This window comes from Lepeophtheirus salmonis, chromosome 13, assembly GCF_016086655.4.
Source record: "Lepeophtheirus salmonis chromosome 13, UVic_Lsal_1.4, whole genome shotgun sequence".
Classification (NCBI taxonomy): Eukaryota; Metazoa; Arthropoda; class Copepoda; order Siphonostomatoida; family Caligidae; genus Lepeophtheirus; species Lepeophtheirus salmonis.
In genome coordinates this window covers 6,300,900-6,445,078 of record NC_052143.2, presented here as the reverse complement: position 1 = coordinate 6,445,078, position 144,179 = coordinate 6,300,900, and the positions used below count along the sequence as shown (strand labels likewise).

The following is a 144,179-nucleotide window of genomic DNA, read 5'->3' as shown; positions in this document are numbered from 1 at the left end:
CCCTTTTAATAAATCTAATTAAATAAATATTCATATGAATTTTGAACATAAATTTTAAAAATTTGAGCATGATATTATTGTTAAAGTGAAAAAGTCGTATTTTCCTTTTTCTTAGTTTAAATGCAATAACTCACCGATCCCTGAAAATAATAAAAATATAATGTTTAGTATTCAAGAAAGTAATTAAATAATAATTTTTTTATCTGTCAAATTTATAATATCAAAAATGGATTTAATTTAAAAGTTTAAATTCATCTGATATATAACAAATGGTTCAATTTATATCAAATTTTCTCAGCTTCTGAACCAATAATTCATAAACAAAATATTAAAAATTTTGCAATAAAATATCGAATCTATATGAGTGCAAATTTGAACCATTTTGGATATTTATAGTTGTTCCTGTCTTTACTATGTAGCATATACAACTTGTTGACAGAAAATAATTAAATAAAATTAAAAATAAAGCAAACAAATTTTTTATCCATTTACTTCTAATATTTGAAAAAAAGATCTTGATATTTATTGTATTCATAATATAGAAAAGTAATAGTATTCAAAACTTTTATTGTTAATTTATAATATTAATTTTATTAGTATTTATGAACAACTTACCTGTGTCTGAAAATAGTTCAAATAAAATAATTACTCTCTTTATTTGCAAAATCAATTCTACTTAATATTTCAGTTAGAAAATATAAAGCAAGTTTTTAGTTTATAAAAATAACAGTTTGCTTATACATATATATTATTTGAATCTTTCCTTGTTTAAAAATTTATCAAGAGTGTTTGTAGTTTTATAATCTATATAAATGTGTCATTTCATGTCAAAATAACTTTTTTCATCCGATTTTAATAAAATTTGAAATAATCAATAGTTTATTTCTTATTTTGTTGAAATGTCTGGGTAGCTGGGTCATGATCCGTTCCTTTTGATTAAAAAAAAAATACAAGTGGCAATGTGTGCTCAAAATTGAATAATTTTTAAAAGTAGCTCAATTTGGCAATTTTTTCAAAAAAGGGACATATTTCTTAACTATCGTAAAAACGGTTCACGATATTGCTTTTTTGTTTTAATACTTTTTCAAGATGATTTAAATTACTCTAAGAAATATTTATGTTGTTCTTAGCAAGGTCAACTGCAATCTAAAAAAGTTGAAGATGAAACTAATATATAGGTATTGAACTTCTTCTACGTAATGTTTGTAAATTTTCCTATTTTTTTCACCACAAAACATGAAGCTTTTTCAATTAATATTTTAATTTGTTAAAACTTTAGAGTGACAATTAGTTCTTTTTTATTATAAAAGTACAATTGATAATTTATTGGCGTTTATCTAGAGTGTAACATGATATTTCAAAATGTACAATTCCAAATACATAATTAGTGTCGTTTTCCACTTTTTTTTTTTTTTTTTTTTTTTTTAATCTTTATCTCCCACGCATGCTTTCCCTCAAAACCTGATATTTATTTAATATTAATATTGGAGGATTCCCGAATATTCTTTTTAATTAAAAATAATGATAAAGGAAAAATAACAAAGTCATTCGTGATGAAGGCAATTGATTTCCAATCAATATTGTAAAAATACGCCATTATGATAAAAACTTTGAGACTGTGTTAATTTTCCCATAATGTCCGTCTATACTTTTTGATATTTACACTACTTTTGTTGAATAAACTATGATCCCACTTACATTTTTCTTTACTAAAAATAATCCAGTAGTATATTTCCTTTCTATCTTTTTTCAAATTAGCATCCTTCACTAATTATCTTTTAAAGAAACTACAAAGTATTGCGTAATATTATTTGTTACTACATATTTTTCAATATTATAATTAATAATTTTAGTACGAAGATAGTTCTATACCGAATGGATTTAAATTGTAAACTAAAGTACGCCAGATTTCCATATGAGCAATGAAGCTTCTTATAGGGGGATTTGTAATTTGAGACAGCGATGATGGACCAAAAATGTGACTGATTTTATATCCTTAATTTAGGACCGACACAACCAAAACAAAGAGCCTTGTTTTGCAGGAGGCAAATGCAAAAACATTAGGCACAATATGTTATATATGGTTTAGTTTTATCTACAGCTATTTGTATTAGCATTCACATTATTAATATTTTTTTCTCAAAGCAGCATTCATATTTATAGATTAAATTAAGTTATCTTAAAAGAAGTATGAAACAAAACCTGCATCGTAAACAGTTTTCACGTTAATTGAGAAATAAGTAACTTTTTTTGAAAAAATGGCAATTTTCAAAACTAAGATTTAAAAAAAAAAAAAAAAAAATGTTTTGATTTATTTTTTCAACTTTGATTTTTTGTATTAAATATTTACAAAATAAGAAAATGAAATAGGCTTGTGTGAAAAAGTGCCAAAATTACATGTACTTGTTTATATATAAGCAAATCGCATAGAATAAATGTATTTGTAATAAATGCTAATAAAATACATTGTATATAAAGTATATTTAAATCTTCAGGCCTATTGAAATATTAATTACTTTTTACAATTAGACAAAAATTAAATAACTATATTAATTTTGAACATATTCAAATAACCACACCTTGCTTATTTTTTTGATATTCTATAAGAAAATTTAAACTAAAAATCAACTTAAATCTAACTTTTTTTTAAACAAATCTTTTTAAGGGGTACTATTAGATTAATTTTTTTTTGTCTCGTAGTTATACTATAAAGCAGTTCAAAATATATCCAACAAAAATATTAACTTCGAAATATGATACTTTTGTTCCTGGATTTTTGTGTAATTATTAAAACTATGGCTATGAAATCGTGATTTTTGAAGAAATGGTTGTGGATGGTAAACATATTTGGGTTGAAGGTTATAATGGTAATTTTTATGCTTTAAAGCTTAAATAATAATAATAAATAGCCTGCAATTGTTCCAAGACCTACATTTTGTTGCATAGTGTCATCATTTGATAGTTATTGAATTATGCAACACAAAACTTTAACCCTTTCTCTCATAACATTGCCCAGGAGCAACCCTTCAGAAAATAATCCATATTATCAGAAAGTATCAAAAAAAAAGTATGAATTAATGTGGAAATATGTGTTTTAAGATAAATATTAATGCACTGCAGCATCGGAAATCCCGGTGTTTACCTGTTTCACAATTATTTCAATCCCTTCAGTTTCAATAAACTTTATATAATTTTGTCTAAGGAATTGTAAATAAATGATTTATTACTAGAATAATAATAAAAATGGTGTTTTATGAAATAAAATTTTCAATTAAATAAATCTAATAATGATTATAGAATGTGAAAATAAAATAATTTTATTTTTGAAACAATTATGGACCTTGACTTCATAATGTTGCTTGAGGGCAACATTTTGTCATCTTTTTTCTTGGGGTATGTTTCTTATACTCAAAGCATTGCAAAATAGAAAATTTATTCACCTATTTTTAATTCATGAGAGAAAGGATTTAACAGTTTTTTTATAATGTTATAAAAAAATATGGCTGACCTCAACTACTTCAAACATTCCGATATTGATAAAGTATTTTTTTTTTTTACTTATAATGGTTTCTAAAATAGTAATACTTACATAATGTAATATCACTAATCTTCAAATTATACTCAATTGTTACACTCAAAATATTACAGTTGTACCTTATTTTCAGTATTTAAAATTTAGATTATAGGTACTTGTACCTACGACCAATAGTTGAACTAACCATTTGTTTCGATTAGAAAAAAATCTTAAAGTAACCATTTATGAGAATTGAATTCGATGAAGAGTCACCTGATTTGCTGAAACTTATATGCATTACACATTTAAAAACCATTAAATGTAAAATTTTATAAATATGAACAAATTATTTTAACATTTAATGCGGAATGATCCAATAAAAATTCAAAAACAAAAATAATAAGTAATATAAGATTCATCTCAACGAGACTATGTTATAAAAAATTAATGTAATTATTTGTATAATGACTTACCGAATCCTGAAAATAATAAGTCATAATATTAAAAATTGAAAAAATTACAAAATTATTTTAAGAAGAAAAATATTCATAATGTTATGTTTATTTGCTTTTGTTATAATATTGAATTTTTAAATATAAATGCAGATTATTTTGTATTTTCACTAATATTTTACAAATATAAAAAGAAGCGTATCTTACCTCTGTCTAATGATGATAAATAAAAAGTAAGTTATTACTCAAATTTTGCTTAAAATACTATATAATTATTATGAATTTAAAAAGAATAATTAAATATTTTGATAAGAATGGATTTTGGTAAGACTTCTGTTTTTTTCTATTGATTATAGCAACATTTTATAAAAAATCAATGATACTCATAGAATCAAATTATTATTTTGTAGAAAATATACTTTAATAAGGTAATTCAAATTTGAATTTAATAATGAATTTTAAACTTAATTGAGTTTAGCTTAAAAATATTGTTAAGGTATGAGCAATAACTTACCAATTCCTGAAATGAAAGTACAAAACGTTTATTACTGAATTATTTGTAATTTTTATTGAAATGGAAATTTTATCCAAAAATATTAATAATTTTGATTATTTCATTTCAATTTTTTGTTTTTTGTGCTGAACTATTAAGAAATTAAGTATTAATCAAAAGTGAGATTATAAGTTAATATATCAAACATTTTATTTGGTATTTACTAACCGTTACATAAAAATAATTAATTATATTATTCATTTATTAAAGTTTGTATTTAATTTTGATGATAGTATCTTATTCAGAGTTGTGAGGAAAAAAATAAATGAAATAAAAGTTTTCTGAATCAAATGAAGGGATTTCTTTCCACATCTACGGACAAAGTTTTTAAAAAAACTTTAAAAGTTCATTTGTACGCCAAATTGTAAGTGTCCTTGTCAAATTATTCTTTTGATAAATGTACACAAAAAGAAACACATAATGTTTTGATTGTAATGTGATGGTAAATTTTTTGAGATTACCCATTTTGTAAAAGTTTTTTATAATATCCATGGCTGAACAAAAAAATTTCAATCCAGAATGATAAATACTTGAAAATTAGGATTACAGTTGATTGTATTCTGCACAAAAATTTTTGTAGTAAATTTAAAAAAAATAATCCCATACAAATAAATTAAAAATCTAAGATCTGAAATTGAGTGGGTTCCAACAATAAATAAAGTCATAGTCGAGTAACAACTTACCGATCCCTGAAAAAAATGAAAACATCATTGTAAAAATTCAAAAAGTTGCAAAATAATTTTATCAAAAAATAAAATAATGATTAAGAAAATTTTTTATTTATCTGCAGTACTTAAAATATTAAAAGAAATGTTTAAATTACAAAAATTTAAATTTTTCTAGTACATGACAAATATATAAATCTATGTCAAATCCCCTTAGCTTGTGAATCAAAAATTGATTGACAAAATATAAAATTTTTTGAAAAAAATAATCGAAACCATCATTGAACACTTAAAGTATGGTCTGTATGCAATCGAAAAATGGTTTTTATGGCTGATTAATCGTTTGACAAATTGACATAGATCTTTTTTGCAAATAATTTTAATATACGCATATTACTGCATTATATAAAATAATTGTCGTTTTTTGTTTCTTTTATTGAAATCAATCAAAATTCATAAAATAATAGAGACAGTCTGAATTTGAGTGCAAATTTTTTAATTTGAAACAATCTCCTTATCCTCAGATTTTCATATTTTTTTACTATGTATTTACTATTTAAATAAAATTAAAAGACTGTGGTTTAAAAAATCAAAAGTGATAGGATTTTCTTATTTATTGCATGAATAACAATGAAAAGTTAGAGTATTTAAAATGATTTTTGTAAATTCTTAATGTTAAATATACAATTAGATAATAATTAATTAATGACTTACCTGCGTCTGAAAAAAAGTAAAAAGAAATTAATTACTCTCTCCACATTGTCGTATATATATATATTTATTTAAAATGAGTTTTCTATAAATTGAAAATAGAAAGCAAGCTTAATTGGATAAAAAACAATTTGGTTATATCATATTAGTTAAATATTTCATTGTTAAAAAAATTTAACAATATTTGTAATTTTATAATATATACAATATTTATGGATAATTCCTTCAAAAATCAAGTTTTTCCCGGATATAGACTACAATTAGGATTCAAAGTCCTATTTCGAAGTGATATTACAATACAATATATGAAAAGAAAAGAGAATTACAATTGATGAGAAAAGCTTTTCAGCATTTCTCATTATAAATTAATAATAAAGTGATCTCGAATACAATTCCTACAAAATCGGTCTAATCATACAAAAATCAAGTAAAATACATATTTTTATTAAAAAACTTAAACTTTTTTAATTTTTTTATATTATGGAAGAAACTAAAGAATAAATTATATATTAAAAATTAAAGAAATTTTTAGTCAAAAATAAATTGATCTTGATTGATTTTTTCAGTTTAACTTTTAATTTTTTCATTGAATATTAACAACATAAGAAATTAAAATTAGTTGAATGATAAAGGTCTATGACGTTATATAGATAACATTATATTTAATTATTTTGATAAAAGATGTATCTTCAAATATAAACCATAGTTTCCAAAGGAGTACTGCTTATATTACATAGTCAATCTTCAAATTATAGTACCGGAATTGTTTAGCTATATTATAGTAGCTAAGTTTCATTAGTAATACGTTATATGATAGTAATCGAACCAATGGTTTATTGTCAATTTATTTCCGTAAGAAATACATTATTATAATAACCATATATGAGAATGAATATAATTCGGGAATTTGTTTAAAATTATTATTATATGACACTTGAACACAGAAAATATTCATTTAAAATTAAAAATATAGTGAATAATCATTAATCGATTTACTTCAGATATTTAAATACAAATCCAAGTTTGGGGATTTTATAAATATTGCATCAATAATATAAAAAAGTAATAATATTATTATTTTTTTTTTTTGCAAATTTCCAATGTTAAATATACAATTATGTAATTCTTTATTATGACTTACCGTGGTCTGAAAAAAATTAAAAGAAATTAATTACTCTCTGCACTTTTTGTTATATATATTTATTTATGTTAAATCAATTCTAATTAAATACTTTGTACTTCAAATTGGAAAAGGAAAGCAAGCTTAATTTGATAAAAAAACCAATTTGGTTATATCATATTTGTTAAATATTTCATTGTTTACAAAAAATTAACAATATTTTTATAATTTAACAGGTCAATTGAAAAGTCCCCGGCCTACCACAGTAAAACACATTTTTTGGCAAAATTTAGTTTTTTTTATTCAACAGAATTCCCTTCAAGGGTGATACACTGATTATAGCGATCCTCCAACTTTTCGATACCATTTTTGTAGTACGATTTGTCCTTTACTTCAAAATAGTCCTCAGTTTCGGCAATTACCTCTTCATTTGACGAAAATTTCTTCCCAGCGAGCATTCTTTTGAGATCTGAGAATAGAGAAATAGTCGATGGGGACCAGATCTGGGGAATACGGTGGATGAGAAAGCAATTCGAAGCCCAATTCATTGATTTTTGCCATCGTTTTCACTGACTTGTGACAAGGTGCATTGTCTTGGTGAAGCAGCACTTTCTTTTTCTTCAAATGCGGCCATTTTTCGGCAACTTCGCCTTTCAAACGATCAAATAACACAATATAATAGTCGCTGTTGATGAACCTTCCTTTTTCAAGATAGTCAATGAAAATAATACCATGCGCATCCCAAAATGCAGACCCCATAACCTTGCCAGCCGACTTTTAAATTTTCCCACGCTTTCGAGCGGGTTCATCGAGAGTAGTCCACTCGGATGACTGTCGATTGGACTTCGGAGTAAAATGATGGAGCCATGTTTCCTCCATTGTCACATATCGACGCAAAAGCTCGGGTTTATTACGCTTAATCATCTTCAAACATTGCTTCGAATCATCAACTCGTCATTGTTAATGTTTAAAAGTGAGCTCGCATGGCACCCACTTTATACAGAGCTTTCTCATACCCAAATATTCGTAAATCATATGATGTACACGTTCAGTTGATATCTTTGGAGTGTCTGCTATTTTATTCAATTTACAGTCATTCAAAATCATTAGGTGGATTTGTTTAATGTTTTCGTCGGTAAAAGCCTCTTTTGGGCGTCCACTGCGTTCACCGTCTTCGGTGCTCATTTCACCACGTCTAAACTTAGCATACCAATCCTTGATGATTGATTTTTTTGGGGAAGTGTCCGGAAACACGGTATCAAGCCAAGTGTTTCGATCAACTGTATTTTTCCCTTCAAAAAGCAATATCTTATTAAAACGCGAAATTCCTTTTTATCCATTTTTTCACAAAAACAAAAGTTACTTCAAACAAGATGTTAGAACTCAGAAACTAATGATCCGACAGCTGTCAAATGTTTACATGCATCTTTTGAGGCTTAGGGCTAACTAAAAAATATATTTTTGTTAAATTCTAGTATCCCCGTCTATATATGTTAGGTCTGGGACTTGTCAATTGACCTAGTACATAATATTTATGGGGCATTTCCCGTTTATATACTACAATAAGGATACAAAAACATCTTTTAAAATGAAATTACTATATATATAAAAAGTTAAGATAATAAAAAGTGATAAAGCATATTTAAGCATTTATCATTATTAATTAATTTGAAAATTTATCCCGAATACTATTCTACACAACATAGGTCTAATCATACAAAATCAAAAAAAATGAAGATTTTTATATAAAAGAAAATACTTTTTATAGTTTTTGATTGATTAATATTAAAGTTTAAACTAAAGACTAAACCTGATTTCACAAACTAAAACAAAATTACCCCCAAAAAAAGTTCTGTTGTGATTTTTTTTTTTTAGTTTAACTTTTAATTTTCTTATGGAATACTTACAAAATTAGACATTAAGATACTTTATATGATAAAGTTCAACACCGTCATTAATTTAACTCTATTAGAATGAATAAATCTGTAATTTAAACCAAGCACATACTTGTTTTTTTAGTCAAAATATTAATTAATTATTATAATTAGTTAGTCAAATAATTGACATATTCATTTATAATTTTGGAAAATTTTCACGTAAACATTGTTTATCTATTATATATGAAAATTTTGAAAAAATTCAAAATTTACCTCTTTTTTTAAAAAATTAATGGAAAAAATATTAGCTTTAAAATAAGATCCTTCAATTTACTGGAAAGTCCAGTAAATTTACTGGACTTTCGTATGACTATTCGAATAATGGCTCCAAATCGTAACTATACTGTAAAAACGTGGTTATAAAAAAGATTATAAAGGCCAAACTTATTATGGTTAATAGTTATTAGGGTAACTTTTGTGTTTTACGCCTTAAATCAGAACAATAAATGTGGCTTTTAGCCAGGAAGCTTTACAAGACCTAAATTTTGATGCTTTGTGCAACACAACATTTGATTGTTATTGAATTTTGCATTCATATTTATTTTATGTTATAAGAAAGTATGAATGCCCCTAACTATATATTTTAAACATTATATCTCATGATTTTAATAAAAGATATATTTTCCTATATTATGGTTACCAGGGAAAAAATGTATTTAAATATAGTTAATCTTCCAATTTAACTACCCAAATTGTTTAGTTATTAAATAGTGGCTTAGTTTCATTATTAATAGGTTATATGATAGCAAAAAAACCAATGTTGAACTGAACCATTGGTTTCAGTTATAAATAAGTATTAATAATAATCATATATGAGTATAAATATTGAATAATATTCGTGAATTTTTTTCAAATCAAAAGATTTTCGTAAATTTATATTTATTTATGGGCAACACCCCCCATACCCCCCTTAACACCTCTAAAAACCATAGAATCTGAAATTTTTATTGTATAAACATACCATTGCAGCATTTAACGTGGAATGACACAGAAAATGCAACAAACAGTAAGATCGAAAATAAAAAGATTGATCTTAATATAAGTTAGGCTTAAAAAATTATGTAATTAATTTTTAAATTACTTACCGTTTCCTGAAAATAAATGAAGATAATATTAAATATAGAAAACAATGCAACATTATTTTAAAAAGGGAAATATTCCTAACGGTATGTTAATCTACTTCCGTTATAATATGAAAATTTTAAATCTTGTTCAAGATCATTCTATATTTTTTCTGATATTTTACAAAAAAAAAAAGAATTTTATCTTACCTCTGGCTAATGACGATAAATAAAAGTAAGGTATTACTCGAATTTTGATTATAATATTAAATTCATTAGGTTTTTATAAATAATAATTTCATATTTTGATGATTTCTGTTTCTTTCTATTTATATTACAATATTTTATAAAACTAAATTTATTTCAACAATACTCATTAAATTAATAAATCATTTTGTGAAAACTTAGATAAAAAAGAAAATTAAAAAAAATGGTTTTAAATTAATTTTGATTTATTTAAAAATAATGTAATTATTTGAGTAATAACTTACCAATTCCTGAAACGAAAATATTTTAACTTTTATTAAAAGGAAAATTTTATCTACAAACTTATAATAATTTTGCTTATGTTCATTTAAATTTTTTTTAAAGTTTTAATAGCAATTTTTTGGTTAGATTTTATTAAAAATCAGTTTTATTATATTATTTTTCTTTTTGCTGATCTATTAAGAAATTAAGTATTAATAAAAAGTAATAGTATAAGTTGATATATCAAACTAATAAATTAAGTATAATGAAAAAAGCGAGTATAAAGTTATGTATCAAACAATATAATATTTATTTACTTACCACTACCTAAAAATAATAAATTAAATATAAGTTTTTATTTAATTTTGATGATAGTATTTTATTCATTATTGTAAGGGAAAAAAATGAAACATAAATATAAATATTCTGAATTAAATGAAGGGATTTCTTTTCACATGGACAGACAAGGTTTTTAAAAAACTGCATAAGTTCATTAGTGCGCCATATGGTAAGTATCCTTATCAAATTATTCTTTTGATAAATGTACCAAAAAATAATGTAATGTTTTGATGATAAAGTGATGTTTAATTTTTTGAGATTATCCATTTTGTAAAAGTACTTTATAATATTTATGACTGAACAGAACAATTTAAAAACCAGAATGATAAAGATTTAAAAATTAGATTTCAAATTGATTGCATTTGATATTGAACTATTGTAGTAAATTTGAAAAAATTAATCTTAAAAAAAAATTAAACATCTAAGACCTGAAATTGAATGGCTTCCAACAATAAATAAAGTAATTTCTTGTATGTACAAAATATATAAATTTATGCCTAATTCACTTAGCTTTTGAATCAAAAGTTTATGGACAACATGTAGAAAATTTTGAAATAACATATCGAATCCATAAGTGAATATTTAGAGTAAGCTCTGTATCCAATCAAAACATGATTTAGACAATATAATTAATCAATAAGATCGAATTCATATATATTTTATTTGCAAATAATTTTAATATACTCACACAGTATAGACAAATTATCGTTTATTTTGTTTCTTTTATGGAAATAAATCAAATTTTGTTTAATTACAGAGACAGTCTGAATTCGGATATAAATTTGTAAATTTGAAAAATTCTCCTTTACTCTAAGATTTTCAATTTTTTTACAATGTATTATATAAATATGTGTTGATATAAAATATTTAAATAAAATTTAATATATAGTGAATAACTATTATTTGATTTACTTCTGATATAAAAAAAATTCCCAGTTAGGGGATTTTATAAGATATTGCATCAATATTAATGAAAAGTAAGAATTTTTAAAACTATTATTCTAAAATCCTAATGTTACATGTGCAATTAATTGATTATAAATTAATGACTTACTTGTGTCTGAAAAATATAAAAATAAATTAATTACTATCTCCACATTGTCGTATATATATTCATTTATTTAAAATCAATTCTACTTCATACTACAAATGAAAATAGAAAACATGCTTAATTTGATAAAAATCAATTTGGTTATGTCATTTTAGTTAAATAGTTCATTGCTTAAAAAAATTTAAGAATATTTGTAGTTTTTATAATGTACATAACCTTTATGGGTGATTTCTTCAAAAATCAAACTTTTTCCGTTTATTGTATATATATTATAATTAGTTGAAACTCATATTTCTAAATACAATTACTACATATATGAGATATAGCGATAATAATAATCTATTAAAAACATTTTAGCATTTGTTATTATAAATTAAATATATGGTTATCTCCAATACAGTTCTTACAAAATGAACGTTTTTATTTTAAACCTAATGTTTTTGAGTATGTTTTAATTGATTTATATAATAAAAATGTTGGATTTTGATGGATATTTTCAGTTTAACATGTAATTTTCTTATGAAATATTTACAAATTTAAAAATTGAACTTGATAGTATTATAAAGTTCGAAAATGTAATTTCGAATAGAAATAAGTTATTATAATAACTCTATATAAGAATGAATATTATTTGTGAATTAGTTTCAAATCACAAGATTTTTTAAATTTATAATAAATTATAAATGTAATTAATTTTTAAATGACTTACCGTTTCCTGAAAATAATTGAAGATAATATTAAATATTGAAAACAATGCAACATAAAAAGGGAAATATTCCTAACGGTATGTTAATCTACTTCCGTTATAATATGAAATATTTCAATCTTGTTCAAGATCATTGTGTATTTTTTCTAATATTTTACAAACTTAAAAAGAATTTTATCTTACCTCTGCCTAATGACGATAAATAAAATGTAAGATATTACTCAAATTTGGCTATAATATTACATTCATTAGGTATTTTCAAATTATCATTTAATTTTTTGATGATTTCTGGTTTTTTTTTCTATTTCTATTTAATACATTATACTATATTTTACAAAAGTAAATGTATTTCAATAATACTCAGTAAATAAAAATATTTATTTGGTAAAACTAGGGCTTAAAAAGAAAATTCAAAAGGAAAAGTTTTAAGAAACACAAAAATAACTGGTTTAAAAAAAAAAATTGTGTTTTATTTAAAAATAATGTAATTGTTTGAGCAATAACTTACCAATTCCTGAAACGAAAATAAAATAAAAGTTTTATACTGAATTATTTGTAATTTCTATTAGAAAGAAAACTATATCAACAAAATTCTAATAATATTCATTATGTTTTCATAGCACTAGTATTATGAAATCGAACGCTGTAATACATTAGATTTAAAAAAATAACGGTTTTCATTTCAATTTTTGTTTAAATTAAATAAGAAATATATTTTATTCATTTGTTGATCTACTAAGAAATTAAGTATCAATAAAACGTGCTGGTATAAGTAATAATATATTATTTTTTTAACTTATCGTTACTTTAAACTAATGAATAAATATTAGCCTTTTTTCAATTTTGATGATATTATTTTATTCATTGTTCTAAACATAAATATCTTAATATTACTCACTGTTTAAGTAATTAGATTTCTTACTCTTGTTCGGATATGAAGGTAAAAAAAAAATACAGTGTAAAAAAAAAAGAATGATAAAGATTTGAAAATTTGATTTCAAATTCGTTTCTAGTCTACATCATATAGGTGTAGTAAATTTCAAAATAATATTAATATACAATTAATTCTAAAATATGAAATTGAATGTGTTTCAACAATAAAGAAAGTTATTGTTTTAGTAAGAACTTACCGATCCCTGAAAATAATGAAAATATCATTAAATATTGATAAACAACAATGCATAATGTCATTTTGCTCAAAATATGTTTTCATGTACTAGGTTTACTATTAAACTGAATACTCCAATTATTGCTTTATTTACTTCTTATATTTAAAAAAATGCAAGTCAGGGAATTTTGCTACATATTGCATTAATAATATAGAAACGTAATTTTATTTTAAACTATTATTACTAATTTTTAATATTTAACATAACACTTTAGTTATTTATTAATAACTTACCTGTGTCTGAAAATAGTTAAAAGAAATTAATTAATCTCAGCATTTTCTCTTATATTTTTATTTAATAAAAATTAAGTCCATTTAAATGTATATTGCTTCAATTTTTTAAATTAAGTTACCTTAAAAAAATAAAAGTTATTTTGCTTTTATCATATTAATTGAATCTTTCATTGCTTAAAATATTAAGAATATTTGTAATCATTATCAATTATAAAATCACTTTTTTCACGTTTATATAGTGCAATTTTGATTGAAAGCCATATTTCTCAGTAAAATTACTATAAATATACAAAGTAAATGAATATTAACAAAATAAGAAAATAAAATTGATTGCTTGATACAGTTTTTGCAGGATTATTACTGAATCGTACTTATAGTGTTAAATTGTGGTTTATAAAAAGGCTGTATAGGCTAAATATATTATTTTTGAAGGTTACTATGTTAATTTTTATGCTTTATGTCTTAAATCACAAAAATAAATTTGGGTTTTATCTACCAAGCGTTGTTGTATAACGCTTCACATAATTTCAGAGTTATTGAATTATGTATTCAAATTTTTTTATGTTATAAAAAAGTACGGTTGGTTTTGATTATATCTTTTTTTATCTTAAATATCTCAAATATTATATCGGAGGATCTTTTATAAATAATTATTTCCACATATAACAGTTTAAAATAGGGTAATCCTTATAAAATATAGTCAATAATCAAATTATACTAATTGTTTACTTATTTAAAAGTACTTAGTTTCATTATACATAAGTTATGTCGTAGCAAAAAACAGGGGTTAATTGAACCCTTCGTTTTGGTTAGAAATAAAGTCTTATAAAAACCATATTGAAATAAATATTATTCGTCAATTAATTTAAAATCACAAGATTTGCTAAAATTTATATGAATTACACCATAAAAATCATTAAATGTGAAATTTTCAATTTGTATGAACTAATTGTGGCGTAATTTAATATAAAACAACCCAGAAAATGCAAAAACTAGTATAAATATTAATAAAAAAATTGATTTTATAATAAGTATGTGCTAAAAAAATTATTTTATTAATTTTTAAATGACTTACCGTTTCCTGAAAATAATGAATGATAACATTAAATATAGAAAACAAGGCAATATTATATTAAATAGGGAATTATTCATTATGCTGTGTTAATTTACTTTCTTTATAATAAGAAAATTTTAAATCATGTTCAAGATTATTGTGTACTTTTTCTTATATTTTACAAAAAAAAAAAGAATTTTATCTTACCTCTGGCTAATGACGATAAATAAAAGTAAGGTATTACTCGAATTTTGATTATGAATATTAAATTCATTAGGTTTTTATAAATAAAAATTACATATGTTGATGATTTCTGTTTCTTTCTATTTATATTACAATATTTTATAAAAGTAAATTTATTTCAATAATACTCATTAAATTAATAAATCATTTTGTGAAAACTTAGATAAAAAAGAAAATTAAAAAAAATTGGTTTTAAATTAATTTTGATTTATTTAAAAATAATATAATTATTTGAGTAATAACTTACCAATTCCTGAAATTAAAGAGCAAAAAAGTTTTATACTGAACTATTTTTAACTTTTATTAAAATGAAAATTTTATCAACAAACTTATAATAATTTTGCTTATGTTCATTTAAAATTTTTTTAAAGTTTTAATGCAATTTTTTGTTTAGATTTTATTATAAATCAGTTTTACTATATTATTTTTCTTTTTGCTGAACTATTAAGAAATTAAGTACTAATAAAAAAGATAAAATAAGATGACATATCAACATTTATTAGGTATTTACTTACTGTTACTTAAAAATAATGAATTAAATATAAGTTTTTATTGAATTTTGATAATACCATTTCATTCATTGTTGGAAGGGGGAAAAATAAAATATAAATATAAATTATCTGAATCAAATGAAGGGTTTTCTTCTCACATTTAAAGACAACGTTTTTTAAAAGTATGTAAAAAAAACTCCAAACTTAATTAGTAGCCAAATAGTAAGTATACTTATCAAATTATTCTTTTGATAAATTTACCAAAAAATAATATAATGTTTTGATGGTAAAGTGATGTTTAATTGTTTGAGATTATCCATTTCGTAAAAGTATTTTATAATATTGACTGAACAAAAAAAGTTAAAACCAGAATGATAAAGATTTGAAAATTAAATTTCAAATTGATTTCATATGATATTAAATTATTGTAGTAAATTTAAAAAAAAAAATAATTTTATACAAAAAATTAAACATCTAAGACCTGAAATTGAATTAGTTCCAACAATAAATAAAGTAATTGTTTGAGTAACAACTTACCAACACCTGAAAATAATCAAAATATCATGTTTAATAATTAAAAAGCTGCAAAATAATGTTATCGAAAAATAAAAAAAATATTTTGGTAATTTTATTTATCTGCAATTCTTATCATATAAAAAAATGTATATATAACAAATATATAAATTTATGCCAAATTCGCTTAGCTTTTGAATCAAAAGTTTAGGGACAACATGTAGAAAATTTTGAAATAACATATCGAATCCATAAGTGAATATTTAGAGTAAGCTCTGTATCCAATCAAAACATGATTTCGACCATATAATTAATCAATAAGATCGAATTCAAATATATTTTATTTGCAAATAATTTTAATATACTCACACAGTATAGACAAATTATCGTTTATTTTGTTTCTTTTATGGAAATAAATCAAATTTTCTTAAATTACAGAGACAGTCTGAATTTGAATATAAATTTGTAGATTTGAAAAATTCTCCTTTACTCTAAGATTTTCAATTTTTTTACAATGTATTATATAAATATGTGTTGATATAAAATATTTGAATAAAATTTAAAATATAGTGAATAACTATTATTTGATTTACTTCTGATTTAAAAAAAATCCAAGTTAGGGGATTTTATAAGATATTGCATCAATATTAATGAAAAGTAAGAATTTTTAAAACTATTATTGTAAAATCCTAATGTTATATGTGCAATTAATTGATTATAAATTAATGACTTACTTGTGTCTGAAAAATATAAAAATAAATTAATTAGTATCTCCACATTGTCGTATATATATTAATTTATTTAAAATCAATTCTACGTCATACTACAAATGAAAATAGAAAACATGCTTAATTTGATAAAAATCAATTTGGTTATGTCATTTTAGTTAAATAGTTCATTGCTTAAAATTTTTGAAGGATATTTGTAGTTTTTATAATGTACATAACCTTTATGGGTGATTTCTTCAAAAATCAAACTTTTTCCGTTTATTGTATAAATATTACAATTAGTTGAAACTCATATTTCTAAATACAATTACTACATATATGAGATATAGCGATAATAATAATTTATTAAAAACATTTTAGCATTTGTTATTATAAATTAAATATAAGGTTATCTCCAATACAGTTCCTACAAAATGAACGTTTTTATTTTAAACCTAATGTTTTTGAGTATGTTTTAATTGATTTATATAATAAAATGTTGGATTTTGATGGATATTTTCAGTTTAACTTGTAATTTTCTTATGAAATATTTACAAATTTAAAAATTGAACTTGATAGTATTATAAAGTTCGAAAATGTAATTTCGAATAGAAATAAGTTATTATAATAACTCTATATAAGAATGAATATTATTTGTGAATTAGTTTCAAATCATAAGATTTTCTAAAAATTTATAATAAATTATAAATGTAATTAATTTTTAAATGACTTACCGTTTCCTGAAAATAATTGAAGATAATATTAAATATTGAAAACAATGCAACATAAAAAGGGAAATATTCCTAACGGTATGTTAATCTACTTCCGTTATAATATGAAATATTTCAATCTTGTTCAAGATCATTGTATATTTTTCTAATATTTTACAAACTTAAAAAGAATTTTATCTTACCTCTGCCTAATGACGATAAATAAAATGTAAGATATTACTCAAATTTGGCCATAATATTACATTCATTATGTATTTTCAAATTATCATTTAATTTTTTGATGATTTCTGGTTTTTTTTTCTATTTCTATTTAATACATTATACTATATTTTACAAAAGTAAATGTATTTCAATAATACTCAGTGAATAAAATTATTTATTTGGGAAAACTAGGGTTTAAAAAGACAATTCAAATAGAAAAGTTTTAAGAAACACAACTGGTTTAAAAAAAAAAATTGTGTTTTATTTAAAAATAATGTAATTGTTTGAGCAATAACTTACCAATTCCTGAAACGAAAATAAAATAAAAGTTTTATACTGAATTATTTGTAATTTCTATTAGAAAGAAAACTATATCAACAAAATTCTAATAATATTCATTATGTTTTCATAGCACTAGTATTATGAAATCGAACGCTGTAATATATTAGCTCTAAAAAAATAACGGTTTTCATTTCAATTTTTGTTTAAATTAAATAAGAAATATATTTTATTCATTTGTTGATCAACTAAGAAATTAAGTATCAATAAAACGAGCTACTATAAGTAATAATATATTATTTTTTTAACTTATCGTTACTTTAAACTAACGAATAAAATTTTAGCTTTTTTTCAATTTTGATGATTGTATTTTATTCATTGTTCAAAGAATAAACATTTTATAATATTACTCTCTGTTTTAGTGAATATATTTCTTACTTTTGTTCGGATATGATTGTAAAAAAAAATACAGTGTAAAAAAAAGAATGATAAAGATTTGAAAATTTGATTTCAAATTCGTTTCTAGTCTACATCATATAGGTGTAGTAAATTACAAAATAATATTAATATACAATTAATTCTAAAATATGAATTTAAATGTATTTTAACAATAAAGAAAGTTATTGTTTTAGTAACAACTTACCGATCCCTGAAAATAATGAAAATATCATTATTGATAGGCAACAATGCAAAATTTCATTTTGCTCAAAATATGTTTTCATGTACTAGGTTTACTATTAAACTGAATACTCCAATTATTGCTTTATTTACTTCTAATATTTAAAAAATGCAAGTCAGGGAATTTTGCTACATATTGCATTAATAATATAGAAACGTAATTTTATTTTAAACTATTATTACTAATTTTTAATATTTAACATAACACTTTAGTTATTTATTAATAACTTACCTGTGTCTGAAAATAGTTAAAAGAAATTAATTAATCTCAGCATTTTGTCTTATATTTTTATTTAATAAAAATTAAGTCCATTTAAATGTATATTGCTTCAATTTTTAAATTAAGTTACCTTAAAAAAATAAAAGTTATTTTGCTTTTATCATATTAATTGAATCTTTCATTGCTTAAAATATTAAGAAATTAATTAAGAATATTTGTAATCATTATCAATTATAAAATCACTTTTTTTCACGTTTATATAGTGCAATTTTGATTGAAAGCCATATTTCTCAGAAAAATTACTATAAATATACAAAGTAAATGAATATTAACAAAATAAGAAAATAAAATAGATTGCTTGATACAGTTTTTGCAGGATTATTACTGAATCGTACTTATAGTGTTAAATTGTGGTTTATAAAAAGGCTGTATAGGCTAAATATATTATTTTTGAAGGTTATTATGGTAATTTTTATGCTTTATGTCTTAAATCACAAAAATAAATTTGGGTTTTATCTACCAAGCGTTGTTGTATAACGCTTCACATAATTTCAGAGTTATTGAATTATGTATTCAAATTTTTTTTATGTTATAAAAAAGTACGGTTGGTTTTGAAATATATCTTTTTTATCTTAAATATCTCAAATATTATATCGGAGGATCTTTTATAAATAATTATTTCCACATATAACAGTTTAAAAATAGGGTAATCCTTAAAAATATAGTCAATAATCAAATTATACTAATTGTTTACTTATTTAAAAGTACTTAGTTTCATTATACATAAGTTATGTCGTAGCAAAAAACAGGGGTTAATTGAACCCTTCGTTTTGGTTAGAAATAAAGTCTTATAAAAACCATATTGAAATAAATATTATTCGTCAATTAATTTAAAATCACAAGATTTGCTTAAATTTATATGAATTACACCATAAAAATCATTAAATGTGAAATTTTCAATTTGTATGAACTAATTGCGGCGTAATTTAATATAAAACAACCCAGAAAATGCAAAAACCAGTATAAATATTAATAAAAAAAAATTGATTCTATAATAAGTATGTGCTAAAAAAATTATTTTATTAATTTTTAAATGACTTACCGTTTCCTGAAAATAATGAATGATAACATTAAATATAGAAAACAAGGCAATATTATATAAAAAAGGGAATTATCCATTATGCTGTGTTAATTTAATTTCCTTATAATAAGAAAATTTTAAATCTTGTTCAACATTATTCTGTACTTTTCCTTATATTTTACAAAAAAAAAAAGAATTTTATCTTACCTCTGGCTAATGACGATAAATAAAAGTAAGGTATTACTCGAATTTTGATTATGAATATTAAATTCATTAGGTTTTTATAATATTGAAATAAAAATTTCATATATTGATGATTTCTGTTTCTTTCTATTTATATTACAATATTTTATAAAAGTAAATTTATTTCAATAATACTCATTAAATTAATAAATCATTTTGTGAAAACTTAGATAAAAAGAAAATTAAAAAAAAAATGGTTTTAAATTAATTTTGATTTATTTAAAAATAATGTAATTATTTGAGTAATAACTTACCAATTCCTGAAATTAAAGAGCAAAAAAGTTTTATACTGAACTATTTTTAACTTTTATTAAAATGAAAATTTTATCAACAAACTTATAATAATTTTGCTTATGTTCATTTAAAATTTTTTAAAGTTTTAATTGCAATTTTTTGGTTAGATTTGATTAAAAATCAGTTTTACTATATTATTTTTCTTTTTGCTGAACTATTAAGAAATTAAGTACTAATAAAAAAAGATAAAATAAGTTGACATATCAACATTTATTAGGTATTTACTTACTGTTACTTAAAAATAATGAATTAAATATAAGTTTTTATTGAATTTTGATAATACCATTTCATTCATTGTTGTAAGGAGGAAAAATGAAATATGAATATAAATTATCTGAATCAAATGAAGGGATTTCTTCTCACATTTAAAGACAAGGTTTTTAAAAAGTATTTAAAAAAAACTCCAAACTTAATTAGTAGCCAAATAGTATGTATACTTATCAAATTATTCTTTTGATAAATTTACCAAAAAATAATATAATGTTTTGATGGTAAGATGATATTTAATTGTTTGAGATTATCCATTTCGTAAAAGTATTTTATAATATTGACTGAACAAAAAAAGTTAAAACCAGAATGATAAAGATTTGAAAATTAAATTTCAAATTGATTTCATATGATATTAAATTATTGTAGTAAATTTAAAAAAAGAAAAATTTATACAAAAAATTAAACATCCAAGACCTGAAATTGAATTAGTTCCAACAATAAATAAAGTAATTGTTTGAGTAACAACTTACCAACACCTGAAAATAATCAAAATATCATGTTTAATAATTAAAAAGCTGCAAAATAATGTTATCGAAAAATAACAAAAATATTTTGGTAATTTTATTTATCTGCAATTCTTATCATATAAAAAAATGTATATATAACAAATATATAAATTTATGCCAAATTCCTTTAGCTTTTGAATCAAAAGTTTATGAACAACATGTAGAAAATTTTGAAGTAATATATCAAATCCATAAGTGAATATTTAGAGTAAGCTCTGTATGCAATCAAAACATGATTTCGACCATATAATTAATCAATAAGATCAAATTCAAATAGATTTTATTTGCAAATAATTATAAGATACTCACATAGTATAGACAAATTATTGTTTATTTGTTTCTTTTACGAAAATAAATCAAATTTCGCTAAATTTTAGGCACAGTCTGAATTTGAATTTAAATTTGAAAAATTCTCCTTTACTCTAAGATTTTCAATTTTTTTACAATGTATTATGTAAATATGTGTTGATATAAAATATTTGAATAAAATTTAAAATATAGTGAATAACTATTATTTGATTTACTTCTGATTTAAAAAAAATCCAAGTTAGGGGATTTTATAAGATATTGCATCAATATTAATGAAAAGTAAGAATTTTTTAAACTATTATTGTAAAATCCTAATGTTATATGTGCAATTAATTGATTATAAATTAATGACTTACTTGTGTCTGAAAAATATAAAAATAAATTAATTAGTCTCTCCACATTGTCGTATATATATTCATTTATTTAAAATCAATTCTACTTCAATCTACAAATGAAAATAGAAAACATGCTTAATTTGATAAAAAATCAATTTGGTTATGTCATTTTAGTTAAATAGTTCATTGCTTAAAAAAATTTAAGAATATTTGTAGTTTTTATAATGTACATAACCTTTATGGGTGATTTCTTCAAAAATCAAACTTTTTCCGTTTATTGTATAAATATTACAATTAGTTGAAACTCATATTTCTAAATACAATTACTACATATATGAGATATAGCAATAATAATAATAATTTATTAAAAACATTTTAGCATTTGTTATTATAAATTAAATATAAGGTTATCTCCAATACAGTTCCTACAAAATGAACGTTTTTATTTTAAACCTAATGTTTTTGAGTATGTTTTAATTGATTTATATAATAAAAATGTTGGATTTTGATGGATATTTTCAGTTTAACATGTAATTTTCTTATGAAATATTTACAAATTTAAAAATTGAACTTGATAGTATTATAAAGTTCAAAAATGTAAATTTGAATAGAAATAAGTTATTATAATAACTCTATATAAGAATGAATATTATTTGTGAATTAGTTTCAAATCATAAGATTTTCTAAAAATTTATAATAAATTATAAATATAATTAATTTTTAAATGACTTACCGTTTCCTGAAAATAATTGAAGATAATATTAAATATTGAAAACAATGCAACATAAAAAGGGAAATATTCCTAACGGTATGTTAATCTACTTCCGTTATAATATGAAATATTTCAATCTTGTTCAAGATCATTGTGTATTTTTTCTAATATTTTACAAACTTAAAAAGAATTTTATCTTACCTCTGCCTAATGATGATAAATAAAATGTAAGATATTACTCAAATTTGGCTATAATATTACATTAATTAGGTATTTTCAAATTATCATTTAATTTTTTGATGATTTCTGTTTTTTTTTTCTATTTCTATTTAATACATTATACTATATTTTACAAAAGTAAATGTATTTCAATGACACTCAGTAAATAAAAATATTTATTTGGTAAAACTAGGGTTTAAAAAGACAATTCAAATACAAAAGTTTTAAGAAACACAACTGGTTTAAAAAAAAAATTGTGTTTTATTTAAAAATAATGTAATCGTTTGAGCAATAACTTACCAATTCCTGAAATGAAAAAAAAAAAAAAAAAAATTATTACTGAATAATTTGGTATTTCTATTAGAAAGAAAAACTATATCAACAAAATTTTATTAATACTGGTTATGTTTTCATAGCACTTGTATTATGAAATTGAACGCTGTAATATATTATTAAAAAATGAAATTGAATTTTTGTTTAAATTAAATAAAATATATTTTATTCATTTGTTGATCTACTAAGAAATTAAGTATCAATAAAACGTGCTGGTATAAGTAATAATATATTATTTTTTTAACTTATCGTTATTTTAAACTAATGAATAAAATATTAGCTTTTTTTCAATTTTGATGATATTATTTTATTCATTGTTCTAAAAATAAATATTTTAATATTACTCTCTGTTTAAGTAATTAGATTTCTTACTCTTGTTCGGATATTTTGTAAAAAAAAAAAAAAAATACAGTGTAAAAAAAAGAATGATAAAGATTTGAAAATTTGATTTCAAATTCGTTTCTAGTCTACATCATATAGGTGTAGTAAATTACAAAATAATATTAATATACAATTAATTTTAAAATATGAATTTAAATGTATTTTAACAATAAAGAAAGTTATTGTTTTAGTAACAACTTACCGATCCCTGAAAATAATGAAAATATCATTAAATATTGATAAACAACAATGCATAATGTCATTTTGCTCAAAATATGTTTTCATGTACTAGGTTTACTATTAAACTGAATACTCCAATTATTGCTTTATTTACTTCTAATATGTAAAAAAATGCAAGTCAGGGGATTTTGCTACATATTGCATTAATAATATAGAAACGTAATTTTATTTTAAACTATTATTACTAATTTTTAATATTTAACATAACACTTTAGTTATTTATTAATAACTTACCTGTGTCTGAAAATAGTTAAAAGAAATTAATTATTCTCAGCATTTTGTCTTATATTTTTATTTTATAAAAATTAAGTCCATTTAAATGTATATTGCTTCAATTTTTTAAATTAAGTTACCTTAAAAAAATAAAAGTTATTTTGCTTTTATCATATTAATTGAATCTTTCATTGCTTAAAATATTAAGAATATTTGTAATCATTATCAATTATAAAATCACTTTTTCACGTTTATATAGTGCAATTTTGATTGAAAACCATATTTCTCAGTAAAATTACTATAAATATACAAAGTAAATGAATATTAACAAAATAAGAAAATAAAATAGATTGCTTGATACAGTTTTTGCAGGATTATTACTGAATCGTTTTATAGTGTTAAATTGTGGTTTATAAAAAGGCTGTATAGGCTAAATATATTATTTTTGAAGGTTACTATGTTAATTTGTATGCTTTATGTCTTAAATCACAAAAATAAATTTGGGTTTTATCTACCAAGCGTTGTTGTATAACGCTTCACATAATTTCAGAGTTATTGAATTATGTATTCAATTTTTTTTTTATGTTATAAAAAAGTACGGTTGGTTTTGATTATATCTTTTTTTATCTTAAATATCTCAAATATAATATCGGAGGATCTTTTATAAATAATTATTTCCACATATAACAGTTTAAAATAGGGTAATCCTTATAAAATATAGTCAATAATTAAATTATACTAATTGTTTACTCATTTAAAAGTACTTAGTTTCATTATACATAAGTTATATCATAGCAAAAAACAGGGGTTAATTGAACCATTTGTTTTGGTTAGAAATAAAGTCTTATAAAAACCTTCGTCAATTAATTTAAAATCAAAGATTTCTTAAATTTTATAATTACACCATAAAAATATTGAAATAAATTTTATTTGTATCTGTTTTTAATTTAATATAAAACAACCCAGAAAATGCAAAAACCAGTATAAATATTAATAAAAAAATTGATTCTATAATAAGTATGTGCTAAAAAATTATTTTATTAATTTTTAAATGACTTACCGTTTCCTGAAAATAATGAATGATAACATTAAATATAGAAAACAAGGTAATATTATATTAAAAAGGGAATGATTCATTATGCTGTGTTAATTTACTTTCCTTATAATAAGAAAATTTTAAATCATGTTCAAGATTATTGTGTACTTTTTCTTATATTTTACAAAAAAAAAAAGAATTTTATCTTACCTCTGGCTAATGACGATAAATAAAAGTAAGGTATTACTCGAATTTTGATTATGAATATTAAATTCATTAGGTTTTTATAAATAAAAATTTCATATATTGATGATTTCTGTTTCTTTCTATTTATATTACAATATTTTATAAAAGTAAATTTATTTCAATAATACTCATTAAATTAATAAATCATTTTGTGAAAATGATATTATTTTATTCATTGTTCTAAACATAAATATTTTAATATTACTCTCTGTTTAAGTAATTAGATTTCTTACTCTTGTTCGGATATGATTGTAAAAAAAAATACAGTGTAAAAAAAAAAGAATGATAAAGATTTGAAAATTTGATTTCAAATTCGTTTTAGTCTACATCATATAGGTGTAGTAAATTTCAAAATAATATTAATATACAATTAATTCTAAAATATGAAATTGAATGTATTTCAACAATAAAGAAAGTTATTGTTTTAGTAAGAACTTACCGATCCCTGAAAATAATGAAAATATCATTATTGATAGGCAACAATGCAAAATTTCATTTTGCTCAAAATATGTTTTCATGTACTAGGTTTACTATTAAACTGAATACTCCAATTATTGCTTTATTTACTTCTTATATTTAAAAAAATGCAAGTCAGGGAGTTTTGCTACATATTGCATTAATAATATAGAAACGTAATTTTATTTAAAACTATTATTACTAATTTTTAATATTTAACATAACACTTTAGTTATTTATTAATAACTTACCTGTGTCTGAAAATAGTTAAAAGAAATTAATTAATCTCAGCATTTTGTCTTATATTTTTATTTAATAAAAATTAAGTCCATTTAAATGTATATTGCTTCAATTTTTTAAATTAAGTTAGCTTAAAAAAATAAAAGTTATTTTGCTTTTATCATATTAATTGAATCTTTCATTGCTTAAAATATTAAGAAATTAATTAAGAATATTTGTAATCATTATCAATTATAAAATCACTTTTTTCACGTTTATATAGTGCAATTTTGATTGAAAGCCATATTTGTAAGTAAAAGTACTATAAATATAAAGATACAAAGTAAATGAATATTAACAAAATAAGAAAATAAAATAGATTGCTTGATACAGTTTTTGCAAGATTATTTGATATATGGCACTGAATCGTAATTATAGTGTTAAATCTTGGTTTATCAAAAGGTTGTGTAGTCCAAATATATGAAAGTTGAAGTTTATTATGGTAGTTTTTATGTTTTACGTCTTAAATCAAAAAAATATTTTGGGTTTTAGCAACCAAGTGTTTCTGTATCATAAAACACATTATTTCAGAGTTATTGAATTATTTATTGAGATTTTTTTATGTTATAAAAAAGTATGTTTGGTCTTGGATATATATTTTTTTTTACCTTAAATATCTAAAACATTATTTCGTATCATTTTTTTAACATAATTATTTTCACATATAACAGTTTCCAATGGGGTAATGCTTATGAAATATAGCCAATCTTCAAATTATACTGCTTGTTTACTTATTAAAGAGTTCTTAGTTTCATTATGTTATGTCGTAGCGAAAAAACAGGGGTTAATTGAACCATTTGTTTTGGTTAGAAATAAAGTCTTATAAAAACCATAAATGAAAATGAATATTATTCGTGAATTAGTTTAAAATTACATGATTTGCTTAAATTTATATGGGTTACACCATAAAAATCATTCATTGAAACATAATAAAAATGGGTAATATTTCATTTTTGTTTTGACGGAAATATTTCTCATATTTTTATTTTTAGTTCAGTGGAGCTCAAACTTATTTTATATAATTTTATATATAACGAATAATAAACTTAAGTTTAATCTTTTTTTTCTATTGATTTCAAAAATACAATTTAAGTGATAAGTGATACTAAGTTTCTACAAAAACGATTAAAAATGGTTTTCATCATTTAAATTTTAAATATAAATAATATAATCTTCAATAAAAATGACTTACCGATGCCTGAAAATAATGGAAATATAAATATTTAATACTCAAAATAATATAATACGATGATCAATCTAATTTTAATTTCTAAATTTTAAAATATATTGTTGTTACTATTTATATACTAATCATAAAGAAGGGACAAACTAAATACTTAATAAATGATGTTGTTTTAGAAAATTGTAGCTTCAACTGAGTATTATAAAAAAAAACTACTAAAATTACAGTAACTTACTGGAATGAAATTAAAAAATAAATTAAAATAAGTAAAGCCTTGTTTGCTTTAATTATAATGAAGTTAAAGGTTCATACTCTATCAGTGAGAACAAAAAAAGGCAATTTTTTTACCTGACAACATCAGAATTAATTCAAATTTTGTATAAATGTAAATGTTTTTCTGAAAAATCCAAATTGTATAAAGAAGATTTAAATGAAATGCAGTCAAATAAATAAATATTAGGCTATGAATTAGTCTTTTTCTTAATAAAATGATTAAATAAATGTTCTTATTACTATAATTGGATATTTATTGAATAGACTCTATTTCATTTCTAGTTAAGATCAAAATATCTCCTAAATAGGAACAAAAAATATCCTTTCCATATTTACAAATATTGTAACTAACATACAGAGCTAAAAAATAAGTTGAACTTAATCTATATAAAATTGAACCATTGAGATCAAATTCAATGGTTAATATCATAGTCCCCAAACAAAGACTAATAAAAAAAGAATTTATTAAATAAAACTTTTTTTTTTATATTTTTACTTTCAGAAATACTTTGAAATTATATAAAAAATATAGGATCAAGTATTTCGATAAAGTTATACATTTAATCAATTTCTGAGGGGTTTCATGTGGAATGACACCAAACAATGTAGAAACCAGTATCTGCTTTTGTTATGATATAAAAATTTTTTAAATAAAAAAGTTTAGTTCGTAGTTTCTCTTATATTAAAAAGACATAAAAACACTTATAACTTACTTTTGACTAGAAATGATAAAAACAAGGTAAGTTATTACTCAAATTTATGTAATTATATTACATTGGTAGAAATTGTATTAAAAAAAATTATTCAATATTTCGATTATTCCTGGGGTTGTGTTTTTTCAATATACATTAAAATATTTAAAAAAGTATATTTGAATAGTACTTATATGTTTAAAATATTATTTTGTGAAAATTTTGACTTAAAAGGTAAATTTAAAAATGATAATAGATTAAAAATTTAATTGTGTTTTATATAAAAAATGTAATGGTTTGAGCAATAACTTACCAATCCCTGAAAAAAAAAGATAATAATGCTGAATTATTTTTAATTTCTATTAATAAATAAAATTTAATCAACACTTTTTGCATAATTTTGGTTATGTTCTGATATAGTTACTTCCATCATGAAATTAAAAGGTGTTATATAAAATTAAAAAAATTATTGATTATTTTTCATTGTTTTTTTTTAAATAAATATCTTTTTAATTTTGTCCTTGATCTTTTTGGTTGTTGTAATATTAATAAATGAAGTCCAAATAAAAAAATTTGGTGTAAGTTGATATATTAAACATTATACTATTGTTCACTTACCGTTACCTAAAAATAATGAATAAAATATAAGTTTATATTCAATTTTGATTATATTATTTTATTCAATTTTGTAAAAATAAACATGACAAATGATAAATAAATTTTTGTTTGAATAAAAGGATCGAACGTTATAGAAAAATAACAAAAAAGTATAATATTTATAATTTTTATTTACTATTTGATCAAAAAGTCCATTTTTTATAACTTTTTCCTTTTCATTTCATATAAAGGTGTTTTTTCAAAATTAATTTTGAAAGAAATCATAGATTTCTGTAGTTTAGTGACTTATTGCTCCATTCCAAAATTCAAGCAAACTATTAATTATTTCATAGGTCTATTTTAAATAGTTTTAAATCAAATGAAAAGAAAACAACAATTGCTATCCAAAGTTTAGTGTGACACTTATAAGTTTGGACAAGAGAAGTTTCATTATTATACTCAGTCTTCATGCCCAACTAACCTTATCAAACTAATAATTAGCAAACATACTATTTTCATAAATAAATATGAGTTTATGTACCAAAAAAATAATATAATGTTTAAAATTGTAGGTTGTAGACTTGAAAAACGGATTTCAAATTGCCTTTTTCTTTATCTAATTAATGACGTAATTTATGTAAGGACGGATCAATTTCTGAATTGTCATTTTGAAATAAAGAAATACAATTTGATTGATATTTATCTGTTATTGTTATAATATTAAAAACTTTTTTTTTTTTTGCAAAGTTTATTGAGAGTTTTCACTTAAAAATAAGAACGAAACAAAATATAGACTTAAATTTGTCTACAAAATTATAATGATAATTCTAATTCTAATTTTGGATATTATATCATATTCAAATTGATGCAAATAAACATATATAATGTAGGAAAAATTTTGTTTGGTTTTAAGAAATTTAGTTTTTATTCAGTTTAATTTTTGTTTTTATTTATAAAATTTCAACAGAAAAGGAAAGAACGGGTCAGGTTCTAGAAATGTGTCGAATAAAAGTAATTTATTACTTAACTTTTTTGAATTATTAAAAAAAAGATAGAATACAGTAAAATTTGATATCTTTTTTTCAATAATTTTTAAGTAATTTACAGCAATTTAACAGATGGAAGTGTAATAAAAATTCATTTCGAAAATGGTTATTAAGTAAAAATTCTGGTTTATTAATGGATTATTAAAATAATTATTTGAAAAATTAATAGCATAAATTAAATTTATTAATCTACTTTGTTCTAATAATAAATAAAAGTAATATTTGAGTAATAACTTACCGATCCCTGAAAAAAAATGAAACAATAGTCATAATTAATAATCCAAAATTTTCAAAATAATTTTATAAGTAAGGAAAAATAGTTTTAGAATTTTTTTTTTACCCAACATAATTCCAATGTTAAGAAATGCAGTTGAAATTATTTATTTCTAAATTCTTCTGATATATAACAAATTAGTCAAAATTATGACAAATCCTTTTGCTTGTGAACCAATACTTTATGCAGAAAATGTTCAAAATTTTAAATTACGATTATTTGCAAATAGTTTTAATATAAATATTTAGTGAATTATAGTCGTGTTTTTTTTATGATTTTTTTAAAAGAAATAAATCAAAATACATAAAATAAAAGAGACAGCCTGAGTTTGCTAGCAAATTTTTAAATATGAATTACAAACTAGTATTGTGCATTCCTATCATTAAATATATTTAAAAAAATGTTTAATAACTTACCAGTGTCTGAAAATAGTTAAAAAATATTTATTAGTATCTGCATTTAGGCGTATATTAGGTTGAAAAATCAATTTTAATTTAATATAATACTTCATTTTGAAAATAGGAAGATATCTTAAATTTATAAATAATAAATTTGTATATTTAATATAATTTGACTCCTGTATTCCTTTAAAACATTAAAAAATTAATCAATAATATTTATAATCCTTACAAATTTAAATAAACTTTTAAATTTACTTTAAAATATTGTAATTTTTATAGATAATTTGTGTATTTCATTGCTTGTTAAACAAAAAATAATTAAATCTAATTAATGCTTCCTTCTTCTGATATATATTTACAACTTCAATTAAAATTTTAGTCTATTGATTCAGAATGTCAACATAAAGAACAAGCTCTTTAAAAGTGCATTGTAATAATTTTTAAGTCGTAAATACATATGTGTATAAATGCGTTGTTTCCTTGTCTTGTTTGATGTATTGATATGAATCTGCAAATATTATTTTCAGGGTTGGGTTATTGAAGCCTTGAATTGTAATTTTTTAGCAATTTAAGTTCATTTGAAACATTAAAAGTATCAATTGTGAAGTACATAAAAATTTAATTTTAAGTCATGTCTTGTATAAAAATATAGGTTTTAATATTGTGTAGAATCATAGACCGGAAACACTGATAAAATCACTAAAAATTCCTATTTAAATTAAACAGAAATTTTTCTTTTGTTTTTATTTTTAATTATTCTGAGCTGAGGTCTTTTTTATGTAATTAAATTCATAACCAATAAAAGAAAAATTTAATCGTTTTTTCTATTTTTTTCAAAGAATACAATTCAAGTTATATATGACTAAACCTTTGTAAAAACGGTAAAACTTGATTTTTCAGACTTATAAATTTTAGATACAAATAACTTAATAATTAATAATTGAATAAATAGTTGAAAGATGATGTTTAATACTAAAAAAAATATAATTAAGTTATGAAATTGTATGTATATTTTAACCTATTTGTGTGCCAAAAAGAAGATAGTGTATGACTATTTATTAGCTATTTTCAAATAGATTTCCGTTGTTATATACTATTTTGTATAAATGTGAAATTATATATAATTTTTTCATGTATATATGAACGAATTACTTTAATAATCAAAATGTGAAATAGCCCAGAAAAGTGCAAAAAAAAAAAACGAAGTTTGATAAAGAATAAAAAGATTCTTCTCAATATTGTATGTTATACAAAAATTTATGATATTATTAATGATAATGACTTACCGATTTCTGAAAATAATTAATAATAATATTAAATATTGAAAAGAAAAGAAGTTTTATATCATAAAAGGAAATATTCTTAATACTATTTTTATCTACTTCTGTTATGCCATGATTTTTTAAAGTTTAAATCAATTTTATTTCCTCTAATATTTAACAGACATAAAAGGAATTTAAACTCACCTTGAACTAGAAATTATAAATAAAAAGCAAGTTATTACTCAAACTTTGTGTATAATATTACATAATAATTATAATTACATTATAATTTTTTGTTTAAACCACATTATTCAATATTTTGATGATTTGTGTATTTTTTTCTATTAATATAACAATATTTAAAAAAATAATGTATTTAAATAGTACAAATTTATATAAAATGTTATTTTTGTGAAAGTAATTATTTAAAAGAAAATTCAAATTAAAAAATTATAATAAATCAAAGAATTAATTGTGTTTTATATTTTTAAAAAATGCAATTGTTTGAGTAATAACTTACCGTTCCCTGAAAAAAAATAAAAAAATACTCAATTATGTATTATTTCTATTTAAAAGAAAATTTTATCAACACTTTTCTCATAATTTATGTTATACTCTGATATCATTTCTTTCATTATGAAATTAAATGTTGTGATATAGAATTAAATTATATATTTTTTAGGATAAATTAATATTCATTTTAGTTTTATTCTTGAACTATGTTGCTGTTACATTAATATATTAGCTATTATTAAAAAATGCTAGTATATATCAAACATTATATTATTTTTTGTAAGGAAAACATTTATAAGGATATTAAATTCAATTTAACTTTTAAAAAAATTGTTTTCACGTAAATATAAGAACCCAAAAAAAAAAGAATATAGATTTACCATTGCCTAGAAAATAATTAAATAAAATAGTTTATACTCAAATTGGTGCAAAAACCGTTTAAATGTAGAAAATGTTAAATTTGATTTTAAAATATTTAGTTTTGATCCATTTTAATTTTCTCTTAATATTATGGAATTAACATAAAAATAAAGGAACTTTCCACATTTTCAAAATATAATGAATAAAAGAAAAGTTATTTCCCAATTATTTTAAACATTTATAAAAAAATCAGTAAATGATATTTTGTTTTTTCACCTATACTGCCTTACAAAGAAAATTTACATGAATTGATGAATATATATTTAGTTTAATATTAATTCAAAAAATTGATTATCATGTAAAAATGATGGCTTATTCTTGAACATAAATATTTTAAAAATTAATAGTTTAAATTTAAATGATTAATCAAATAATATAATTGTTGGAGTAACAACTTACCGATCCCTGAAAGAAATGAAATATAATGTTGATTACTCGAAAATTTAAATATAGTTGTGTTAAAAAAATTGAAGATTTAGCCTTATAATTTTTATTTGTAATTTTTCTGATAGCAAAAAGTTCAGTATTAGGTAAATTTTTGTTTAATTATTCTGAGTATATATTGGTGGGGTTTGACAACACAACTTCCTTTTTTCTAAAGGGTAATAAAACAAGTTTTATTTTTGTTTTTTAATGATAGTAAACATTTAAAACTTTTTTTGCACAATTTTAAAAATCATATCAGATAGGTGACGTCCCTCATTGTTGAACAAACTGAACTTCGGTATTTTAATTCCCCGTGATTTGGTCATTTTCCCCCCTATTTAAAGTATTATTTAGCAAGAAATTTTAGAGGGACAGCTTTTTTATATAATAACATGTAAAATTTAATTAGAAATTATTTTTTTTCTACTTGTGTAAAATTATTAATCATTTATTAGCGATTTAGCAAAGGTTCTTAACCCATCAACTTAAATTTTTTTGCCTAACATCAGATACGGTTTTAGCCAAATAATAATACCAAAATAAAAAGAATATAATCCTCAATATATTTGTGGATGATTTTTTGATTAGGTTAGTTATTGGCGATTCAGCAAATATTTTAAAAATCATGGTTTTTTTTTTTTTTTAATAAATCCTGTTTTAATTGCCCAATTTAAACAAACTGCACCAATTTAGAATTCTTGCATAATATAAAATCTGATAACACTAATTTTAGCTCTCTAGCATCCTTATCTGTGAAGTTATTTACGTTCAATGTATCTCGCAAATTAAAATTATAGAAATGAGTTTACAATATTTTTTTTTTTTTTTTGTAAATTAGATATTGAAGTAATTAACTGATTTTCATTCATCCCTCCAATAAAAATTAGGTGCTAAATTGCAATTATTTTAATTATATGAAATATTTTGTAATTGTTTTTGGCAATATTTATTTTCGACGGCAAACACACGTTTCTCATACTCCAACTCATGATAGAAACTGACTGTATTTCTTAAAAATTTAGAAAAGTAGTAAAATCACAATAAACTACAATGTTCCACAGAATCACACCTTTTTTTTATGCACAAGAACACCATATGCTGAACCTAGTAGAATTTGATCCTTTTATTCCAAATATGCTCTTATTTTGTCTGTGTGACCCTTATAGCTGTTAGAAAAAGGCCATAAAGTTTTTGTTATTTTTAAAATTTAAAGAATTTTTAAGCACTCGGTGTTGATGATAATGATAAATTATGTGAATGTATTTCAAAACTTAATGATAGAAAAATCATAAATGGTTAATATTGAAGGGGTGGGCTTTGATATAGGGAGTTAATTTTAAACTAAAACGTTTATATATGATTAATTTTATCGTAATCCCTCATGTTTAATTTTTTAATCTTTATTTTGTTCTATCTATTATATGGATAATTTTAATAAAATATAAAAAAAATTATCAAACAATTTTAAAATGTACATAAGTATGACTCAAGTTATCTTTTTTTTAAAGTTGAAAATAGGTGCTTTTTATTCAGAGGCTAATAGCTTTAAGGTAATAGTGTAAGGTGTATTCAGAAAATTTAAAAGTATTTTATTTGATAACTGAAAGTATGAACTTTAATTTATTAAAAGATCCTCCTCCAAACACTCTCCATATCATCGTCAATTTGAGATAAGAGTATGCCAATATTTCACGGATACAAAAACAAAGAAAATGAGGCGGGGAACTTAAAACGTTCTGAAATGAAAGACCTCTTTATAGTAGGATCACGAATTTGGGATCGGTGCTCATCTATAGAGAAGAGTGCATCTGTGGCAAGGAATATCTAACAAAGAAATCCCTGCTGAACTGCTCCTGACCAATAGGATTTGATTTTATGAGGATTTGTTCTGAGGATTCCCTTGAATGTTCGTCTTTTGGAATCCTTCACTTCCAATGGGTCTGTAATGAGTCATTTTGTGTTCAGGGAGCATTCATGAGCGGTACAACTCAAACTAGTTAATTTTAGAGTCAATGTAAAATGATAAACTCTTTTTCTGAGTTTAATTTTGAATCGGTGTTGATGGATTGAGGTGTGCTGATAAAGTTGAAACTAATTACTTTTGTTCTCATCAATGTGAAGGCATGTAAAGATCATTTATATGTGATTAAAAAAACAACCGGATAACAGCTCCTACTTACTGAGATTAGAAAGTTGAAAGATCCCCTTTGAGGATTCCAGTATATTAACTTCTATACAACTTTTTTACTGGCGTCATAAATTATAGCTTAATTGAAGGAGACCCCATTTTGGGGCTAAAAGTTGCTATTTTTACTACATAAAACGGACAAATTTCCAATAAATATTGATTAAACCCCATCAAATGGCTTTAGGAATAAATAAAAACTTAACACTTCCATTGAATACTATACTTGATGCCAACGATAAACACGAATATATGAATATAATCACAGTAATTTGTATTGAAAATAACTATGAAGAATCTAAATCTGTAGAATTATTATTCTTTTTTGAGCGATTAGGGACTAGAAAGGTCGGATATTAGATAAAATATACCATTCATTCCGTTACAAAAGTTAATTTGTATCTTCAACGTGGAAATACGAATGTATAACTATGTAATAATATATTTTTAATACATCTAATAGTATGTAATAGAACAACAGGGATAGCTTTTTCATTGACAATAAAGTTTATGTTAGGGTTTTCAAAAATCTTTGTTAAAATATGATACAATGATGTATTGTTACTTGTTAGGTACATTCTTATACTAGGATGAGCTAGTTTTTTATTGGTGGTTTTACGAGTTAAAATAGAATTAAATAGTTCGGTGAAAAGTTAATAAAAAGGTCACTAAGGTCATGGTAATATAATTATTTTTATTTTTTTTCGTTGAATTTAATGTGATTTGAACGTAATTGGAAATTTTCATTTTTGTCAGTCCAATAGTTGGGTTTAAAATAAAAATAAAATAAGGGTCATGAGTTAAATTTCAATCAAATCCAATGGACGTTATTTTGGACATATAGATATAAGAATTTTTTTAAATAGTTGGACAGTATTTAAGCAAATACTTAGTTTTTTCTTTAATTATGTTAATTTTAAAAAAATTGGGGTCGTTCAGCTACCTTCACAAATGTTTCAAACTTTTTTTAAATGTCTTTTTGTATGATTAGGAAGGATTTTTGAGCCTACGCCTTTTACTTTTCCAAGAAAATAAAGGATTTTAATGTCATCCTATTATACAGACATGAAGTTTAATGAAATTATATATTAGAGAATATATCTTTATTTTAATGGAAACAATTACATACAAATTACAATTTATAGAAATATACAGCATATATGAACGTATTTATAACTCAATTGCCTGAAACATTCCTCCATTACCGCTTTAGTCATTGGTTAAAAATAAAGTATTAATTGATTCATCTATATCTAAATCTCTGGTAATACATCAGGATAAATAAATTAATTTATAGCTAATCATAGAATAAAGATTCCAAACAATTATTATCTTTTTGTTCTGGACTATGATCATCCCTCATCTAGAGAGTAATATAATATGACTTGATGTCATGGATTAATACATCCTTATGTGAAGCTCCATGAACACAAAAGGACTCGTTGCATACCCGTTGTGAAGAAAGTATTCCAAGGTACGGACATTCAAGGGATCAAGGTAATTCTCACTAATAACTCTTTGAGGCTATTTCAGCAGGGATTTCGTTGGCAGGGATAGCTTCCTACACATGCACACTTGTCCATTGATGAACACCTACATTCAAGGGGGATTTCATTTTACACTTTTTAAGTTATATTGCCTCCTTTTTTTTCTCTTTCTTTCTTTACATTTTTCTCTTATGGGTATGGCAAGCAAATGTATGGACTTTTCTTATCAGATCATTTCAAATATGAGTTTTATCATTGGAATATTGTCGTTGTCTTATCTCAAACTGACAGCGATATAGAGCATTTTTAAGATGGCTCTTTATTTTTTTTTTTTTTAATCACAGCCTCAACTTCCAGAGGCTCTATAATATGAGATGATATTAAACATTCCTTTTATACTCTTCTTGAAGCTATGATCCTTTGAATAAAAAGTACAAATTTTCAAATTTAAACAAAGATCACTCGAGTTATAAGCATAATAAAGACATTTTAAAAATGGTTTTAGAATTTCTTAACATTGGGGTTTGAAATATATTCACATCATGTATCACTATCTTTTTCACCAAACGCTTAAAAAAATCTTTAAATCTTATAAATATGGCCTTATTATGAAGGGCATGAGATGAACATAGAAGAAATAGGGCCATGTTTGGAACCAAGGAATACAACTCCACCAAGTTCTGCATATGCTGTTTTTCCACACTTTTTCTGTTGAACAGGGAATTTTTATTCTAAATTTACTAATAATATGTTTATAAATTTATGCCAAAAATATATATTCACTATTTTTTCCATTTATAGGATAGGATTATATCCAAATTTAAACTTATATATAATAGAGGGGTTGGATGTCAAGACCAACCAATTGTTCTCTAGAAAAAATCTTTTAGAAAAGATCATATCAACAGGTGCTACTTCATCGCAAAGATCGATTGCAATTCATATTGTACATTGTTTGGTTTTTTTTTAATATTTGCTGAAAGAGTGGACGAGTTCTATCATACACAAAATCGTAATTATAAACGTTAGTCTATTAGTACGACAAGAAATCAATTTCGAAGGAAAGTCGTTTCCCTTATATACCTACAATGCAATAAGTTACTTTAATGTTTGTTTGTTTTTTTAATTGAAATGAATCCAAAGCCATAAATTTTAAGAGGAACACAAACTGTGCAAATTTTTTTGCCAGAAAATCGTAAAATATAATGATACCTAATAATTATTAATCGATTTATTTTTTATATTAAAAAAGGACATGTCATGGAAGTTTAGTATTTTTTGCATTAATAATAATGTAGAAAGACTTGTATTGTCAACTCTTAATATTAAATATATAATTATTTTTTAATGACCTACCAGTGACTAAAAATGGTCAACGAATGAACTAATAATTGCAGTTTGTCTGCATATATTTAAGAAAAATCAATTAATTTTAAATACTTTCATGTAAAAATAAAAAAATGGAAGCAAGTAAGTGCCAATTTAGAATTAAATATCTGTTATGTTGATCTTCTTTTCTTTTTTTTAAATAACAAGCTACTATTTTCTATTTTATTTTACAATCTATAATTATAAATAATTAATTGATAGTTAGCAAGGTTAATATTCAAATATTGGAAGATGATAGTAAATATCTGTGTTGCAAGTTCCAATTTAAAAAAAAATCCTTAGCCTTTACTTTCAATGGTCTGATCAAAAGTTGATAATTTAAAAAAATATTATTGTTTTTAATTAAAAAGGATATCAAGTTATTATTAATAATAATAATATTAACTTACCATTGTCTAAAAAAAAGGAATAAAAACTCGATCATTAATCAAATTTTGTTAAAATAGTATATATTTTTTTTTAAATATACAAATGTATATGTGTTACGCCAACATAAAAACAATCTTGACCAAGAATTAAATAAAAGAAAAAATCCAAATTTTCCTTTTTTAATTCCTATATAAGAGTCGTTTAAGTAAATCCAGACTACCTTTAACTGTATCCTGATCAATAAGTGAAGCAAGTATAGGTTTGATTTTTTTTTTTCAAGTTCTAATAATATAATAGATAAAAATAATTCAATGTGCCTGCCATCTTCGTAAATTATTCTCTATACGAGGCCTAATGGATTTTGCAGGCCTTACCCGTGTCTGCAGGGGAGGCTTTGTTCCAGTACTTGATTATAGATGACTTCAAGAAGTCAATGCTGTTGTTTGATTTGGTAGAACCCTTCCTTTCTTACTCCTCCTAAAAGAAGTAATCCATGGGATTCATATTGGGGAGGTTAGAAGGCCAGATGTGGGTGTTTGAAAACGGCATATTATTTTATTTAAACAAGTCTTGGTTCTTGCAGGCATTCTAAGAGGGGCCGAGTCTTGTTAGAACAGAACTTGACACTATTGGCCTCACTTTTCATCAAAGGTATCACTTGGTTAGACAGGAGTTGTCAGTGCCTATTGGCACATTCCTTCTCCTTTGTATCAAAGAAGATGGGGCATGCCACTGATTGTTGCTCTCAATGATCCCAAAGGTCGGGATGCTGACCAAAAACTTGGTTTTAAAGACTTGGGCATGACACTGTTTCTTACTCTCAATAATCTTAAGGGTCCAGATGCTGACCAAAACCTTGGTTTTAAAGACTTGGGGGCATTAGCTCTCTCTCTCTGTGGCCAACCATCTGATGGTATGGATGTTGTGGGATTTCTCGACAGTTCATTGTTTCTCATCCGAATAAAAAAAGATTCTGTTAACATCGGACTTCAAATCGTTCATCAATTTTCTTCCATGAGCACTTCGGGGCCATCGTTTTGTCTGTAATGATATGTCTTTTGTAAAAACTTCATCCTCCGATCAACCGATTATGGCCTTGTAGATTGTTGCAAGATTTACTTGGCGCTTTTTGGGCAGAGCGTTAATCGAAGTCCCGGGAGTTGACTTCTAGGAAATTGCAGCCTACGAAGATTATGGGAGTGCGTTTTTTCTCACTCCGGTATTTGTGGGCTTTTCTCTTATATGCCAACTCCTCCTTTCAGTAATTTGTAGATCTGATAGACTGTGCTCTTTGGATATCAAAAGATATTCTTGATGTTCGCTGGGCTGTGTTCTGCACAAGAAAATTCGATGATTGTCTTCTTCAGGGTATCCTACATCGTAAATACTTTTTTTGAATTAAAAGTTACGCAACAAACTTAAAGCTAAGGCTCAACCTCTCTGTTTAAAATTAAAATATCATTGTTAAATGTGTTCCTTATTGTTCAGGATGTAGTTAAAGGTGGTTCGGATTTACATGAACGATCCTGTACATAGGCTCCAATAGTTTTAGCTATAATTTAGAGCTTTAATGTGATATGTGATACTAAAATTTGGCCCCTATATGGCTACTCAAAATAAATCTGTCAATTTTTCAATCTTATATTGTGAAGAACAATTTTTGCTACTTTAATTTCAATTTTTGGTGCCCTAAAAGGGGTGGATAATAAGAATTTGTTGAGGGAAATGGACGATAATTTGTCGAAGAATACAATTATAATCTATGGTCTATTTTGAAAATAATCCTACTAGCTCCCTTTTGGATTGACGGATCACATATGACAAAATAAAAGGAAGTATGCGATAATTTGTATGGTTTCTATTCTCTCGATTAATAGGTATATATATTTTATCGAAATAAAGATATTCAAAGATTCATTTATTAAAAGCTTTATCTGTAAACTATACTTAATAAAAAACTAATAAGACTTATACCACTTATTTGAGTATAATTGTATTAAAAATTAGATTTATTTTATTTGAATAGTTTATTTTAGAAATAGTCTAATACAAATGTACATGGTTGATCTAGTGGTACATATTTTATTATTTACAATCCGGAATGACATTGGTTCAAAACCACGGAGTAGGACCACAAGACATCTTATCTCAGAACAGAGCAAGCTGACACGATTGGAAAGAGCAAAGAAGATTCTAAATTGCCTCAATCCCAACAAAAATTCGGGCAAAGCTTTGCTCTTTTCTGATGAAAAAAAATTCACCGTTGATACCTTGTGAATAGAAAAAACAGCCAATACATCACAAACGAGCTCCCAAACAATATCTCACCTTCAGTGAGACATATCTATAGAATAAAAAATCCAGTGGCCAGCTAAGGCGAAATCTGACCTCCCATTTTTGTGGAGAGGAAGGAACAATTCAATGCAGATGCTGACATCGAACTTCTGGATAAGAAAGTACTACCTTGGACCAAAGAAAAGTTGAGGGACAACTAATTTTCACTCAAGAAGGAGCTACGTGTTTAACACCAAGGCTTTCGTCAAAGACAACTTTCTGTACTTTTGGGATCTCAAAATGTAGCCATCCTCCTCTCCCGACTCGAAGCCCTTGGATTACTCTATCTAGGTGTGTCTGGACAAGAGGGTGTGGCCTACCCATCACAGGAGTCTCTAGAGGCTACCATTAAGAAGAAGTTGACGAACCTCGAGTATGACTACATAGTCAAGGTGTGGAAGGGATTTAGGCCTCGTATTGAAGCCCTTATTAGAGCTGGAGGCTAACATATTAAATAAAAGTTGTGTTCAACACTATTTTCAGATGATTTTGTAGAATAAATGTCCCCACAAAACCTCTTTTCAAAATTTTACTCTTGAAAAATTGAAACAAATAAAAGTTGTACCACTTGATAAGATCAACCCTGTATATAAAAAGTAAAGTAAGGCTTAACTTACCATTGCCTAAAAGGAAGAAATTAAAAATATGTTGTTACTCAAATTTTAGTAAAAGAATAATACTTTATATAGTGAAAAGAAGTATTAAAGTTTGACATTATGCTGATTTTTTTTGAAATTCATACAACAGCATTATATGAAAATAAAGTTATTAAAAATGCATTTGATAAAAGTCTAATTCTGTACAAAGTACAATAAAGACATTCAAATTAAATTATATTATAAGCTTGGCAGACTGATTTGATAAAAAATGTGTTTAAAATGAAATAATTATATTTTGTTTTGTAATAACTAACCTATCTCTGAAGAAAAAAATATCGAGTACTTCAAACTTTGCTAAAAATATAATTTAATTTTTTTTTCTATCATTTTTTTAAATTTAAAAACTCATTTTTAAGCTTGATTTGTAGTTTTTTTTTGTTTTTTAATTCAATAAATATATAAAAAATATTATCTTACCTTTGTCTGTAAAAAGAATTAAAAATTATTAATTTGTGCAAGGAAACATTTTACATATAACATTTAATATATGTATTACTCAACTATATGTGTAGTCTACAATTTTATTATTGTGTAACTTACAATATATATATAACTTTATACATAAGTTTGACTTTGATTTTATCATGTATTTAATTCTTTGGGATTTAGCATTAATCCAGTTAAATGGGTAGTTTTTGTTGCAAATGCATATATAAAGAAAATAAACAAAAAATGGGAACCTACCATGTTCTAAAAATCAAATATTAAAAGTTAATTTGTATTAGTTATATAATTATTGTGTTTTAAATATTAATAATTTATTTGTTTGAGTAAAAACTTACCAATCCCTGAAAATAAAACAAAAACAATATTATTTCTTCAAACATTGAATTGCTTATTTTAAAGAACAATAATTAGTCATATAGTCATACAAAGTAGTGATGAGACGATTAATTGGAATATGGTGTTTTTTCTAGAATTTGCATTGGAATATAACGTTTAATTTGCAATTTCGATATTTATTAAATATTATGTATTACTAGAATTTAAACATCTATTACTTTTCAAAGTTATGAAAAAAAAAGAAAATTTAATATTTATTTTTGTTTTTTTTTCAAAATTTAATTTTGAAAATATTTTTCAAAAAATATAATTTTCTGTAAATAACTATGTATTTCTCAAATTTTCTCCAAAAATTTAATATTTGAATTTTCTTTTGGAATAATTTTATGTTAGAAATTTTTTTTTGAATTTTTTTTTATAATATTATGACAATAGGATAGGGATGTATATATATTTTTTTTTCATTTAGATCTTGCAGGATTTTAGTTATATTTCTTAAATCAATAAACTTTTTAGTGCAAAAATTATTTATGAAAACTGTTGATTTTTGAATTTTTTTTGCAAAAAAATTTAAAATAATAATTTTTTTACAAAATGCAGGGGATTTTTAAAATTTTTCTCCAAATTTTTTTTTTTTTTTGTAAATAGCTGTGGATTTTTGTAAATTTTTGTGAACAGTTGAAGGTTTTTGAAATTTTTTTCAAAAAAGTTTTAATTTTTGAAAAGGACCATGTGTTTTGAAAAAAATCAAATATCCAATTTAATCATAAATTTCCATTACAAAATTAAATATTTGAAATTTTTTGCCAAAAAATAATATTTTTTTACAAATAGGGGATTTTTAAAAAATTTCTCCAAAAATTTAATTTTTTTGTAAATAGCTCTGGATTTTGGTAATTTTTTGTGAACAGTTGAAAGTTTTTGAAATTTTTTCAAAAAATTTTAATTTTTGAAATGACCTTGCGTTTTGAAAAAGTTTTAAATATCAAATTGAATCATAAATTTCAATTGCAAAAATTAATATTATAATTTTTTTTCCAAAAAATTTTATTTTTTTACAAATAGGGGATTTTTAAAAATTTTCTCCAAAAATTTAATTTTTTTGTAAATAGCTGTGGATTTTTGTAATTTTTTGTGAACAGTTGGAGGTTATTGAAATTTTTTCAAAAAAACTTTTATTTTTGAAAAGGACCATGCGTTTTGAAAAAGTTTTAAATATCAAATTGAATCTTAAATTTAAATTACAAAATTTAATATTTGAAAAAATATTTGCAAAACACGATTTAATTTTTAATTTTGTTGGAATTGTCCCATCACTAATATAAAGTAACATTTTAATTTTATGTAAAATATTCATTATATTATTAATTCATCTTTCAAATTTTGTTAGAAATCAGTTTCAATTTTTTATGCCTTTACTTTTTTTTTTCAATGTTCCTTTAATTTGCCAGATGGAGTTGCACTGATTAGGTATAATTTGAAATTATCATATTATAACAATGACTCCATCGGACCTAGAAAATGTCTTTGAATTCCATATACCTAATATTTACTTCCTTCTCTTGAAACAACCGAGACGCGAACCTACGCACATTGAGTTAGAGGAATTAATTTCTCACGAGTGTGTTTTCCATTGAACTACGTTGTTCTATTACTTTTTAGAAATTTAGTTTAAAGTAAGTTAATTTATATGTAATTTACAAAACTTGGAAGGGATGGGATTTTTGGAGAGTGTCAGGAAAAGGCTGGAGCGAGATGCATGCTATTACTGAATTAAGACTCTTACTAACATCAGCTGGCTCTTCTCCATTTTAGAGGGATAACTATACTATAATAATAAAAGGAAAACCTTTTATATTTATTGTAGCATTAATGCAGCGAAAATATTATTCCTTTATAAACAAACTGCCATAGAAGGAGATATTTCCTCTTTTTAAAGGAAAATGATTACAGCACAGTGATCTATTAAAAAATGTATAAAAAGACAAAAAAAAGCACTCACACCAACCTGTTTCCTTTTTCAAATTAATTAATTAACTAAGCAATATTTTTTGCTACAACACTCCCATACTTATTAACTTATATGTATCCAAAATAATAATTAAAAATCAACTGTTATTTCAAATTTAGTATTTTTATTATATTTTAATTTGTCTAAAGGAGAATTCAAAAAGAAATATTTAATAATTTTTCTTGTATTAACTCCTTTAATATGATATTTTTAACTGATGCCTTTAGTACTTGTTGTATTTACTGTAGATTGTAACATACACAAAAAAAAAAAACGAAAACAAGATTGATATGATTATGATCGTTTTTTAATCAAATGATAATGTAAGCTTTTAAGTAATGACTCATCAAAATAATGGTTAGTACACAAGATAGGAATATAACCAACCAATTTATAGAGTTTTTGCTTTCCGTTTTAGGAATACAAGGTGTATCACAATAATGTTATATTTGTCAATTGCTTCCATTTTAACTCTTGTTTAATTTTTTTTTAAGAGTAAGTTTGATATGTCATGTTATTTTACTTATCTTTTAATGAAGTCAAGAAAAATTTCATTGAAATCTGAACACTTACTTATTCAATAATTAATTGAGGTTGAGCGATTGAAATTAATTCATATTTTGATATATTAAAACATAAATAGTTAGTTTCAAAAGAAAACAAATCTAAGCTCTCTAGATTACGTACAAATTGATAAAAGGACATCTGAACCTGATCGACGAATTTCCACTCGCGCAATCCAAGCAGTTGGGCGTTTCCAAGACCACCTTATAGCCCGTCAGCAAGTCAAAAAGGTTGGAGAAGGAGAAGGACTCTGTCAAAAAGGCCAAACTGTACTCAGAGGGGTTGAAGAAAACATCCCTCAAGTCCATGAGAACCCATGCAAGAGATATTGGGTTTCACACCAGACTGTGGAAAGAGTCTTGTGAGGGTGGAGAGGCCACTCTTGGTACCAACAACCTACAGCCCTGATGCTACCTCCTTGACTACGCCTTTTAGGTGTATGTCGAGGGGAAGGTTTGCAGTGTCCTTCATTTAAAGACTGAGGCCCTCAAAGCCTCTTTCATCCAGCATTGGAACGATATGACAAATGACTACATCCACAGCGGGTGCAAGGCCTTCTTCCTCCGGCTGGAACCCGTCCTTGCCCCTAAACTCGGCTACATTAATTATTAAGAGAACTCAGACATACATCTATTTATAGTATTAATTTTGTTGAAATTCTATTATTAATTAATAAATTATATCTTGTTGAAGTTTAAAATTCAAAGTGTTCAGATTTTAATGGACCACTCGGTATTTAGCCATTTTGACAATTATAACAAATTTAGTTTTTACCAAGTTGACTAAGTATTTTCTCTGATATATGTACTGTATACTTATACATACAATACATCAAATACAAAATAATAATAACTTACCTTTGACTAAAAATAATTACTCATTGCATTTGTACTTTTGTATATTAAATTTACTCACCGATTTCTGAAAAATAATGGTTAATAATAAAAATTTTAGAAAATGAAATTACAAAAAAGGAATGTTACATTTTTATATAACCTATAAATTGTTTTTTAGCATTTATTAAAAGTTGAAGTCTTTTTCAAGTTTGATAAAAGTTATAATAATAGTAGGCTGCAATTTCAACACGAAATTAAATCAATGCTATTCAAACTAATTATGCCAAAACAAAAATTTATAGATATATCTAAACAATTAGATAAAACTAATAACTTACTGTTGTCTAAAAATAAAGGATCAAAATTAGGTCATTACTCAAATTTTGGTAATAAAAAATATACTTTTATTCGACTTTGTGCAAAGAAAACTTTTTAAATGATCATTCAATATTTAAAAGATTTCTTCTCTTTCAATTCATATTAGTACGTTTTATTAGAATGAAGTAATTAAAAGCTTGATTTGATAAGTATATTTTTGTGTAAGTTATGGCTTAGTAAAAAAAAAATCACAAACAAAATAATTTTTTTTTAAATTAAGGATATGAAATTGATTGTGTTTAAAAGGAAATTCATATAATTATTTGAGTAATGACTTACCAATGCCTGAAAAAAATTTAAAAAATCTCAATTACTACAAGCAGTATTATTTGATCTAGAATATTTACTTAAATCTGCTATTATTATAATGTCAACAAACTTTTAATTATCAAACATAGATTCTTATTTAAGTCAAGTAAACCAAATTTAACTTTAAAAAAAAAAAATCCATAACTAATTCTTGTTGCATCACGTTTTCGGGTGTGCTTCTTAAAGATAAATATCTAAGTTATTTATTTGTTTTTAAGACAAAAAAATTCGTTGAAAGCATTTATTATTAACTTAGCAATATTTTTTCTAAATTTTGAATCAACATGGTATGTATTTTTAAGATTTATCAATTCTAAATCAACATTAACCTATATAAAAAAAATACTACGTATATAAAGTAGACAGGGGCTCCAATATAAAAGTTTCAAATTGTTAAGTTTCAAACAAGATAAAATTTTGATTTTGTTAATCAATTAGAGTTTATTCATGCTGATTTTATAGATGCACAAGTACAAATATTTATGATTTCTTGCACATGTTGAAATATTATAATTCTGTTGAATTGGCATTAAATTAGGTAATATCACAGTTTGTACTACAGATTTAAATTACAAATATGTACAGAGTAGGACAGCAAAACATGGACTCGATTTATAGATTTATAAATATATCAATAATTTTATATTTTCAATAATAAGAAAAAAATAATGTTAACAAAACATGTAGACAAGGTTTTTGCGAAACTTTTCTCACTCAATATGGCCACCTTCATTATCAATCACAGGCTTTACACATCACCTGAAGGCTATGCAGGAGTTGATGACAAACTCATCTGACAAGTTGTACCAAGCAACAACTATGGAGGACTTCAGGGAGTCCATATTTGGATGTGAGGTCCTGTTAGTTTCCCTCTTCCAAGTGTCCTATATAGAAAAGTCCAGTGGGTTCAATTCTGGTGAGGAAGGAGGTATATCTCTTTGGACAAGAGTTAAGCCATGTTATCTGTGTGTCAGACGTGTGAGAGGGGTCGCCGTCCTGTGTCCACACGTAACTAGCCTCCAGATAGTTGGTTTTACACCATGGTAAGATGGTGTACCTCAGAACCTCATAGTAGGCCTCCTGACCGATTTTCTGTCCACCCTTGAAAAAGAACGGAGGCATCTTCATTCCATCAGAGATCACAACCCCGAGGGCCATTGTTTGGGCCAGATATTTGGATAATAAGTTCCTTGGACCTCCTCTTTTTTTTAAGAAAGCCAGCAGTCGTTCTGATGGTTGTGGAATTGATCAACTGTAAAAATGTTCTTGTCAGAGATCATTTTCACAATTGATCCATTTGCCTTACTCCAGAGGATTTTCTTGCAACTCTCAAGCCTCCTTACTTCTATGCCTTCGGTGGCGTGGGATCCTTGTTAAAGAAACTAATCCCAAGTTGTGCTTTATAGCCTCCTGATGGACCTAGGAGCCACAGAGAATTCGTTGGCGATGCGATTCATCGACTTAGTGGGACCTTCCTTTATATTCTTCTACAAACTACACAACAACTTCGTATCCCTCTTTAAATTATGCCCTCCACTTCCTGGCATCCCGAAGAGGCCTTCTTCAATTTTTTAATCTCGGCCAAATTAAAAACCTGGTTCCTAGGACACTTAACATTATCCGTAATCTTCATCACATCTACTCCAGCATTTAGGAGATCTGAGATACGCTGCATTTTTGTTTGTTGCTCGCTCATGATGATGAAATGACTAAATGATCAGTATAATTTGTTTATGTTAAAAGTACGGCTGAAACAGAATATCAAGAAATAATTACTAAACATTTCCATAGTAATAAGGAAATACACATTAATTAACAGTCCGCGTTTTGCTGCCATACCCTTTAGATTATTTCGTCTTTGTATTTTCATGTTAAAAAGTTATTAGTCCAATATATAAAATCTGTTGTGTGTGTTTTTTTTGTTGTTGTTTTTTCAGTTTAAATCAGCAACAATTGTGTTAATTAGAGCACCATTTCAATACCTTGAGACATTATTAATAAATTAAAAGATAGACAATAAGTTGTAAAAAATAATGTTTTAATGTGTTTGCCTAGATACAAAGGCCAAAAAACATTTTAAAAAGATTAGAGAGATACAAAATATCAGTAGATGTCTTTTCCATTATACAAAAATGGGAAAAAAAAAGCTGTCATCATTTTGCCGGTCCATCTTATTATACCCATCCACAGGATCGTTCAGGTAAATCCGGACTACCTTTAAATACATCCTAATTAATAAGGGAAGAAAGTAGTGGGTTTTAATTTTATTTAGAAGTTCTAATAATACAAAAAAATAAATTCTTTCAATGTGTTTGCCATTTTCGCCAATAACTCGCTCAATACGAGGCCTAAAAGATTTGCATACCTTGACCACGTCCGTGGTGGAGGCTTTATTTAAGGAATTGATGATGGAGGCCCTCAAAGAGTCGATACTGTTGAATGAATTGGCAGAAATTTTCCTATCGAACTCCACCTAAAAGAAAAACTTCATGGGATTCATATAGCGGAAGTTATAGGGCCAGGTGTGTGCTTCCCAAAATCCCACCTTCTTTTCTTAAAACAAGTTTTAGGTCTTTGAGGCCTTGTGAAGGGGATCGAGCCTTGTTGAATTAGAAAATCAACACCATTGGCCTCAGTTTTCATCCAATGTATCACTTGGTTAGACAGTAGTTTACAGTATCTTTCGGCACCTACCCTCTTCTTTGGCTCAAAGAAGATGAGCTATGACAATACCGTTGCTCCCAAAGACCCATAGGGTAATGATACTGGCTGGAAGTTTGGTCTTAAAGACGTAGGGAACATTAGCTCTCTCAGTGGCCATCCATCTGTCTTTTTGGATGTTCTGGGATCTATCCGCAGTCCAATGTTTCTCATCCGAATAAAATAGGATTTGGTTACCTTGGGACTTCAAATCGTTCTTCAATTTTCTTCGTTTGGCAGCCTGTGTGGCCTTCATTTCGTCTGTAAGGATAGGTCTTCTTTAGAGGTGGTATGACTTCACACTCAGGTCTATGTTTATGGCTCTGGAGGCTGTTGTACGGCTTACTGGGCGCTTTATGGCTAGAGTGTTAATCGGAGTCCTAAGAGAGGACTTCAAGGAACATTTCAGGCCCACAAGGAATATAAGAGTACGTTTTTTATCACTCAGGGACTTTTGGGGCTCCTTCCAGCGGCTATAGACGTTGTAGACAGTAATTTTTAGTTATATGAGCATCTTCTTGATGTACCTGGGCTGTGTCACGAGCAAGCAAATTCGATTATACTGTTATTCTGGGTCTCCTACATCGTAAATACTTGTTTTGAATTCAAATTTGTGCAACTAACATAAAGTTAATTCTCAACCTCTCACTTTGAAATAATCGAGTTAAATACTTTCATTTTTAGATTTTGTTCAGATTTAGTTAAAGATGGTTCAAATTTACCTGAAAGACCCTGTATTAATATTAGGGGATTTTTTAACTTAATTAAAATCGTAAAATTTATCTAGATGAACCCAGTGTACGAATGAATATAAACAGTTATATTGAGATAAGATTTTGAATGTAAAGGTTGTTGGTTCATAGTTTGACGCGCTGCACTGTGTTTTACAGACTTTTCTTGATTATTCTTTGTTATTTTTCTTAAGAGCTTCTTTATGTCAAATGGTTTTAGAATTAGACAAATATCTTGTCACAGTTTCTCATCTTTATATATTTCTTTGCTAAGAAGAAAATTTCGAAGGTAAACATTACTAAATTGCGAGTTATTCTTTCAATGTGGATTATTTCTATAGAGAATATAATTTATGTATATAATAATGTTATCAGAAAAGTTATACAACAACGAAAATATTGCTGATGACAAAATAATATTGAAAAAAACCCCAAAACTTTGTGTTGCATGCAGAAATAACTAAGCATTAAAACTTGACACTTTTATTAAATTTGACGATTTCGAACACACAGTTTTGGTGTTTTTTTTTTAAATAATATTTTCTCATCAAAGATATTTTTGTAACTGTATAACTTTTTTTGATTTACGTCCATGAATGGAAGAATGACATGAAATTCTATTTTGTTTTTTTCTATAAAAAAGTACAATGCATCAAGTTACCCACCTTTAGAAACTTTGATAAGCAATTAACAAGAAAATCATGTTTCTTAGGGACTTCGAAACAAATTAAGCTTATTTATTCATTAAAAAAACAATTACATACATTTTTAAAAGTTGTCTAATGGAGCGTTTCTTATCTGTTCTCTTGTAGATGGTTCATATTAAATTTTCATATACTATACTAATGAAAAACAACTGCAGCATTGATTACAGAGGAGCAAATAAATTAACAACTTTTACTATTTAAAATACCGAATCTATAAGTGAATATTTATGACATTGTAACAAATAAATATAACATAATCTATCAAATTAAAAAAACAGGCTGAATTTGTATCCAAATTCGTAAATTTCAACCATTTTTCCTACCCCCGCTTGTGTATGTTTGCCATTATCTAACATAAGCAACTTGTTGGCAGAAAGTATTTTAATAAAATCAAAATTATAATCAACAATTATTAATCAATTTACTTCCAATTAAATCTTTCAAGTCAGGAGATTTTGATATTTCTTGCATATATAAAAGTAATAACATTCAAACCTAGTATTGCATATTCCAAATGTTACAATTTATAAATGACTTACCTCTGTCTGAAAATTGTTAAAATAAATAAATTAATTTCTGCCTTTTGTCCATTAAATACTTATTTATACAAAATCAATTATACTTAAATGCTTAGTAGTTCAGTTTGAAAATAGAAAAGAAGTTTAATTTTATAAAATAACAATTTGATTACATTATATTATTTAAAATATTAAGAAATGAATCAAGAATATTTGTAGTTCTTTATATGTTATATGTTTATATGTTATATGTTTATATGTACGTATATAAAAAGTAGTGTATTAACTTACCATTATAGTCTAAGGAATGAGATTAAAAATAAATAGAAATCCAAATTTTAGTAAAGGAATTATTCAATATTTTAATTTTAATGATTATAACATAAACATGTAAAACTAATTTAGAAATAATTGTTTAAAAATGAAATTATTGTTGTTTTTATAATAACTAGCCTATATCTGAAATGAGTATCCCTTTTTTTCCGCTATCTTTCTCATTTCAAAAATTCCATATCAAATTTATTTTGTATTTTTTTTTAAATTTAACAAAAATATAAAAAAATTATCTTACCTTTGCCTAAACAAATAATAAAAATATAAGTTTTATTCAAATTTTAGTTATAAAACTTGTTATATCCAAATTTAAGATATGAAACATTTTTAATAAATTACTCAGTACTTTTAATTATAAAAAATATTTGCATTCTTTAAGCTAATTTGGTTTTTTCATTGCTTACTTATACAAAAACAAAAAAAAACTTACCTTTTTCTATACATAAATGAATAAAAAAAAATTGAATTAATGATTTATTCTCTTGAATTAAATATATAAAACTCAAATTGACGTTATAGTCTATTGATTCAGAATGTTAACATGAAAAGTAACCTCTTTATCTTCTAAGTTGAAAGCTTTGTAATAATATAAAGTTTTCAAGTCAAAAATACATATTGCTAACCCAGCGGGAAAACATGCTTTCTGGACAAAAGCTTGAACGGATATATTGTTCTTTCAATACTAATTTGGGCGTTTATATCTTTGCCGATATTCAAACTAGAAGATTTAAATTTTGGTATCATCATTAGAATAATCTAGTCACTAAATTGTAAGTTTTTTAACTATTTACACCTGTTATAAATACAACTTGTAGACAACTTGTATTTACAATAATTAGGGTAAGATATGCTGTTTGTAGGCATTGAATTACAAAATGCAAAGAAAATACTGCAGAAGATACTTAATGAAATTTATGAAAAATTTTACCAGCCCTACAAAAAACAAATCTTGTCCTGTACTTTGAAAAGTTTTGTTCTACGCATGTACAAATTACTAAGACTGATAATTTGTTCAAATAAGGCAGAATCCAATGGTTATATATGATAAATGAACAGTGTACCATGTCAAAATGAACTTAGTTTGGATGAATTGGGACCACAGGTTGGGACATCAGGGTTGTACGCAGAAGAAAGGCTGGAGAGGCTGCAGCTCCGCCCTCCCAAAAAAAAGGAATTTTTATTCTTAATAAAAAATGTAATATTTGAAAAAAAATTATCAAAAAATTAAATATTTGAATTAAAAAAAAAAATTAAATATTTGAATTTTAATAAAAAAATTTAATATTTTAATTTTAATAAAAATTTAATATTTTAATTTTAATAAAAAAATTTAATATTTTAATTTTAATAAAGAAATTTAATATTTTAATACAATAAATTTAATATTTTAATTGAAATAAAAAATTTAATATTTTAATTGAAATAAAAAATTAAATATTTTAATTTTAATAAAAAATTTAATATTTTAATTAAATTAAAAAATTTAATATTTAAATTGAAATAAAAAAATTTAATATTTGAATTTTAGTAAAAAAATTTAATATTTGAATTTTAATACAAAAATTTCAAATTTTTAACCAAAATTTTAATTGACTGTAAATAGCTATGAGTTTTCAAAAAAATTTGATTAATAATTTGTTGCAAAAAACTTTCAAATTGAATTTTTTTTTTTTAAATTCCAAAAAATTTATGTTTTATTTTACACAGCTCTGGATTTATGAAATTTTTTTCAAAAAAAAATCATTTTTGAGAATAATGATGGATTTTTGAAATTGTTTGAGAATTTAGCTAAGAATTTTTGAATTGAATAAAAAAAAAATTTAAGCTTGTTAGTTTTAATTTATGGAAATATTGAATGATAAAACGTACACACAAATTTCGAATTTTTTTGAATAGCTGTGGATTTTTGTAAAAAATTTCTGAAAAAGTTAATTTTTCAATATTCTTCGAGAAAAATTTAATTTTCAATTTTTTTACCCAAAAATATCCGACAGAACAATTTGATAATTTCACAATTTCTCTGAAGGAATGCAACACTGCATATCATATAGTATTGTTATAGCCACACGGTTTTACACTGAAGATATTCAGAGCACATTGCAGTTAGCATATTTTCAAATCTGAAATATGGAAAAATACTGATTTTTTGGGAAAGAAAAATTTAGAATAGAAATCTCAAAAAGTAAAACATTACTTTAACCAGTTAAAATGTTTTGTACAAGGTCAACGATATGATATGTCGATATATATTTGCAAATATTTTGTATGTTTGGTTATTATTGTTTTGAAATTCTACATATATTTCAACATTTAATGTTCATTTGAAGCATTGAATGTATGAATAAAGAAGTAGACAAACTAATTTAACCGTCATATTTTTACAATATATCATAAACATCTCCGGTCTTCATTTAAACACAGTGGAAATAAGAATTATTTCATTTTTGAAATTAGCAGATATCTTTATTCCAATTTAATTTTTAATCAGACAAACTTAAGTCCGTTTCATATAGTTATACTCATTATGAAAAATTATACTTAAAATAAATTTTCACCTTTTCGCTTAAGTTTAGTCAAATATCACTTTATCATTGTATAAGAAAACCTTCTTTTCTTTTAACAGCCACTTTTTTAAGACACAGATTTCATGTATACAGAATATGATGGACCGAGGCTTTTTCGGTAATTTCTTATACTTTTTTTCTATAAATTAATAAATCCATAAAAACATTATTGTTTGAATTAGTAAAAATAAAAAATTTGCGTATGAAAATTATGAACTAATTTCCTACTTTAAAAAATCTTATAAATATCTACCTACATGTAAAAATAAATGTTTCTATTCAGATAATAGCGTACCTTCTATGAATTCACATTAAACAATTACAGTAAATAAAAATAAAAAATTCATTTATTATAAATACTAATTAAAGTATAAAAAATATGCGTAAAAAAGAAAATGTTTCAAATAAACTTTCTAAAGAGAAAGCTTTGCATAAAATTACTTTACTTTATTTATATCAAAGTTATTTTATATATATTAAAAAATTGAAATAGAAAATGAAAAAGTGCAATAACTTGACCAAAAAAAAAGAATTAATTCGCCATTTATTAACTATCAAGTATGAAATTTTACTAGTAACGAAAAAATGAATTATGATTATGTGAACAATGTATAAATTTGCCTGCACGTCATATTTTCTCTTTCTATCTCAAAATTAGAGACAACGACAGGGGAAAGTTGAAATTTAATTCTTAAAGCCTTTTAATAATAAAGAAATAACTACGATAAATGAAGCCGTGCAAAAAACTCCGATATTATTGGAGTTGGGGGAGAGGGACTTGGAGTCGATCCGTGGACTGAGGATGAGGCCGGAGGAGATCACATCTCATTATGTTTAGTACTGTTTTAATGCGACGCGGGCAAACTTATCTATGATTGTTTAGGTATTTAATAATTTAGTATAAAACGTAATCCTTATATGGTGTGACAACTTAAAATTTGTACAATTGAATTATTCAAAACTCTGTGGATGTTAAGTGACCGACTTCAAAAATGTTTTTATGAAATATCAGCAGTAAAGAAATATAATTTATTTCATTAATGAAAAAAATGTCATTAATGGGGAAAACAAGACTTACGATCTCATCATTCATTCCTGCAGGTCACAATCCAACTGAAATTTTGAGGCTTATTCAAGTCTTCAGGAATACTGCCTTCAAAGTGTAAATAACTTGGAATGTGATATGAATTTTGAAAAAAAAGAAGATTACTCTGATGTGAAACCTACCTTTAAGAAAAAAAATCTTCAAAAACCACATTGAGAGAAACCCCAACAAAGTCAGTGAGAAATTGTGCTACAAATATCGAACACTGCATTTAATCAAACATTTACAAAACTTATTGGTAATTCCATGGTAATTTTGGAGAATGAATGAAACAGCCCCATTTGCAACGCTGCAAATGACTTTTAAATGATTTTAAATATGCAGCCGAAGAGTGATTATGATTTCAGATGAAAAGAAAATCATGTAAACCTAGTTTATAACAGTAAAAATGAACGCTTTATAGTGCTCCCATCTTTGTAACCAGTCCAAATATTTTTTGACATTTTTATTTACAAAATAATTGTTTACGAAGCACTTTCATTTCGGCTCAATTCTCCGAGTTGGATTGACTTAGAGACGTCAAACTTAAAGGCAACAGCTCTTTAAATGTTTGATATTACTTTAATCTATTTAAAGGTTACACTTTCGCAAACAAATAATTAATGACGCCTAAATACTCGATTTTAACAAAACAAAAAGAAAAAAAACTCACATCATCTCACTCAAACGACTGTTACATAAAAACTGCGCCTCCAAATTGTCTTAATCTTGGGTGAGTAACTGTCAAAAGATGCTAAATATATGTGTCAAACTTTTATTTACACGTGCTACCATATTCATGTAGAGGTCAGAAGCTTTTCAGACAACTCCCTATACTATATAATATGAGTACATTTCGACACATAAATGATTTTTTGATTGATTTAAATTATTCAACCTTGTACTTATAAAAAACAAATGTATTGAAAATGGAAATCATTTATGTACAAAAATTTAAGAAAACAAACATACTTTAAAAAAACTATCAGGATAAAGAATATACTTACTCCTTCTGAAAATACAACAATTGTAAATATTAAAAATGATGCAATTATGAAAGAAATGGCGCGCCTTTGATTTGTATTAATTCAACAAAAACAATTTCTGTTTAAAAAAAAAAGTAATTTCTTTTTTTACATTTTTGATAAGTAAAATCTAGATTTACATTATTAATATACACTATACAGTTATAAAAATGACAATTGTTTTAGAATGGCTTTTTAATATGTACTATATTATGCGACAAATATGTGAAGTATAAAGAAAAATACTTACTGGGTGCTAGAAATGAAATGAAACAAAATTTAATAAAATTTAAGTATCTTTATATAAAATTATGTTAAAAAAATACAATATTTTATTTATAACAGTAAAAAAACTATGAATTAATCAACATTTGTTGAATTGGTTTTTTAATCCTTGTTTAAATAATAATCTAAAAAATTTAACCATTCTTACAATGTTCATAATTTTAGCTGTTTCAACTCTTCAATAGTGAACTGGGATATTAAAAACCCTGAGATCTATAAAAATACAATAATAAATCTACATTTGAGTGCTCATATTTACTTTGCAATATGCTCCTGAAACATATTATCCGATTATACTTAATTATTTATATAAAAATGCCTTGTTTTGGATTTATTCGTATATTTAGCCATATTTAATCGAGGTTTGGTGAATATACTTAACTGTTTACCTTAAAGTCACTCATTTGTCATTCCCTTTGATTTCTTAGATGTTTTTTTTTATTTCATTGGGAGGAAATGTATTATTATTTTGTATATATACTTGGACAGTAGTTCTCAAATGGGTGTACATGTACTTCTTGGGGTATTTGGGGTTATGAAAGAATGTTTTACAAATAGTGCATAACTCATGATGTCCGCAGAGGGTGGACTGGAAGGGCTGTAGCCCCCAAAGTTATGGATTTTTGCTTTTTTCTAGAAAATCTAATATTTGATTTTTTTTTCCTTTCAATTACATTTTTATGTACAACTAGCTAAGAGTTACCCGTTGTTCCTTGGGCTAAGGAGGAAGAGGGAAGGGGGTCAAATTAATTGAGAAAATTAAAAAAATATTCAGAAAATAATTCTATATATTACCTACATATAGTAATAGTTATTATATGAATGTTTCGTTGTTGTCGAACAAACCTATCAATATTTTTTTCGTACTTGCAGAAACAAAAAAGTTCTGAAGAATAATGTTGTCAAAAAATAATACTCGATAACGGGTTCATTTTTGCAAATATTGCAAAAATTGTATAATAAAATGGTTTGAAAATTGAAAATACTCTTGTTAAGATGTTGCATCGGCACTTTTTATGAAAAAGCCTCGTTTTGTGGCATTTTTTCTTAAAAAACTGAAAATTGACTTTTGGCTTAAGAAATCAGTGAATTAATCAGCAAGTTAGATTGGAAGAAGGTACATAGCAAAGCAGAAGGAGTATAGAGGAATAATAGTAATACGTGATAAGATTCCACGATGTGTATGAGGTAAACGACGAAATATGTATAGCGAAGCCAAAATGGATTTGAATAGGCACTTAGCAGATCAAGTGATAAAATAACTGACAGTCCAGTAAGATTTACTATCTGATGTATGAAAATTAATGCACTATGAGCTAAAAATACCACTTTTATGAAATTAATATCACAGGTCTCACAACACAGGTCTACAGTAGCGAGTCTGTATATATAACAATATAGATATTGTTGAAAATCTATTCTTCCAATGGAAAAATCCTTTTTATTCATACAGTTTCATTCATTCTCTGCAAATTACCTCTTTACTATAAGAATTTGAATATTAATTATTAATTTTTTTCTATATAAAAAAATGTTATAAGAAAATAAACATTTTCTTAATATCTTCAGGGATAATTTTTTATTCACAGTGGAATCAATGTATATGGGATTATATATGATTATAATCTAACTTTTTGTAAAGTTTAATATAGAAATAAATTTTTCAGATCCTATCCACTTACGTCATCACTAGGAGTAATATTTCCAAAGAAGGTGGATTACCTCATCCATTATGTGTAATTTATTTATTAGAACTTTGCATGTTACAAGGTCATTTAGGCAATTCCGGACAAACTTTAAGCAGGTAGAGGTTTAATTTTATTTACAAATTCTAAAATTACAAAAAAAATAAAAATGATTCAATGTGTCCACCATCTTTGCCAATCATTCGCTAGATAAAAGACCTATACGATTTGCAGACCTTCACCACGTACGCGGGGGATACTTTGTCCCAGTACTTGGCAATAAAGGTCTTCAAAGAATCTATGCTATTTTGTGATTTGACAGTGACCTTCCTCTCCTACTCTCCCTAAAAGAAATAAACTATAAGATTTATTTGGGGGGATTTGCTGGTCAGAAACTTGGTTTTAAAGACGTGGAGGATCTAAGATCTAAGCTCTCTCTGTGGTCATTCAACTGTCATTCTGGATGTTGTGGGATCTGTCAAAAGTACATTGTTTCTCACCCGAATGAAAAATGATTCATTTACCATGGGGTTTCAATTCTTTCAGCAATTTTCTTCCGGGGGCAGCCCGGGTGGCCTTCATTTTGTATGTAAGGATATGTCTTTTGTTAAGGGTTTATAATTTCATCTTGAAGTGAGTGTTTATGTCTGTAAAGACTGCTGCAAGGCTTACTTGACGCTTTTTGGCAAGAACGTTAATCGGAGTCCCCGATTGTGTCTTTATCACTCTGGGACTTGTGGCTTTTCTGATATTTCTCCTCTTTTCCTCACAGCAGTTGTAAACGAAGTATACTGAGCTCTTTCGATATCTGAGTACCTTCTTGATGTAAGCTGGGCTGTGTTCCTTGTAAGCCAATTCAATGATGGTGATCTGCTGGTCTCCTCCACCGTAAATACCTGTTTTGAATTAAAAGTTGTGCAACTAGCTTGAAGCTAACACTCAACCTTTCGGTTTAAAATTGAAATAACCTTGTTAAATGCTTTCCTTATTGTTCACTGTTCAGGTTATAGTGAAAGATGGTCCAGATTTATCTGAACGATCCTGTATAATCTTCAAACTTGCTGAAAATGCTGCCTTAATCATTTTCACGCTTCCAAAAATTAATTTATGACGTCATTTTCACTCCTACAGACAAGATACTTTTAAAATAAAATAAAAAACTCCTTATTTTGGTTGTTCCGTTCCAAAATTATATATGTATGCAAGCATGATAAATGCAGTGACCCAACATAACTGATGACCAGAGATGAAATAAAAGATGAGGAACTAAACAGGTTTTTTTTTTTCAAAGTGGTTCTTAACCTTTTTACTTCTATTATCGAATATCAGATTTTTAAACAGTTATTATTTTTATAATATTTCATAATTTTCCCAGCAATTTATTTGACGGTTATTTTAAATAAATTACTTTCTTGTTTTGTGCAGGGATGGCGTTTTATACGAGATTTCTATTCTTCCCTCCCCCTGTTGTTTAAGAAATACTGTGCCAGACGCAACTCCAATAAGAATATGAATTTGTAGAGATGTCTAAATTTTGTAAAATTATTTTAAACTTTCTAATATTACATGAAAATGGTCAGCATGACTTGAAAGATAAGGAAAGATCACAGAGGTGAAATTCTTGGACCGTCTGAAGCTTCGAGTATTTCTTAATAATCAGATGGTGTTTTTTTTAATAGGTCTGGAGGCTAAGTAAATATGTTGAATACTACTTTTAAACAAAAAGATACAATAAAATGTTCGACAAAATTATGTCAACCTGATAACCAAAACAGTATTAAAATCAAGTATGAGCCAAAAACGTGCAGAATCAAGCAATCCTGAAATGATTTTATTAAACTTTCCATTTCAAACATCAGCTATAAAGACATAGTTAACTATTTTTTCAACTAAAACTCATCGTCGATGAAGATTTTAATTTATTCAGGGTTCAGGTGGCAGATACTGCAAACTCTACTCTCGATATACGGTCAGAAAGAAAAGTAGAGGGGATTGGCATCTGTACTGTACAGGGTGTCCACGATAAATTAGAACTACTTCAAAACTTCATCCAGATCCATAATGTGGATATTCGGGGTTAAATCATACTAATATAAAAGGTTGCGTGAACAATACACCATAACTTTCACCACAATTGTTTTGACAACAAACAATAGTCATCATGGAATAAGCAAGGAGAGACGCCATCCTCGAATTGGCCCGCGTGGGACACAAGCCCTCTGCTATCTACAAGCTTCTTTACTACCCCAAGACCACAGTGTACCGGGTCTTCAATGCCTGGGAGGTTGAGGGAAAGATCTGCCCACAACATGAGAAGTGACCGAATCCGCACTCCCCGCTTCCTTGAAGGCCTCTGGAAGTCCATCAAGGCTTCGTCGGGGACTTCCTTGTCCAGGTTGGCCAAGAACCGTGGAGTGATCAAGCAGCTGGTCTCCAAGGCTGTGAATGAGGACCTCGGGTACAGGTCATACCGAATGGCCAAACAACACATCCTCACGGCATCCATGAAGGCCACCAGGCTCACCAACGGTAAGCGTCTCCTCAATGACCTGAAGAGCCATGGAGGAAGAACCATCTTCTTCTCCGACGAGAAGAACTGGACTGTCGACAGAAACTACAACGTCCAGAATTTTCCACAAAGTTTCCAGCCTCCGTGATGACCCTGGGTGTCATCTGCAGCACCGGTGAGGTGATGCCTCCTTTCTTCTTCAATCCCGAGGAAAGGGTTAACGCGATAAGGTACTGCGGAGTCATGGAGGAGTTCGTCATCCCCTGGATGAAGGATACGACCGCTGGGAAGGAGTTCATATTCCAACAAGACTCAGTGCCCCCACACATCGCCATGAGGACCACTAACCTCTTCTACTCCCACGACATCACTTTCTGAGATCGCAACACCTGGCCCTCCAACTCACCGACCTCAATCCGTGTGATTACTACTGGTAGGGGAAGTTGGAGAGGGAGGTGTGTAAGGTCAGTCACAAGAGCATCGCGGCCCTGAAGGGCTCCATTACGAGGGAGTGGAATGCTGTCGATCGAAGTGATCAGGGTATACAAATCCTTTAGGGGCAGGATGGAGAAGATGGTGGCTGCTGAGGGAGGACATGTTGAATAAATTTATTGTTTAATATCATGTCTAACTTTTTCATATTAACAAATACACGCCAAATTCCATTTTTATAAAGCAGGTTGAATTTTAAGATAGTTCCAATTTATCGTGGACACCCTGTATGGCGGCCACATTATATTTTCTAAGAAGGCTAGGTTGTTACCTTAGAAGATCTGAGTAATTTTTGCAGTGTGAGAGGGAGTCCATCTTTCTGAAAGACAACATAGCCGTGAGGGAAATTTGCCTAGACCCAGGAGAGCAGATTTTCCTTTAAAACGTTGATTTACATATTGATGATCTTGGCATGGGCCCGTAGACCTGACCACCTCCGTTGGAGTATGACCCGCAAGCAGAAGAGTTGATGCCTTAGGCCTTGATTACCTTGCTGTAATGACATTTCCCTTCCGATATAAAAAATTCAAAAAGCAACAGGTGCTTGAGATACATGGTTACCTATACATGTATGGGACATTCTAATTTCCTCATACAAAACCTCTCAAATTAATATAGTAAAATTGTGTAAGTTTCAAGCTTTCAACTTGCAAATATTGACTAAAAGGAAGATAAACATTGGCAGAAACTACTTTAATAAGGAACGATATTAAATATTCACAGTAAAAAGAACATCAAATAAAACATATTGTGTATTTTCTTTCATTCTAGAAGACCTTTTCATATCTTTTATTTTGTTTTAACTTTGACGTATTTAAGTTCTGGCCTCAAAATTGTTTTATTAATCTAGAATATGTTTGTAAAGATGTAATTTAAATACATCTCTTACTAAAGTTATCATCATTATTTAATAAAGATTCAAAATATTGAATTAGCATTCACCAACTTATAAAAATATTTCAAATTACTTATATTAACAAAATAATCCCTATATTTTTAAATTACTTGTCCCAATATTTTTGTTTATACAGATAACTTTAACCCCTCTTTTTAGAAAAATAAAAATGTTTATTTTTATAACTGATTCCCCTGGAGTTTTTCAATAGCAGTACTTCAATACTTTATAAATATTAGTTTGTCTCAAGAGGTTGATTGAATAAAAATGATACGAAATTTGAAATCAATATTTTTAAATGTGGAACACATATCCAAATATAATTAGTGGAGTTCATAAAAATTACCTTTATATCCTCTTAAAGGTTTCCCTAAAAAATATGTAGATAAATTATGTTATAGCATATAAATTTCCAAGGATTATATAATTTTGATTACCTTTATAATTGACAATCTGATCTTGAAAATAAATAAAGAAATGAAATTATTCAATTTTATTTTAAGTAACACTTTAATAGTTTATAATTAAAAAAAAAACAGACTAAATTTGTTAAACAAATGTTGGACTTTTACCTGTGTCTTTCACGACAATGTTATTGATCCTTTCTATTTTTCTATTGGTTCGAGGTATCTTCTTTACATCTAAAAATACAACAAAGAAGTCTCTTGATTGAATTTCTTAATCAACCTGAAAATACCTTTAACACTCTCAGAGGTACATCCATGAGCGGCCTCAAAGATACCTACTACTAAAACCAGGGCAAGGGATGTAATTTTGAAATTCATGATTTATCTGTTGTGTCCTTAAAGTCTTGTTTGATTATGAATGGATAGAGGAGTAGAAGGTATTTTATTTGTCAAGTTATAAGGGCGATACTTTTTAAAGTTGAAAGCAAAAATTTATTATATGATTTATAATCAGTCCCTTTAATGTTACTTCAAAGATATATGATACGTCCTTTCAAGTTATGATGGCCCCAGAAAGCATTAAGTATATGTACTTTTTCAAACGTGTCGATTTAAAAGAAAAACGTATCGAAAGTATTGGTTCTGAGTTTGAGGTTTCTCTCTCTCTTTGAAGAAAGAGAGAGATTTGGAAATATTGACGACTTCCTAGTCACTGATGATATTTAAAATTTGAGTATTATTAGTTATTTTTGTTATTAACAAATTATGATTATTAAGTGATAATTTTACTTTTTAGTATATTAGGTTAAGTAAAAAGTTCTGAGGGTTTTTCGACAGATGTTTTTATTAAACATAACATCAAAAAAGCTCTAAGTATACTTAAAAATTAAGTGTACACTTAAAAAAAGTTCATTTACAGTTTTTTGAAGCCAGTTGTTCGTTACAGCGTTCCAAAATGAAAGTAAAATAAGAGAAATTTCCCTACATTCTTCAGTATCAATAGGACTATGTTAAAATGCAGAGCCGGAAGCCAAAAAAAGAAGTTGCTGTTTAGGGGCCTTATACTTTATTGAATGCAATAGCAAAGCAGGGGTTCCAACTATTCCGTTATGATTATATAGATTGGACAATCATTGAAAATGTACATAAATAATGGAAATCTTAGAGTTGGACCAGCATGTGGCCACATATTCCATTAACAAGGAACTGAATATTACCCAGAAAAAAAGTATGGAACATTTTCATAAGGCTGGTCTTAACAAGAATCTGGATGTATGAGTGCCGCACGAATTGACGCAAAAGAACCTTTTAGATCGAATTGATGTGTGCGACTTTTAGCTGACATGTAACGAAATCAATCAATTTTTGAACGCATATAGTGACTCGCGATGAAAAATAGGTAATATGGATGTTGAAGATGAGGCACGCTCTGCTCTGGTGGGTCAACCATCGAAAATTTCGATAAAATAATGGAAATGCCTTCAAAATGGACAAATGTTCCAACAAATGGTGCGTATTTTGTCCTAATCGGATAATCCTCCCTTTGTTATTTTTATTGTCAAAATAAAGCGAAAAAACGCTTTATAAATTTGTACTTCACATATTATTTTTTTTATGTCTTTGGCGCTGTTTGGCCACTCACGTGGTACAAAGATTATATATGCTCACAGTCAGAGGTCATGTTAGCATTAAAACATTAAACACACATAACCGACAATAACTTCAGAGCATATTCAGGCACAGAGCTCAAATAGGCAGTATTAAATTAAGGTTTAATAAATTTGTTTCATATAGTCTAGAATCCATGGTCATGATTAAACGTCCAAGTCACAGAAAAGGTCAAATACCCAAAATCAAGCATCCCCTTTGGACAAATGGAGATACAGAGCTCAAATCATTTCTTTGTGACACACTATACAAAACCATATGTCACACATATTAAAGTATGCATGCGATAAACATTAAGTTTCACTAGAAGTGATGCTATGATTAATCCGTATAACAGAATCGGGTATTTTGTCTATAATTAGACTTAGCATCAAGAAAATAAGATGTAATTTTTGATTCTCATATTCAGGTTCTTCTGTAATATTATTTATAGTCTGTATTTAACTATTTATTACTTATCTAAATTATGAAAAATTTCTATCGAGATACAGGAAACTTATTTCTTTAGTCTAATAACACAGATTAACTTAGAATTTTCTTCAGAAATACTCTTTAGTTTATCTTACAGCGTTTTAAACCTGATTTTAAATCTGTTTTTATATTTCTTCTAGCGCATACGGTTTTTATGGTGAAGCTAATTTTGTTTTTTATCAGTTCGCTTATTTATTTATGGTACATCAATAAATTTGATAAAGCCTCCTTATTTTATAATGATGTTATTTTTTGGTAAGAAATGGATATACGAGTCTTAAAATTTGTATAATTGTGCTCAGGCCAGTCAACATGCCTCGACATTGAAAAAAATCATCCAGGCTGGCTTTAGTTATGCCGCCAGTTCATAACTAAAGCCATCGGCGAAGTAGAAAAGTATACATTTATACATTGGTTGACATTTAGGACCATGTATAATAGGAACCAAAAATTGATCAATTACGTTATTTAAAAATGTTGAAACATTATTTAATAGTGCTTTTTTGGACCTAAGATTACTACCATGCTCATACTTAATCTGAGATCAATCCCTTTGGGGCTCCGAAAAATTTCTATTTTACATGTTTACATGCATCCTTTTGAATTTGGTTGATCTAACACTACATTTTTAGCAATAAAAAAGGAATGGGGATGTTTACATCTATTTCATACACGACCATACCATAGTACAGTGATTTTCAAAAGGTGTGCTGTTAGACATTTGATAGAAAATAACGAATGTACATTGTAATTGAATATTTTGCAACATATAATAATTTTTATTTAAAGTATCCTCAACATATTAATTATTATATTCATAATCATAAAAAAGAATTGTAACAATTTTTGGAAAAAATAGACAATACACGACCCCTTAGAGAGAATAAAGAAACGAACGACAAAATGAATGCCGTTCATTTGTGTTCCCCCCCTCTTTCATTCGTTCAAAAATTAACGCATATTATTGAATTCTATTCATTTTTTTGTCAATACCCAAGCTTGAAGAAGAGCATAAACGGACTATGAAATTTATATTAGGGATGGCAAGAGTTTGATATTTGTTATTTGTCAAACTGTATTTATTTATATACTAAGTACATAAAATATTAATAAAATACATCTTGAATGTCAAGGGGGCCCCCCCTTAACCTCAACTCTCTGCCTCTGCATAGAAATGTTTAATGCTTAGGAAATACCATTTTCAAAAATCAAAAGAATATAAGATTTTTTTTTTTACTTCGTTGTTTAATTACTAAGCATTCATCCGCTATTTTGAGGCATTGAATGGGCTTATTTATTTTCATGATTCCCATAAAAATTTTAACTTTGCCTTTTTTAAATATCGAACATTTTAATTAACATAACTTTTTTTAAATGCGTAATCTGATATAGCATTTTCGTAATTGCGATTTCTTTAATGTGACCCAAATTCCACACTCAATTAAAATAGAGTGTTTGCAAAAAAAAAACACGACCTATTAAATATTTTTGCAAATCTTTTTATTGTATATCATACAGCTACCTAATAATTAATTTATTTGGCATGACTTTTCTTAAATTTAGTCATAAAATAATGAAAAGCTACCTAGTTACTCCAGTTTCAAATATAAGTAATATTTCAATTTACAGAGTAAATTGAAAGAAGATTATAAATGTCAAAAGGGACTTGTTGGACAATGTCAGTGAAATTTTGTTTCACCTTTTCCTCAAGAGCAAAAAGAACCAGGAAAATATGTGAGAAAATTGAGTTAAAATAAGATAATTTTCCCTAGGGATGTGAAAAAAGCACATAAAAACACTCTTAAAAGCAAGGTATAGGAAATTTTTGATTTTTTGAGGATTGTCATGGTTATTTCCTGAGTTTATTAGGGATAGAGCACATTATCTGGTCAATAGATTTACATTGCACATGTTTTGACAGTATTTTTGGTATAATTTAAAGACTAATTTATTTACTTTGCTATTAGAAAGTTACAATATATACATTATATTGGAGATGTATAAAATAAGGAAACAGCTTTTTCAAGTTTGCAATCTAAACAGGCTATTTTATTTCCCGCAGATGTTTGCATCATTATTTAATTCTTGTGCTCATGAAAGACAAAGAGGTGCAATGAGGGATCGCTCAGGAGTTATAAGTGAAAGTAGTTCTTTTTTGGCTTGGAGTAGAATTGGAGATCGATATCAGAGTAATTACAGCATATAGTTCCTGAATATTTTTGGAATAGGATTTCGGTTTATTTCCTTCCCTCGCATATCCTTGCAGCTAATTTAATCAAACGCAATGAAAGCTAAGCTGATCCCCTCCCAAAGATTCTTCAAATTATCAGGATAACCACGTTCATTTTACAATTTTGTATCACATTATAGTAACGTGTGATGGGCTTACATGAATTGTAAGAAAAGTGACTTGAAGATAAAAGAACAAAATAATAACATATTCCCTCCCGGATCAGTTATTATTTCAAGACTCTAACATCCTCAAATAATATTTATTGTCGTTTTTGTGTTATTAGTAGAGGCAGCAATTTAAGTATTCATTTCATATCTTTAGTGTATATCAATTTCATTAATAACTTAACATTTATTAAAGATCAGTTATTCTTTCTTATAAAAACTTCAAATAAAAGATGATATCTTTACAAATATATGTTCCACTCATAAAGAAACACAATTGTCAGTACCCTTAGGAGTAGATCCGTGAAACGGCAGCATTTCTAAGGGTTTATTAATTGAAATAAATTATTATATGATTAATTTCATTGTTGCCAATGGCTGAGTAGATACATACATATTACAATGCGCAGCAATAACGGCCTATTTGCCTGTAAATTTATATGTTTTTTCACCATCCCTAGACACATTGGTATTTGTATGTTTCTTTTAACCCTTCATTATGGATGTAAAAAATAAATAAAGGATTTGGCTTCTTGGCCATTGCTTTGAAACAAATTATACTCGCGAATCAATCCACCATTTTTGATACATTTTTGGTTAAATATACTATAACAAATGACCTGAAAGAGTTGAATATATCCAGAAAATAACTAACTCATTCATTAAAAACCTTAAACGAGACTGGAAGGCCTCATAGTTATTGTCTATGTATAATAAAACATCTTGAGCTATGAACGATTTATTAATAAAAGGGACGGTTTATTTATTGATATATGTATAGAGAAAAAGCAGAGAAATAGAACTGTCATAGTTTTGTTGAAGGACCTGTGATGATTCAAATAAATGATAAATTAAAACATCAAAGGGTATAAGACGTGAAGTCAGTTTGTCTTAGCATGCTAACTTGGGTTTATTGCCAATGAATAATAATAACATCCAAGCTCTCAAAAAGTGGAAGAAAATGAGAAGAAGAAAAATTAAAGATTTTTGTTCAGTAGCTTTTAAGAAAAAAAAAGTCCTGGAGATGGTTAACTTATGATGGATCAACGGATGCATATTTCGAATAAAGTTTGAGTTCCATGCATTAAAGAAAGGTGTTTTACATTTGCATTCTGTTGACAGTAGAGACATCCGGATTCACTACATACAAATTTTTAATAAAACATGTCCTCATTGACACGTAGATAATTATAGGAGATATGTTAGAAGTGATGTGGATAAGAGGTTGTGTGCTTAGGAAGTGCAAGTAATTGTTAGGATTGTGCAAAGAGTAGATGAGAAGAAACAAAACGGAAATTATTAATAATAGTATTAACTATAAAAAATTTGTTGACAATGTCACGTATTAATCACAATATGAGGTTTATTTTAGTTGTAGGACAAGAGATAAGTAATATTTGGGGTTAGGTTTTGATTCCTTCATTATAAATGAATATGCACATATACTAAGATAATTAATAATATAAGTAATTGAAATTGACATTCGATATATATGTATGTATAAGTGTAAAATACACAATTTATTCTGCATCCAGCTTTGATAGAACGCTTCTAAATTCCTCTAAACTTATTTTTCCATTTCCTTCCGTATCACATGACTTGAAAATTCGATCTGCTTGCTCCTTTTCGACGGTTTTCATCATCTGAAAGAAATTAAATAATTAATTAATATAGTCATGTGATCAAATCCGTCATAGTTATTAATATATTCAACGGGGCTTAAGCGTTGTTTACCATAATTAATTTGTAAAAAAAGCTACAGAGAGTTGCACCGTCTTGTAGCAAAATAATACAACTCCCTGAATGGTATTATTATCTAATACATACTATATATAGGTGTATGTTACTCACATAGAGGGCGCAGTGAAATTTCTTTTCAAAATTTACCTTTTTTTTAAACAAGTAGCTACAGTCTGTTTCGGTTCCTTCGAGATTTAAGGTTTACAAAGGTGGCTTATACTCAGGGTTAAGAGTTGTGGTTTTGCTAGTTATTATCTTATACATTTTGTTGTATTTTTTTGACGTGTTTACAATAGTAGAAGTAAACGAGGAAGCTTTAATTAGTTGAGGTTAATAAAATTCCAATTTGGAATTAGAATTTGCTAATTTTGGAATTTACTTTTAGGGTGTAATCACGATATAATTTCATTAAAAAGATAGCTTCAAGATTGAGAGTGTATTTTAAGGTTTATTAGCACATATATTGTGGATAATATATTTTCCTATTCAGAACCTGTACAGGGCCCGATCTGATTGTCCTCTCTACTTATTCTAAATGAAAGTTTTTGTAATGAAAATGTCGATTTTAACCAAGATCTAGTAGATGTGCCGGGCAATATCAGGTTCTATAAAAGGAATAAACTTCGGATTGAGTCGGTTTATATTTTTTTTTACTCGAACTAAGCTTTAAATCTCCATTAACATAATAATTTAAGTCGTCGATTGGTCAACTTGTGCCTCTTCAGGGGATGTCAACAAGATCCAAAAATTAAAAAATTCTGAAAAAAATTTCAAAAGTAAATAGGTATTCACAAAAAAATTGAAAAAATTTATAACTGTTCTCAAGAAATTAAATTAATTGGTAATAAATTTCAAAATTTAAATTTCATATGTTATTTATTTATTTTTTTTTAAATTAGTTTTTTTGGAAAAAAATTCAAAATCTATAGTTATTCAATTTGAAAAAAAAATTGATATATTAAATTTATTGGAAAGCAATTTCAAAAATTAAATAACAAATATTAAATTTTTGTAAAAAAAATTCAAAAATCTATAGCTATTCGCAAAAAATTAATTAAATATTAAATTTTTTGCTCTGCTGCATAATTTGGCCGAATGACCTCTTTTTAAGAAAATAAATCTTTAAAAAAAATTTTTACCCCTATTCTCTCGTAAAATTTTTCATCCTGAACAAAAAAAATCTAGCAAAAACCAAATTATCCTTCATTTGGAGGGGGAGGGCTATAACCCCTCCAGCCCACCCCATACGTAGGCCCCTACTCTTTTAAGTATTCTGTGTGATGATCTATTTAACCCAAATTATTTATCATTAAGCAATGAAGTCATCCCTCCTGTGAAATAAAGAACAGTACAACAGCTGATAAAATGATCTAAATGTATCCCTATTTGTTCATTTTGGACCTTTTTACTTTCTTTTTTTGGTGGAAAGGTTGAGAGAAACAATACAGATCACTGTCCCTTTTCACTACAAAGTATGATCTTGTACTTGTATTTAGGGATTCTATTGAAATCAGAGATATTTTTTGTGGAGTCCTTCCAGATATTTTGTCTACTAAAACCTACCTAAACCTTATATCGTGTGCGGAAAACTGCCCTAGAGAAAATTGCCTGCGAAGATTGCTCGGGAGAAAATTGCCCACGGAAGATTGCCTAGGAGAAAATTGCCCGTATTTTGTTCAAACTTCATATGAATAATAACGCATTATAAATTAATTTAAATTAATTATTCATTTACTCACAGGATTAGATAATTTATTTCCAACAGAAATCAGTCACATAAGTTCTAACCTTTCCAAAAAGCAAAAAAAAGTAATTCATACTTGAGTTTACTCATTACAAAATTAAAGAAAATACAATTATTGATATGACTATTGAAATATGTACGCATATTTTTATTTTCATGTAACGTTGCATCCATAAGAAAAATATTTCAATGGCGTAAAAATATAGAAAAGATGCAGTTTTCAATTTGCAAACCGTGGGCTTAACTATTTTTTAGTATTAGAGGGTTTCCTTTGATGTTGTATTGGCGGTTGTTTTTTTAATTCAACGGTACACTCCAGTACTCTTGTGCAACACAAAGCCATAAAGTACTTTCTTTTTTTTTTTTTTTTTTTGTATTAAAGGAGCATATTGTATATCTTGAATGAATTGTCAGTGGTTTTTAAGGATCCAGGGGTACCCCTAAGTATCCCACGCAACACGAGGGCTTGGAACTACTTTTTGGTAGTGGAGGGTATTGGTGGTGGTTTTTAGGTATGCCACACTACCCCAGGGCCTTTCCAAGGGTTGAAGTTATTCAACCTTATTTATTTGGGTCTAAGGTGTTTATTTCTCTCCCTTCTTACCAATACTCTCGAACAATTTCTTAGAGGATTGGATTGAATTTAAAAAATTGCAAGGAAATTGTATTGCAATAATATTTCTCACACATGCAGGTACTCACTGAGGGCATGGAACAAATAAATTTGTTTAGATATTTGTCATAAATAATATATAGCGAATTTTTAATGTGTTTTATTCATCATGAAGTTTGAACAAAATAAGGGCAATTTTCCTCCAGAGCAATCTTCCAGGAGGAATTTTACCAAGGGAAGTTTTCCTTGTGCTGAATAAATGTATATACTATAACTCCTAAATGATGAACATATTTACCCTCGTTGGAGAATCTATCAAAAACATTCTTTAGGTTGGGTTTTTTTCAGGAATTGCTTTTGACAGGGGAAAGACATTTTTCATGAAAGGATTTTTTTTTCCTTTTTGCCAACAATGGAGAATATAAGTCTTTCTCATTATTAATGATGTATGAAAAAGACGTGATTGATAGTATATATTCACGTATATATGTACCTATATTCCTCCTTACAGAACCTCAAATAAGTTTCTCATTCATATTTATCCATAGACAAATTAAATATAAGTATATTTGGGACTGACATAATATTATATACGACCACAAAAGAAAATTCTATTAAATGAGGTAGATAAGTCCTCAGATGGTGACTAAAACATAATATAGATATGTCAATGTAAAAATATTTCATAATTTAGAATTATATTTCCAGACAAAGTAATACAGTCTATAGAGATTTAATTAAAAGTTGATACTAAAATAAATGTTTTCAAAAAAGCCTGCTGAAGAATATTTTATCTTCTAAAACAAGGTCGTTTAAAAAAAATGGGACTACAATTTTTTAAATTATATTTTCAAATATGCTTATCCCTAACAAGACTGAGATTTAAGCCACGCGTAATTCAATTTGGATAAGACCCCAAAATATCTCAGGCCGACCCTTTCTAAATGTCCGATAAGGCTCTCCAACAAAATTCATCTTATTAGTGTAAGATAGAGGAAAATATCTGATTGGATCTATTAATTACAAGCGAAAAAGTTAACAAATATATTTGAAAGATGCTAATTAATGATGGATTCATGTTTCAAATAGGAATGTACCGATACCAAATTATCAACCAATTCTGATACCATCATTATGGGCAGTTCCTCTATATATAAAGGAATTATCTGGCAGGAAATCATAAAAAAGTAAGACTGACAAAAAAATTCCGGTCGGAATCTTGAGGTCAGAACAGTAAAATTTATATTTTTTTCATAGCAAAAAAATTCAGTCAGAAAAGTGATTGTTTTTTTTGCCAGTATTGGTTTTCCATGATGTCCAGACATAGGGCTATAAATTGATACAGATGTTGTACATGTATCTTATGGTTCAAAAAATCCACTCAGAGGCTATTTTCAGAGGGGTCTGGAGACCAGACCCAGGGTGGGGTCAGACTGACAAGAAGAATTCCATGTTCTGGGTGAGATAAGTAATTATAGAGGGGGAAACCTTCTGTACCTTATGGAGTGAAATCTTCCGTGGCAGGATCCCAGACTATATTTATTTAAGTCTAAAAATGAAAAGAGATCTGTCTCCTCTTTGGGTTACAACTTTATTCTACCATATAAGTAACCTTCAATCATTGGTGATAGAGGTGTTCATCAAATAAAGGATATTCGAATACAGGTCTTTCAAAATATATTCCATACGATCCAGAAATATGGAATTTTTTATTTGAATAATCCAATTTAAAAAATATTAGTAACCTCGACAGTTCCTTGTTGTTATTTACTAAAAAAAAATGAGGATACGAAATTATTCAATTTTTGTTCGGCAAAGCTATTGAGTTTACGATATTTAATTTTTTTGTTTTTTTATTAGTAATTTAATATCTCTTCCTGGTACTCTCATAAGCAATATAGTCTACTTTTACAGGATATACACCATTTAAGACTGCTTATTTCATGCTTTGAAATACTTTCTGAGTATCACAATATATTGGTATCTAAACCATTTACAATAATCTATCTATATAATAAATTAAAAAATGGTCTTTCTAATACATATATTGACTATTGATCTCAAACGTCTTATTTGTTAATATCTAATACTCTTGATGAAATATAATTTTTAAAATATATAAATAAAATAAAAATGTTTTAAATAGTTTCAAAGTATCACAAAATCATATATATTTTTTTTGTGGAGCTACTCTCTATTATAAGTTGAATTGACTAGCATTAATTACAATAGTCTTTAGGTTTTTAGTTAAGACATGTTACACATAATAACACAACTCGCATAAGAAGTTAAACTTTACTACGTATATCATTATTTTTTCTAATGAAATCCTCATGAGTTTTGAACAAACAAATCAAAAGTTGGTATTTGTTCTTAGCTTCAATCCCAAAGGGACTTACAAATTTTTGTAGGTTTCATATATGTATACCTATTATAAAACAAAATAAAATCAAGCAAACAAAATGTCATTAAAATATGGTAGGGGGGGGGGGAGTTAAGCCCCCTTCGTGTTTGCAATAAACAACACGAATACCCTGGAGTTGTAAATACATTAGTTGTTGAGTCGAAAATAAATTGCACACTTCCATTGAAAAGAAAGAAAATATATGTATTTAAGGTCACAATCAAAGGGAAACCAATTATTACACTATTATAAAACCTGTAGGTTATAAATTGTACCTCTTCTGAGGTCATATAATTCAGTTAGAAGGGCCCTAAGGTAGTTCAAGATACTACATAGTTAATATTAATTTATCTACTAACCTCATCAAACTCCTCTCGACATAAAAATCCATCCTTGTTCCGATCATACTTACGAAAGGCATACTCTACTTTGTCCATTTTCTCATTTGAAGACGATCCCTTGCTCTCCTATATGATTAACAAATAATAAAGGACCTCATGAATATAAAAGTCATAATAATAAATATTTACATACAACGCACAAAAAAACAATTTGAGGTTTGAAAGAAAAACATGATATTGACGAAACCTTGGGATTAAATCAATTATTCAAAAGCTAATCCTTACTCTTGTTGTGGAAAAAAGTAGGGAAAAATAATGATAGTCTTGTTCAAATATATTTCTATTGTAGTTATGTGTATGTACCTTTAGCAAATTGTACACATATTATTACCCCAAAAAAGGTAATAGAAAAAACTCTTGTTTGAGTAAAAAAAGACTACACTTGAAGAAGGACTTATTAAATACATACAAACATATAAAAATATTGTACAAAGCTATGCGTAAATAAAAAGATTATTCCCCCTGTCAAAATACTTATTAACATAACTTACATATAATATAAAACTAAGTAATGCTTTGGTATTGTATTTTGCAAAAGGTATTTTTTATAAAGATTGTGTGTCTGTCAAGCACTACAAAAGTAACTCCCCCAAAGACGATTTCCCTTTAACATGGGAGTCCACTATGTATTTTCTTATTAGCCCAATTTTTCTTGTATCTTAGTAGGGATCCGAATGTGGATTGGTTGATCTTAAGGTATCCTTTGTTATGCTACGAACGGGTCCCTTCTACTGCCAAAGAATAGTTCTGCAGTTTAGGAATAATTGTTTACCTACCGACTAATTATTAGAATTGTTATCTTTTTGGTGGAAAGATTGTTCAAGATATAATTGAGAGTCCAATTGTTCTCAAAACAACTTATATGGAGAATAGGAACACAAAACTTGGAGTAGCATTTAATTACAAAGGTTCATTAAGCAGCCAAACGACCGCTTAAACAAAAAAAAAGTATTGTTTTTATCGCACGTCTCTAAGTGTAAAAAATGTCGGAGAAACAAAAAAAAAAGGCAACGTGTGCCATATCCTCCGCACCGGTGTTAGTACCAAGACGGCTACAGAGACCTTTGACATCACCATCCAGACTCCCTACAACATCAAGAAGCTCATTATATCCTCATACAACCAAGAAGAACCCTAAATTCTACAGTGACGATATGGCTGACTTCAGGCCTACTTCCTTGTGGCCCTCCTCTGGCCCTGACCTCAATCACCTGGACTCTTCAGGTTAGAGCGTCTTGGAGATTAATGTCTGACGTACCTCTCATTTCAAAATTTAAACTCACTACGAGCTACCATTATGCCAGCGTGGTACACCAAGGACACGACCTTCATCGTCAAAAGCAGCCAATCTGTTCTCTGGCGTGTCGAGGCTGTTATTCCTTGTAAAGGATGACATAATCAATAAAAAAAATAGATCTTATAGATTGCCGATGAAAAAATAAAAAGATTTTATTTATGTTAAACTTATTTATGTTCAAATTCTAAACTACAACGATTTACTTTAGATTATATATATATAATAGGTAAATTTTTATTAAATACTATATATAATATTTCTATATACAATCTTATTATATTTCTGTCCATTTGATGTAAATTTAATCAAATCTGCACGCACCCCTTTTGACCATTTGAAAATACTGATTTTGGTAAATATAAAGCATTTTTTTTCAAATTTTTGATACATACTAAGATTAACTTGCTCATTCTCCTGCTAATTCCCTGTTTTAATTCGTATTTAATATACGTTCTCCCTTTTTCTGTTGTTACAATAATTCGTTTTTTGGATTTTTATTTTTATTGTGCATTTTCAAATCGACATCCCATACCTTAAAAAAAAACTTTGAGGAGACTGGGGGAATTGATCTTGTTTTATTTTTTTAAAAAACTCAACTTATTTAAGAAAATCAAACTTGTCCTCTAGAGCCTAGGAATCTGGTCTGATAAGAATTAATCATTTCTTTACGTACGTAACTTAAAACTTTTTGAACAACATATAGTTTATGTTGAAAGTCTGTATTTGTCTCCGTTTTTGAAATAAATGCGTTTTTATCATTGTTTGTCTGAGGGGGACATGCATCCCACACATATGGATTATTTTAATAATATGTAAGATATCACAAATTGATTTGGAGCTGTTTTTACTTGATTTTATAAAAATCATTGTAATTTTAGTCGTGCTTTACCCAGCTTTGGATCCTTATTCTTTATATATATTTTTTTTGTTAGCTGTCGATTTGTCTAGTTACTATTGATTCGAAGATTCGAAGTGACGTTGTCATTATGGGACTATTCTTCCGAACTTAGACGGATTAAAAAGCTCAAAATCAATTGGTAGTTTGCCTAGTCTTCCTTACAATTTCAGTTGGATATTGAATATTGATTTATTATAAAAATTGTAAATAAATCTCTACTATCCAAAAAAAAAGTAATAGTCCAACATTTGAAAAAATGACGTATTGACTTACTACCTTATAATTTTGAGCTTTTTACTTACCTTTTTGGATAAAGGTCAAAGAGATGCAATAGAGAAACTTCATGTCAAGTACACACACTCTCAACATCCTCACCGATTTTAATAATTTTTTAAATAACCTATATCAACATCTCTATATCTGAAATATTAAACTTAAGTGAGCACAAAGACCCGTGTTGGAGTCCTTCAAAATTTGGCCCTCTACGAAGGATACTCGAACTTCAGTGGGACATAACTCTGCTCCAACTCAACTGATTTCAAAAATGTCTGAGCAGAGTTATGTCCCAATGAGGTTCAAACCTCCAAAGCGAGCCCTCGTGCTCGCATAAGTCTAAATTTTAAGAGAAAGTGTTCTTATATTGGGATAAACACCCTTATAAAAATTATCAAAACAGGTGATGACCAAGTCAAACAAATTCCAAAAAGTGTAGACAGTCCCAACTGGTATGTGGTCATGGATCATATGTTATTTCTCATTGAGCAAATGATTTAATGAGACAACCCCAAGTAGTTTTCAACAATGTACATAATGGTTTCTACTGCATAATTATATCTTTTACAGTATTTCGTTAACGCAATTACAAAAATATTAATTGACTCAATTATTATTATTTTTATGTATGTTTAATTGTAAAGAATCAAACCCTCTTTAATCACATGAAAAGTTAGGTGTTTATAAAACATATTACCACTCCTCTAAATAATGTTTATAATCAAATGCTTTAATGAAGAAATGAAGAAAAAAAATAGATTTATTTCAGATTTGTAGAGATAAGGAGTTCCTTGTGCAACTTTGTGCAATACGGAATATTTGTAGAGAAAATGTAATAAATCAAAGTATTGTAAAATCAATGAACCGTTCAAAAAAGAATTGTATTTGAAATGTTGGGAAAGCATTGCAATCCCCCCTTTTACTCGTAGTAATGAAATCCATCAGTAACTCCCCCCCTTTCTTATCCAGACGGAGTTACACTGATTAGGTTTGCAAGTGCAAATTAACTAGTGCAAATGATAGTATTACAATAAATAAGTATTTTGACATCTAATTTTAAAAACTCAATTAAAAAATCTTACATTTTATATTTAAATATATTTGAATAACTAAATACATTCTTTTTAAATATGAAAGGATAAAAGTTAGAATTAATGGATACTGTTTCAAGTAGCCATTATCAATAAAGTGTCATGACAATATCCCAGCGGGGTAAGTATGACTGCATTGCTTAGCATATTACTTGAACCTTTACCACAAAAATATATTTGATTTCACAAAAAAAAAAAATCAAGGAACAAGCAAAATTATCATGGATGGTTATCTTAAAAGAAAGCCCCCTCCCCAAGAACTGAACATGATTGACTGTCAAATAGAGCCTCAGCCTACTTCATATGAGCCTTTGTCCACCAGCTCTGAGTTAGCAGCAAAGGTCGCTAGAGTAGATACTAATCAGTCTAAAAAGAGGACTTACAACGTCAATTACAAATTATTATAAATAGGATATTCACATATAGGCTATCTAATGAAAATATTTAATCATATGTTAAAACGAGGTGCCTAGAGATTTTATGCACTTTTAAAAGGTACCCTATATAAATTAAAAAGTTTGAAAACGTCGTTTTAAGGTATGGTTAATTAAATATGCTGACTAATTCTTTGTCAAATAAATTTGAAGTTATTTTTCTTAGATAATTAATCGACTTTTTTGTATGTAGGTTAGTTGCTCATACAATGTTGAATTTATGTTCTTACGTATTATAAATATGAGAAATAGATATAAAATAATAAGAGATAAATTAGAAATAAAGAAGTTTTATGATGGATATAACTTTTTATATAGGAAATAATGGCAGTAATAAATATATTAATAGTTGTTTCTTTTTAAATCATGTTCAAACCCATTCTGAATTTTCAGAGATTTAAGAAATAAATGAGTCAGAGGGGTTCCGCAGGTTGATATATTTTAATTCTTTTTTTCGGGGGAGGGGTTTTTCAATTTTTTTGAAAAAAAAATTGAAAAATTAAATTTTGTAGTAAGAATTAAAAAATTCTTAATTTGGGGGGTGAGGCTACAGCCCTCCCCATGTGGATACCCCTGATGAATGCTTAATTATAGTTCTAGTAAAACTTGAATTTCGAACACTTCATTTTTAATCAATTACATACAATTTAACTGGGCATTTGTTGGTATACGTTATTAATAAATGCAGGATATTAATAGATTTTGTAGTTAGTTGTTCAAAATTGATGTATTTATCCAAAACATAGGTTGACGTCGAACCAAATGCTATTTATTTATCTATAGAACAGACTGAGGACACATTTTGATCGATATTTAAGTTTCATGCTTCTTTACCCAGTACGGAAGGACATTATCATCACGAACATCATACATCATTTTTCACATTACTTGGGTGCATAATAATCTTTTTGCATTTATTGATGACGAATGTATTCGCCTTGTACAGGGTTCGGAAGCAAAACGTGGACTGAATGACTAATTTTAGAAAAATGTCAAAATATTTATTATTTGATAAATAATTTTGAAAATTTTTTTAACAAAACTTTGAAACACGATCTTTGTAAACGTGTTCACTCAATATGGCCGCCCTCAAGCAATCACAGCTTACACATAGCGGTGGAAAGCCTTACAGGAGTTGATGATGAACTTATCGGACAAGTTGTTCTACTCCTTCACAATGGCGGCCTTCAAGGAGTAAGTCTCCCACCCTAAAGTGCCCACACAGCAAAGTCCGACGGGCTCAAATCCAGCAAAGATGATGGCCACATGTCCTTGGTCCAAAAATCAGCCATTTTGTAGTCGCAGAACTTCTGGTATTTCGCTGATGTGTGTTAGGGTACGCCAAATTGGGTTCACCCATAGTTGCCCTCTGGGTAGGTGGCTTTGAGACATGTCAGCATGGTGAACCTCAGCACCTTGTAGTAGGCCTCCTGGCCTATTTTCACCCCAGCCTTAAAGAAAAAGGAAGGCATCTGCTTGCTGTCGAACGCGACGACTCTCAGGACCACTGTTTGGGCTGAATGTTTTGTACAAAACGCCCCTTTGACCTCCTCTGGCGATCCCCCAAGCAAACAGTCGTTTCGACGGTTGTAGACCTGGTCCACGGTGAAAATCTACTCGTCAGAGAAAATTTTACCTGTGGATCCATTTGTCTTGATCCACACACAGACTTTCTTGCACCTCTGCAGTCTCATTTCCTTTAGAGTGTCCGTCAACAGGTGTTGTTGGGTCCTTGTGTAAGAGGACAACCCCAAGTCCTCCTTCAAAGCCCTCCTGATTGTCCCCTCGTCCGCGTCAAACTCGTTAGGGAGGCGATTCATGGATTTTGTGGGGTCCTCCTTGATCTTCTTCTTCAGTTCCACAGAAACTCAGAATCCCTTTTCAAGTTATGTCCCCCACTTACGTCTTTGCTTGAAAGGTCTTTTCTATCCTTTTTCATCTTGGCCACCTTGAGCATGAAGCTCCTGGAAAACTTCACAATGTCCATAATCTCTGACACCTCAATTTTGGCACCCACAAGGTCTGATATCCTCTGCCTTTTTGCTCCTTGCTCACTCATGATGAAATATTTGAGAAATGTTTAATATTGTTTATTCATGCAGAAAAGACAGGAAATTCGGAATACCCAAGAAAAAATCAAGAAACCTCTCTACTTAAGTTCAATAATTAACATTTATGAACAGTCCACGTTTTGCTTCCGAACCCGATATAACTATTTGGTATTTCTTTATACAGAAAACAAATATATTCTTTCTCCAAATATATGCAGAGTAACGACTCAAAATTTGCAGTAGTATGATTTAATTACGAAAAATGTGAATTTTATTTAATCAAGAAAAGACAACTTCCAAAAAATGTTTAAATAACATATTTTGCTTTATTTTTTTATTCAATATGTCCTCCTTCACAATCAATAAGAGCCTCGGCCCACAGGCGAACAGATCTTGAATATGAAGAACGTGTACATGGCGTACAACGGTGTCATGATGGCAGCTTGGAGCAACTCTAATTTTGAATTAGAGGTGGGGCAGATATTTTTCACTAGGACGTCCTAAACTACAAATTCACGGGTCAGAGTTCAGAAATGATGGAGCACAATATGGAGGCAGGCCAGAATTCAGTCTTGTTGGTAATGCATAAACTTTGGTCCTTCTTGTCTCTATGGGTCTATAACGGATTTCATAATGCTATTTATAAAATAAAGTATAAAAGTATTGGGAATGTGGTTTATTAAATCATTTGCTTGATTTATTGGGTTCTTTCTATATTTTGGGAGCATAAACATTATCTCGATTATTCGTTGGCAAATTGTAAAAATCCCACAGAGACAAATAAAATGGAAAATACTCCTCAAATAACCTTTCCTAACAGAGCTTAACTACTTTACAAATAATACTTATGTACATATATGTACGTACATATAATGCTATTAAGAAATATGTCAATACCTGAAGAATAAATTATATTATGAACATTGTACATTTGTAGTTAGATTATTCCGTTTCTCATTATATCAATTAATTAAATGATTTACTACTGATTTGCAAAAATAAAAAAAATCTCCTTATCTTGAGAAATTTTCCTCTTAAGTCTTAATGAATTCCACGTATAATTAGCATTGATTGTAAAAGATAAACTTCCTTAGCTACATGTTATATTTATTTATATTGTGTATAAACATTGCTAACATAGTTTTTTGTTTAATTTTTCAAGTACATGAACATTTTTGAAGGTTATTTCTACAAAACTCCTTACATTTTTAACTTTTTTGTTCAAATAGGTACATATATATTATACTATGCAATAACAACTGAGCCCATCTTGGGTCTGTCTTTAAATTATTCAAGTGAATTATTCAAGTTTTTTTGGTTTTTTCAAAACTTTGCATTATATGTATAAATAAAATATAATTTGTATAGTATTTGTTTAGCTTAATGTTCTTTTGCTTTGAATTAAAATATTGGACATATCTTTTAACAAAGTATAAAAATCAGCTAATGTCAAACAAGTATTTTATTTTAATATATAAAATAGGGCTTTACAGAAAAAGCCAATACTATAGCAATAATTAATAATAATAAAAAAGTTTATACGAATCCAAAATGCCCTGGCATTTAGGGCAGAAAAAGTAGCCTATATATGAAGTGTAGCAGTTTTCAAAGGACTATTTATGAAGCAGACCGTGAGATGTTAGAATTCAGAAATCAATTCAATAAATATTTGGATGGGGGATGGAAGTCCTCAAATAGAACAAAAGGGAAAAAATATTTTAAGTTCCAAATTTAATTCCCATAGAACTCAGGGCGCAGATTACAAATCTGTAACCTGTTTTACGTATCAAATCTTGTTAAAGAAAATTTTTATTTGAATTTATTGACTTTTCTTACCTCTCTTATAAATTTATCCCAACTTTAGAATATGGGAAAAATCAATAGCTTATATAGAAGTTAGTCATTATTAGCAAAAATTTATCATAAAAATCAATTCAAAGGTTATTAAGCCACTATATTTTAAGTATTTAAAGATTAATAAATTTAAATAAAAAATTCTCGAAAACTGGATGTGATACGAAAAAACTAATTACAGATGTGTGTGTAATCATTGAAAAAGGTCAAATGAAATTATCTGGATTGTTAAATGAATAAATTGTTCCGTCAGTGATTTTGAGTAATTTAATAAAGTTATTAGATATAATATACGTAGAACAGAGCACTGCCTAAGTAGCTAAAAAAGATGTATATCAATAAGTGATAGTATAGAAAATGGAAAGGAAAATTAGAAGAATATGTACATTAAGTAAATAGCCAAAATATTTATGAGAAAACTTCCACATAGTGACGAAAGTTGCATTTAATTGCATACCATAAATATACATTGTATTTACATACATGCATTTGTTGACTAAAATGAGAGGTGCATTAGACATAAGAATCCCCATGTGCTAATCATTACCTGAGAGTATTCCTTGCCAATAGCTAGTTGGAGTGAATGTTGTATGTACATTATTCATAAAGGACTCAATGGAAAGAGTAGACGTGAATATCATACCAGGAGTTATCATTATGTATGGTATTTATGGTCCTTTTCTGTTTCAGGAGTTAATGGATATGATATAGAAGTTTCTCTCGATGATAGACCTATTACGTTCATCCTGTAAATATACTGTATTGGCTCATAGTAGATACAAGAAAAAGTAGTGGTGATTTACTTAATAAGATGTAATCTCCTACAGCCTCATCCCTCAGTCCATGGATCGTCTCCAAGGCCCCCCACTCCCAGAATAGTTCATAAGAGACAAACTCACAGCCTTTTCTAGGTACATAATGAGACATTTCCTTTACTTTCATGATCCTCCAAAGTGCTAACTGTCTGAATATCTTGAAAAAGTTGAGATCTCTCTCCTTACTCCAATAATATTGCTTTGCAAACTTATTTCCTCATTATTAAGAGGTTGAAATATTGGAATTTCAACTATCTACTGCCGTAATCTCCGATATTGAGATAGAAGCAGAAAGTATGACGTAGGGGCAAACTCATAGAATGCGTCCAAATTTAATTCCTTCAGCAAATTTGAAAAATTATAGAAATAATGATTTAACAAATTAAGATTTAATTTGAAAAATATTGATTCAAAATAAATTATTACTTTTTCCTTGATACTCAAAGTTACTTGATACTCTTCTTCTGTGTATCACGCGAGGTTGGTAACTATCAGCTTTTTTATATATTTTTCTAATTCCTCGATGAATATTTGATGTTCAGTTTGTCCTTAGTTTCCATTAAAAGTTTTGTCATTAGAAAAGTTATATTTGTAATTTATTTTTCTAAATAGAATGATTTGTTAATATACGAGGGTCGTCTGAAACCGTTTTCAACCTCAACGTGACTATGGCATTACTTGCAAATAAAAGCAGCCGTATCCATCTATTTAACATCTGTTGAAAGTTACTCACCAAAGTTTCAGCCATTTTGAAAGCACAATTGTTATGTAATATTTCGTTTGAGTGAGTGTTTTTGTGAAAATCGACAAAAAAAAAGTGTTTTTGAAAGTCTGACCTTTAAATATATTCAAATAATATCCAATATTTAAAGGCTTGTTGTGTTGAAATTTGACGACTCAAGTCAATCTAACTCTGAATAATTGAGACAAAAACAAGAAGTGTTTCGAAAGCAATTATTTCGCAGAGAAAAATATCCAGTACATTATGAACGGGTCACAGAGATGGGAGCATACCTGGAGAAGTGTGGAGAGTCACAAAGAGTCTACCTATGTTGAAAAATAAAAATTCTGAAAAAGGTATTGTATCTTTGTTAGGTCGGGAACTTTTCAGAACACTCTCGCATTATTTTGGCAGTTATGAGTTAATTGCTAATAGAGCTATAACCATTAAACAATACTAAATACCATGCAAGTACTTTTTATGCATATATAACATTCAGATCATATATTTAAATGTACATACCTATATTAATGATTGACATATGGTGGAAGTAATATTTAAATCAGCAGTAATTATAGTACTTTACCCGTTCTAACAACTCACGTTTTTCTAAATTGAAAATGAGTTGTACTTGATTGTTTTTTAAATTCAAATCATGAATGTCCAACATTTTTTGAACAATGTATGTACAGTGTATCCCAGCAAATCATGACAAGTTTTCCTAAGCTCCACTGTATCAAGATTCTAACAAAATACAACTAAATAAAAATTAAGCAATTAAATCCCAAAGTGGCCACTCTTGGTCTCCACCAAGGCCTCAATCCTAGGACTTTTTCACGTATTCCTCCGACATCAAGGTTAATAGAAATGCAAGTTTAGACCATCACGTAATCCGGCTTGCTATAATTTTCAATCTGATGTATTGTACCGACTGCTGGGTAAGACAGGCAGATTTTGTCAAAAAAAACGCAACCACTCATAGATTATGACGTAACTATTGGTAGAATTTTCAATTTGATTTATCGTACCAACTCCTGGACAAGAAAAAAGATTTTGACAAAACACATAACCACTCATGTACTATGCCGTCAATATTAATAAGCGTGGTGGAAGTCGAACATCAGTCGTACACGCGTTAATGTATAACCTTGCATTTCTATTAACCTTGCTCCGACATATCCTCCCCTCCTTCGCCACGGTAGCCTTTAGGGTATCTTCATGGGAGGTGGCACAGCCCTTTCTCTCGATGGGGCCCTAGATCCATAGTCAAAGGGGTTGTAGTCTGGTGACGACGAAGGCTACATTGACCAGGGTCAGAAATTAGCCAAGTTTTCTGTACACTACACCACTTTTGATTTCCTTTAGCCTTGTGGCTTCCAACGCTTCCTCTTCAGGCTTTTGTTGTCGTTGCTCAACTAATAAATCTTGTTAGGGGGGGGTTAATTTCTCCAAGAGCAAATACAATATTAGCCCACCTGTGATTACAAATCTTGGTAGTATTTTGGAGAGAACAAAAGATTAAAATCGCCCCCCTCCCCCATAACAAGATTTATTGGTTGAGCAACGACAACAAAAGCCTGGAGAGGAAGCTTGGAAGCCACAAGGCCAAAGGAAGTTGCTTAGAACTAAATAATTATTTTTTCTAGAGTGCTTAAAGGATGCTCTTGCATCCCAAAAGTAGGGCTAAAATTGAATTTGATTTTAGCAACCCTCGATTGGTAATAATACTCTTGAAAGATACCACATAATTTATTTTGACCTCCATCGAAGTGGTCCTTTTTGGGATGAAGAATTTTTTTTCAAGAGAATTGTTTGACTGTATTGCTCTATCTGTTGATACTACAGGAAAAAATGGACAAAGTAATTTATAAGTCAATAAAACCTTTCCAAAGTTTCCTTCATAATTCGCTGGGACACGCTGTTCAACAACAACAAAAGGAATAATTTTAGATAAGTAAATAGTCACAAATTTATAAAGACAATTAACAAATGAGTTTTTATCAGGCAATGACAGAGTTTTGAGAGAGAGAAAAAAAAGAGTAAGGTTCCTTTGATCGAAGGTAGAAAAATGATATTCATTATACATAATGTTATGGGGAAAAATAGTTCACTACATGAGTATTTCAATACAAATTTAATTATTGCTTCTAAATACTGGGTGTTCCATTGAAATCTGAACACTTAGTCATTCAATAATCAAAGCAGGTTGAGTGATTAAAATCAATTCATATTTCGATATATTAAAGCATAAGCAATAAGTTACAACTGAGCTCTCTAGCATACGTACAAGTCGAGAAAATGACACTTGAACGTGACCGATAAATTTCTATTTGCACACTCCGAGTAGTTGGGCATCTCTAGGACCACCGTTTACGCCGTCAGCAAGTCCGAAACGTTGAAAAGAAAGAAGGAATCTGGCAAAAGGGCCATACTGTACCCGGATGATTTAAAGAAAACAACCCGGATCAATCCTCTCATTCCATGAGGGCCCATGCAAGAGATCTCGGGTTTCACACTAGAGAGCTATCAAAAAAGTGGATGGAAAGAGCCGCGTGAGTGTGGGAAGGCCACTTTTGACACCAGCAATAAAAGAAGCCCATCTTTTCCGTTGCAATATTCTTTTGAATTAGTCTTGTGAACTCTTTTTTTGACACTTTTGGCCCCCTTACAGCCCTAATGTCACCCCACTGACTACACCTTTTGGGCCAAGGGAAGGCCAGCAGTGTCCGTTATCCAAACACTGTGCCCCTCAAAGGCACTGTCAGCCAGAAATGGAACACCATGAAAGAGGACTACTTCCGCAGTGAGCCTTCTGCCGCCGTCTGGAATCCATCATTGGCGCTAAGAGCGGCTCTATTAATTATATAGGGAACTCATACACGCATCTATTTATAGTATTCATTTAGTTAATAAATGATATCTCGTTGAATTTTAAAATTCAAAGTGTTCAAATTTTAATGGATCACTCGGTATGTATATAAATGCAGTATGAAAAAGTGGATATAATATCATTTTTATTAAAAGTACATATATATAAATGTTCCACGATTAGTGTCATAAAAATGAGAATCCGCAATTCTCTAAGGCCATTAACATGACTTGGAATGAAATGTTAGAATAGATGTATAATGTATGTATTTTATATTCTAAAATGAGGAGTAAAAAGCCATAAGAGGAAGAAATGATCCATTCAAATCCAAGATAATTGATTTTTACCCGAGGGGATAAAGATTTTAATAAAAAAACAAGGTATTGAAAGGTCATCTATATAATATAAATGTAAAAAAGTGTATTAGACATAAGTGTTTGGCCTTTAATAATTGCATTATAAATTAATCGTGAATGAATATACAATTTGTATCTATTTCTCACCTTTTTATCCTTTTTAGGCCTTAGATCCTCAATATCCGCCTTATGAAAAACCCGATCCACAAACTCAATCCGACACAACTCAGTCATATATGCAGCTTTCATAAATTCAGGTAACTTGAGCTCTCCATTTCCATCCGCAGACTTCTCTACTTCCTCTTTTAATGCACTAAAAACCGAGATGTCATTGTTTTCAAATATCTCATAACATGCCTCAATAGATATCCGGCCACTGTTGGATCCGTCCGCCTCTTTAAAAAGCTCTTCCAGCTTCTTTTGCCGCTCAACCTCTCGTCTTCTTCTTGTAAGTGTGAACATGATTGTTTTTGTTTTGTTTTGACTAAGTAAGGGGTGTGTTGTTTTGTTATTTAGCTGAGTCACGAATGGCAGATTTGTTCCTATGAGAGAGCACAAACAAGTAAAGTCATAGTTATTACAAAGCTCTTCTAAAAACAACAAGTTTGACTCATTCCTTATTTTCCCTGATTATTATTAGTACAAATGTCAAGCTATATTAATTCCATGTCAGAGGAAGGGAACAAAGACGAAGTGGACAAAGAATAGCAAATGATGAATTAGACAATAAATATATTTATTAATCATTTCTTTGCAACATTTACGTTGACTAAACAAGTTGATTTATTAGAAGTTTTACTCCTTTCATTTAATAAGAGACCCTCATTGAATTACACCAGATACATATTTATAAAATAGAATTTGTTTGTGTCCTTTATGGGTGCCCAAACGGTTGGACGTAGATGGGTGAAATTTTGTATGGTGACTCTTTTGAACTTGGTCAGGTTATGACGGGAGTGCCGATTTTCGGGAGGAAGGGGGTTGTTTAAGGGGCATCCAAAACCCAAAAGTTGTTTTGGGGAGCTCAAGGCGACTAACTAGGGAGTTGAGTTATACATCACAAACTGACTGGAGTCTCAAAAAACAACTCTATTTAACACGAATTTTTCTTAATTTATTGAAAATCAAAAAAGTTATTGGAAAAATAAGAAATCAATAAAAATTGCACCTTTTTTCTTTTTTTTTCTTCTTTTTTCAGGTGCAAAAAAAATGTATTCCTAATGGAAACTTGGATTCGTAGAAAAAGTAAAGTGTCTAGAAATATGGCTTGTTATTTGTTTACATATAAATTTGATAATTAGATATTAATTTTTAACTGAAATATTCGTCATTTTCTGAAGATTTCTCAAATTTTCTTCTCTTTTTCTCATCAAACATTAATTTTCAAGAAAAACTACTACAAAAAGATGCATTTTGTAGGTACAATTTTAGATTCTAAAATAAAGATGTACTATTTTTAATTTCCAAAACACTTTCTTATATACTTTTTGCAATATTTGCAAAAATGAATTTTTTCGACCACATTCTTTAACTTATTTGTTTTTACAAGTACAAAAAAATCCTGTTAGGTTTGTGTTCCTCTTTAAAATACCATTAAATGCTATTGTCTACTTTTTTTGCAAAATTAGTACAAAAAGTTTTTCGTGTATTTATTCCTAAATTTCGATTTGGCAATTTTATGACAAAATAAAAGATGTACCTTTAATCTTCATAAATTTTTCATTGTGTAGTTAAAAGTTTATAACACAATTTTTTTTTTATAGTAATACATATAATTTATTATAATGTTCGACCGTACCGAAGGGATGTAAATACTAAGAAGAAATAACATTGAACATTGTCAATGTGATTTCACACTCCTTCCTTGACCGAGCAAGGCTGGACAACCCTTTTATAGTATGTTTATAAATACTCTTTTCAATATATGTACAGGATGCAGAAGCAAATTTTTCATGTCAACAAAAAAAAAATATTTTGTTCAAAAACAAAAAACTTAATTAACTCATTTAAATAATATATTTACAAAAATTGTTAGCAAATCACCAAGTCTGCATATTATTCGATATGGTCTCAATTAGAAGCAATGCCAGCCTTAATATGGTACTTGAAGTTGATACATGCTTTTGTTCTCAGGGTAGTAGGCTCAGATCTTGGAGATGGACTTCAGGTAATTTACATTTTGGTGTGGGATTGCATTTGTGATACCCTGAATGGTGCCCCACAAAAATTATTCTCTAGTGTTCGAGTTTGGAGATAACAGAGGCCACAACCCAGAAATGAGGGAAGTTTTTATCGTAAGGCTCCATTTCTGGAGCTCTGGATTTTCCTTTGCCAACATTCATAGCATGTTGGATATTGTGAACGTTTCTCACATTAACCCAACAATGACAATGATGTCTTTTTGGTCTGTGTATATATCGAGCAAGTCAGATATACAATGCATTTTTGTTTCCTGTTCACACATTTGGTGGGCGATTTAAAACAAAACAGCATCAAAACAAAGCTTATTTAGGATACATGGCTTAAAAATCACGCATCATCTTACTCGAGAAATCCCTTAAAAATCGATTAAACCAACCTTGCAAGGGTTACACATTGATAAAACTATAAATTTTAAATCTTATATCAAAATTATTTCTTCAGAGTGTTAAAACTGGCAAAAAATAATATTTTGCCTTAGTTGATCAAAGAAGGAGTAATCTTTTTTTACGGTATTTTAGTTTGGTATCTCTTATATTCATAGGTTATTATTCTACAAATGTAGGTAGATATTTTAATCGTATAAAGCTTTCTACTCTGTGTTACTTTGTTTTCCACTCAATCATCTTCCTCCTATTCCCTAGAGAAAGAGGAACGGATTTGCAGCAATTAATATGATCCATTTTATCAGTTTCTTTGGCTCATACACACATTGTATTATCTTAGCTCACTATATATAGTACATAGTGTATTTCAATTTGCACGCTATAATGCTATAATCTACTTTTTACGACTGTTTTCCTTCTTAATATACGTACATAATGCAATACATTAATACATATTTTTGCTTTTCTTATTAATACAAGTTATATTTAACATAGGTGAACATACACTCATAACTATACATAAATGCAAATGAACTGTTGACATTCACTATTGTTCATATACAAGGGGCTTCTGCAGGGCTTGGTTTTTGGATTTTTTTTGAAAAAAAAAAACTTGGAAAAAAATTTCAAAATCCACAGCTGTTCCTAAAAATCCATTTTATAGGAAAAAATTTCACGTATTAAATTTTTTTAAATAAACTAAAAAAAATCCAGAAATAATTTTTTTCTGAATTTAATAAGACCTTGGATGTGTTACGTTTATTTTCCACAAAAACAGGACTAGCAATAAATTCTGAAAAAAAAAAACAAAGTTGATAAGTCCCTATCACGGCTTAATTGAAAAGCAGTGGCCGGACTTCAAAATGGCTCAGAAAGTCATAATTTTGGGCTCTTGGATTGGATATATCTTCTCTAAGTTTGAACATGTGGGAGTACATCAGGGCCTGGAATATGTGAGTCCTTTTGAAATGTTAACATTCTTGAAAATATCAAATATGGAACGTACATTTTTCGAATTTCACAAGAAAAAAAATATCTTCAAAAATAGAATCTGTAACCATTTAGATTATGAAGGCTTAGGCATTCTCAATTTGTTTGATTTTTTGGAAGTCTCTCAATAGCATCTGGATTCGTAAACTATGGTACAGTGAACATTTCATATTTTGATAAGGGAAAGTAGGGGTTTTTAGATAACCCACAGTATGGTTTCTCATAAATATTATCAATATTGTCAAGATTTTCATCTATAATAAAAAGTTTTTGTGATGGACCAAAAAGTATTCTGAAGAAATATGAACTTTCATTGAAATGAAAGCTGCCAATGAGGGGATGTTTAAATAAAATAAGCATAGCAATCATATCCTCTGATATCGAGGGGATGTCATATCATCTAAGTCCTTGATCAATCTAATTCCCTCTAAACACATATTTTCGATCTTTTGCTCTTATGTCAATTGTGCCTTGTGGGTTGAGAACCTTCTCTTCTGTCCTTCCAAAATTATTTAAATAGAAGGAATGTGTCCCAAAGAAGCCCAGTAGATTTCATAAATGCTATGAGTCTTAAATTCCTAACTTCTCCTGAAAAATGGTTTAAATATCGTTTACTAACAAACACACTTGAAGTTGCAGATAATTTTTTTCAAATACGAAAGAAATTCATGCTTTTTCTGCGAAGAAATGCCTTAAACAACAAATCACATCATGTGGGAATGCGTCCAACTACATTTGACCTACATGGGTATTATACAAATCGTTGAAGAGCGACAGGGTAAGAAACTTGGAAGGATTGACTTTCTGACAACCAGTAAAAACGCTAAAATTAACGCTATGATCACCAAGGCACAGTATATTTTATATAAGCTAAGGACTATAATAGACAATGATTTAAATGGAATAATTACTATTTTAACTTTGTACTCGAGTACTTTAAATTGCATTTCATATGATATTTTAATTGAAAGTCCCTTTTAACTTTCGATCTGAGATGTTTTATTATGATATATGTGATATGATTTCCCTGTTTTAGTTTTTAATATTTTTGAATAATTTTTAAATTGCATAAAGAATGTATCCTAATAAAAGGCAGGAAAAAAAAATAACATCAGTAGATCTTTGAAATTTGTCGGAAAAAGTTTAATTTTTTCTGAAAAGGAATGGACTCTTGAAATTTTTCTCCAACAAATTAGTGACGTAATTTTCCAAAAAGTATATAGGTATACTTGAAAATCATATAGGAGTATATTGTTGTTGTCGTCGCTGTAGCAAAGCATACTTACAATCATACCATTGCTAATACTACTTAAGTCATAATTATATGTATGTGTATTAGACAACTTACAAAATATTACATAGAGGAAGGGAGTCAGAAAGGCTTTAATCCCTTTGCTCTTCGCACAAACGTAATATCATTTCCCTTCTTTCGAAAGTGTGAAATGCATGATTGGAGACCATAAATTAATAAAATGGCCATGATATTCCTTTATGTGAATATGATGTACAAACACATTATCGAGTAAATTATGTCTTATTGCAAATTCATTTTATGGGAACTACAAGGTGCGGAAATAACATTTTCCGTTCGATTAAATCCCATTTTAAAGAAATAAACCTTTGTGTAGATGCATTTTTTGTTTTAATCGGCAGTCAATTGACTGAAGAGGAGGCAAAAAGGCTTCGTGTATCTGACATGCTTGACGCATATACAGTCCGAAAAGACATCCCTTTCATCGTTTGAGTCAATGTGAGGACCTTCATCAATATCCAGCATGGCAAAAAAGTTTGTAAAGGGCCGTCCAGAGCTCCAGGAAATGGAGCTTTGCAGTCAAAACTTTGCTGATGTTCGGACAAGTGGCCTTGGTCCTCCCCCAGCTTGAACCCCTTTGATTACTTTTGGTGGGTGCCATCGAAGGCATCCCAAATGCAATCTCACAGCGAACTGTAAATGACCTGAAGTCTATCATCTCCAAGGTCTGGGCCAACTATCATGATAAAAATTATCAAAGCCTGTACACGCTTCAAGCACCGTATTGAGGCTGTGATCCCTTCTAATGGATGCAGCCTCTGGGATTTTCCAAGAATGTTTGGAAATATATTTTTTCAAATCAGTTCATAAAGTTTAGAGTTGTTTTTTTTCAAAATGTTTAGTTTTTGTGCACTGTAAAAATTAGATTTCGTATATTGTATGTAGAAATATATATACATTATACGAAGTATAACAACAAAATTCGGTGCTTTTGAGCTTTCTGCCTTAAATGAACATAAAAGCATCAATTTTTAAGACTGATTATAAAACCAAAATTGAACAACGGATACAATCATGCCAAATACATTTATCTCACTCAATAACAGCCTCAATTAAGTCTGGAACCGCGTACAAGCCCTTTCAACATGATGTCAATCTAAATTATTGGATTTATCGACGATAGAGTCGATCAGGGAATTTTTGGTCGTGTGATGATGACCCCTGCTGATTTTTGACTCAAGGTAGCTCTAGACCTAATAGGCCATTGGATTCAGATCGTTCATTTAGTAGGTCATTATGATTGGACACCCATTTATAGCAGTGATCCTGAAAACAATCCTGATTCATTGGTCTCCAACAGGGCCTTCCTCACCTCTACAACCCTTCTCCTGTCATCTTTGATACCTAAGTATTGTTCACCAAAAATATCATAACAGCGCACCTGCGTTCGCCGTCTGAAAATATTTTGTTGTCAACTCCCTGATGGTATTTTGGCTACTAAGTAAAATGTTTCTATGTACAGGGTGTTACTCATAAATTGGGTAAATCTTTAAAGGGTTTTAAAAAAACGAACAGGATGAAATAGAACCAACATTTTTTACATTGTTTGAATGCTACAATTAATAAAAATCCATTATTCATAGCCGGCGACCTTGTGCAGATCCAGCATTTCTATTGTACCGCTTCTTTTTGGTACTTTTAATTTATATTCCCTGGACGGATGGAGTAGGCCAAAGAAGAAATTGCACCTTTTAACAAGACACTACACCGGCCTACAATGCCAAAAAAGCGCAGGATGTCTTGGCCACAAAATTTCCTCACTTTTGGACACCCGGATTGTTGGCTTGCAAACAGCCTGGTTCTGAACCCATGCGAGTTCTATCTCTGTACCAAGTATCATTCCTCTGTGGAGACCCAGAAGAAGTCCATCATTACCTGCACATGTGTACAGCTGGATCCACACGAGGTGGCCCATCCAGAGTGTTCTTTATAAGCCTTTAAATATTTTCTCAATTTATCTGGACTACCCTGTAATTTTACAACAGAAAAACCATTGCGCAATTTTGTCATCATCTATGCTGGAAAAATCTGGAAATCTAAAATGCGTGATTTCATTGTTACGCCCTTTATATAACATATGTTTTATGGTATACACTACTCTTCTGTTTTATTCTCTTTCCCCGATTTTTTAAAATAGAAGATTTATAAAATGATAGAAGGAATTGAATTAATACAATCGTAAGATGAATGTGTTAAGGAGTAAACATTTTTTGGGCTGATCTTTTTATTTGATGTTATTGAAATAATAATAAACTAATTAATAAAGTTATTTTAATTCTAAAGACACGAATTACACGCGTCTCTTAGTTTAATTCCCTCTTTCATTCCATGAACATTCTACTATTAAAAAAATTAGAAAAATAGCCTTTAGTTGGTCAAAAGGAAAGGAAAGGAAAACCAAGTATTTGTTCCTTTCATTGGCATATTGACCAGAAAGATAAGGAACATGAATTGCAGGTTAGTTAGAGTCTGCAAAAATATATTACAGGGTAGTCCAAATGAATACCTATTATTATGAGAAAGTTCTGGAAATAACTTTTATTAAATATTACCTACAATCGTAAAGAAATACATAATTATAACACAGAGCAGTACAGTGAGACACAATGGTATGAAAAGTTACTCTATAATTTATTGGTAACTGCTGTTTTTTCTTATTATCGTGTGTTTTCCTTGTTGATTTCAGGCATTTGAAATGTCTAATTCTACATATGTTGTGCGTCGGCATAAAAACATTCTTCAACAAAATCAAGAAAAGGCGATAACTATTTTTTTTACTTCATATAGTATACATACAGCTCAATGTTCCATATGGATATTTGAATCAATTATAGCCTTTGTTGTCAAATTTATGGGGTGAACTAAGAGAGCCAAGATTTTTTGGTATCCTTTCGAACCTTTATTTGATTGGAGATATGGTTTTTCATATAAAAGATGTCCTTTTCTCATTATTGTATTGTGAGGATGAATTTGAAGTGATATTTGTGGCTTTGATAAAGGGATAATAAGAATAACTTGTGCATAGAAATGGACCATAGTTCGTCGAAGAATACAAATGTGATCCAAACTCAATTTTAAGAAAAGTAATTTTAGCTTGCTTTTGTGTTGATCGACCACATATATACTGGGTCACCCATTATTATTTACTCATCTCTATTACGCAAATTTTGAGATGTTAAAAGTGTTGTTTTTTTTAATAATCTTCCAATGAGCAATGTTGTAGAACACATAATTAGGTGTCAATTGCTAAGAAAAACAATGCCCTAGTCACGACCATGAGCACACTGAACGAGAAGTGGATAGAGATTGCAGCCCTCCTAACCACGAGATTGTACTGGAAGGTCATCTTGGAGCAGACGAGGCTATCAAAAATACGATTTACATTGTTTCCATGCGGTTGAAGGTTGGGAGGGACCACAGGCATTCTCAAGGAGCAGGGCGAAAACCCCCTATGTCCGTCAACCGCCTGAAGTTCACCAGTGAAGAACACTGCCGAATTCCTAAATTGGTGACATGGCCAGGTAGATGAACCAGCCGCCATCAACAGGCTCTCAGGCTCTAAAAAAAGGCAGGAGGAAACAGGGAACCTGTGGACTCATTGTAATATTTTCTGATGAGAAGACATTTACTATTGATTCTGTCTTCAACCGGTAGAATGATCGAGTAGTGTCATTTGGGGATATAGCAGAGGATCACCTATATATCTCCACCACGAAACATGCTGCTTCAGTGATTATGTTAGGCCTCATTTCATCCAACGGAAGGACCATGAATCCGGTGTGGTTCCTTTTAGCACACAGGCTGAATAGTACGTCAAAATTCTTGACAACCAAGTTATCTAATGGATCAAACCCAACGTTAGTCATTCTCCCTGGGTGTTCCAAAAAGAAGGGGCACCTTCCCACACCGAAAAGAAAATGCTAAAGTGGCTCCAGGCCAGCATGCATTTCTAGGCAAAGTAATTGTGGCCATCGCAGAGCTCAGACTTCAACCTCCTAGACTATTCCATCTAGGCGCACGTGTAGTTCAAGTCCTGCAGGAGACACCAACACAGTGTCCGCGCCCTGAAGACCTCTGTCAACAAGATCTGGGTCTCCATAAGCGTCAAGTATATAAACAGAGTAAGCAACAGCTTCTGCTACCGCTTGGAGCTCATTATCAATTCTGAGGGCGGAAACATTGACTAAAACATGTTTTTAGGTTTCAATTAATAGTTAATAAACACCCAGGATCCTGTCATGGACTTATATACTTTGTGTCTTAAAAGGTGAAAATAATAACTGTTGGTCCGGTATAACAAAAAATCCAATTTATCAAAATTTACCCCATGCAATGGTTTGCGCTCTTCCGAGTGCTCACTTAAGTCAACATTTTGTAGTTAATTTGTTACAGAACCTACCTGGGTATGTACATTAATCAGTATAGATAGCCTACCTATTTGTATTATAAATATGCTTGCCTGTATTCAAAGAAGTACATAACGTATGATAACTTTGTGATCCTTTCAATTATATAAATAAAAATCATATGGACACACGCAAATATATATAGGTTGTTTTATAATTCAAGATTGAACCCTTGGGCTTAAGTGATAAGAAAATGATTGATTGCACAATCACAAGCACTTTTATTATGTGTAATTAAAAATAACATTCATAATTAATCAATGACAAAGGCATTGTTATTGCGAATATTGACCCTCTTACTAATTCTGATAGTACATTTTTAATTGACCTCTTTTATATTATGAAGAAATAAGACTTGGATCCGACCAAAGCTTATGTAAATATACACTATATCAAATTAAAGATCAAAGGTCATATTATAAGGTGTAAGGATTAATAAAAAGTAGATAAATATAATTTCTTCTACATATTTGTACTTTCCTGGAATATTTTTAGAAAAATAGAATCATAGGTTAAGCAGATATGACGATTTGTAATTTGGTGTAGAGCATAGTTTTTGTTTCTTTCTAAAATACTAATTTTTTCTGAACGAATTTGAGTTTTAGCTCAATGTGGAATTTTAATCATAGATCAAAACTTTTTTTTTGTATTTCGCTCTGGAAAGCCACAGTATTCTACCATATTCTTATAATGTTTGAAGGAATCGCTTTGAAAAATATGTTTATCCAAATAAAAAGTTGTAAAAGTAAAAATTACTAAAAATATTAGTAAAAATAATAATGACAACAGCTGAGGAAAAGAAACTTCATTCTTCACATTACCAATTCCATAGAATCGGGCGAGCTAAAACACACATGATTTACATCACTAATAATAAACAAGAAAATGATTTTCTCTCATGATTTTTTAAAAATGATTTATGTTATGAAATAGTATATTGTACACTATAAAGGTATTTAAATGTAAAAAAAAAAATTACCAAAAGTACATTTATAACTCGACACAAAAGCTTATTAGTAGAGTTGTATTTACAACTCTACTTTTTTACATTTTTTAGCTCGTGAGTTTTTTGTAGTTGTCAATCTAAATGCTGTTTAGTATTTTTTATTTTATATAGATAAAAAAAATTATTCTTTATGCGATAACATCTAGTTATAAACTAACCACGAGTGTGTGTGCTCAAGAAAGATGGAAAGAACCAATGAAGACTACTGTAGAGTTATGAGAGTAAGTCCTAATTGGACTCAAGGCAGCGGCACAGGAATGTGATTGCAAAAATTCATTGCCTGAATACGTCATCAAGTGGGTTTGCAGGTTTTTTGGGGAGGAACAGGGTCATGACAAGGATATTTCTTTGAAGGAGAGGTGTTAGATTTTATATATATATATACATATAATTTTGAAGTATTAAAGCATAACTAATTAGTTAGAAAACAAAACCAACTACTAGAGCTCTTTAGTTTATGTACAAGTCGAGAAAATGACACTCGGACATGACGAACGAATTTCCATTCGTGCATTTCAAGTAGTTCGGCGTCTACGGGACCACCGTCCACACTTTCGGTAACTTTGAAACGTTGGAGAGGAAGAAGAGTTATGTCAAAATGGCCAAATTGGAAATGGAGGAGTTAAAGAAAACAGCCTATTCCCTCAAGTCCATGAGGACCCATGCAAAAAATCTCAGGGTTTGACATCAGACTGTCCAGAGAGATACTTTAAAAAATGTCTGGAAATAGCATTGTGAGGGTAAAGAGGTCACTTTTAACAACAGCAATGAAGAAAAAAAAATCACTTCCGTTGTAAAACTCTTTTAAATTAGTACTCTGAGTTCTTTTGAACTCTTTTTTGACACTTTTGGCCCTTACTGCCCTGATGCAAATCCCCACGACTAGCCATTTTGAGGGAAGGCCTACAGTGGTATTCAAACACAAAGGTCCTCAAAGTCATTGTCATCCAGCACTGAGACGTCATGACAGAGTTCTTCAACGGGTGCCAAGCGTTCTGCCGCCCCCTGGAAGCCATCATTGTCGCTAAGGGGGCTACATTAATCATTAAGAGAGCTCGGGCAAATGCCTATATAGAATATTAATTTTGTTGAAATTCTATAGTTCATTAATGAATTATACCTTATTGTTTTTTAAAATTCAAAATGTTCAAATTTTAATGGACACTTGGTAAATACCAGATACCAGAAATACCAGATTTGACTTTCATTTATTAGTTTTTTTAATTTCCCAAAGTATAAACGTTTAAAATTGTAAATATTTAAAAAAATTAAATACTTCTGAACATTCTTCAACAGTAGGGGAAGGCCCCTTAGTCCCTATGGTTCCAGCGCCACTGACTACAAGTAATTCCTGCCTATCTCCTTGTTTATCCCCTACCACCCCCTGTCATAGCTGTTGGTAGCAGATGTAATTAAACGTCATGACAGATAAGCTGTTCTCATCCAGAACATCTTTAAAATTTTCTAAGTTGTAATGTTCGATTTTGTGTATTTATATATATATATATATACCAAAAATGCTTTGGATTTACAACTTAACATATTGGGGGTCACATAAAAGTATTTAGCGGGCTGTAGTTTGTCTACCTCTCTGATGATTAAGTCGATTTTTTTCTTTTTCTTTTTTTTGTAGATAATATTATTGTACTTCATATGTTTATGAATAGTTTTGCAAACGGTTGTCTAACACCCACCAAATACCATATATACAAACATAAAGAATATACACATAATTATTTTTCCGACTTCATACAACATAAAAAATCAATTCAAAGTTCTTTTGTGTGTTTTGTATTGCATATATTAAATAAAAGTTGGGATTTTTTCTTCATATTTGCTATTATCCTCATATTTTGTAGATATTTGTAGACTTCTATTTTTTTTTGGCATTCCTTTCTCTTTCAAAAAATAAAAAGCTTAGAAATAAGTGAAAATGAGTGTATAAAATATAAACATTAATTTATGATAAATTGCTTTTAAAGTTGGGTTAGAGGAATGAGCATTTACATAAATAAATAAGAGTGGGTGCCTTCATTTTTAAGTACAAATAACCTATTAATATAATCAATTTGGTTTTTATAGCTTAATTTTTTTATAAGGCCATTATTATCATCATTAAAATTGAATTTTGCTCAATAAATGTATATTAATTATACATATCTATTGAGATCATCAATTTACTTTAAATTACCATTATTTATTGTTGATTTAGTAGAACATTTAAAAAATGTTTTTAAGATTAAAAAGATTTTTTCATTAGGGACTTTTCAAAAAAAAAATTCCATGCCATATTTATTTTCTTCCTTTGACATTTATTAACTTCATTAGTATACATTTCATCATGGAGGGATATACACTTGATCAGCGATTAAAAATTATCCAAACTTATAATCAAAATAACCATTCAATTGTCGCAACTTTAAAAGTATTTTCAATGATGAAGCTCATTTTTGGGTGAATGGCTTTTGTTAATAAGGAAAATATGTGTTATTCGTCTGGCAGTAATCCACAAGTGTTTCACGAGAAAATATTGCATCTTGAAAAAAATGCTGTTTGGTGTGGACTTCATGCTGGAGGGATCATTGGTACATATTTTTTCGTTGATGATGACAATTGCCACGTTACTGTAAATGGAAATCACTATTGTACCATGATGATAACTGTTTTTTGTATTTGGCCCCAATTGCAAGGAAAGGACTTGAAAAACATGGGATTTCAAGAAAACAAAACCATTTGCCCTACAGCAAACGCTACACAAATTTGGTGAGCGCGTTATTTTGAGAAATTTAACTCCTTAAGATTATTTTCTTTGGAGTTTGTGAAGTCATTGGTCTACACCAATAAGCCAGGGACGTTAAAAGAGCTCAGTGAAAATATCGAACGCAAAATTGCTACAATATCAGTCAATTAATTTTAGAACAGTAATGAGAAATGGGGTTCCGCGATTGAACTTCTGTAAACGTGCTCGTGTTGACCACGCTAGAGGAATCATTTTTCATACATAAATATGTATATATATAATTTGTACCGAAAAGATAAACCGTTTTTATCTATTTATTAAAAAAAGTTGAAGCGCTCTTCCTGAAAAACCCCTTTACATATCTATTTTGATCATCAAATTTGCTGTAAATTCCCAATATTTATTGTAGATTTAATAGAACATTTAAAAAATGTATACAAGAATTAAACTGAAGTTATTTTATAAAAAATGAATATTTAAAATACACCTATAAAAAAGTATTGCTGTTACATTAAAATATAAACATATTTTTAGAAAAGTAGTTTGTCTAAATGACTCAATTTTTAGCTTTTTAATTCAAAGTCAGGGAGGCTAGTGAGGGGGGCACAGAAAGATGGAGAATTAAGGACTGCTTTCAGCCTACACATGTTTTATATAAAGCCTTAGTAGCTATAAGTGTATTAGTGTAGGGAGCCTTGGCATAGTAAAGTTTGGGAAACCCTGCCTTAATAAATATTAGAGTTATCATATTAAAGGCCCCTTTAATATTTCAAGAACTACTAAAAACTAACTTGTTATAAAAGCAAGGTACAGTGTAATCATTTTGGAGTTTCATGCCACGTGAACGCGTCTGGGCTATTTAACTACATATGAGAAAACTCTTTATAATATGATCTTTAAACCTCCACAATTTTTATTTTCAAAATAAAAACAATATGTGATTTTTAATATTAGTTTTTTATAGTAGATAAAATGCTAGGAACATATAGAATTGTAAATCATTATTTAAAAGCTTTATATCGTATTTTGTTATAAATAGGACCTATAAATACAAAAATTATATTTAGCTACTTTATAGATAATTGAACAAATATTTGATTATTCATCCTTGTTTATTTTGTATACTACTTCATTTTCTAGCCATAATGGGCCCTACATATTAGGACCCACCCAGATAAACGACAAGAAAGGGCAAAATAGAAACTTAACTGCATGTTTTTTTATCACGTTTACTTTTTAACAATCTTGTTAAAAATGATTCAAAGATACTTTGAGTATGTTTTTTTTTTGTTTTTGTTTTTTAGGCAGAACAGATTTGATCAGTTCTAATTTAGCATTTTCTCTCTCAAGGGAAATGAAGCTGACCTCAAGGGATTTTTACTATGCTTTATTTTTTTTTTTTTTTTTGTCTATTTTATTTATATTTTAAAATTGTTCCTGAAACATTTTTGACGCTCATTTTAATATGTTTTACAAACTCTAATATTTTTATAGTCGACTCTTATAGGCTTTTAACCGTCGCCAAGGATATGTAGAAATACATTTTTCTTTGCCCACTAAAAACAACAAGAGTTTCGATTGAAACGTTTCATAAATCTAAAAACTAATTACCCTGAACGTCGGGAGTTTTGCTGTATAAAATTATAGAATATATACACCAATGTACATACTTCTATGAACAAATTAATTTGTGCATAAATCCATCCTTGCTACTTAAAAAAACTGGCGGGTCTTTGAATTACTTTGTATTTTTATGACGTGCACGTAAACGTTCAAAGGTGTATTTAATTGATGATTAACTTCATTTGTATAAGTGGTGGTATTTCCTCCGCCTTTTTTATCACCATTATCAATTGTCAAATGATAATAATGTTAATCTGTACGTTTTGTATGGCGAAAAAGTCGATTCCTGATAAGATATATATTCAAATACATTTCAAACTTTTTCTTCTCTTTTAAAAACAAAATAATTTTCCAGCAACAAAACGTATTGCTACGTCACCTTCTCCCCTTTATGTATCCTCTCTCCCAAAATGATAGGTCCATTTTTAGTGGAGTAGTTGGGAAAATACAGGGGGTCCCGCATAAGGCGGTTTCAAATACCGCGGATTTATCATATCACGGTGTATGGAATTATTCCGACTACAAGTATAGTGAAGTATATTCTACTCATATTGCGGTTTTTTACATTAGGATAATAAATTAAAAACACTATAAATTGAGTAAAACAAGAATTTTTGTAGTACAAAAAAAAATCCCCATACAATGTAAAAAAAAAATTCTCGAAAAACCGTGATACGTGGGGGTTTACTGTATAACTATGCCCAATGGAAAGACAGTGAGGAGAGAGGAAAGGATTGAATGTATAATTCGTGGCTTGAATCCTATAGACGTGAAACAGCAATTATCATTAGGCCTTGTAACAACAAACATATATTTACTTTTTTTCCAGTGTAAATCAACTTTTATGCCTAAATTAACTCATTTGTAAATCAATTCTTACAAAACTCATAGAAGTTTACACATATTGATGTACAACTATTTTCCAAGAAAATAAATTGGGCAAAGTATTATCTCATTGCCCTTTGGACTCAAGGACACACGATATCAGTAATAGGGAAGGGTCCAAAGGGACAATGAGATAATACTTTGCCCAATGCACTACCAAAAATTAAACTCCTATATTACTTTTTTTAGTTTTGTAAGAATTTATTTACAAATGAGTTAATTTAGGCATAAAAGTTGGTTTATACTTGACAAAAAAAAAAAAAATTTTTTTGTTGTTGCAAGGCCTAATAATAATTGCTGTTTCACGTCTATAGGATTCAAGCTACAAATTATACATTCAATCCTTTCCTCTCTCCTCACTCTCTTTCCTTCTAAATACAAATGTACACAACATCAATTTGACATCCATCCACCTTTTTCTTAATATTGTTGTAGACAGAGCAAAGGAGTGTTTTCCTTCCTGCTTTCTATGATGTTATGATACCTACATATATTGTTATAGATTTCAATGAGGAGATTTTTTTTTTTTTTTTAATCATAAAATATTTTTATAACTTTGCAAAAAAAGAAAAAACTTATGTTTAATCAATAAAAACCATGTGAAAAATGTGAAATAATGGTACCAGTACTCTACCTCGTGTGGAGTTATCGTTATGTTTGCCTCAACGTGGGTTGTTATGAAATGATCAACTAGCTATCAAAGGAGAAGGAGGAAGGCTTCTGGGAACGAACACTCCTTGTATGTAGAACTAATGGACTCACAAACTGTAGACTCTTCCTTCTTCGTTATTTCGCTGCTTTTTCTATCTCTCCTGGAGGGCTTTTCCACGAAAACTAATGTAGTACTTGGGTAGTTGTTGGGATACATATACACTTTTTTTTTTTTTTTTCAAATATTGTACGTATAGAAAAACATACTAATTATGGAGTTCCCCTACTTTTCTTTTCTCTTTTGGTGTATAGGGTGGAAATAGAACCCGTGTTAGGTATCTTGCCCTTGGTCTACTGCTTTCAAATGGATTGAAAAAAGGAGTGTGTGTAGATATATACAAAACGAAGAAGGAGCTTCTTTTTCGCCTTTTATTATGAAAGCTCATTTTGCAAATAAATATATGTGTATGTATGTAGTGAAATCCTTCTGTTAAGGTTTATTTTAATGCAATCGAATTTTATTCAATTAGAAAGTTTCTATTGATTTTAAATAGTATTACATAAATAATGGTGATCATAATTTGTTAATCGATGCTACATATATAACATTTCCACATAAAAATCTGCATACTCGTTATTAAGAGGAATATCAGAACATCTTCATACGCTTATTTTGCAATAACAATATAACGGAGCATCTAATGCAAAATGTACATACATAGATCTTGTACATTTACTTATAAGTCCTCAAATAGTCTTTCAAATAATGACATAAAATGTTGATCCAGTTTAATTACTTAAAAATAAAGGAATTTGTCATGGTGAGTAGTCCATAGAAACTGGGAGGAGACATATGTACTTGATTTTATGTGTACGAATAATGACCGGTAATTACATTCTTAGTCAATTCCTTCCCAGAAAATGTATTCCCTACAAAATTCATCCCTGGGCATTTCATTCTTATTTTTGAAGCGGGATATATAGGTACGTTTTATGGTATATTTTTAAAATCTAGTTAGTAGTTTTTGAGTAGTATGGTACGGAGTGGTCCATTAAAATCTGAACACGTTGAATTATAAAAATGAACAAAACATAATTTATTAATTAACAATAGAATTTCATCAAAACTAATTCCTTAAATAAATGTGCGTCAGAGCTCACTTCATCATTAATCTAGCCTCACTTAGCAGTAATTACGGCTTCCAGGTGGGGGTGGAATACTTGGCACCCGCTGAGGATGTATTCCTCTGTAATGACGTCCTGGCTGACTATGGGTTTGAGGACTTCAGCGCTTGGATGACGCAAACTGCTATGGAGGAATTGGGTTTCTTTTATTGTTGGTGTCGCAAGGGGCCTCTCCACCCCTCACTGGGCTTTTTCCACATACTTTTTTGGTAGCTCTCTGGACAGTCTGGTGTAAGACCCCGAGATCCCATGCATGGACCCTAATGGACCAGAGGGGATTGGCCTCGGCGGTTTTCTTTCACTTCTACGTGTCCAGTTTGGCCTTTTTGGATGAGGTCTTCTTTCTCTCGAACGTTTCAGACCTCCTGACTATGTAGACGGTGGTTTTGGAGAAGCCCACCTGCTTGGAGTGTGCAAATAGAAATTCGTCGATCAAGTGTCATTTTCTAGATTATTACGTAAGTTAGAGACTCGTTTTTTTTTTGTAACTAATGCTTTAATATATTGAAACATTAATTAATTTCAATCACTCAACCTTTATTAATTATTAAATTAGTAAGTGTTCAGATTTCATTGGACCACCTGATACAGGAAAAACTTCTGAAAGTAAGTATGATAATTTAAATATACCTAGATATTATCTCCTTAAGATTGAAATAAAACCTCAACCTAGGATCATAATCTGGTTTTATCTTTCTGAACGTAGATTTGAATTATGATCCAAACCGTATGACATCAAGAAATATTCCTCTTCAAAATGGGAAAGATATTTCAGGTGATGAATATTGCAGGGAATAAGTTTACAGATAATGAAACGACAGTGAACGAATTAACTAGGAATGTATTCACCTTACATCCTACGAACAAGAAAAGACAAAAGTTTATAAAAAAAATTCCAGAATACTTGCGAAACGCTCCTGAGCCATGGTTAACCTACGGTACAACTTGATCAACTTCAACATTAAAAAGCTTCTCTGTACTTGAGCCCCCATAACTAACAGACTATGTGCAACCCTGAGAGTAGTTCAAAAGTAGAGGTGGATCTCTGATAGATCTTTATCATGCATGAAAGAGATAAGCTGCTTAACTCATGGCTTTTGATGACTAGTTAAATTTCAAATCAGAGCGGTATTGAAAGTGCTGAATGGTATCTGGTGCCATCCATTGGTCTGTTGTTTCTATTTGTGCAAGACTTGGATAACTTTGCCAAAACTCCAAACTTGTTACACAAACACAATTTCTATTCTGGAAAAACTCATCAAAATGTCACTCATAATTGTATCAGCATTTAAAAATTCATCTAAGGAAATAATTATTTGTGATGAATAACTATGAGAAAATGATGATCACAAAATTTTACTTTTTCAAATATTTTTTAGATTCCGAGTTTTTTTTTTTGTTTTTTTATGAAACTTTAATTATTGACGCTTCAAATAAAATACTTTGGCGCATATAAACAATTCAAACCCCGATGTTTTATTCTTTTTAAAACAACGCCCTTAAAGTAAGATGGTTGTTTAACCATTAAATTGCAACTTAACAGAATTGAATGATCTCATATGAAATAGGAACACATAATAGAAATTAACATTAGAAATTTTCAAAGGAAAAGCTTATTTTCATATGAGTTGCTTCAAACCAATAAAAAGTGTAGAAATACTAAAAAAATATATAATGAAAAATTCTTAAAAACTAGATTTTATATATAAAAAAAATATAGTGCACTCGTAATCAGCCTGCCAAGTACTTGAATTTGAAATCTAAAAGATTTTTTTGCTTTCTTGTGTAATTGTATAAAAGATTATATTTTGATATAAAAAGATGTCTTTGTGCAATTATATTTGTGGATTTTAGAAAGCTTTTCAGTTCAAACAAGTCTATTACGAATGAAATACGTTCAGATTTGTAATAAATAAATAAAACGTGAAAGGTGTTTTACAACAGGGCTCCTGTTTTTAGGTAGTCATGCAATAAATATAATATTTAAAGCAGAAAGGGGGAGAAAGTCGTTGTTAAATGACAAAATTGTGAGTCAGACGGATAAATATTATATGTATTTATTTTTTTATTTTCTGTTAATCATTTTGAACACTTCTTTGCAGGGGTTTATGTTTATTTATTTTCATACAAAGTCAGAGCCGTTGATTGAGAGTGATGCATTGATCCTCTTTTTAAAAAAACCACCCCTTTTCTCAATTAATGGACTATGTAGGTCAGATAACAATTAAGATGGTTTTTATATTGTATATATAGACCATAGGAACAGGAGAATATGCGCATACATATACCCAAAATTTGCAGATTCAACAAAATTCCTTGTATCGTATCTACATATAAACAAAAAAATTGGATCAAAATAGAAGATTGCTTCTTGGATAGAAACAATCAAATTCATGAAGAAAAATATTATGTAGTTATTAAGGGAGTATAACAGGACAAAAAGGGAAGTTCATTGAACGGACTTAATCAATGAATGTTAAAATATGCATTACATATTTGAGAAAACAACGATTTTGATAGAATGGACGTTTTTCAAATAGGAATCCCGGATATTTATTAACTCAATTCTTCTTAGATAGAAAACGTAAAACTCCTTCGGATACAATCTCCACACCAGTTGGGTATATGGAGTTAATGTAATAATTTTTATCAGAGTGTCTATGAACATAACTCCTGATTGAAACATTTGATTTACCCCTTCGCATTGCAGATACTTTTTTCAAGAAAATAAAGCCTTAATTCCTTAATGCATTTATCACTCGCATTTAATGCTAAGACAAACATAAATTTAAGGCCTGTTGAGTACCATTACTCATGATGAATTAGTTAGAACTTAATAATAATTACTCAGACGCATAGTAATTTGTGGCTTTAGCCTTGATGAAGCAACATATAGGTATGTATAAATAAATATGAAAGGTAGAGTCCTTCAGATGAAAGAAATTCCCACAAACATGGTTTTTGCCTATCAAACCTCAGTAGAGTTTTATGTTAAAAGTAGATCAAATCATGCAAAGCATAAACAAAAAGTATTGGTCATGGTTTTGAACGAAGTAAAAGTGCATAGAAGTAAACAAACAATAAATGGCAAATGCATTTGAGAAGGAAAACCAAACTTATTATTCTTTATCAAATATATTTCATAATGTAAATAAATCATTAGGAGTGGCATTAAACTCAGTGACAGAAAAAATATTCAATTTCAAAAGGCATTTAAGTGGGAGGCTTCCTTATAAAGCTTTACATAACATGTACTTGGGCATATGTACATATTAATGATTACATCAGAAGCATTCGTACTTAAAAGCCTAGTTAACGAATTATTATATCTTTTTACTACATATTTAGGTGGAGATGGGTATAACGGGCGTGAGGCGTCCTTCAACTTCATAGGCATGAATCTTTCTATCAATAACTTCATTGATAATACCAGTTACATGGAAAAATGAAACACCCAGAAGTAGTCCCACATAGCCTCCTATCTCTGCTAAAAGAGATAGAACTTGGTAAAGATAATGCTCCTGGCTCAACATGACCTTAGGAGCATAGTAGAGTAAAAGCTCTCCATACGATTCATTAATAGTCTTATAGTTCTTTGCTCCAACGTTGATAATGAGGAAGGAACAAGGATCCAGACAGTCCTTCATTTGATTTGTTACTCTAAAAAGATATTATAAATTTGATACTTCAAGTTATAAATATATAGTTACTAGTGTTGAGACTCGGTCCAGCACCGAATTTTTTCTTTCGGTTCGGTCTTATGTGATTTTTCTAGACCGATTTGGACCAAAAAAATTTCAGTCTCACTTTGTAGACCGATTTTTTTTCGGTTTCAAATTACGGACCCGATTTTTTTGGGACCGAAGTAGGCCGAATTTTTCCTTTGGACCGATCTAGACCGAGTTTTTTTGTTGTACCGAACTAATTCGGTCAAAAAAAAATCATAACGGTCTCAAATCGGTCTAGGATTTCCAGACTGAAACCCAACACTAATAAATACGTACACCAATACTCGTAAACCAAATTATTCATACCTGTTATAAAACATCCAAAACGTCATATTTGTTTGATAGGGTGTTTCACAAATTCGAGAATTATTTCGTATAAAGGGTACAGCACAGTTCACAGCGCCATACATATGTCTTGCCATGGCATTGTACATACAAGTGTCGTAATCATCGTTACTACATGTCTTTAATCCATTTGGTTTGGTTTTAATGAGCATACGAGCATCCTGATAGTTGACTTGCGTCTCAATTCTCTCTCCAATGTTAACATGGTAGGCCATTCGTCCAGAGAGGTCAAGAAATTGACCTGTTTTGTGTAGATAAAACAAAATGGGTTCCTTACTAGAATCGAATATGTATGATTAATATGATGTGAGGAAAATTGTAAAACTGTTGATAAAAAAAGTTGATAGTTGTATGCCAGTTGCTAGAAGATTTGGCAAAGATGAGTTAATTATCTTTTTAGGATATTACCATTTAATTTTTACATTACATACAATATATATACGTTCTACTTTGGCAAATGTTTGAATTTGCTAGAGATCATCAATTTTCAATTAAAACTTACAACTTTAAATGCATATAATATACAGCACGTTCTTTGACTTTGAGTTGATACCCTGGATAAATGGTATAGCATTTCCCATAGGAACGATGTCTCTGCTCAGTAAACATCCTTGGATTATCCTGTCGAACGGGTATTTCCTTTCCAAAAATCCCTGCAATTTTACAGAAATATCGAATGTAAAATTGACCTACAAGTTCATTAAGAGTATAAGAAGCTGTGTCGTAGAGTTGAAGAGGAGATACATCCGAATTGTTGGATGTCCAACGAATTTTTCGTCCATCTACTGCATCATTATAATCCGCTTCTTCTGCAAACCCATTAGCAGCTAGAACCTCTGGTTTGTAACCCTTGATGTTGGGACAAACTGTTAATGCAGGGAACTCTGACTCTGTTTGATCGACTGAAAATAAAATATAATTGGAGAGGATCAAAAGGAACAATGGGGAATGGACAATTACCTATGGTGGATGACATATACGTCGGATGATCCAAATATTTAGCTAGGCATTGAGCACTTTGTAAAAGAAGGATCAGAGTGAGTCCGAATAATAGAAACACATAGATAAATCTCTTGAGCATTCGTAAAAACCATATCTTTTTTTCATTTGGGAGTTTTTTAGGAGGAGCAGTCCAGTCTTTACTAAGGACTTTTGATGAGTCACCCATGATGAGGTAATGGAACTTTATCTCTGTTTTTCAGCATTTATAAACAAAAATCTGTATCGAAGACAATAAGAAAAATAATTTTAAATAATTTATATATACATCTTTTGTACAAAATTTGAAAAGGGCTTTTACGAAGAAAAATAAAAGGTATTTTCTTTAGATTTTCGCAGAAGGGATTCAAATAAACGTGACATTTAAAGGGATACAGAGTGTTGAAACTTATAAAAAAACAAAATGAACTTTTCATGGGGAACAAAGTGAGGGGCATACGTTTTTATATAAATCAAAGGTCATAACCGTAATGCTCAACATAAATCCTCCTTGTTGACACACCCATTTTCTCTATTTCTCTACAACTATAAACCAGTCAACCATATTCTCCTCCTATCTTATATAAAATCTTTATAACAAACATATATCTTTGTATTTACAAAATATAGATGTTAAATATTTTTACTACATTTCCAAATAATTTTTAGCAACATCTTATTTCATAGGATGAAATGTGCAATTATAACTCAATGACCATAATTAATTCGTAGCGATTATCATTGAGAATTGGTTTTGTCTGCATACTAAGTCCTTCCATATAATTATCAAAAACATGCTCAAAACAAAAACACACATTGGTGATGTGTGTGTAAGTTACGAACAATCCCAGTCAAAAACCAGGCTATTTAAATGAAATGCTGGATCCGACCTATTATATATTTCCATCTTTATCCTACAAATCGGTGAGTGTGTACAAATGAATTCAAGCCTGAAAAGGAATTTATCTTTGAGCGCAGAATCCAAAACTGATATCAGTTTTCTTTAAGTCATCTGAATCCTAGTAATAGTAATTCGGGATTATCATCCTTCAGAGGCATTTTTACCTGTTACAAAAATTCCCAAATTAAAAGATGGATGAATAAAACTTATGTAAAAAGGGTGCTGAGTCCTGTTGCCACACCCAGGGCCTGTCTCCAGCCATTTCATGGACCTGGTAGGGCCATCCTCAACCATCTTCTTCACCTTGTCGACTAAGTCGGTGTCACTGACCTTCCTGTTGGCGCCCTCCTCCTTGGGTGCCCTCTTTATGGTGGCATCAACATCCCAGGTGTCCTCTAGCTTCTGACGGATACGCTGAACAGTCCATAAATTCACTCCTAAGGTTGAAGCAATCGTTGAATTGGAGATTTCATTATTAACCAATGCCATGACTACAGCGGACCTCGAAAGCTCCTCGTTCCACTTATAGCTATTTATCTCCTCATATGATGACGGCATGATGCTAACTGAACTACGTATCGTCAGCTGACGAGAATAGCTTTCATATTTGGTAAATGGTTTTTTATTTGATAATGGTGTCTTCAAGTTATCAAGGTTTAAAATAGGCGATAATTTGATCCCCGCTCCCTCTATATTATAGAAAAATATTCAATGTGTTTAAATCTCCCGCCCCGAAAAAATGAAGCTACAGCTTTGTTTTTTAATATTTATTAGGTTATAGAGAAGACACTTATTCAATGAAATCGCCTTGCCTTTTGAACTTGCCCTAGCTGGGGAATTATGGGCGGAGGTGGAGTCGTGCTGCCATAACCACAGCCTCTTGCCGGCCATATGCTGTATCCATGGGAACACTACCTCCTTACGAACCTTCAGGTAGACCTCAGTGTTGACAACTATCGTATGTAGCGTCAGCTCAATTCATCATATTAAAAAACAGACAAAAAAATGAGAATATATATATTAAAGCAAAGGTATTTTTGTCTGTTTGTAGACGCCAAATAACTCGGAGCAATGCAGGATGTTCTTGCCAGTAACTTAGATGTGTTATAAACTTTCTTTTAAATTGATTCAATTATTACACTCCTAGGGAGAAGACGTTATTTTTTAGCCTTCTTAGAATTAATTCTAATTTAGCGGCTTTAAATCAAGTCAGTGGCCCAGAAGGCCCTTTTAATTTTGTGCTTAAAGTGACAAAGGATTTACTGTCTAAATAGTGGTCCAAGGAACTCCATAAGTGTTGGAAAAAGATCAAAAAAGTATTTATCTATTCATATGGTCAAGATACTTTTAAGAAAAAGAATTATAAGGAAGGGGGGAAAAGACGGATTAATACGTGAGTGAAAGAAAGGGGTGAGCCTATGAATAAAGGAATTGTTGAAATTCGAGATGGGAAGAATGGAATAAGAAAAGTATATGACATTAGTATAAATAGGGAGATAATAGCTTAAATTCTTATTGAGCTGGGCTTAGATTACGAAGATATGATTTCTTATTCTAAATTATGGAACTATGGAGAAGTTAAAAATGATCATGAAACAGTAGAAAAAATTGACAAGAAAGAAAACTGTTTTAAGATCAACTGTTTTAACAAAAAAGAATGAAAAGAGAGTAATAGATTATGAGCTCATGAAGGCAGTACAGGATTGAAGAAAAGAACGTTTAGAATTCCAAATGCGGCAAGGATCCCTTACCCGGAGGAAATAACTTCAGAAATGGAGTTTTTGGGTGAAGATGTTGAGGCTTACTATCAAGCACCGAGATAGGAAGAATATGAAGGAGAATACCCCAAAAAAATATTCAAAAACCCAGTAAGGTCCATGAATATTGCTGTAAAAATGAAGACTTCGATAGTACGATGTACGGCTCCAATGTCTAAATTGCTTTCAGTTTGGACATGCTCGTATCAATTCCAGCGAAAGAAGACTACAAATTAAGGAATATGAAGCTGTATTAAACCAGAAAATTAAATAACCAAAGATAAGGAAAGTTTGAATGGTGAGTCAAAAAAAAAAGGGAATACAATCGACACATCAAAGGGAAATAATGAAACCATTATGATGAAAACGAAAACGATTTATATTCGAGAGAAAATGCTGTTCCGAGCAAAGAAACAAAAAAGAAAATGCCCAACCAAAGTAACAGAAGGGAACTATAACGAAAAAGGACAACAAGGAAATAACATCCTTAGAGGATCAAAACAACGCCGCTAACAAATCTGCAACGAATTGTGGAGAAAGAAATATAAAGATGGGAGAGGAATCAGCCACAAACGAAGAAAATTAATCGAATGGTCAGTATAGAAATGGGTAAAAGCTCCTGACTCCTGTCACTAAGATTGGAGTTGGAACAAAGAAGAGAACAAGGGAGAAATTCCTAAAAAAAGAAACTACTAGAAATTATCTTAATAATATATCAAAGAACAATATACTGCCGTCTAGATGCAGGTTTGGATCTAATACGAAAAGAACGATATCTGAATCCTAACCTTCCCCGAACACCCCAATACAACCCCCTAAGCAACATAAAAAGCATGACCATTTCTCTCTTAACATTACATGTAAACTCCTTACAAAACTTAAGTCGTAAATATACCGTCATTAGATTCAGTATGTTTTTAAATTTACCCCATAATGTAATACTCTGTGATCTGTGATCTTGAAGTAAATGAAAACATTATAAACATAATTCATGACGTATTTACAAAGATACAATACGGCGTAGTTCTGCGTATTTCTGCTAGTACAATCAATGATGCAAAAAATCAAAAATATGTGCGGAAGGAAGGGATCTATTTGGTCTATAAGAATGCGTGAGTGTCTCCACAATATTGAATTCATTTCCAGAAGTGACATCACATTCAAGATTGCAGTGTGTGCGACAAGAAATAATCATAAGTAAAGTTAAAAATATATATCTTCTAATGAATAAGAATGGCATAGCATCGAATGACTCTGAGTACATATGTAGAGAGATCGAAAATTTTTACTCCAAACAATACTCATGTTATGAGTGTACGAAAGAAGTCAAATGCAGAAGATGCATGAGGTGCATTGCCCCTTTTTGTGAAGAATTAAGATGTGAACCTGATGATGAATAGGAGAAGAAGATAAAAACCAAGTTGATAAATATTTGGCATGTGAATCAATTAAGAATGCCATAAAAATTGCCAAGCTTAATTAATTCCCTGGGCCGTCTGGCTTTACATTTGAATTTTATAAAAAGTACGTTGACCTTTCAACTCCATTTTTGTTCTTTTTTTATAAAAAGGTGATGGGCCTAGGATATTTTCCATAATTTGCATCGGATGGACGGATAGTTCTAATTCCAAAGATAGCAAGAACATTGGATATCTGAAAAATTACCGCCCATTAACCGTGCAAAAGGGTATATAGAAGATATTTTCATATGTATTGGCAAATAGAATGTAGAGTACTAATAAATATTTTCTCCACCCCTCTCAATATGGCTTTTTGAAGAACAAACATACGGATATTGTTTTCTTAACGGTGCAGACCTTCTTAGGATCTCAAAATAATATTTCATTAATGGCAATAGACTTTGCTAAAGCGTTCGACGCGGTGTCTCACAAATACATCATTCGTACAATATATAAGAAAGGATTTGGGGAATCTAATCATTAGAATGTTGGGAAATTCCTTGTGAAAGGTCTGGCACGCCTGTTACGCATGGAAATCAGGAACCTTACTTTAGGAACAAGAAAGAAGTAAGACAGGGTTTGCAATTTTGTTCATCATAGGTATTGACATTCAGAAGGACAACACCATAATAGGCTTCCGATTATGCTATTATGCTGCCGATCTAACATTGTTTTTAAGTGCAAACCCCTTGGATATTATTGATCAATAAAAAGGGTCATGGTACTTCTAAGAGATTTTTCATACATATCGTCATTAAATATTATATACTGAGTTCTTACGAAGGCCATTATAGGAAAAGGCTGGTTAAAGTTTCCGGTCTTTAACGGAAATTAAATTACTAGGATCTTGGGTGGGAAATTCAGGATGCCAGAAAAATAAATAAGAAATTGTCGGATTAATTGGACGGGCTAGCTCCTTTTTCAATAGCATGAACCTAAATACCGGGCCGAGCAAAATTATTTACTGATGATGTAAATATACTTTTTAAGAGGTTTTGTGGCAACCAATCTGATTGTTTCGTATTTTTACTGTTAAAATAAACAAAATCCTTCCTGTGAGAGCGTAACAACTTCCATACGTGTCCAATCAGGAAACAAAGAGGATCGAAATTGCAGCCCTCCTCCGAGCGGGAGTGCCTCATAACAACATTAAGGAACAGGTTGGGGCCTCGTTGAAGACAATTTACAACGTTTCCAAGCGCTTGGAGGCTGGGGGTGATCTCAAGCATTCCCCTGGGGCTGGCAGGAAGCCCACTGTCTCAACAAGACAAGTAAAGGCAGTGTTCAAGAGGACTACCAACAGGTCCATTGCCGACATGGCCAGAAAGATGGGAACGTCGAGATCAACTGTTTCAAGGGCATTGGAAAGGGCTGGAGGAAAGTCCCTGAGGCGTACTGAACGCCCTCTGCTAACTGAACGTAACGAGAAGTCAGACTTGAGTGTGCCAAGAAAATCTTGAATTATATCAAAAGCTCATCTGGACGCATCATCATTTTTTTCAGATGAGAAAACTTTTACGGTCGATCCTATTTTCAACAGGCAAAATGACCGTGTTGTGAGCTTTGGAGAGGTGCAAGATGAGCACCGCTATGTGTCAACAACAAAGCGCCCTGCTTCGGTGATGATGTTGGGTTTCGTGGCCTCCAACGAGAAGGCCATGAAGCCGATATGGTTCCCCACTGGCTACAAATTAACAGCGGAGGATTATGTGAAGATTCTGGCGTCCAAGGTCCTTCCGTGGATCAAATCCATAGTCGGCAACTCTCCTTGGGTTTTTCAACAAGACTACTGGCCCCCTCAGAGCCCAGATCTGAACCCACTAGACTTATCTATCTAGGCGCACGTGGAGACCAAGGCCTGCAAAAAACGACACAAGAACATAAATGCCTTAAAGGCTGCTGTCAACAAGGCCTGGGCCTCCATGGACGCCGATTACATCCAGCAAGTCTGTGGCAGCTTCAGACGTCGCCTGACCAGTGTCATTGAGTCAAATGGTGGCTACATTGATTAAATTTGATCACAAACTATTTTATTATTCTAAAAATGTATGAATAAATTGTTTCTAAGTCATTCAAAATGTCATTATTGTACGCGATATGTTCTGAACAAAAATCGGTAAATAATTCTGCACAGCCTGGTATGTGGAACAAAATTAAAGAATGGAATATTTACGTCATCCCAACAGTAATCCACCTAATGAAGATCACTCCATATGATGAGAGAACAGCAAAAAATTTAAATGTGATAGAGTTTTCTTTCTTCCAGCTAAAGAAAAAGAAGAATACACGGACCAATAAATACGGGAGGTTTATCTGTATTGAGTATCTCAGAGATGTGGAAGGTTTTGAATTTTTATTTTTAAGGAAAATGTGAGACAGTGAAGAATTTTAGAGCGAAACCCTCAAAATTTTCTACTGAGATCCTTAACAATAATATTAGAGAGAACGATGCTTTGTATAATGTACGAACGGGCCTGGGACAGTTGAAACAAAGGGCCCTGCTTTGTATTTTCTAATATATTAAAACACCAGGATTCGAAATATTAGTCATGTAATTGTCAAACAAATTACATTCGTTGATTAATACAATTCATTTGTGCATAACCGAAGAAGGAAATTAACACTGTTGATTGAATTCATACATATAAACTAGATGTTTAACTACAGGGCAGCAATTTTTTTTTTTTTTTTTTTTTTTGACGTTATTCGTTCGCTTAACACCTTCTGAATGTGTTGTCGAAGTATAGAACTATTGAAATTTACAATTAATAGTATTATATATGAATTGGAATAACTATATTTGATATTTTCCAGTCATAATAATTTTTTATTGTATAAGATGAGACAATGTATTGATTTAAAGGGTACTGAGAGATTCAGTGACCATGATTTTTAAGTAGTGGGATAAAAATAAAATAATTTGTGTCAATAAATCAATTATTATATATATTAGTTGTTGTTTTTTCGACAATCGGCAATAATCAAAGACTTTGACCTTTAAAATATGACTAATAGAAAAAGTAACACACATCACACAAGAATATTAAAACATTTTAAAAAGAAAATCATCTCTTGTGTCCACCATCTTCGCCAATCCTTCGCTCGATATGAGGCCTACAGAATTTGCAGGCCATGACCATGTCCATGGAGAAGACTTTATCCAGTAATAGCTGATGGAGGCCTTCAAGGAGTCGATGTTGTTGCATGAATTGGCAAAGACCTTCCTCTGTAACTCTGGTCTTCCCTTCCCAAATGGCACCTTTACTTCTTTCAACAAGTTTTGGTTCTTGCGTGCCTCATAAGAGGGGGTGCAGTCTTGTTAAAACATGAACTCGAGACCATTGACCTCAGCTTTCATCCAGGTTATCAATTGGCCAGATAGGAGTTCACAGTACCTCTTGGACCCACGCTCTCATTTCGATCAAAGAAGAGAGGAAGCATGGCACTGCCGTTGCTCTCAATGACACGAAGGGGCATGATGCTGCCCGGAAGCTTGCTTTACAGAAGTGGGGGATATTTTTTCTCTCTGTGGCCAACCATCAGTCGTTCTTAATGTTGTGAGCCCTGTTGACAGTCCATTATTTCTCATCCGAATAAAAAAATGATCCGGTTACCCTGGGACTTCAAATTGTTCAGAAATTTTCTTCTGTTGGTAGCCCGGTTGCCTTTCATTTTGCCTCTAAGGAATTGTCTTTTGTTGAAGTGGTGTGATTCACCTTTAGGTCAGTGTTTATAGCCCTGGAGGCTATTGCATGGAATACTTGGGACTTTTTGGCAGGAACGTTAATCAAAGTCCCATGAGATGATTTAAGGACTGTTTCAGTCCTACGAGGAATTTGAGAGTGTGTTTTTTTATTACTTGTGAGCTTTCTCTTATATGCCACATACTCCTTCCAATTGCTATAGATGTCATAGACTGTGTTTTTTTGAATACCCGAGCATCTTCCTGATGTACACTGCTCTGTGCCCCACGCAAGCCAATTAAATGATGTTCTTTCCTCCAGATCTCCTTCATCGTAAATAGTTGTTTTGAGTTAAAATTTCCACAACTAACTTAAAGCTAACGCTCAACCTCTCATTTAAAATTGAAATAACTGTAACCGACTTAAATGCTTTCCTCATTGTTCAAAATGTAGTTAAAGAGTGTACAGATTTACTTGAACAACCCTGTATAATAAAACTATGTTCAAAGATGTCCTTATTGGTTTTAGGAGGTAAATGATTTTGTGATCAGAGAGTCTCGTTCCGTGGAAGAGGTATCCTTTGCTTAGTATCTAAGATAGGGAAGATGTGTTCATCTTTTTGTTCAATTTATGTAGAGCTTAATAACATCTTTAATGGCAAGTCTATGATATACATATGTGAGAAATGTGACCAAGTCTTTCGAGGTTGCATCCATTGTCTTTCGTATTTCCGAATGAAGGAAAAATAGACACAAACCTGACTTGTACCTTTTCCAAGGACTTAATCAAATAGTCTATAGGAGGATTTCCGATATTAGATCCGTATATTGAGATTAAGAGGACATCAAGTAAAAATTACAGTGTTCCATTTATTATCAAACTTTATCACAACCTGTGATAAAGTTTGATCGGAAAGAAAATTATTTTATAAACTTGCAAAGTAATGGAAAAAAAATCGTGCCCATATCTGTATAATATCAATGAAACGTTCAGAAAAGGATATTTTAAATAATGAAGCCCCTAAAATGTGAATCATGGTTTCCTAAAAAGTGAATAAATATTAGACAGTAATCAAGTAGGTTTATAATTTATTAACCGTAGTACCCGACATTAGCCCGAGTAATTAGGCTTCTACGAACCTACTAACTGAGTCCAAAAAGGACTTACAATTATTATTTGCACTTTCAAAGCCGTTTTAAGGATTTTTATCTGGAAAGAAAGTGGGAGGAGTTGACTAGATCCAAATTTTATCTATTTTAAATCGATGTGCCTATCATATTTTTATATTCAACGAAAAAATTTGAAAGTTTTTTTATATGCATACAAAATATGACACTCTATGATCAAATATATATATATATAGTTGAACAACTTGACTTTTCTCATATTATTAAATAAATAAAATCGCCAACATAATTCTCCTTTTTACATCTGCCTACCATTTTTGCGTCTTTTGTTAGTTACCAGAACTATGGCAAAATTTATTGATCGATTTTGATCAAACTCGCTAGGAAGATTAGGTATGGAGGCCATTAAATTTTTAGAAGTCAAGTTCATGGCTCAAGGTAACACCAAATATAAAAATGACCAATTGATCATCATTTTGGAACAAATTGACATATATAACTCAACTTGATTTTAGGAGGATGCTCTGCTCTCTACCGAGTGGTCATGTGCTGTGCAATATATTTATAATCTTAATTAAATGATTTCATTTTTAACAAATTTATTAAATGTTTGATAACAATAATTGTCTTTTGTACCAAAATATTTAGAAATTTGACAACTAATTTTTTGTTAAGAGAAGGGGGTTTACTACTTCCACCCACATACACACCATTTGAAGGGCCATGACCCTTCTGAAACTAAGTTTCGAAGAGAAAAAATATTCTAGGACAATGTTTCTTTAAACTATTTTCAATCCAGGGACCTTTCAATTGTGAAAAAAATCTCAAGGCACCCCTGTGTACAATATGATTAAAAATGACAATGAACGAGAGCATGCAAATATTTTGTACACGTATTTAGACGAGACAGTAATGAACAGAGCTTAATACGAACTATAAATAATTTGCATGCATATTTCACAAATATCCAGTCCAAAAAAATCCAGAAATTGAATTTAGATTTGAAGTGACCCAGTTTATAAAACAAGGAGAAGATTTCTTACCAATTAATTGTCAAAAGCACCCCTGATACAGTCAAGGGCATTCGTGTGTGCTGTCGTACCCATTTTGAGAAACGCTGTTCTGTCAAATTGTTTTGATTCTTTTTTTTGGTCTTATATTTAAATAAAACTCGTATTTTATAAATAAAAAATATGATTTAAATGTTGCTTTTATAAATATAACATTTTTTGTCTGTTTTTTTTAAATGGGGAATGTTTACTCATGTGAAAGTTGAGCCACTGTCATCCACAAACCTTTAGTCATAGGCCTGCCTACTGTATTTTTTCATTATTTTTTTAATGGTCCATGTAATTGGTCATTTTATATTATTACAAGCAGAATTGCATTGTTACAAAAAATAGAATTACCCTAAAATGGAACACTATTGATTAGATTTTCAAAGAAATTCAACCACCATGCTGAACATTAATGATTGTACAATGTACCACATATACATATATTTATAAATAGGGGATTCAATTACATTTAATTGGTATATTATAACTTCATACTAGATACAGTGTATACAAAATATGGTTGAAAACAAAGGGAAATGAGAATACTTTACATAGTATTAATTATTAAGAATGGAACATGAAATGATTGGAGCTCATTCAATCTGTTGCCCTGTTGTTAAAAATATTGTTTATCTACACGACAAAACAATACACACTCTAAATGTTGTACATTCAAAACTTGAACAATACACATCAATATCAAAAAACATTCTTCATAATATATACAGAGTTTATAAGCAAAACGCGGACTGCTAATAAATGTTAATTATGTAATTAAAATAGAGAAGTTTTGGGATTTCCCCCATCATATTCCGAATTTCTTGTCCTTTCTGCATAAGTAACCATTTCTCAAATATTTCATCTGAGTGACAAAAATAGCAAAAAGGCTGAGGATCTCAGGCCTTCGGGATGCAAAAATTGAGGTGTCAGAGATTATTGACATTGTGAAGTGCTCTAGGAGCCTTATTTTCAAGGTGGCCAAGATGGAAAAGGATGCAAAAGACCTTTCAAGGAAAGAAGGAAGTGGGAGGCACAACTTGAAAAGAGATTCTGAGTTTAGAAATTTTCTGAAAATTAGATGGAAGGTATCATTGTATGAAAGGGCATACTTAAATATATAAAAAAAGAAGCATTCTAAAATAAATTAAAAAAATTAAATTAAAGCAGTCTAAATTTCCAATTTGTTTAATTTGCAATCCTTCCAAAAGAAAACTTTTTGATCCTAAGTTATAGTCTATAACTTATAGAACAGCTCCAATTTGGGGAAAATATTTCAGATATACTTCTTCTTCTCCTTGGATGAAAGTAATGGGTATCATATATGCCATCAAATCTACGGAGTCAGGAAACAAAAAAAAAAGAGGAGCATAAATGAACTTTAAAAATATGAAAGAACCTCAGATCGGAACTTGGTTCATAATGCCATCAAGATTTCTATCAAAATGACTAAGACACTTCTTCCACATACTATACTCGTTGAGATATGTCTAAAAAAGCTCTCCATATGTAAAAATTAATCCTAACCGTCTGAGCATACCCTTGAAATGACTCCACAAAGACTCAATCGTCTAAACTCCTGTCTATGGATCCCCAAAGTTATACTTATGCACAACAGTAATGCATGCCATATCTGATTCATTCCCAAGGTTGCAATAGGCTGTTCAATCGTCAGAAATGATAGTTGCTCCAGGTGAAACGTAAAGACTTATTCGAACAATTGTGATTGATAAAATTATAACACAATTCAGTGATACTTAGTTATACTATATATATGTAGATTTCATATAGGTAATAAAACAAATAATTAAGTTTGAGCAGGGGACAACATTATAAACTGTAAACTAAGCGTCAATATGATCAAATTTGAGTTGCTCATATCTTTTAAATAAGAAACTTAATTTAAATTGTGTTATTAATAATAGACGTGTTTATTATTTAGTTGTTGCTTATTTACGGTTATTGTATAGCTTATAGGTATAGAAATATACAGTAAATGCTTCCATGATTGTATAATCCTACCTGTAAACTTATTCCAACAATTATGATCGATTAAATCAAATGATAATAAATGTAATATAATATTAAGACTTATAATTAGGTAAAAAATAATTAAGTTTGAATAAGTACCCTGATTATAGACTGGTAACTAAGGGTAAGAATACTTCAATTAGGCCTTGAATTCACTCTTGTCCGAGTTCATCGATGTTCAACATGAAATTCTACTGTCATGATGATTGATGGTGAAAATAAGAAAAAGTTGTAATGCCTTACGTAATTAGAAATGATCTCCGGTCTCATCTTTCATTCAACGGATGGAATCCCAGAGAACTCATCCCCTTCCCTCCTCCGAATACAGACAATGAGACCTTCCCTCTACTTACGTGACGCTTCAAAGTGCTAATTCACCGAATAACTCGAAAAGGTCGAGATCCTTCTCCACTTCATCCCTCAATATATTTTTGCTTCACTTTGCGTCCCTCGAAAAAGTCGAGATCCTTTGCCTCCGTCAATATTTTCCTCGTTTCTCTTCGCGGCGTTCATTCGCTTGACGTACCAAAGTTATTTCCTTATTATTAAAAGGTTGCAATAATTGAATTTCAACTATCCTCTGTCGCTCTCTCCAATTTCGAGATAAAAAGAAAAAGTATGCCTTGTGGAAAAAACTTATACAGGATACCCATGATTGGTTGGAGACTATTAAGCAAGGTTGTGCCCGGTTCAAGTTCAACGGTTATATTGGCTCCGGTCTCGATTCTTTTATTGCAACAGTTTCGGTATCGGTTTCCCATCTTCAGTCTCGGTTATTGTTTATATAAGCTCAGTTCGGGGTAACAGACACATAAAACATGAAGATTTTCCCAGGAAATAATTTTAGATACGATTAGGGCTGCATCTACCTTATTTACAGAGTATGTAGTGCACCAAATTCCAGCAGGGCCTCGAAAACTAAAGTTGCTTAAGACAATTGTTTTCCAAGTGGGGACTGTGAGGGGAGGCTAGGGGTTGGGGTGCAGGAAGATGGAGAATTGAGGATGGTTTTCAGTCTACAGTTACAGAGTACACATGTTTTGCATAAAGGAGTCCCCACCTAAAAGTGTATTAGTGTAGGGTGGCCTTGGCATTGTAAGTTTGGGAAACCCCGGCTTAAGAAATACTATAGTTATTATATTAAAGGCCCGGACAATCTTAGTAGCAGGCCTGGATCCATAATCTACCTACCCCTTACCTCTTTTATTTACACCGTCTGGTCCCTAAAACTACTTTTTCAGATCTATAAGAAGCCCTTAGCTATTTGGAACTTTGATACAACTGTTTCACCCTTGCACGTATAAAAAATCATTGGAAAACATTGCAATTACACAAAAACAACTTATTAAATTGACTTATTGATTAAAGCTACATTTTTTTTAAAGAATATATATTGTATTTTCTTTACATATTTTATATAGAACAAAAGCACAAGAACCACGACCGATAAGCAATATGTTGCAGTCTCGGTTCCAGTTTTAGCGGCTCAAGAACCTATATTACCTTTGTAGAAAGATTATATTACCCTATCCTTGTTGCCGAGTAAGATTACACAAAGGCTTAATAGATCCGGGAAAAGGTGAGAAATGGTCAAGTAACTTACTCGTGAAAGGTTTTTTGGTAGTCCTTCATTAATATACCCTAGAAACGTACAGTATTTACACGTGATTAATCAACTAATTCATTCGTATTTAATATATATGTCTTTTTACAAAAAGGGCCATGCACAGCTATCTTCCATACTAAGGTACGACCAAGTATCAATTTTGGTCTCCTCTTGAGTAGGAACACGTCCCTATCTTGGTTCATTGTCAAAACTTAGTTTCCCTAGGCGTTCTAAAGAGTTCACCATTTGGTTCGAGGATCCATTCATCCTTTTTTCTTCTCATATTTCAACCAAATAGAGCTCTGATGGAGAGCTCTTCTCCCTTATTCTATTCTTCATCTTGGACATATTGAAAATCAGGCTACTTCAGCACTTCATAATATCCATAATCTTCGCCAACTCAACTTCAGCATCTACGAGATCTGAGATGCGTTGCTTTTTGGATTTCTGCTCACTCATGATTGTCAAAATAATCACTAAACTTTTTTTATATTAATGGAGAAACTATCATTAAATAGCAGTCCACATTTTCCTACCATACCCTGTATTGTTTAACAAATCTGAATAATTTATTTTTTCTTTCAATTTAGGTTTTAATCACAAGGAATTAGATAGCATATTTTACTATCTGATTGATTTTTTGCCTGTTTGGTATCTGACCACGACAATTATCCACAACTTGTAGTATGTTTTGAAAGTTTTTCTCATTTTTTAATATATCTATATAGTCATTCCAAAGCTTAACTCCCTCTCTGTGGAATCATTTACAACAGGTAGGTTTTTACGATTGATTATATATTAATATGTATAGCTACTATTTGATTTCCATATAGATGTAGGTGTCCTTAAAAGATCAGAACTGATATTTAATACTCAAATATCCCCAATAAATTATGACAAATACGAAAGGTGGAAAATGTGTCTTTCCAAATACATTTTAAAGAGTTTTCTAATTTAAGAATTTCGCTCATAATCTTCATTTTTATCTGCCCCATACAGCTAATATTGTACAAGAGTGAATGGATAGCAACATGAACTTCCGGTACAAGAACATTTGGCCGCTTTAGAGCCCAGATCTGAATCCGCTGGATTACTCCATTTGGTGGTAAATTGAAAAGAAGGCCTCCAATGTCTGTCACCCGAATATCGATCCCCTGAAGAACTTTGTTAACCAGCAGTGGAGGATCATGAAAAAGGACTACCTTGCCAATGTGTGCAAGTGGTTTCGGAGGGGGGTTGGAGGCTGTCATTAAGGCTTATGGTGGCCAGATTCATAATTAATGTGCATTGTTATAGCAAAAAAATATAATAAAATGATATTTTCTATGTATAACATCATCCTAATCAATTATGAGTATTTTAATGACTACTTAGAGGCAGGTTTCAGTACCTTTTTTACATTTGGTACGGTAAAAATTGTTTTTGAGACAATTAAGTTCTTTGACCTGATAGTAGTTTAGTTCAAAACACTTTTCAATACACATTATGATTGACAATACATTTACCTTTTTAATACAAAGAAAATAGAATTAGAACAGAAGAATTAGTCATATAATATTTTCTAAACCTTTCATGTTTAATCAGGACATTCGCAATTCCTCCTCTTCTTCTGCAGTCAGATCACCTCTGCTTTCCATTGCATTTCTGGAAATAATGTCAGCGAATGAATTTGTAATACCAGGCAATAGAAAATATCAAATATTAATGTTCGCCGTTTAATTCCACAGAAACTCATTTTTATTTTATCAGAGAAATGCAATCAAAAAGGCTTAATCCACGTTGTCCAAAAGTTTTAGATTTAAATTCGGTTCAGAAGTCTACTTAATTTGGATTTAAAAATATATAATGAAAGTTTCTATGTAGAGATGATATGATAACAGAGTTATGTAGATAGAAGGTTTCATCATACGTATTATGAATCATAAAATAGTCTATCAACTAATTACCTCACGATTAAGTTTTACAATAGTAATAATTTCATAAATACTATATAGTAGTATATGATTTCCTTTGTAGTACATATCATGATAATCCACATATCAGTTCTTTTAATAATACGTTTTTATTATCTCCTAAAAAATTGCAATTTTGTAGATAGGAGGTTTCATCACAGGGCGGACAATATTTAGAATTTTATAGCTTAAGGAAGAGCTTATGATTCGTTATTACCTCCAATTTGTCATTTTCGCCGCCAATCATTTGCTCTAAACGAGGGGAAAAGTATTAGCAGGTTTTTACTATGTCCGTGGGGAGACTTTATCCACGTTCATTTCTGGATTCGTCTTGAAGTTCATGACAAGAATGCTCGAAAGTGACAGTTAAGTTAATAGGGCCACTTGTATTTATTTTACCCCTCTATAAATTGACAGGGGACCCATTGAAGTTAAACGACTATTACTTTTGACAAATTCACATTGAATTATGTTGATATTAGAACCTATATCCAAGAAAAACTTCACAGGGGTCCCTCAAATTCGAGAATGGCAAAAGGCCTGTTTTTAATCCTCATAGCTGTGTTTCACGATAATGTTTATCGAAATTTTTGTGAGCATGAGTTTTGGAACATAACTCCCTCGACAATGTCGTCAATACTTGCAGAATCCGTACTGCATTTGGATCTTTGACACGAATTCATCAATCAGCTCACGATCCCTTTGCTTCACCTAACATAACTAAACTCTCGAATTGAACCTACTCCAGAAGTGTACACGTCTCACCCATTACACGTAGAGTCGCTGTATAAACAGTTTCGTCCTTTTTGATAGAATATGAGATGGTCTTAAGCAGCTGCTGGACGTTTTTCGCCCCTCCTCTATACACAGTCCAATAGAAGTCGTTTTTCTTCTTCTAATCCGCTACATTTCGTACTTGTGAAAAATAATGGCGGAACTCGATGCTCCACTAAAATTATGATTTTTCACTTTTATGATGCGTCAGCAAAAAGAATATCTCGAACAAAATTTAGATTTTTATAAATATAAATGTCCCAATATTTCATAGACTTTTTTTTTTGGTCTTTAAGATACAAAGATACATCTTATTATATCATCCGAAATTACATGAAACATACTTCGACTTAATCAGAATTATTTATTACTTGATATTTAAATTTCTGGTTCGTAATTATAAATGGAATATTTTAGATCTTTAAATACAATTAACAACACTTATGACAGATTGCTGAAAACTAATATAATTGGAAAGGCAATTAATTAGTTCAAGAGTATAAATATTATCCTTTTTTTTTTTTTTTTTGTGGAATTAAATATATATTTATTATAATGCGTAGTAATCAGATTGTAGAAATAGTAGCAGATTAGGCGTTTTCTTGGAAATACAGTTAGTTGATATCATGTGTTGGAGTTGTGAGGGACGTGCCATTTCCATCGAAAAATCATATTACTAAAAATGATTTGAGAAAATATTTTATAAAATTAAAATAATTGAAATTTTGATCTTGAAATTTATTCAAAGTTGGTGAGAATTATGAAAATTAGTTAAATACTTACATTTAACATATAAAAAACCTTTTTTTCAATTTATTTTTATAATTTAAAATTATCAAAATTCTTTTAACGCAAATAACTCTACGGATTATATTCCTATACACCCAGATTTTTCCCGTCAGATTTCGTATAATTCCAAATTTTTTAATTAATTCTGTTTGTACAAATTAAGAAATTAAAACTAGATTTAGTCTGCAAAAGGAAACATTTTTAAGATACTTATTGATTCGCCAACAACTAATTAGTTGTTAAAATTTTCAAACAACTATAAAATAGGATATGCTGCAAATTAAATGTCGAATGAAATAATTATTCCTTTAAAACCTCTGAATGAAAAGTTATTTTAAGAGAAACAAAAAAAAAAGATAAAGTCACCTTTTAACGGGTGGCCCATCTAGCGGTTGCATTTTAAACTACCCCTTTTTTGACGTTTGACAGCTGTAGTAACATTCTCATTGTTTCTAATATTTTTGTAAAAGGTCCCCGGTTTTCAAAATGGTTAAGTTTACACTCGAAAAAAATTGGGAAATACCGAAAACTTACTTCCAAAATGGAGAGTCTTCAAACGAAACTGCAAGAAAATGACGTCGGTCGAAATAAAGCGCCTTCCAGGCAATTTGTGGATAAATTTGTGAAGTGTGTGCGCGAAACTGGTTCGTTAATGGATAAAACAACCAGTGTACTCAATCGAAAACATTGCTGCTGTTACCGAAAGCGAAAAAACGAGCAAGGAGCTGCCGTTACAGTCAATGGTGAGCGCTATCGGGCCATGTTGGAAGATTTTTTGTTTCCCCATATGGAAAAAGAAGACATCGACGACATTTGGTTCTAACAAGATGGCGCTACGTGCCACACAGCCAACGTTATAGGGGATCTTTTGCGCACTGTGTTCGACAATCGCATCATAAGCCGAAACGGCAACTGGTCACCTCGTAGCTGCGTTGTGACTCTGTTGGACTATTTTTTGAGGGGAACTGTCAAGGATAAATGTTACACCACCCATCTACAGACGATTTGAAATCCGACATTCGAGTTGCCATTGCAGCTGTTGAAGCTCACACAATCGAAAATGCATTGAAAAATTGGGTCGACCGAATAGGCTACTGTAAGGCCACCCACGGCGGCAATATGAATAAAGTGGTGTTTCATCATTCTCCTTCATCTAAAAAATAACAGTGTATCAACGAGTGTGTCATTCTCAATCTAAGTGCGTCATATTAAAAAGAAAAGAAACGTAGAGCATAAATCTATATCATTAAAACAAAATTTGTCTCTCTTTTTCTTGTCTATTTGTCGTCTCCTAATAGCTCTGTGCTATCATGGGGTCTTCCCCTTGGATACTAAGTGGTCCATTAAAATATGAATACTTTAAATTTTAAACTTCAATAACATATAATTTAGTACTTAAAAATATAATTTCAAGAAAATTAATAATACAAATAGATGTGTGCCTGAGCTTCTTAATCATTAATGTAGCCACTTTTAGGGGGCATGATGACTTCCAGGTAGCGGTGAAAGGCCTGTCATACGCTATGGATGTATTCCTCTTTCATAGCGCCCCAGTGATGGCTGACAATGTCTTTAAGGGCCTCATTGTTTCGATGACAAAACAGCAGGCCTTCCCCTCGACATTCAACGAAAAGGTGTAGTCGAGGTGTTGGATTCAGGACTGTAAGGGGCCATAAGGGTCAAAAAAGAGTTTAAAAGAATCTCGCAACGGAGGAGATGAGTTTCTTTGATTGGTTGTATCAAAAGTGGTATCTCCACACTCAGAAGGCTCTTTCCAATCACTTTTTTGATAAATCTCAGGATAACCTGACGTGAACACCCGAGATCTCTTGCATGGGCCCTCAAGGACTTGAGGGGATCGGCTTGGGCTGTTTTCTTTCACTCCTACGGGTCCAGTTTGGCCTTTTGAGAGAGTCCTTTTTCCTCTCCAACGTTTTGGAATTACTGATAGTGGTCTTGGAGGCGGATTACTGCTTGGATTGCACCAATAGAAATTCGTCGATCACGTTCAAGCGTCATTTTCTCAACTTGTATATAAGTTAGAGAGCTCGTGTTGTTTTTTTTTGTTTTTTTCTAACTTTATATATGGAAGTATGAATTAATTTCAAGCAATCAACCTTCAATTTTACAACGATTATTATCTCAACCTAAGGGTCGACAACAAAATGTTATTTTTCTTCACTAAAACATTTTGCTAGTACATCCTTGGGACCAAAATCGGTCATTTAAGATGTTTTTTCGTATATATCAACTAAAGTGTTTCTACTTTGTTCCTTTTAAAATTCAATTCCCCATTGTGTTTGATTTAAATCTTTTGTTTTTAACATTATTTTATAATATGAATCACTCACATAAATTAATAAAAACATCTTATTATCAAATTCTTCAGAATAGCTGGAATATTATTTCTGATTCTAACAATTAACTCGTTCCATAAAGAAATAAGATACATAATAATAGTTACGCAATCTTTAGTCGTCCTCACGGATATTACACATGCGGGATTTACAAAAATTGAAAATATGTTATTCTTCTTAATAATATCCGCCTCACTTAATTAATTCCACAAATCTGTACAAAGAAGTTAAAGAGTAATGGATATATATTCCCATTATGTTCCAAATGTGTTTTCTCTCCTTAACGTTTGGTAAATGTACAATACGTACACCAGCGGTTCTAAAACTATTTAAAGTTTGTACAACCTGTGAAAATGTCCAGTTCTCCAGGTACCACTATTATGACAAGATTGGATATATAAAGACAATTTAACGTCCGACACGTCTTGTCAGAGGATGCAAGGCGCTAGTATTGGGGGAATATCATAGGATTTTAAACGATGATTATGCCTGAAAACATTACGAAATGTGAAAAGCCCATATTCAAGGTAAAATTTATATCATAAAAAATGATAGGTTGGATGGATTTGAATTTTTCGACAGAAATTCCGACTTCATCTTATTGTTTACAATTTGTGATTCTGTTAGGTTTTTATTGGCTAGAGGGTGCCCTAGTGGGTATTCTTGTACATTAAACAGCCCCCATATGACGTCGTTACTTTTATTGTGCCTAGCAACTTTCATTCCAAAAAAGAAATAAGAAAAAAGCCAAAAACTGTTGGAATTGTCAATTTTTCTTAAGTATGTAATCTACAGGGTTAATGACTCCAAAATTAGAATCCTATTCGTGCCCGTCCAGCCTCAGTTCTACAAGCCTGACAATTTTTTAATTGGCCCCATTCGAAAGAACTGACAAAAAGCTACAATTTAATGTTTTTGTTTGTTTTTGTGCAATCACAATGTCCGAGCAACACGGCAGAGGGTGTGAAATCTCCTCCACGCACAAGTTACCAAGTAAACGTTGTTCTGAGCAGAAGAAATTATAACTTCTTGGCTAGATCAGGCTTCTTGGCTCGGGTCAATGGAGCCTTCAGGATCAAACATCCAGCTCAGATGATGGTCCTCGACTACGTGACGTCCGACGGCCGCAAGATGGCTCCTTACTTCTTCAAGGTCAACAAAAAAGTCACCACCGGCGTCTACTACAATATTCTACAGTCCCATGTCTTGCCTTGGTCGAAGCGCACGTTCCCCAGGCATAACTATGAGTATAACTAAAAAGGTGCCTGGCACACCCATCTGCAAAAATGCAGCATTTTCGTAAGGAGCACAAGGCTGCCTTCTGGAATCCAGACTTCTAGCCTTTGTCCTCTCCCGACGTTAGCCCCCTGGATTTTGCTGTTTGGTGTGTATTGGATGGCAAGATGAAATAGACTTATCACCCAAATGACGATATCCTGAGGCAGAGATTACCAAGGAGGGGAACAACATGTCCTCGGACTTCATCAAGACCAGCTTTCCTTCTGTTCGTCCTCATATTGAAACCATCATTCAGAATGGAAGGGAACATATTCAATAAGAAAATGTAGAGAATTGTTGAATTACCAACTTTTGCTCCAAAAGTTTTCCTTTAATATAGAAAAAAATAAAAATATAGTGAAGTTAAAACGGCTTTTAAAATTTTCTAATTTTTGAGTTCTCGCCCTGTACTGCTGACGACGAGATATACAGAGTGCGACAGGGAAATTTTCTGCATCATAATATTAATTTTTCGATATCAGAGTTTTTTTCTTGCGCATTGTTTTAATTTGATCAAAATCGGACGAAAAATGAGTGAACAGGAATCAAAAAGGCAAAAGGTTTCGGATCTTCTCGACACAGATGTTGATCAAAAATCATTCAGACATTGTCGGCGTGACCGTGAGGACAGTCCGGAAGATCAGGGTGGACAAAGAGAATGGAAAAGGAGTCAAAAGGAAGGCATGAAGTTAAGGAAATGGTTTGAAGCGAGATGAAGCATTTCTCAAGTCCCTGGAGGCCAAAATCAAGGAAGATCCAACAGTATCAATGCGCCGCTTGGCGAACGAGATCACTAGAGGTCAGTTCATGATGACTTCGGCCTTAAAAGCTTTGTGAGGAATCCAAGAAATCTCCTCGCCGACAGGATGAATGCCTCAAAGCTTGAGAGATGCAAAAAAGTCCTTAATTACTTGAAGAGTGGACTGTGAAGATCTTCTCAGACATAAGAACTTCACAGTCGACAAGGTTTTGAACTGCAAAAATGACAGATTTATAGTAGCATCACCAGAGAAAGTCTAAGGTACCTTTCATAAAAAAACATCCGGCCCAAGCAATGGGCTTGGGAGTCGTGGCCTCTGATGGGAAGAAAATGGATCCCTTCTTCTTCAAGCCCAATGAGAAAATCGGGGATGAGGTCTACTATAAGGTCCTGAGGTAGACAATCTTGCCCTGGCTAAAGGCTAACTATCCTGAAAACAACTATGCGTGGAACCAAGACAGTGCCCCCAGCCATTTGGCCTTGAGGACAAAGAACTTTCCTGACTTCTAGGACAATACCTTCTGGCCCTCTTCCAGTCCTGATCTCAATCCCTCGACTTCAGTCTGTGGAGCGTCAAAGAGTGTAAGGTTGGGAAGACATGAAATAGAAATGTGCAAGAGCTCAGGGCCAGCATCAAGAAGCAATGGGCCGACATGTCCGCCGTTTATATTGTGACAACCTGTGCCAAGTTCCTACCTCGTGTGGAGGCGCCTATATTGAATAATTCTTGCCAATATCGATTCCTAAAAAAATCAATAACATTTTTCATTACACTTTTCTAAAAAAAGTTATTAAGGTTTTGGTTTTGCTTCTTGATCGCGGGAAATTTCCCTGTCGCACTCTGTAGTCTAAATTTTATGTACGTGAGTTAGCACAGTATTAATATTGTAGGCTTAACCTAATACCATTTATCCGTGAACAACTAGAGGGAGCTTGCGTACCATCACTGAAATAGATGATGAATTTAATAGACGGAATACCTAGAGTCTTGTTATTAGCGACTTCTTCAAATTTAAAGAAATTTTGTATCTGATAAATAAATAAATTGACGTATCACATTTAATGCCCATTGTTTCTTTAAATCTTGATAAATGTGTATAATATGTTAATAGCCAATGCATTCAGACAGGATCTCCCTATATAAATATAGAACATATTTAGATAATATCTTACCACTTATTTTTTAACGTAATCAATTACGGGATGCAAGAATGATTCGTTATATAAATGTATAATAAAACGATAGCCTTGTATTAAGAATTGAGCAAGATGAAATATTACCTTGAAATATTTTTTGAAGTTGTTACTCACAACTTGATCGCTACTGCATACGCCACTGATAATAATTATTTCAATAGAGCATATTTTGCACAGCACATACATTCATATTAATAATAACCGTATATATTTATATCACTAAAACTGGGTAGCTGACAAATAGATCAGCCTAAAATTTAGAAAGTGAATACTTGACTGCGTCCTTGATTATGTTTTTGTTTTATTTTCGGTAATGTACTAAATATATATTAATGTTCCTTTAATTGGTTAGATGGAGTTGCACTGATTAACTATTCAAGCAAACATTATAGTATTACATTTACTCCATCTGACCCTAGGAATCGTCTTTGAAGTCCATATACATGAAGTATATTTCTTTTTCTAGGAACGATCGGGCCGCGAACCTACGCACATTGAGCACAGGAGAATAATTTCTCCCAAGTACGTTGTCCATTGAGACACGTCGTTTCTATTAAAATACTATTGATTGAATGAACCTCTTTGTTTATCCGAATAACCTCAAAGAGGTTGTTAAAGGCCAAAATACCTTATAATATGAAGCAATCAATATAGTACGACAAAAAAAAAAAAAAAAAAAAAAAAAACTTTACATCAATGAAAATGATTTTCTTATAATTATATGTTTGAATGAAATTATTTCACTTTACAAAATAAAATAGTAATTACAAAAAACAACTTAGACTTGAACTTGATATTATACCTATAAATTCAGGGGCGTCCGTAGGACAATATATGTTGTTGTTGTTTTTTGTTTTTGATGGGAGGGGGGGGGATATGTAAAAATCAACATATACATCTACATCTTGGATGTGCACTTTTTTTTTTTTTTTTTTAAATGTAATTTTTGTAAAAAAAAATTTAAATATTAAATTTTTTAGAAAAAAATTTCAGAAATCTAAAGCTATTATCAAAAAATAAAAATCTACAGTTTTTCACAAAATATAAAAAAATTTCTAAAATTAAATATCAAAAATTAATCCACAGTTGTTTCCAAAAATTTCAACAAATAATTACAATTCTATATTTTATTCATATTTTTTGAAAAAAAAATATATATATTCAATTTTTTAGTAAAAAAACAAAAATTCCTTAATTAGGGGGGTACAGCCACTCCCTAACACCCCCTACAGACACCCTTGAGAGTACAAAGTAGTATCTAACTACATTTTGAACACGCAGTACGAAAATATTTTGATGTAATAATTAATCTAGGTTAATGATCCAGTTATTTCCCACTCTAGACATAAGTAAATCTGGGACTTACCTCCCATATTAATCTTTTTTAAAGAAATTTCTAACCTGTTATCAAGGTAAATACGATTAGTGATACTAATTTATGGAGTTAAGAAGGTAAACACGCGAGGATAATTTTTTTTTTTTTCCTTCTTCTCCATCTATCTTGTGTGAGTAAAGATAGGTCCATCATACTAAGTTATAAATACGAATGATAAGATTTTTAAGAGATTCAGTTTTAAAAAATGAAGCTTAAGATATTGATACTTGGAATATTTGCTCTGGTATGTGTTTCGGAACAAAGGAAAAGCTATAATGGGTAAGTTAGAAGAGAATTGTCTCCAGTATTAAAATAAGATTGATATTGAATCATACAAAATACGTTTATACTTCCTCAATACTTTAAAAAAATAAGTGCATATTTCATTCGGAAGTGTCAGATGAAGTGCCTTTCTTCTGATACTTAATTTGTAGCTGTTCTTTACATTTACTCATTTCATTTTGGGTTCTTTATTTATCCATTTTTAAAGCTATCAAGTTGTTCGAACAGAAAACATTGACTCCCAAAATAAAATAATTGAACTAATCAAATTTGTGGAACATGATAAGGATAATTCCTATGACTTTGGCGTCAACCCTCGAATCGTCGGAAATCACGCCACAATCATGGCTGCTCCTGGAACCATCTCTAAGCTCCTGGATTTCCTTAAAGAACAGGATATTTCGGCAGAAGTCATCATGAAGGATGTTGGAGAGTGAGTTACTAAGACTTGCTTAATGACATAATATTGTCATCATCCATTTTATTCTTATTTCTTAGTATGCTCAAGAAAGAAAATAACAATAACAAATTGTTTAGACGTCATAAAAACACTGATTTTGCTATAGATTGGTATAATTACTATGGAGTAAACGATGTAAGAAGAAAATTATATTTTAGAACAATAGTATCATTATTATTAAAGCTTAATTATTCCTCATAGATTTACACTTTCTTGCATCAAGTTCGTAAAGGGAAAGAGGATTTTGTGAGTGTTGTAAAATATGGCACATCCTACGAAGGACGCGATTTAAATCTCATCAAAATTGAGAAAGCTGGACCTGGGGCTCCAAATATTTTTATTGAAGGCGGTATTCATGCCAGAGAGTGGATTTCTCCCTCAATGACTACATATATTATTTATAGTCTGCTGGAGAAGCCGGAAAATGCAAATTATTTAAATCAGTTCAATTTTCATATAATTCCATCAGCAAATCCAGATGGTTATGAATTCACCAGAAATGACGTGAGAAGAAATGTATATTATATAAAATGTAATTTACTCTTTTTCTATTATTTTAGACTCGATTTTGGAGAAAAACCCGTTCCTACATCCCTAACTCCCATTGTAGAGGGGTTGACCCAAACAGGAATTGGGGATTCCATTGGCATGGTAGTATAATATAATATACACCTAACAATTATATATCAATTATTAATTTTCAGAGAGTGGAGTAAGTGATGATCCCTGCTCCTCAATTTATCCTGGATCTCGACCCTTCTCGGAGATAGAAGTTGAATCTATTCGCAAATACGTTTTAGCCTTAAGCCCCACCCCCATAATGAGTCTATGTATACATAGTGCAGCTGAGCTGTTCCTATATCCATACGGTTATGCTGTAGGAGCATTCACTGACAACCATGCTGAACTTGTAAGTACAAAGCAAAAAAAAAAAAAAAAAACCTTTTCTTAATTTCATAATTTTAGGAGGAGTTGGGTCAACAAGCAGCAAGTGCATTGAATGCAGTCCATGGATCTAAGTTCGGTGTGATTAACGCTGCTGCATTCTGTAAGTGTATTGAATGAACTATAATTAAGTTTCATTCATAATTATCAATTATAACATAATTTATTTGAAGGGCCCGGTGCTGGAGCTGCGGATGATTGGTATGCCGGAGTCTTGGGATCACGCTTTGTGTATACTATTGAGCTTAGAAAAGGTGAAGGAAACATCTTTGACCTTCCAACAGAAGAGATTACTCCAAGTGGGGAAGAGCTTTGGGAAGGAATTAAAGTCATGCTCAACAAGGCTCACGAAGTTTCATTGGAGTAATGCAATAGGAATATTAAATGTTATACAACTAAATATAATTGCTATGCAATTATTAAAATAATATTTTAACTACTTGCTTCATATATTATGCAAATGAACATAAAAAAGAGTTATTACATTTTGTGTTTTCTAATAATTAATTGGTTATTAAATAGACAATAAAGAAATATGTATTCTTGACTTCGTTTGCAATGTAAGCAAACCCTATTATTAATTTACATAACATCTTAACATTCATTAGCTTTAATTAGTGTTGTTTCAATCCTTATTTAAGACTGAAGACTACATTACCGTTCAGTTCACTCTCGCTGAGGTCCAGTTCAGACCTGCATATTAATCCAACACGGAATTACCAGATGATTACGGCCCTTCATCTATTTATTTTTGGAAGAAAGGTTGCGTTATACAATAAAGTTAACGACGTGCCTAAAAACATATAAAGTTCGTCAATCAATTTTATTTCTTCTTTTTAATCAGTTCTAGTACTGACAGTCCTAAGAACCCAAAGGACCAATCCTAAGACTGGACTGGTCTGAACCGAATAAATAAGGACTGAGATAACATTAACTGTAACTAAATCAACAAATCGTTATCTTTCAAATATCACAAGAAAAAACATAATACATAATATTTGATCAATTACATAGGTCCAACTCATAGGCGTACAATTATTAGCTTGTCCTAAGTAATATAATTGTATCAGTCTCTAATATGAAACCTAAAACGAGTCCTTGAGGAGCGTCCTAAATTTTAAAGTACCTCATTTTAATATTTGAAATAGTTTAGTAAAACTTTAAGTATCTTTGATACACAAGAATTGTTTGCCATTGCATTTAATTAAGGCCTAATCAAAGTATTTGATTTTTTTATCAACATTGGTGAAGATCGATTGGTGATGAAGCGTCCTTAAAATTTAGAACGAGAAGTATAAATTTAGCGACCACTAAATCCCTCATAGAATCATAAATATATACAGTTAAGATAATTTCAATATACGTGTACAAATAACGGAACATTTGTAATTCAATAACATTTTTTCCACTTTTAAGCTTGATCAATGAATCTATTTTATTGTACTTTCACGTTTGCTAAAATTTAATTATCCAAATATATTTGAGCCATATTTATATGTCCACTAATGATCACATATCGAAGATATCAACTTCAATCATGATTTTTAAAAAATAGGGATATTTGAAAAGGTTTTTCATATTTGAGAATGTGTATTAATGGTTTTATCTGAGCACTCATTATTTATATGTCTATTAAATACTACTTATGTAGTATTTGAGATTATTATCTGCATCTCATAGAGTATGTGGAGCAGGGGAGTGAAGGACTTGTTTTCACATCTTGTAATAAGTTACAATTATATTTATAATTTTTTTTTTAAATCCTTGGACATCACATAATATCTAAGATTTACAAATGTCTTACAATTAAATAAGGATCCTTTTTCCAAATAGTAGATAAGCACATTAAAAATACTGGAAAAGGGACAAAGTGAGGCTATTTCGGTCAATCGTATTTATCCCCACTGGAGGGTTGATCTTATCTTGTGGTACACATTTTACTTTTTTGATTGTTTTAAGGGTAAAATTTAAACAAGAGGTTTTGTAAGGACTTTTATTTAACAAAATCATCTGAAAATCGTGCTCCGCAGAACTTTTATACAATATGTGAGCTCTCAGCTCTAATAATTGCCTCAATACGAGGCCTAAATCCGTTACAGAATTTGAATATGTAGTGAGACTCGAACTTGGACCACTCTTTCTTAATGGAAGCCTCTAGAGGCAAGACACACCCTCTCCTCCAGACGTGCTAAGATAGAGTAGTCCAAGGGGTTCGTGAATGGATAGGAGGTGGCCACATGTTGAGGTCCCAAAAGTGTGTAAAGTTGTCTCTCTGGAAGGCCTCTGTCTTAGCAACACGATAACATTTAGCTCCGTCTTGAGTGAGAAAAAAAAATTGTCCAATAACTTTACTCTGGCCCAGGAATGCACTTTCTTATCCAGAAGTTCAATGTAAGTATCTGCATTGAGCCGCTTCTTCCTCTCCACAAAAATGGGAGGGCAGACTTTGCCTGTGATGGCCACTGGATTTTTTGCTTTGTTGACATGGCTCACTCCAGCTGAGATATTGTCTGGATGTTCGGTTATGATGGTGCGGCTCTTTTCGTCTTATTCACAGTGTCATCAACGTTGAAAATGTTTTCATCAGAAAAGAGCAAAACTTTGCTCGAATTTTTGTTGGCCTTGAGAAAATTTAAAATCTTATTTGCTCTTTCCAACCATCTCAGCTTGCTTTGCTCAGATATAAGATGTACTGTTGTCCTCCTCTATGATTTGGAAACAATACCATTCGGGATTTAATATAATAAAGTGTGTACTGTACCACTATCGGAGATCAACCTTATATAATCTCATACAAAAATATATATTTAGGTTTTGTTTTTTGTTTGTTTTTGAAATGAAGACACTATGTATTATAATAAGTAAAAACCACTTATTTGCATGCTATAATTTTATGACAAAGAAGAATTGCATCTTTGAAGAAGTTTTATTGATTTTCAAGGTCCCCCTCCCCCCTTATTAGTCAGTTGTATTTGCAACTATAAGACTATAAGTGAACATTGTACCTATTACTTAAGTTAACCCATCAGACCTAAGAAATAGATTTATGTCAATTTAGCTATATAAGGCAGGCATGGGATTCCTGGGAAGCGTAAGGAGAAGGGAGGATTGAGGCTTATGGTATTACTGAATTAAGATCCTTCTTAATATCAGCTCCCGCATATGTTTTTGGGAGAGAAAATGAATTGCTTCTATAAAGACGCTTACTTTCTAAATTCGAAATTGCATTTGTAAATATTATAACTATATATATGTGTTTTATTATGCATTTTTTCAAACAATTTACACCATAAATAGGCGATAATTCTTCTATTAGCAGGGCATTACCTCGTTAACACAAAACTACCATGTATATTTTTTTGTCAGCTGTCGATTACATCGTCCCAGTAAAAACAACATCTCTGCTGAAACTATTAATAAAGGGAGCACAACAGTCATATCGGAAGAGCCATTGGAGGCTGATAAATACTATAAAAGGGTTTTACCTAATGAAAATCAGAACTTCCTCCTTAAACTCATCTCAGATTATAATGGTACGAACAAGGATACTAACATCAATACAATTACATAACCCTCTTCTAAAGAAATGGATAAAACAACAGAAAAATATCTGACCACCATTGTTAAACTCTTTGGGGAAATGTTTATTAGAGAAGAAGTCGGGATGTTCCTGTACAAAAGATGTGAATAAAAATTCATGTAATGTTTCAAAAGAAGGTGATGATTCTTTAAATCAGAAACGGATTAGATCAATGAGTTTGAGTAGATTGAATTCAACTGACTCATTTACAAGTCCGAGGATAAGTAAAAGAAATTAAGTACATTTTAATTACTTTAACAATCATTTCTTTTAATGTGAATTATTTAATATCGGATTAAAAAAAGAATGACGTTTTCATGGCCTGATGGTAGAATTTTTTGTCACCAGAATCATGAAAAGTCAGAGTTTTACGTGAAACTAAATTTCCCCACTTGTGGAGAGCTGTGACTCGATCTTTGCTGGTGATTTTAACTTACGTCTTAAGAATGAAGACTCCACAGCAAAAGGAAGAGAGAACCATAAGGCGTCCGCAGCACTCAGGGCTATGATGTTGAAAAAGAAGATTCTCATCTGTGTAGATTTTTCAAATAATAAGGGGGATGCAAGCATCGAAGGTGTATCTACTTTGAAAATTCATCTCTGATCATAAATCAATTCTTATAGAATTTTCACACTACGAAAGTGTAAATTTCTTCCCCTACTTTTTATTTTTCTCTCTCTTTTCTTCTTCTCTCTCTTTTTTCCTATCTCTTCTAGCTGGACATACCAATATATATGGACTTTTTTTATTAAATCAATTCAAAAATGAGTGTTATCCGTGTAATATTGTCGTGGCCTTATATCAAATTGAGAGAGATATTGAGCGTTTTTGGGAAGTTTAGTTTATTTTAAATTAAAGTTGATACTTTCTGCTATCCAATGAGATACTTTTAAACTTTTTAAATCTATTCGTCTTGAAACTATAAGCCTCTGAATAAAAAGAAACATTTTCCACTTTAAACAAAGATAACTCGAGCTATAAGTAATATGCAGACATTTTAAAAAAGGGTTTTAGAATGTTTTAACATTCAGCTTTCAAATATATTAGTATAGTTTATCTCTATCTTCAAAACCGAGGGCTGAAAAAAGTTTTGACCCTTAAAAATAGCCAAAAATAAAATAAAATGTAGGGCCTTTTTCTGAAGGCCAGAAGACTCTGAGAAAAAAATAAGACCTATTTGGAATCAGGGGATCAAATTCTACTAAGTTGGGCATATGCTGTTCTTGAGCATAAAAAAAAGGTTGCTTTTGTTTGATAGTGTACTCAATGGAAACACTGTGTTAACAATAGCATCATTGATAAAACTCAATCTTCTGGCTACATTAACTTTTAAAAGGCTTACGTGGTTACAGAGGAAAAACCATTTCAGACTAATTTGTTTGATATGATATTTCATTCAGGAGTCAGTTAAAAACAATGAGTGTCAAATCGATTCGAAGATTATGGTTGTAGTCGTCATAAGATGCGGTAAAGTGGGTATTAAATCGTAGGACTGTTGATATGTTCGCTCCTCAGGCTTGTATGAGCTACGCAAATCATCTCCTAACTCCATCTCAGAAATGGTTCGCGTATTGAGTAGTGACAGGAACACTGGAAGTATCAGGATAACCCAAGTTGCTATTTCTGCCATTCAGAAAGAGATACAGCTTCACACCTTCTATGGGAGTGCCCAGTTTTAAAACCCATTTACTCTACTCTTGGAGAGCTGGTAAAGGAATGCTTCGGAGACTCAGTAGGAAGAAAGGATTTTTTCACACTAACTTCCAATAACAAAATATATCATCACGTAGTGATCGTGAAAATTCAATTCTGCATCTAGCTCCAAGCTTGACGGTGGCTTGATAAATATTTTAAGAAACTATATTGGCATTTTAAATACAATTAGGCTTAGGTCTTGAATATTTTTATGAATATTTGTTTGTATTTTTCATTACTCTATATTGGCATTGTGTAATTTGTTTCCAGTATTACAAAATCTTTGAAATAGATTCTGGTTATGGAAAAATTGTTTATTCTACAATATATCAAAATAAGAATTAATTCTAAGCAGTCAACCTTCATTAATTAGTAAGTGTTCAGATTTCAATGGCCCACCCAGTATATAATCCAAACATACATTCTTCATACACATGTACGTACAGAAAACGTTGGTTTATGAATATGGATTATCTTAACAAAGAATTATTTTATTTACTCATCTGAAGCAAAACAAGTTGTTTTTTGTAGTACAATACCAAAAATGCCCAACATTGAAAAAAGTACTGAGTTACAGTTATTTTGTGGGCAAAGGTATACCTTCAAATCCCTTAAACTAAACTTATAAGAACGTGACATAGTTTTACCATAAATAAAGGTTTTTGTGGATGTAACATACAAGGTGAGTTTTATGGCCTATTTAATGTTCCATATCTTCAAATGTGCCCATAAACTTATTCTATGAATTTCTAACTTCTACATATTCCTTAGGATCTAGGATAACTTTTTTGTTCCTTAAAAGTTCAGCAAAAATACTTTTTTCGGGCCATTGAAAAATATTTTACAAATTACAGGATTATCCCAGCTTTATCCTAATAGCTTACTTTGTTATTTATTACATTACTTCAAGGAAAATAATCCATTTATATTAAAATATACTCATTTATAAATGTTTTTATCGATGACAGTTTGGCAAAGGGGAGCATGTCCCCTCTGAACTGAATATTATTCCTAAATATTTTCTAACATGGTTAATTATGTCAGACGTTACTAGACGCCGATAAAGGGTTTTTTTCATGATGAAGACGAGAAATTAATTATTTATCTGAATTTGCACTCTGACGAAAACGAGTCTTCCTCCTCATCTCGGTAAAGTCTTGTTTGTTCTCTGTCTCACCTTGAGCAGGAGGTGAGCTTATATAATAAAAAACATGAGTATGAGGGGGGGATAGTGACAAGCTCAGAAATTTCAAGTTTATGTCTTCACTTAAAATTTCCCTTATAATGATCCAAAAGAAATCTTGGACAATATATGTTTATTTAATATAAAATTTGAGTGGTATTTCTTTTATAAAAGCAAAAAAATTTAATTTTTTTACGGAATTTAAATTGACAACCAACTTTGCCTTTTGATTTGCAATTTTACAAAAAAAAATGAACTGACACTTTTTGAAATGTGATTATTTTTGTACTATTCTTACAATTAGAAGCAATAATTAGTCAATACTCTTAAACTGTTTTATATTTTTAGTCAAACAGCACCCATTTCCTATTTAAAAATAATTTTTGTCACGAATAATGAACCTCCTGCTTATTGCACTTTTTGGGAACAAGAAAAATCCACATAATATGGAATCCACGTTGTACGGGGCCTTTCTTAGTACTAAAACCCATAAAATGGGATAAATTATTCTTCAAAGTCAACCTTTTACTATTTTTCCTTAGTTTTTTTGTATGATCAGGACGATATAACATTTTATTCCTCATAAATTATTTTAAATAATTTATGCCAGACAATATACTTGTAAAATAATTATAAAATTTCATTTGAACATGGTATTTACTTGATTTTTAATCTGGGCATTTCCATACTGTAAAATTTAAATAATCGGAACTTGACCAATATTTATTCAGCAACCTTTTTAATTGCAAGGTTGAATAATATGTCTAAGTATCAAATTAAATACTACCACGACATACCCCCTACGTAAAATTATACACATCTATTATATGACTATGTAGCCATTGTAGGAACGAACTCATCGACAAAACAAAAAGTTCTAGTTCACCTTAATATATACATAGTTTTTATAATTTATTATCATAAAATAGAAAAACTGCGATATGAGTGGTGTTATCTACCGCACTATGCGAGGAGTCAGAATAATTCCAAACACTGCGTTATGGGGGACCCCCTCTATCTATTTATAATTTTTAGTAGAGATTTAGTTGAATGTTGTTTGCATATGAGATGAGTCCCTCTACATATGCAACAAAGGTACATCTCTGCAGAAGCGACCATTTTCTCATACATGAGGAAGAAAAATAAACCTTTTTAACACATACAAGGTTGGGCAGACATCTGTCAGAAGATGGCATGGGGTCCTCGTGTATGAGGACCATCCCCAATCGTCCTTCACAGCTCTCCTGATGATCCTAGCAGCCAAATCAATTCATTGATTTAGTGGGATCCTTCTTGATCTTCTTTTCCAAGCTAGAAGGAACTGGATGATGTACTACGTGTGTGATTGACGATACAAAGTGTGATGAGCAGGGGTGCTAATTAAGAGTATTTTGTGGATGTTAAAAATAAAGAAAGTGAAAATCGAGAAGGTAACCCTAACAATTTGAAGATTGTTTCAGAGGAGAGCAGCTTAGCAGTCATGGCGTTTCATTAGATCAGTTACAAGTAGCTGTGACGTAGTAGGAGGAAGAAATAAAAAAAGGCATAGGCAAGTATTACTCCGATGACAATCCCCAATCTACTTTGAGTCCAACTATGACTCACAAAAATACAAAAAACAACCATGTGAATTTATGACTTGAGTCTTATAATTTTATAAACAATATCGTAATAATATTTACAGTAAATAGAGGAAGGCGATTCCTCTGCCAGTGGGCTTTCTCCAAGGCGAATTTTCCCTGTGCAAGTAGTCCCACGGTAAACTTTCCCAATGCAAATTTCCCTTCGACGAGCTTTCCTAGATCCTCTAAGAACATGCACCAACTTTCAGCTAGATCGGTCTATTTCTTTCTGCTTGGCATTCGTTTGAATCGGGGAAGTGAAGTGATTTTCAAAAAATTGACGAAAAATAATTTCGTGTGTTGATTTAACCTTACTTGATGAAAGATAAAAAGCCTCAAGAGACTAAAAAGAAGCTTGATAAACATTATGGGGACTCTGCACCTTCGATTAGAACAGATTATAAGTGGTTTCAAAAATTTCAGAGTAGCCATATGAGCACAACGTTTTTGACGCTGAACGTTCTGGACGCCCCATTGAGGTTACTCCTCTAGAAATCGTTGATAAAATCCATCATATGGTGATGGATAATAGAAGAGGGATGGTGCATGAGATTGGTAGGACTGTGGACATCGCTAGTTGGAACCCTATTTCCATTAATTTTGCGACCACAATTACTGAGGTGTGAGAAGGTGCATTATCGTGATGGAAAAGGACAATTTTGTGGGCCAATCGTGAACACGTTTCTTGCGGGGCAGTAACGATGAATTATATGCACCTGTAATAGTTTTATCCTTTTCCAAATAGTCGATGAGGATTATTCCGTGGGAATCCAAAAGGCAGTCGCCATAATCTTTCCGGCAGATTTCTTGATTCAAATGTATGCCAAACTGAAAGATGCTGTGAGTTCTTCCTAGAGATGCTGCCAACTAAAAATTACCTCGATACGCGCCAGTAGGGCCATCTCACAGATGTTTCATGGACTTTTCAAACTACCCTCCTACATATATTTTTTTGTGTTAGGCCCTAAAACGATCTTACTTCTGTAACTGAAGTTGGGATAGGTAGAGAGAAGAAGGCAGTGTTACTCCTTCACTGTGTCGACTCTCAAGTAAAAACACTGGAACTGAAGCCCAGACAAGATGAGTATTCCTAGCCTCTCTCATCCGGGGCATGGATGAAGCCTATCCATGATGTAATACATCCTATGAAGATGATGTCCTGTTGGAAAGTTGGATACGTCCACCCCAAATAGCGTCAGCTGG

The 144,179-nt window shown here is 29.6% G+C and overlaps 3 protein-coding genes and 1 long non-coding RNA gene across 4 annotated transcripts; 1 reads left to right on the top strand and 3 right to left on the bottom strand.

The window, feature by feature from the left end:
• Nucleotides 1–62,494: 62,494 nt before the first annotated feature.
• Nucleotides 62,495–63,023, bottom strand: LOC139907119 (uncharacterized). Its single transcript, XR_011783446.1, has 4 exons — nt 62,866–63,023; nt 62,741–62,809; nt 62,606–62,626; nt 62,495–62,538 (listed from the first exon to the last, which is right to left on the bottom strand). It is a non-coding gene; the product is annotated as an uncharacterized lncRNA (long non-coding RNA).
• A 4,826-nt stretch (nt 63,024–67,849) lies between these two features.
• On the bottom strand, nt 67,850–103,253 carry LOC121128496 (calcineurin subunit B type 1). The gene is made up of 4 exons (XM_040724082.2): nt 102,854–103,253; nt 86,820–87,214; nt 73,972–74,079; nt 67,850–68,754 (listed from the first exon to the last, which is right to left on the bottom strand). Exons 2-4 carry the CDS (start codon nt 87,132–87,134, stop codon nt 68,632–68,634), a joined length of 546 nt encoding a protein of 181 aa, XP_040580016.1. The 5' UTR covers nt 87,135–87,214; nt 102,854–103,253; the 3' UTR covers nt 67,850–68,631.
• A 3,918-nt stretch (nt 103,254–107,171) lies between these two features.
• On the bottom strand, nt 107,172–109,303 carry LOC121128602 (uncharacterized). Its single transcript, XM_040724198.2, has 4 exons — nt 109,089–109,303; nt 108,631–109,030; nt 108,090–108,404; nt 107,172–107,715 (listed from the first exon to the last, which is right to left on the bottom strand). Exons 1-4 carry the CDS (start codon nt 109,294–109,296, stop codon nt 107,400–107,402), a joined length of 1,239 nt encoding a protein of 412 aa, XP_040580132.1. The 5' UTR covers nt 109,297–109,303; the 3' UTR covers nt 107,172–107,399.
• A 23,950-nt stretch (nt 109,304–133,253) lies between these two features.
• Nucleotides 133,254–135,442, top strand: LOC121127975 (carboxypeptidase B). Its single transcript, XM_040723557.2, has 8 exons — nt 133,254–133,487; nt 133,699–133,923; nt 133,989–134,085; nt 134,152–134,454; nt 134,511–134,601; nt 134,655–134,860; nt 134,917–134,998; nt 135,069–135,442. Exons 1-8 carry the CDS (start codon nt 133,414–133,416, stop codon nt 135,260–135,262), a joined length of 1,272 nt encoding a protein of 423 aa, XP_040579491.1. The 5' UTR covers nt 133,254–133,413; the 3' UTR covers nt 135,263–135,442.
• Nucleotides 135,443–144,179: the final 8,737 nt, after the last annotated feature.

What these genes read in the sequence shown, in the direction of transcription:
- LOC121128602 (XM_040724198.2), bottom strand. Translation starts at nt 109,296, where the DNA reads ATGGGTGACTCATCAAAAGTCCTTAGTAAAGACTGGACTGCTCCTCCT. An exon ending in GTATATGTCATCCACCATAG is followed by an intron (nt 109,031 to 109,088) that starts GTAATTGTCCAT and finishes TTTTATTTTCAG; the next exon opens with TCGATCAAACAGAGTCAGAG. An exon ending in TTTTGGATGTTTTATAACAG is followed by an intron (nt 107,716 to 108,089) that starts GTATGAATAATT and finishes ATATCTTTTTAG; the next exon opens with AGTAACAAATCAAATGAAGG.
- LOC121127975 (XM_040723557.2), top strand. Translation starts at nt 133,414, where the DNA reads ATGAAGCTTAAGATATTGATACTTGGAATATTTGCTCTGGTATGTGTT. An exon ending in CAAAGGAAAAGCTATAATGG is followed by an intron (nt 133,488 to 133,698) that starts GTAAGTTAGAAG and finishes CCATTTTTAAAG; the next exon opens with CTATCAAGTTGTTCGAACAG. An exon ending in CTGACAACCATGCTGAACTT is followed by an intron (nt 134,861 to 134,916) that starts GTAAGTACAAAG and finishes TCATAATTTTAG; the next exon opens with GAGGAGTTGGGTCAACAAGC.
- LOC121128496 (XM_040724082.2), bottom strand. Translation starts at nt 87,134, where the DNA reads ATGTTCACACTTACAAGAAGAAGACGAGAGGTTGAGCGGCAAAAGAAG. An exon ending in GGCCTAAAAAGGATAAAAAG is followed by an intron (nt 74,080 to 86,819) that starts GTGAGAAATAGA and finishes TTAATCATATAG; the next exon opens with GAGAGCAAGGGATCGTCTTC. An exon ending in GTCGAGAGGAGTTTGATGAG is followed by an intron (nt 68,755 to 73,971) that starts GTTAGTAGATAA and finishes AATTTCTTTCAG; the next exon opens with ATGATGAAAACCGTCGAAAA.